The sequence below is a fragment of the Chiroxiphia lanceolata genome, chromosome 14 (assembly GCF_009829145.1).
Source record: "Chiroxiphia lanceolata isolate bChiLan1 chromosome 14, bChiLan1.pri, whole genome shotgun sequence".
NCBI lineage: Eukaryota > Metazoa > Chordata > Aves > Passeriformes > Pipridae > Chiroxiphia > Chiroxiphia lanceolata.
The window spans coordinates 3616817-3745671 of NC_045650.1; the positions used below are offsets into that span (position 1 = coordinate 3616817).

The following is a 128855-nucleotide window of genomic DNA, read 5'->3' on the forward strand; positions in this document are numbered from 1 at the left end:
TCGGTTGCGCTGGGCCCGGGGCGGCGGCGGCTCCTCCGGCGGCTCCGGTTCCGGGCCCGTGACGCGCCGGGGCGGGACAGGACGGGGCGGGCCCGGGGCGGGGACGCGCCTGCGGCCTTGGCGGGGATCGCTCCCTTCCACCCCCTGCCGTGGACGGGGCCGCCTTCCACCAGCCCAGGCTGCTCCAAACCCCGTCCAACCTGGCCTTGGACACTTCCGGGGATCCAGGGGCAGCCACAGCTTCTCTGGGCAACCTGTGCCAAGGCCTCAACACCTTCACAGCCAAGAATTCCTTCCCTGTATCCCATCTAACCCTGCCCTCTGGCAGTGGGAAGCCATTCCCCCTTCTCCTGTCCCTCCAAGTCCCTCTCCAGCTCTCCTGGAGCCCCTTTAGGCCCTGCAAGGGGCTCTCAGGTCTCCCTGGAGCCTTCTCCAGGTGACCCCCCAGCTCTCCCAGCCTGGCTCCCGAGCAGAGGGGCTACAGCCCTTGGAGCATCTCCGGGGCCTCCTCTGGACTCGCTCCAGCAGCTCCATGTCCCTGTGCTGTTGTTCCCCGGGGCTGGAGGCAGCTCTGCCGGTGGGGTCTCACCCGAGGGGGCAGAGGGACAGAATCCCCCCCTGCCCTGCTGCCCACGCTGGGGATGAGCCCAGGGCATGGGGGGGGGGCAGGCTGGGGCATCTCCAGCCTCTCACCCACCATAATAAATATATAATGTTATTTTCTGCTGAAGCATCTCAGGCAAACCCTGCCAAGGCAGTGATGTATCTCAGCTGCTAGTTCCTCTCAGGGAAATGCCTGTAGGAATTGTGGACACGGTAATAACACAGGAGCGTGCGTAGCAAATAAATGCACGCTGCAGTTAAGTGTGGCAGAGGACACTTGAGCAAAGCCAGTAACTTAATTATTCTTGCTTGTGTCTCAGGAGCCTGAATTCGTGATGATAAGGATCTCTGCTGAATCCTGGCCGTAAAAGCTTTGAAACCCAACTGGTGACACCTCAGCCGTGACACACTACGTGTGTGCAATGGGAGAGGTCTGCAGGAAGGACCTTTGTTTCCAGGAGATAGGAAAAGATGAGATTTTCTGGACCTGATAATTCTCAGTATCACCAGTTCACGGAAGAAATGTTATTGTCTATGGTTTTAAACCAGATCTGTGGACAGCTGTAGCAGAGATTTCACATATTTAATAGAGTCTGCTCCTGCTTGAACAGCCCTCCTGCACTCAGCCTCCTAGACACTTGCACAGTAATTCTCATGAGTAATAGTTCCTTAAATGAATAAGGTTTTCTAGGGTCAGAAACAGACACTAGATCACTGAATATCCGCCTTGTTTTTTCTCTATTATTCCTGGAACTCTTTCATTAGGACATGCTTTGGAGGTGGCAGTGATATTAGATAGGAAGTATTGGAGTGATCATCTACTTTGAAAAATAATTATTTGTTTCAGTGCTGTCAAGGAGAAGTGAACCTGACCTAATTATCCACAACAGTGTTAGAGAACAGAGCAGAAAAACCTGCTCAGAAGCAGGAACATGTAATGTTTTACCTCAATTAAACCTGGAAAAGCATCAGCCAGGTTCACACTGGTGACACAGGAGGGAGAAAACTGGGCTGCAGCTGCTCAGGACATCAGCTCACAAATTCCAACTGAAATCCTTCTTTCTTTTCGACTGCTGTGGAAATATCCTGGTGATACACCTTAAAAAACTACCTGAGCTAAACCAGAAATACAGTTTATTGTTTGGGGTTTTTTTTCCCCTGACAAGCATCACTGAATTTTCATGATTTTTAAAAAAAAAAAAAAAAGAAAAAAAGAAAACACAAATTTGGAAGGAACACATTACGAAGCAATTATCTTCAGCAACCTAAATTAAATATGTTATCTGCTGTGGGTGCAGGTGTAGAGATACACCAAGATGTTGGCAAAGATTGCAATGAAACTTATGTAATTTAATAATTTAGAAATACTTTCATTACAATAACATCCCGAAAATACATTAGAGCACAGAAATTGCATGTTCTCTGCATCTTCCATTTGCAACTTGCCATTTCCTGGAGGAGGGAATGAATATTGCAGAGCAAATTATATCAAAAGAGATTTTTTTAAATGCTGCCCTTGCAGCGTGGGGGACTCTGCGGGTCACCCTCCAGTGCCACTGCCAGGAGATAATCCTGGTCCCATTCCACCTGGACAAGGGGCTTGGCATGGAAGAGGCAGAGGTTGAACCTGGCACAGGTGTGGGAGGGAACTGGCCCTGCTTGGATGCATTTTCCCACAGCAGGAACGTCGTGTCTATAATGTTCCAAACCAACATCCCTGTGTCCTTGGGGCTTTTCCAGCTCAGCCCCATCCCAGTCCCTCCTGAGCTGTGTTTTGGGGGCAGAGTGAGGCAGGACTCACAGCAACTCAGTGCTAAGACCCTCTTGCCTCACCCACGAAAAAGGGACAGGGATAAATGGCATTTGAGTCACTGTTCTTTGGCCTCTGAGTGATCAACATTTGGAAGTGAATAAATCTGTTGACTAATCCCTGAACTCTCAGTACAGACCTTCTGCCTCTAAAATGAGAGGGACTTTGCTGTATCCCGAGTTCTGAAAGCTGTTGGCTTTTTCCAGCCAATAAAATTGTAAATAGATTGCTTTACCTTCCTTCAAACAATCGTGGATGTCCAGTACTGGTTGTTTATGTCTCATTAGACTGAAATCACCTTTCACAGCCACACTGTCCTCTTGCTTTTTGTATTTCAGTTCTTGATAAATCCATTTTAGAGCCTCAGCCATTTTGTACTGTTACCAACTCTCAATTTTCTAACCTCTCCCAAAAGCAGCAATTTCAAGTCTACCTCCTGCTTCCACCCCTCACCTTCCCTCCTACACAATCTCCATCTCATCTTGGATGCAGAAAATATTTATTTTTCCTTAAATTTTATTGAGTTGTGGGTTATATGTTGCTCCCTTCACAGCACTTTGGAGAAATAAAACTGACAAACTGAGCTGCACAAGAGGATGAGCTGGGAAAGAATTGAAATGAAAATATGAAAAAATCAGAATTATTAAATAAAAGTGCTGAAAACTCAGCAGAATTCAATTTCCAGGCATGATGGAGGTGTATGTATTTGCCAGTTTAATGTGAATACTTACAGGTGGTGACGGCTTTTAGGGCAGCGAGGAGGTGATAAGGCTGAAAATACTCATTACATAAAATTCTGTCTGTGTCCATGGTGTTTCAGCTCAGTTTTTTTCTTATTCTTCCTCCATCATGCTCTTTTCTCTCTCCTTTTTCCCTTTCCTGTGTGTTTTCCCAGGTATTGACCAGCACAGGAGTTGGCACAGGTTGGTTGATTTTAATGAGCTCTTCAATGATGCCTTTCAGCCAAACCTACAGAAATTTTCTTCATATTTTGTAAGAGGGTACAAAGATACATTTTACTTTCATGATACCTTAGATCCCATATTGCACAAACCTCCCAAGCATTGGCTATAAAATGGCATTTTTGCAATGCATTCAAACCCAAATATGACTTTGCCACGGGGTGTAAAGTCCATAAACACAGCTTGATTTTTATTCTCCTGGTGATCAAATACTTTAATTTTGACATAGCAATGATTTTACTCTACTCAGTGAAATTCTTCCTGTATGAAATGGTTCCAAGCCCAAGCCAAATGGGCTCGTGTGCCTTGGCTTGTGAGCGGTGACACCGGGAGAGCATTGTGGGGAGATCAATTTTAATCACAATAATTGATCTGTTCCCTTAGTCATTCCTGGTGTCAGTCATGTGTGATACGCAGAAGACAGTAAATGTTAAATTCAGGGGGTAGAACATTGGAACAAGTAAACCCGGGTGTGATACAACACTGCTGAGAGCTCTGATGCTGGGAGAACACTTGTTATTAAAATGCAGTTTTCTTAGTGCATTCCAAGTAAAAGCAAGACAAGGATTTGACTCACATTGTCCTTAAAGTCTACATGTAGCAAAAAGAAATTAGAGTGATGAAGAGCTTGGGGGATGTGGGATCTTGGCTACATCTGTGAAGCAGAAGCCGTTGGGAGACAGGATGATGTTCATCCGTGGGATGAGCCAGGCAGCTTGGCCTCCTCCCTGGTTTTGGATGTAGGAACACTGGCACCAAAACATGCACTTGTTGCCCACTGTCTGCTTTGCTCTTCTAATTGCAGCAAGATTCATTCCAGCAGGAGGACTCTGAAACTCAGCATTACTGAGGGCTTAGAATGTTGGGGATGCACCAGAGTCCACTGCAAATGGTGGCAACTGAAGAGTCCAGTTCAAAGAGGGAACAACAGATTAGTCCTAGTTCAGTGTGGAGATGTGGCAAAATCTAGGTCTGCCCACTGTCTGTACTGGGTAAACAGGGACATTCTGGCTATAGGGACCTGTGGGTGTACAAAGCCTGTTGATCCCAGCAGTTTTTTGCACATTGTGTGATTATATCCCAAAATGAGCATTTCCATGATTCAGTGGAATCACTACGAGTATGAGGCAACAACAGGAGAAAACAAGGTCGCCAGTGATGATGATTTAATCACAGAACCATAAAATCACAGAATGGTTTGAGTTGGAAAGGACCTTAAAGTCCACCCAGTCCCACCCCTGCCATGGATAGGGACACCTTCCACTATCCCAGGTTGCTCCAAGCCCTGTCCAACCTGGCCTTGGACACTTCCAGGGATGGGGCAGCCACAGCTTCTCTGGGCAACTGGATATTGCTTCCTTCAGAACTGAAGTTCTGGTTGTTTTTTCACAGAGACAATTCTGTAATATTTTCATTTAAAAGATACTACTCAAAGTGGACAAAGCTAAGAGTTTCTGTTCCACAGAAAATTCACCAAAAATTGTTCTCATTTAGAGCGCACACCAGAAATTAAATTTTCCATGGAAAGGAGAGTCCAATAGTTAATGTTTTAGAAAGAGCTCATTTTCTGATTTTTTTTTTAATTTCTAATATTTTCTTCCCCAAAAACCTCCTCTTAGTCATATTTCATGCTCTTTAAACATCATTACCTTTAAAACCTTCTGGCTCTGCTTTGAAATGTCGCTCTCTCCTTCAAAGTTTCTGTGGAAAGAAAACTTCTTGCACTGTGGGCATTATTTATCTGAAGTAGCAGTGGGATTTCTCTGTCTCTTTGTGGAACAATGAAGGAAAGCAGGACTGTAAAGCCTCTGTCCCTGGATGAAGTGTTTAGGAATTCAGAGTGAACCTGCACGGATCTCAAAGGCAGCAGCCAGAGGGCATGAAAGAAATGGTTCAATAAAACCATTTAACTCTCCAATACCCTGTTAATGAGCTGATTCTGCACCTCTGAGCTCCAATACATCATGTCATTTCAGGAGAATTGGTGTAAATTTAAAGTTCCGTCTTTCTGAAAGTAGGAGAGTGAAAACCAAAGGGCTCCACATCACTAGGCTGATTTATTTTTAATAATAAATTTTCCCCTTCTCTATTACCGTGGATTTCCTGAATAAGCTTCATTTCCAGCTTATCTCTGCCAGTAGCAGTGACACAACCTTCTACTGAGCTGTACTGGTTGTGTTCTGGAACGGGATGGGGGTGGTCAATTTAAAATAGGGACATGGTGTTTCACTCAAATCAAAAACAGATTGAAGTAAACAGGCTGCTAGTCCTGAAAAAGATTTGAAACTTGGGTTTTTTTTAGTCCCTTAAATGCTTAATTTCTGTTCTTAAATAGATTAATATTTAGACTTTGAAAATACACTGTCAACCACCGAGCAAATGAGAAGACTGGGACAGACTTAAGGCAAAAATTAAACTTAACATGACAGAAAAGTGATTTTTCTTCTGGAAAAAGACTGGAGGAGAGAGGCAGTTAAAAGAACCTCCATGAAAATAAAAAATACAATTTTTTTTATTTTTTTTTTTAAATAATCTCTTTTCAATAGTAAATCAATACAATACCCAGGGATGGCTCTACCACTTGTTAAGGTTGTGTAGCTGTGGGTAAATTCAGCCCATGCCTTGGAGGAAGACAAGGACCTCCAAAGACTCATGGAGACTGCACGACACAAAGGCTTTTTTATGGAATAGCAATTTTTTTCAAATTAAAATGGGATTTTTATGTTCTTGCTTTATATTTTTGCATTTAATTTTGGGGCGCTTCTGGGAAATAGTCCTATGCAATACTTTCAGGGCTTTTCCCCCTTTTTTTCCCAGCTGAAATTATGTGAGGCCTAGAAGAGCCTCCCCTTCTCCTCTTCCAGCTTCTCCAGCAGTAGGACACAGCAGCTGCATCCTTAGTGCTCCATGCTGTGCATTTTAGATCTCTGTAGGAACTACCAAACTTCTCTGGGATTTAGGGCTCAGCTGGCAGTTTCCTTGTCCCACAAGGAGTCCCCCCACAGCTGGCACGGACAGCTCAGAGGTTGGGATGGTGTGACGGGGAAGCACCGGAGCCTACGTGACTGCTCCCTGCTCCAGGGATTCAGGGTTCTGCTGCCAGGGCTGCCTGTGCTCTGCTGAGTATTTAAAACACGTTTTCTCGATGACGATCAAAACAGTCTTTCCTCTCTGTAAGGTATTTGTCAGAGTGGTTTATTCTCTAAAGGGATTGCTCCTGCTCTGCATTTGTCATTCTTTTTGATTGCTGCAATATTGCACAACACGGTAAATAATACCAGGCTCCACTCCAGCTCTTTTCATACAGAGCCCATGAAACAGTTCCTTGTAGCACATGAATGCTACTCCAGAGCCTTGCTGCTTCCCTGATAAACATACCATCCGATCTGACCTAAGCCTCTTGCACTTTGCAAATGTGGAAACTCCTCCTGTTCTGTTCTGTGCCCTGGTGACTCACACTGCTGGCGTCACACACGGAGCAGAGCCGAGCTCTGAGGTCAGTGTGTGCAGCCCAGCCCAGCCCAGCCCCAGGTCTGTCCCTTCCTGATCTGTCACGGCACAGACACTCGGGCACCAGTGCCACCGTCACCCTCTGCTCTGGGGCTGGGGCACAGGATGGGCCCCCAGCTTCTGTCCCACTCCAGTGCTGCTGGTGGGGAGAAGCCATCTCAATGCTTTTCCTCCTTTCCTTACAAAGTTAGGACGTGTGTTACTTAGGCAGCAGCAGATCTTGCTCCCAGTCATCCTCTACAGTAGCAAATTCTTCCTTCCTTACCATTCACCCTCCCTAATTTCTTGGTGTGCCTTCCTACACTCCTTGCCAGCTCTTACTGCTTCTTCTTTCAGGGCTGTGTCCTGTTCTCCTCCTCTGTCCTCCCATAGAGAAAAAAGTTTAAGAGGCTGCTCATCTCCAGAGTTATGAACCCACAGTCCCATGAAGTCACTCTCAGAGCTTCAGAGAATCATAGAATCAAAGGATGGTTTGGGTTGGAAGGGACCTAAAAAACTATCCAGTTGAACCCCCTTGACATGGGCAGGGACACCTTCTACTAGACCAGGTTTCTCCAAGCCTCATCCAGCCTGGTCTTTCTTCACAAATCATTGTCCTTGAGGTATTTTTAAAGGACCTTTGGTCTCACTCCTAATCTGTGTGCCAGAGGACAGCCAAAGGTTGACATGGTGTGACAGCCTGCAGTGCTCAAGAATCTGTTTTGTTGCAGGAGAAATCTGTCAGTGGATAATGTGAATTTACAGGCAGCTGATGCTGTTAAAACAGCACCAACAACTGCAACAAATCTACAGCAAGGTGTGCACCTGGGTGTGACCCCAGCTGGGGTCAGTGGCAGCTGAAGTGCCTTGGACAGGCAGCAGAAGGTCCCCTGGGTGGGAACAGCCCCTAAGGAGGGACGCAGTGCTGCTGCGGTCCATGCACTCCCCTCCTGGAATTTGGGATGGCTGGAAAAGCCCTGCAGTGGGAGATCATGGAATCATGGAATCATTGTTGTGGAAAAGCCCTCCCAGCCCATGGAGCCCAACCTGTGCCCAGTCCCCGCCTTGTCACCCAGCCCAGAGCACTGAGTGCCATGTCCAGTCATTCCTTGGACACCTCCAGGGATGGGGACTCCACCTCCTCCCTGGGCAGCCCCTTCCAGTGCCTGACAAAAAAAATATGGAACACTTCCCCAATTTCATCACCTGGGTCTAAGGGTGTGCTGCAGAATGTTCCTGATGTAGTTGGAGCGCTGATGCAGGAAGGCATTTCAGCAGCTTCTCTGCTCATCTACAGTATTTCATTCTCATCCCTCAGGTGCTCCCGAGTGCCCTACACACACAATCAAATTACTGGGGCTTTACTAGGGGAGAAGATTGGATCAGGAGCTAAACAAACCAGATCAGGTTATAGATTTCTGTGCACTTTTATTTTCTTCCTACCACCACAGGGATATGTGTAAACAGGCACATATATAAACCCACCAACAGATCTTCTTAAAGCAGCCACATATTTCTGAAGTGTAAACATTTTTATTTGGGATCTGATACAGGAGTCAGAGGTGAAGGGCACGCACAGAACTTGTCTTTCCTTCTGACCAGACAGGCAGGAAATAGAATTTTTCTGAGCTTCCCAGCTGTCCATTGATGACAAATTACTGCTTGTTCCCATTTAGCCCAGCTTCAGCTGGCCTGAATACATTCTATTTACAAGTGCCCTGGGATTAGTTCAAGTTGCTCCAGACTTCAGCGTGCTGACGTTGGAGGAGATTAACAGAAGTAATTTGCTGATTCACCATAACAATTTTCATAAAATATGACTCAGGGTTTTCTTCTTTCATGTAAGGCTGAAATTAGGTTAACATGCTTTGCTGAGCACTGTGCTGTACTATGTGTGTTCCCAGCAGCATCTGATGTTCCAGGGGTATATTTTTGGAAGTATAACCAGATTTATGAGGCCTTATCTTTTCCTCAGCTTTCCAATAAACTGACCTTCACCAATCTGTGGCTTGAATTAGAGACCTCTTCTTCACTCCATTACAAAGTCACGATACCAAGTGGATTTTCTGCAGCCTCTCACCTGTTGGACTGCTAAAGCTCTGTTTAAATTCTATGCTTAAGTGAGCTCCTCCAAACCTGGACACCTGGAGCAAAGCTTGCGGAATGTTCATGGCAGGGAACTTGGAATGAGATGATCTTCAAAAGGTCCCTTCGAACCCAAACCATGTCCCAGGATCCACCTCAAATTCCAGAGCAGGGAGACACCTCTTCCCTCAGACTGCTCATCTGGGAGCAGGGTCTTCTTGCCACCCCTTGCACGTCATTACCCCTTCGATGTGTCTCACAGTGTCTTTGCCACCTCATCATCAAACCTTCCTGTCCTCGTGCCTTTCTAGTTTCACACAGTTAAATTGAAGTGGTGACTGTAGAAAATGACATCAGCATTTAAATAGATTTCCTGAGGAAATGTTTTAATGGTAATTTTTATTGCTTGTTTTGTGCTTTTTAACTTTTTCCTCTCTGGTTAAAATCAAGAAATCATTTCATACACACCAGTACGGGAAAAGAGCTAATTCTGACTATTTGAAGGGTTTGATTTCTTTTGATTCATTTTCATTCCAAACACCGACGGCAGAAAAAACCCTGAATTTCTTTGTCTTCAAACAGTTGCTTTGGATGAATCAAAACATTCTCCACTTCTAGATTCAGGCAATACAAAAACTCAACAAGTCTCTTCACATTTAAGAGTAAAACTCCATAAATGGCAGCAGAAGCTATAAACCCCCTGACCTCAACGGAGTTCTTGGAATTTCTTGAAGAAAAGTTTGCACAGCAAGTGGTTCTCAGCACTTTTATTCAGTGACATCTGACTTTCCCACTGTGGCTACTAAAATGGATATAAATTCCTTCTGAATCCTGACCAAGGGCTCAATCCAAGGTACCTGGTGATGAGAGGAAGAGCTTACAGTGCTCTGACAGTCATGTGTGCAATCTGGCTTCACCCTGGTGGGCTGCAAAGGAAAATTCCATATATTTCTCTTTGTGTTTGTGTGTGCAAAAGTGAATGCCCATTTCACCTGGAAAATGCACTTTTACTCACCCTCATGTTGCCTCAAAACTCATGCTCAAAGTTAAGGCCATGGAGATTGTGTTTTCTGAGGTGATTTCCTCTGAGACAGAATATGAATCATTCATGACACAAAATTCTGGAGTTTGGGAAGGAAAACACAGCCCTGCGCTGGAATTTTCCAAAGGTAAAGCTGATTTTCTTCCGCCTTGCTGAACTGCAGAGCACAGAGCTGAACGCCCAGGGTATCTGAGATCTAAATACATGTGAGAATTGGGGGAGTGTAGATCAGGATCTGACCTTTACAGGTCCAAGCTCAGTAATCTTCAGCGTTTTACAACTGCCTTTATTGCTCTCACAGTTTCAGCTTGTTCTGCACATCCAAATCCCTGTGAAATTTGATAAAATCTCCAAGCAGGGCTGGATCCTGTTGTTGCCCTGGAGGATTTAGGTGCTGCTATTCCAGCAAAACATGACCTTGCATGGGGTTATCCACGGCATACTATGGACCTTGAGCTCTGCATTCATAAAACCTGACAAAGGGCACAGTTCCAAGCTCTGTGAAAAATTGGCTGTGCTTCTACAATTTTGTTCAGCAAGAAATCAGTGCTGTGCGTCACTGGTCAAAAGATGACTAAGCTCTCGTTATAAATGATAGAAATGATACAGCCAGATTATGCCTTTTGACTCCTTTTGAGTAATACCTCACTTCTTCACCAATGAATTAGAGATAAGCAAATCTTTAAACTAGGTGTTTGCTCAAGAGCTTGGCTGGCTGGAAATGTATTTATGGATATATTAAGTGCTTTCTGGAATTAGGGCCAAGGCAGGAGGAGGCAGCAACAGTCCAGTTTTGGGGAGCGTATCTTGTGCATCGGCAGAGGAGACCTGGCCTTAGAGGTTGCCTTTAAAATCCTCATTTCCAAACCAAACAAAGTGAGCTGGGTGAAATCCCAACTTTACTGAACTCAGGAGCAGAAGTCCCAGCAACCTCAGCGGCCCTGGGATGTCATCAGACAGATGTCCTTCTCCTTCTCCCACTTTTCCACTTGGAGAATATGGTGCTGCCAGCCCTGTGCTGGTGTCCCTGACCTGCCCATGGCCAGTCCCAGCAGCCTGGTGACGTCATGATGGCACAGATTTGCATCTGCCTCCCTGAAAATGCACAAAGAAGTGAAGGCATAATTCCAAGAAAATCCAGCTCTCCCTGCCTGACATTAAATTAGGTTTATCACCCATCAAACATGAGCTTTTCTCTGTATACTAAACACTTATTCCATCACCCAGCCATGCTGTGGAGCTGCAGCTTCCTAAAGAGTGGAAAAAAAAGGAAAATATGTAGCTTTTCTGAAGTAATTCACTGTTTTCCAAGTGCAGGAGGACCATTAACTAATTAATTTGCCCAATTAATCATTCAATAGCTATGTATAATGGTTGGGCAAGCCATGGGCTTCATCCTGGCACAGGCTGAGCGTGCAGCTCCCGTCCTGTCCCAGTCTCCAGCAGTTCTGTGTGTCCAATTCTCCCAGAAATTCTAGGCTCCCTCTGTCTTGGCTGTGGTGGCCCAGGATCAGGAAACTGGAAAATACACTTATCGGAACTGAGAATTCGTTTGTGTTGGAGTTTATGAGGATTTCAAAAGTCTCATCAACTCTTTTTCTTGATTTGTGACCTAGGAAGATAAATTAATATAATAATAAACACAGAAATAACAAACAAAAGAAACAATCAGCTAATGTAACAATATAAAGTAATTTAAATAGAAATACTTTTCACAGCTAGGAATATCAAGTAATAGAAACTAACTCGGTGTTTGTGACATAAAATGAAGTCGTCTCACAAGTGGGATTCTTTAATCGTGAAGTGCTTTGTAATCGCTGCAATTGCTCCATCATAAAACTGTTCCCAAGAGCAAAGAGACACTGAAGATATTTTTAAGGGCCCTAAAGAATAACAACTGGTTTGGGGATTTTTATGTTCAGCAAGGGTCATATTTCCTTGCCGTGGATTCTTTTAAGATAAAAGGTTAATATCCTTTTCTGGTGTAATACCCCAGAGCCAGCCTAGAAGTACCTGGGTGCTGGAAGGTCAAGTACAGACATGGCTATTTAAGGTTATTATATATTTCCCTATGACAAAATGCAGTTTAAAATACTTTCATAACCTTTTTTTGCTCATTGTTATGAGTCACTATAGTACTAAATCTGCACTTTTTTCAGAAGTAATCATGCCTTACCCATGTGGCATGTTTTCTCAGAACAGTAAATTATCTCTCATTTTAGGTCTATGTCTAAGCAAACTTAGAAACCCCACAGCAGCAAATGTAAAGTATTTAGTGTTATAGTGGAATGGAAATGACCAAAAATGGCACAACTGACATAACCTCACGCTGGGCAGGGTTTTATTCCATCCATCCAGTGAAGTAATTGATCAAAGATAGTCATTTTTAGATACCCAGTCTAGTTTTGTAAGGCAGATGCTTAGAACCAGAACTGAGTCTGTGACATCACATATTGCACATGAAGGAGCACAGGGAATGTTTCCAACAGGACACCACAGTAGAGGAGATCCTGGGCCCAAAGCTGAAGTGACAGAGCAGCCAAGTGTCTTTCACTGTGAGAAGGGCTGTGCTGCAGGTGAGGCAGAATTTGGGGGGGTTGAGTGACCAAACTGCAGGTGCTCATGTCACTGTTATCAGTTTAATCATCTTAATCCTCAGTCTTAATCCTTACAATCCTTAAGGCATCCCTGAAATGTAGATTTCCTTGTTTAGATTCCTTTGGCAATTACATCCTGTGCCTGTGTCTTGCCCAGAAAAGCTGTGGCTGCTCCATCTCTGGAAGTGTCCAAGGCCAGGTTGGAGGGGGCTTGGAGCAGCCTGGGATAGTAGAAGGTGTCTCTGCCCATGCAAGGGGATGGAATGAGCTGGGCTTTAAGGTCCCTTCCAACCCAAATCATTCCAGGATTCCATGAAATAGTGAGGCAAAAACAAGAGACTGTTTGTGCAGGAAGAATCTCAAAACCACACAAGTTTAATTCTGACTCTTCTTGGGATCTGAGAACTGGATCACCAGAGGATGAAACCATTTGCCACCAACTGAAAGGGACCCTCTTTGCCTGGGCTGACAGGACCTGAAGTTGCACGGGGGAAGGTTCAGGCTGGATATTAGGAGCAATATTTTTCGTGGAAAGGTTTGTTAAAGCATTGGAACAGACTGCCTAAGACAGTGGTGGAATCATAGAATATTCTGAGATGGAATGGACCCACGAGGATCATCCAGTCCCACTCCTAGCCCTACACGGGACACCCCAACAATCCCACCCAATGTGTCTGAGAGCGTTGTCCAAATGCTCCCTGAACTCAGTCCCCGTCCCTGGGGGAACTTTACAGCTGTGTGGATGTGGCAGTTGGGGACATGGGTTAGTGGTGGGCTCGGCAGTGCTGGGGGAACAGTTGGGCAGTGCTGGGGGAACAGTTGGACTCGATGAGAGCTTTTCCAACCGAAACAATTCCCTTGATTTTATACTCCTTGTTGCCCTGATTTTATGATTCTGTGATTCCATGATTTTATGATTCCTTGATCCCGCGATCCCGTGACCCCATGGTGTTATTATTCCACGACGATATGACCCCACGATTCCACGATTCTACGGTTCTGTGCCCTCCACCGGGCGTATCTGGCAGGGGCGGCGGCCGGGGGGGCTGCAGGTGAGGGGCGGCGGCCGGTGGCCGTCACCTCCCGGTGTGGAAGCGCCGGTGGCCGCCGCGGTGTGACGAACAACGGCCCCGGGGCAGGTGTGTGGCTCGGACCCTGCTCTGAGGGCCGCGCAGGGGCTGCGGGCTCGGGGGTCTCTGTGGCGGGGCCCCGTGAGGCGGCGGCGGCGGCGGGCGCGGCCCCCCCGCTCCCGTTGCCATGGCGGCCGCGTTGCGCTCCGCGGGGGCGGGCGGAGGGCGGGGCGGGGCGGCCGCTTCAGCACCAGCGCGGCCGCGGACAGCGGCGGCCCCGGCTCGGCGGCCCCGGCAGCGGCGGCCCCGGACAGCGGCGGCCCCGGCTCGGCGGGGGCAGCGCGGGCAGCACGCGGGGCTCAGCACGGTGAGTGTTCCCCCCCCGTCCCCGCCCCGTCCCCGCGGGTCCCCCCCGGGCGGGGTCGCGGTGCCCGCGGTGCCCCCGGAGCTGCGGGGCCGGGGCGGGCGGGGCCGTTGCGGGAGCGGTTGGTCTCGGTTAGAAAACTTGGCGAGCCCCGGAGCGCTCGGCTCGGGCCTTTCTCCTCTCCCCGTAAGGCGTTTTCCTCACAAACTTCGGGGGTAAACTTAACAAAAAGGGCGGTGTGGCGAACCGGCGGTGCCGCGGGGCGTGTGTGTGTGTGTCTGTGTCTCGCTGCACGTGAGTTCTGTCTCGCTAGGGTGTTCCTTTGCACGAATCCCAAAAACTCCCTGGATCTGGGCAAGCCCTGCCTCACCACATCCATAGTAGGAGTAGTAGGAGTGTGGTATTCCCTATTCGCTGGTGGAAGCTCTGTCACCCCATGTAGAAGATGACAGCTTAGATAGCTCTGTCACCCCGTGTAGAAGATGACAGCTTAGGTAGCTTAGGCCTTTTGTAGGTGTTCAGCAAGGACCATCTGTGTTTTTGAGGAGGTCACAGCCTGGAGGTGACAGCGACAGCGACAGCGACAGCGAGCTGGGATTCTCTGCCCTAAACTATTAGGAAGTGCCTGTGTGCAGTGCAACTCAGGGCTGGAATTCTGTGTCTTCCCACACAGGAATCACTCTCCTGTGCTCCCTGCCTTCTCCCGCAGGCATCTCTGAAACGTCTGTTAAGCCACTGCAAATTTTTAATGATATTTATTGTTCCCTCTCAAAGAGGAGGGCTGGCTCTGCAGGCTCACACACGTTGTGTTCCATGTGCTGCGTTAACAGGCACAGTCTGTCCGTGGCTCCCATAAAAAGCAGCAAGGTGGGTATGAATGGGGATGTGTTCAATTCTCCGCTAAAGGCCGAGCAATGAATAATAAATGAAAGTGACGGACTCTCCCACGCTTCATACTCTTGAGTTCTCCCTAAACTAGAGTCAGATGTGCCTGTCCCATTCAGAAATACAAAAACAATCCCTTGTGTCCTCTCATCCTCCGTGTGCCGTGCCTGCAGCATCCAGGAGTCAGGAATAAGGGCTTGATGTGTGAAGCAGGAGTAGTTGCCTGCATTATGCCTTCTATTCCTTATGCCTTATCCCTCTTGCATTCCCATAGCTCAGTTCAAAGAGAACACTAATAACTCCTTTAATTTGCAGTGCTGCAGACCTTTGACCCCTGGGTAGTGTTGCCTGCACACCATCCCTGCCCAGCTGTGCATCCTGGGCATAACTTTACAGTAAATTTAGTTTTATTGCCTCATTAGGCGTTAGAAATACAGCTCCTGTGTGCTCCGTAATGATTCAGCTGCCACAAAGAGAGATGTCTGCCGTTGACCCTTGTGAGCAAAGGCCTGACCCTAAATTCCTGCCCCTGGGTGTATCAGCAGCTCAGGTTCGGGAGTAGCTGCTGACACTGTGGAGTCTGGTAATTTATGAACCCACTATAAATCAGGGAGACATAAGTAGACCAAGTTCCTTGAAAGACACATTGAGACTGAGTTATTTTGGAGAGTCAATTAAGCAGCATTTAGGCTGGCAGTGGAAATTCATTCATTAATTAATGCTGCTCGAAGGAATGAAATTCTACCTGTGTTTTCAAAACACTCCTAATCCGGAGCAGTTTCGTGGCCTTCCTGGTTCTGGGCTCTGATGATCAGACTCCAGGATGGGCTTGGGCTGAGCCATCAGTGCTCAGCCATGGCGAGGAGTGCTCTGCTTTGCCTCTTTGGGGAACCCTTGGTGGGTCACCCTGAGGTTATTGACAGTGTTGAGTTCCCAGTAGCCTGATGGTCATCTGCATATGGGGGTAGACCTTGTCTTATGGATATAAGACATAGATATGTCTTGCATGTCATATATATCTTACATGTCTCTGTTTAACCCGTTGTTTTTAATGGGTGAAGGTCAATGAACAGCTACAAGATTTGGAGGCAAATTCCAAATCAAATTTCACCACCAAACTATAGGTAATGCAGAATGAGGGATGGTCCACGTGGAGTGGAAATGAGCTCAGGTTTATCTTACAGAAGTCAGAAGCTCAGCCATGAACAGACCAGGCCAGTTCTGCTCTCATTTATGCCAAAGCAATTCCTGGCACCGGCACAGGTTGCCCAGAGAAGCTGTGGCTGCCCCATGCCTGGAAGTGTCCAAGGCCAGGTGGGACAGGGCTTGGAGCAACCTGGGCTAGTGGAAGGTGTCCCTGCCCATGGCAGGGGGTAGGACTTGATGGGCTTTAAGGTCCTTTCCAACTCACACCATTCCATGATTCTGTGAATTTATGCCCTTGGGTTTCAAATATTTTTTTAAAAGAAGTATTTTGAAAGTTACAATCTGGCTTTTCCCTTTTGCCACCACGATATTCGTGCAAAAATAATTATTCAAAGCATCAGCACAGAATCTGAGATGCCATGGGGAATCAACAACATACCTGTTTCCCAAAATTAGTGTGGTCCAGAAAGGGAGAACACAGAGAGCTGCAAAATTTGAGCATAATACTGAACATGGTTTCTTCGTATTGCAGAATTGCTCACAGATAAACCATCCTTTCAGTTCTTTTCTAGCCAGGATATTTTGTGGCCCTAAAAACTGTTTCTTTCAGCACTTATTACCAAAAGGAGGGTTTTCCTCCGTGAACCACCACAAATGGGTACAGCAGATGTTGATTTATGTCAACATCAGCTGATTTTCTTCTCCATTACCCTTCCTGCTGGGTCTTTGCTTAGCGAGCAGGTCCTGTCGCCTTGACAGCCGGTGTCACGTTGGATGTTTTTGCACATTTGGGGAGAGCTTGACTCAGTCCTTCTCCCAAACTTGGTGCCGTCATGCGCATGATGGTCATTATGAATTATTGATAGTGATGGAAAAGTCACGAATACACAGCTTTTGCTGCAGGGCCCCAGCCTCTTCCTTTGGTTTAATCATTGCTTTATCTCCTCTCTGTGTTTTACTAATAATGTCAACAGAGACATTTTGTGCTGCCTTCCCCACCAAAGAGTAGCAGTGCTGGTGCTGCAGCCACAATCGTTTCTGCTGATCTTGTTTGACTAGTTATGCAGATTTTTTTAATCTGCAAACTCTAGAAAACATGTCAGTTATCAAAAAAAACTATTTTCTAGGGGAATCCTGGCTCTTACTGAGGCAGAATTAGGAGTAAACTCTTGTACAGCGGGTACTTTGAAGATAATGAATAATTCATTTATTTTTCCCCACTTTCACAGTGTAACTCATAAAATTAGGAAAACAGCTATAAAATGAAACCCCACTGCTGCATTGTGTAGTCAGAGAATAACTTTCTAATATAAGTATGGAAATTAATTCATAAAAATACGAATTCTGTATTAACATTATAAACACAAGTAGTAATATCAATAAACAGTGGAAGACATAGTAATCTTTGAGTAAACTTGGAGACACATTCCTGTGGCAGTGCCAGCCCAGCCTGCTCCAGAAGTTTTTTCCAACTCAATTTAAACTCCCCACTTGCTGTAGCAGTGGGGAAGAGCCTTTATTTGAAGGGATCTCAAAATGCTTAATAAATCAACCTGGAGTCTGTGCCCAGAGCTCATGGCTTGTGCCATAAAATGAAAATACTTCTGGAGTGGAACAGCGTAATTGTCTAATAGCAAACACTTTTCTAAGATATGCAGAGCAGAGCAGGGGTGATGCAGAGAGGCCTTCATGGAACACCAGTTCCATTTGTCTCAGTTTTCTGGCTCCTCCCATGGAAAACTTTCCAAATCCATCCTATTACTGTATGAACAATCAGAACCCACCCTCGATACTCCAATGGCTCAGCACTGATTCAGAGAGGGGGGAAAAAAGGCATTGCATTGATTGAAGGAGCTGAATGCAGCTTCCAGCAAAGCTTTTTTGGGTATGATCAGTGAAAAAAGAGGAATCCATGCAATTTGCCGTGTGTGTTGTGTTGGAACCCTCTCAAAACACACGTAAATGCGATCCTGGAGGTGTCCTCTCGTGGTTCAGTGACCGAGGCTGTCCCACAAGGCGTGTTCCTGGGGACATTAGATGGCTGTCCTTTGGTGTAGATGAGGGGAGGAAGGCTCTGGAGAGTTTCTGAGGAGAGCCTTGACTTTGTAATGCCCTTTATCCCCTGACTGAGCCCAGAATCGGGGCTGTGATGGCATGTGGCATCGCTTATCCCTCTTCCTCTGACATCTGAAGAGGAGAGATGATTATGAAGGTGGTTAATAGATGGGAAAGGAGGATTGTTCCATTCTTTACCTTGCCTGCTTTTGCTGCAGTTTAGTCATAATAATGAGAGTTTTTGATAAGTGAGCTTTGGATTGAGTCACTGGGATCTCGAGTGAGTAAACAGATGTTGGGATTAGTCTGAGGAGCTGAGCAGAGCAATCATGTGCTGCTTGGGGAAGCAGGCAGAGAGGGAGGGAGGCAAGGATCTCTTGGATCCTTGGCTCTCATTCCTGCCAGTTTGGGGGGAATCACCTTGGAATGCTCTGGGTCAGCTGATAAGGTGTTGGAGCAACCTCCGTGCTCACCGAGGTGTGGGCACTTGAGGGGTTTGAGGGTTCATATTCCTTATGGTGGTGGTTGGGAGTGGGGACACCCAAAGGCAGTGACCAGCTGGGAATGTGCTCCCAAGCAGTGCTCGTGGCAGGGAGGGAAATCCTCAGAGCCACATGTCATCTCCCAGCCCCTGCTGGATCTCAGGAGAGTCCTCTGCTCGTTAGGCACGAGGGGAAAAAAGCTTGGAAATGAGTTTGTTGTCACATGTCACAATTCACATCTCAAATTCAGGCACAGGAAAATACTATCTTTGAAACACAATTGTTGACAGAGTAATTTTTATTTTTGTTTTTCCTTCAGTTGGAAAAAGCCTGGGAACCACGAGTGTAGAATAAGGGAATGATGCGCTTTTCCCCGTGATGACGGAGCCAATAAAAGGCAGCAGTTGGGAAAAAAGTCCCAGCAGCCAAAACAGTCCATCAATCTCAGCTGCTGCTTCTATGAACATATTATATAATAATGGCTCTTCTTCTACAAAAAAAAAGCCATAAAGGTCTCTCTTTTCTCCCCCTAAATATCACCAGAGGAAGCCATTAATTCTGCTCTAGAGTTAATCTGTTCCATCATGGTGATATATCCATTAATGGATATCATCTATCCATTAAACCTTCCCCCCTTGCACAGAAAGAAATAACAATATTTCATCGTTAAAAAAGAATTTTGTATTTTGTGTTTTGTTGTAAAGTGACTGATTTGTCTGACTTTTCCAGACTCCACATGCTGAGACTTTTATCTAAGCAGCCCAGAACCTCTTTTCTTTGGCATTGAAGGCCCAACTGGGCTCTCACTCTCAGGCTGACCAAAGCTCAGACCTTGCCAGACTTAACCCTTTATTCTCAGCTGCAAATATGAGCCATCACTGCATGGATTTGGGGAGCAAGTTCAGGGAACACACATTCATCCAATTAATAGCCCATGAGGAGTTGGAAAGCAAATGAAAGCTGCAGACAGGCTCTAGCACAGCAGCCAGGTCCCCACAGGGTGAGCAGAGCAAGTGCTGTGCTTCTGGCAGCAGCAAAATGGCATTTTCAGGGATAAAAATCTGCCTGCTGTAGCATGGAGGGAAAATCCATCTTATTCTGAATAAAATTATTAACACAGTGTATGCCTCCTTGGGCTATAACTCCAGCTTTTCCTGCAGATTATGCAGATATTTACACTCAGATCTTGCTTGCAAAGTTACCTTTAGTCAGAACCATATATGCTTGCAGCATAAAAGCTGAGATTGTGGAACGCAACTCGTCAACAAGGAGTAAATTCACATGGATATCAAACCATAGATTGGACAGGGCCCTGCTTGGGATAGTCCAGAAACCTTGTGTGGGTATTGTGGACTTGCAGGATGGGGTTCTGGAATGGGAGATCTTTGAAGGAAAGCCTAAAAGAGGCTGCCTAGCTGTCAGCATGTCTTTGAAATGAGAAACAAATATAAAGAAGTACCTTTATGATAGCACAGGAATATTTAGAAATATATTTAATTCCAGCATAGCCAGTCAACAGGCCACTGGAATGTGGAAATTCCAGCAACAGGGATCCTGGGCTTACTGTAAATGAACAAAGAACCTCTGAAACAAGATCTTCCTGTCATCTGCTCTTATAGAAGCAATATAAAGCCACTACACAACTCATAGTATTTCATTTTGCAGGGTTGTTATTCATTCTATTTTTTAAATGATTCCACTACATCCCTGCTAATTTGCATGTCTATTAATAATATTGAATTCTCACTCAAAATCCCATAGAGAAAATGACAAGTCTGTTAATATCCTTGCAGAGGATTAAGCAGGACCTGAAACCCAGAGTCTTTATAAGCACTTTGGTGCCTTTCCACTGCTTTTACCTTATCATTCCCAACTTGAAAGGCTGTTGTTATTCCTGCAGGACTTCCAGGCTGTAATGCATCATTTATTATGTACAGCAGGTGACTGGTAGTTAACATTGATCTCAAAATGAATGTTATTGTTTGTTGGGTTTTATTTCCTGCAGCTTTCCCGGGGAGCTTCGTGTTTCTGTCAGTGACAAGATGACAATTCATATTTTTACCAAATGATCCAGTGACTCATCCTATTAACTCCGCTGGAATACACACTTCCAGTCCTCCTGCCACAGTAAGTCCGTGGGATTTTGCATTCTTTCTGGAAATATTACCCAGGAGTCAGTCCACGGTATGTATCTGGTGGTACAAATAACCTTTACCTAAATCAGTAACTTCTCAGCAATGGCCACGCCCCAAATAGAACAAATATTGCATATGAGACCTATTTTTTTTTAAGTTATTAAAGTATTTTAGAGCAATTGAGAAGATTGTGCTTCATCCTATGTTACTTAGAGGCCTTGGTTTGTTTGGACATGGAGGCCATGTAAGAAGGAACATTGTGTGTTGTGGGAATTGATGTAAATCATAAAATATCTGCCCTTGAAAATGTTGCCCTGTGAGGGGATCCCCATCCAGCTCAGAATGACTGTACCATGAGTCATGAGGGAAAATCTGTCATCCAAAACCCCCAAATGTGCAGGATGAGATAATATGGATTATGTATTCATAATGCTTGCCTGAATTAAACTCCTCAATTTGTCCCTCCTGAGAACTCCCAGCTCATCGAGCCCATATCCTGTAACATTCCAGGTGTTGACTCCTCGGTTCCTTTTCCCAGCATTGTGCTGCAGGGTTGGGCTCTGCACATCATTCCTAGCTGGGAGAAGGGGCGTTGGAGGCTGGTACATGCCTCTGCTGATTCTCATGGAAACACAGGATCACAGGATGGTCTGGGTTGGAAGGGACCTTAAAGACCATCTCATGCCATGGGCAGGGACTCCTTCCACTAGACCAAGTTGCTCCAACCTGGCCTTGGACACCCCCAGGGATTGGCAACCTGTGCCAGGGCCTCACCACCCTCTTCCCAATATCCAACCCTTCCCATTATCCAATCTAAATCTGTCCTTTTTGCCTTAAAGCCATTGTCCCTGTTCCATGGGTTGGGGAAAAGTTAGAGCTTATTCTTTTGGCAACATCTCTTCTTCTACTCACCTTTTCTGCCCCTGAAGGTGATATTCTGTGGCACGGCCCAAGCAAACTGCTTTTAAGTGCATTTTGCCCACCTTGCAGCCTTATCTCACCAGAGAGGAGCATCTGGCCCTGAGTTATTATTTGTTATTTCAGGGTAACTCGATGGCAACTGTACTGAAAACTGATGGCAACTCATGCGTTATCTCATGATAACAGGATAAACAAACACCACCTTCCCACATGCATTAACAGTAATGGAAGGAAAAACTGGTGAAAAACACTGTCAAATCCGTTTAAATATTTCCCCATTTAGGTTCTCCAGATGCTTTACTGCTTCTACTTGTCTCGTACGCATTTAAATTACGACTGGAACTCCTTCCCCGTTTGACATTCCTGCCTCCGGAGCTTATGCCAGCTGCAGTCCTTAAGTGAGTGAGTAAAATACTTCCAAATGCCCGGCTTAACAGAGAAATGGAGCTTTGAATTTAAGGGAAACTTTAGCAAGAGATCAATGGGAGTCGTTAGTGATGCATGTAATGTGAGTGCAGGAAAATCAGTGCAGGCATTGAGGGGACAATGGCAGAATTTCTGGGAGTGTTTCTGGAGTCATCCCCGAAAACAAGGCCACCAGGGCAAGACATTTTGCTTCATCTCTTTTTAAGCCTTTGCTCCTGGGTAACAAGAGACAGGACTAGAGGAAACAGCCTCAAACTGCACCAGGGGAGGGTCAGGTTGGACATCAGGAGGAATTTCTTCCTGGAAGGAGTGGTCAAGCATTGGAAGAGGCTGCCCAGGGAGGGGGCACCCTGTAGGTGTCCAAGGACCACCTCTGGTTGAGTTGACAAGGTGGGGATTGGTCACAGGTCGGACTTGATGATCTCTGAGGTCTTTTCCAACCTCAGTGATTCCATTACTCTGTAAAAGGTCCTCGTGCAACCAATTTCAAGTGCAAAGTAAAGAGAATTAGAGCAGTCAAGCATTCCCGATCTTTGCTGGAAAACAGGAAAACAGGGGAGCAGATCAAAGGGAAGAGGATGGAGCTACCACAGCTGCACAAAAACCCTCTCAGCTGGATTCTGCTTGAGAACTCCAGCACATGGCAAAGCCTTTGAAAACACACTGAAGCAACATTAGGGAGTATATAAAAAGAGAATCTAAACAGTTTATGGGAAAAATATGAGCTAAATTTGATGAGACTGTTCTCTAGACTGTAAGTATCTGTTTCTCTGAAAGTCGTGGGGAACATGAAAGCTGTCATTAGCGTGGCAGATTTTCTTCATTCAGATGTAAAGCCAGATCTGCTTTCATTTTTTTTAATGGAGCTGATCCATGGCGCAGTGCTAAGATGTGGTTAACAAAACCTTTCAGCGTCATTTTATCCCAAACTCGGAGTTGTTTGGGTCCACAAAGAAAACTAGAGCCTCTCACTTCAATATTAAAATAAATAATAAAAGTTAATAAAACTGTGTTTAATGGTCCCACAGTATCTAAACATTTTTCCACATTGTGACCACTTCATCAGCTCAAGGTGACCACTCAAGGACAAGCTGGAACTTGAAACAGGGAAATATTTTTCTAACCTTGTAATAAGGATAGTATATCACAAAACTTGACTGGGTCTGATCCATCTTATTCTGTGCTTCTCTGGCCAGTGTATGTAAAAGAAAACACCTTGAAAACTACTTTCCTCGTTGCTTTGTCTGGTAGAGATCTTAAATCAGACAGTTTATAGTAACATTTTAAATCCCATAAACAAAAAACTAAGAAAAATCACTAAGAGAGAGTCCCAATAAATTACAAATATTGATGAAGTGAGCTAAAAAACACCCTCTTTTGAGTTTCACTGATGTTTGTGCAGCCTCCATTTGCCCATGGACTGACTTTAAGGCAAGAAAACACTGAATGTGGAACACATGAAATGCTTTTGGGTATTCACATGGAAGAAGTTACAGAAAATGAATTCTTTGGCAGGGAACAGCAGGGAAGAGTCAGGGAAGGCTGGGATTGAGGGTGCTGCTGAGTGAGAGCTCTTGAAATCTGTGTCACATGTAGGGTGACCCTAAATGATCAATGCTGGTTCTGATAGAGGGGCAGGGAGGTGTTGCTGCCTCTAGGGATCATGGAATCTCAGGATGGGTTGGGTTGGAAGGACCTTAAAGATCATCTGCTTCCACTTCTGCTATCCCAGGTTGCTCCAAACCCCGTCCAACCCGGCCTTGGACACTTGCAGGGATGGGGCAGCCACAGCTTCTCTGGGCAACCTGTGCCAGGGCCTCCCCACCCTCACAGGGAAGAATTTCTCCCTAATCTAATCTAAATCAACCCTCCTTTAGTTTAAAACCACCCCCCTCATCCTATTGCTATCTGCCCTTGTAAATGGATCATCCTCCATTCCAACCATCACCAGTTTCCAAAGAATAAAGTGATTTTCCAGCCTCTTTTCCCACTAACCAACCCAGCATTTGCTTGTGTTTGGCTTCATCCAACTGCTGTGGTGACATGCAGTGAGTTTCCTTCCCTTCTTGTTTCACACAATACTTTAACTCATTTTAGTCTCACTATTGCTACTGATTTATTGTAACTGAGGTTACTTACATTAATAATAACTCCTGACGTTGGCCTGAGCACCTCAGTAAGTAAATTTGCCACTGCTTTGAGAAATCAGGTTCCTAATGAGTATAAAATTACCTGGAAATTGTTCTTGTTGCCAGACAAGGTTGAGGAAAAGAACAAGAGAAAACCCTTCTAGGAAAGTGCAGAGTTGCAAGCTGGAAGCAAATTAGTAAATAATAATTATTACAATCAAGTTTATTAATGTTTAGCTGCAAATTAATTACATACTTGAAAACTTAATTCCTGTTTTTCCCAGGAAGTTTTCCTCACTTGTCAAATTGAAGGTGTTGTTTCAGCACAGAATTCTTAGTATTTATCGTAAAACATTAATGTTGAAACTCTGAACTCCCAAAGCCTCCCCAGATTCTCCAGGAATCACTTTAGAGAAATGACATTTTGAGGTACGTCTCTTCAACACAAAAGAGAGATTTACTGACAATTTTTCTGTCAATTTAAAATGCCAGTATGTTGCAGTAACATCTGAAATAACTAAAACCATGTAGCAATAAAGAAGGGATTTCTAAGCTTATTTAGGGATACTTCCATCTTCTGACTTTCCAAGTGTTTGAAGAGGGTTCCTCTGCTAAAAGAGGGGATTGAATTTCAACACTCCCTTCTCTGCACCCTTTCTTTTATGTCACAACATTAACCTCAGAAAGGTCAAAGTTTTGCAATATCAGACAAATCCCATAATAAAAAACTGCTTAGGCAGCATTTCTGGCAGCTATAAGTTTTCTGGTAGATCTGCCATAATCTGAATTATAAAAGGTTGGATTTCATGATCTTGGAAGTCTTTTCCAACCTTAACAATTTAATGGTTCTATGAATGACACAGAGACAACAGGGCAGCAAAAACATTTGTACAAAAAACCTCTCCTTACATCCTTCTTGCTCCACCCTGGGTTGTCCTGTTTCCAAAATTCACTGTGGCTTTCTGTAACAGCTGTTTTCCAGGATTAACTTGTTGTTGAGGGATGTGGAAAAGGCTCTGAAGGATGGGTACAAGTTTTTCATGGTAATAGTTTTAAAGGAATAAGAGTGGAGTTATAGCAGATATTTAATGGTGAAATCATAAAATTGGCAGCACTATGGATGGCAATTTCTCTCCTTTTTGGTTCAAAAGGTCATGTTCTCTAAATTCCTGCAGTAATGTCCATATTCCAGAGTACATGTGCAAACATACATGTGTTTGCATATTATGCATGTGGAGTTATACACTACATACACAGTGCCAGGAGCTATGTGGGACTGATTCCAAGACCTTCACACCGTCAGTTAAATTCCCAACTTAAGTCCTGCTTTAGCCAACTTGTAAAACATTCATTGAACTTCAAACATCTGGTTGCTTCCGTTCTTTGTAACGAGGCCAGAAAGGTGCCTGGAACTCCATATGCTCCTGATCAGTTTGCTGGGAGATGAAATTATAGCAGAAGTATGTGAAATATAGCTCTGTCATATTCCCAAGCCATTTGTCAGTTCACAAGTTACTTGAAATTACTAAAATATTCCAGAATGTGGAATCCGAAGGCGAGGGAAGGAAAATACATGACAACGTACATATGTAATCACTGCTGATGAAGAAACAACAGTGTAGACTTTTCAGTGGTGTTATTATTACTCAGTAGAATTTTATTTCATTTGTATTCTTGAGGTTTGGCTGAAAGAATCTGTTTGAGCCATCTGCCTGCAGAGACATTGCTGGTGTTTCAGGAGTAGGTTCTCAGTGCTGGCAGATTCCCAAAGACACTTTTTCCGCCCGGTTGGTGCCTCACTGAGCTGGTTCAGATCCCACCTGGGCACCACCTGAGTGTCACATCTCATTGCTAGATGTGAGGCAATGAAGTCCAAATATCATTTTAAACAAGTCAGAGCTTTCCCCTATGTATTCTACAGGTGCTTCTTTACAGACTTCCTTGAGAAATTCTTTCTCCACAAGACTGGAAGGGGTTTTCTTGCTGGTTCTGCAAATCATAACTTGCAGCATTGGTACATTAATGTAGGAACTAATGTTAATACATTAACATAAGTTGATGGCTTAGAAGGAAATTTTTTTGCCTCAGGAACACAGTGGAAACAGCTTAACAATGATCAGGTTCCTAAACCACAACAATTGATATTAAAGGATGTGTGTGTATAGATGATCCATAGAGACCAAAGTTCATCCAAGGCCCTCACTGGATAAACAGTGAGCGTGTTCCTCACTCCTGCTTTTCACAAAAACTTCCTGCTCTTTCAGTGATTTGAAGTATTCAAGTCACTGAAGATAAAGGAAGGTTTCTAGACAGGACAGAAAGAATAAATTTGCTCATTTTAGCTCTTCACGGTGAAATTTATTTGGAGTTTCATTAGAACCACCAAGTATTTGCTGTTATTAACCTTTGAGTAGTTTTCAGTTGGGTCTGGATGGTTTGCTGCATTTGCTTTGAGTCATGGGTTATACAATAACGTGATGGCTTCTCAGCAGGATTAAAACCTGGGTGCATTAAAATTCAATTAAAAGACTGCGACAAGTGCAGTGGTTGACTCAGACTATTAACTGGGATTGTGTCACTGGAAAATGAACTGGCTTTGCAGTTACTGCCAAGGAAGGAAGAGACAAGTTTAGTACAACCAAGTGAAATGTCTGTCTCTTTGGTATTTCAGGAAGTTCTAACATTTGTCCCTAATTTTTCTTCCTCCCTGTTTAGCTCACTGACATCACAATGACTGAGGAGGACTTAGACCACAGATTCAGTTGTCTCACCTGGGATCAGATTAAAATCCTGGATCAGGTTTTAGCTGAGCCCATACCTATCCATGGGAGAGGAAACTTTCCAACCCTGGATGTAAAGCCGAAGGATATCATTCATATGGTGAAGGACCAGCTCATTGAGAAGCAGATCCACGTCAGAGACATCCGCCTGAACGGCTCCACAGCCAGTCACATCCTGGTCAAGCAGAATGGAACCAGCTACAAGGACCTAGACATCATTTTTGGGGTGGAACTTCCCAGTGAGTTGGAGTTCCAGATTGTTAAGGAAGCAGTCCTTAATTGCCTATTGGACCTCTTGCCAAAATGTGTTAATAAGCAAAAAATCACGGCTCAGACCATGAAAGATGTGTATGTGCAGAAGATGGTCAAAGTCTCCACCGACCACGACCGCTGGAGTCTCATCTCGCTGTCCAACAACAGTGGCAAGAACGTGGAGTTGAAGTTTGTCAGCTCGCTCCGGCGGCAGTTCGAGTTCAGCGTGGACTCCTTCCAGATCATCCTGGACTCCATCCTGGCAGTGTACAGAGCCTCAGACTGCCCACTGGCAGAGGACTGTCACCCCACCGTCATCGCCGAGAGCATGTACGGGGACTTCAACGAGGCCATGGACCACCTGAAGTACAAACTGATCTCCACCAGGAACCCCGAGGAGATCCGAGGAGGTGGCCTCCTGAAGTACAGCAACCTCCTGGTCCGTGACTTTAAGCCGGCAGATGAGGCTGAAATTAAATCTCTGGAACGTTACATGTGCTCCAGGTTCTTCATTGACTTTCCAGATGTTGCCGAGCAGCAAAGGAAAATCGAGTCCTATCTGCGCAACCACTTCATCGGGGAGGAGAAGAGCAAGTACGACTACCTGATGACCCTGCGTGGGGTGGTGAACAAGAGCACGGTCTGCCTCATGGGGCACGAGCGGCGGCAGACTCTGAACATGATCACAATCCTGGCTTTGAAAGTACTGGGAGAGCAGAACATCATCCCCAACGCGGCCAACGTGACGTGCTATTACCAGCCTGCTCCATATATCAGTGACAGAAACTTCAGCAACTACTACATTGCTCATGGACAGCCCCCCGTGTTCTACCAGCCCTACCCATTCCACATACAGATCCAGAGCGGGATGGTTTAGGAACACGCCGACCTCCGCAGCACCCACTTACACTCCTCCCTCTTCCCGGTTCTTAATAAAGGCCTCATTAAAGCGAGTTTTATCAGCACTTCTGAGTTAAAGACATATTTTTGTGCAAGTTGCCAAAGTTCTTTGGTTGATCAATGTCTAAATCGCCGTTCAGCACGTCGTGAAATAAGTGAAGCGTCCGTCATTCGTGAAGTGTTTATACCTTGGGCTGTATTTTTTTGCAATGAAAAGAGAAGGGTATAAATTATTCTAATTTTTTAAAATGAAATGCACTAAGTTCTGGGTTCTAAAAAAAAAAAAAAAAAATTCCGAAGCAAAATTTAAGTAGTGTAAATGAAAAATGAAGCCAATGAAATACCTCTCAGTAGAAACGCCTGATGTTAGAAGTGTTACATCATCTCTCCGTTATGTCCATGTGGTTCCAGCAACATTTATTTGCAGCACCTTTGAAAATACACATTGATGGGTCGTCTCTTGGTGGTGTGGGCTCTGCTTCACAGTCTGATCGTCCCTCAGGTGCAATCAGAGAGGTCCCTCTCCTCCCCAGAGTGCTGGTTAGTACTGGGGAGCAGGAAACACCCCCACCAAGAGCAGCCTTAGGACCTCATGTGTCCAAAACTTCCACTGATGCGAGTGACAGATTTGGCTGCTCAAGTCATGCAGCATCAGACCCCAGGATCTGCCTCCCAGATAATGAAAGTTGTAAGAGATACAACTATTCTGATTAAATTGGTCTTGAAAACCAAGGCAACAGAATGAGAGAGAAGGTGAAAATTGAGCACGTAGGGCTCGCTTTCTGTTGCTAATTTGTTATCGATCTGAGCTGCTTTAATGCGCAACAAACAGAGTCAGGAAAAAACCAAAAAGCCCAGGACTGCGTTATTTTTAGGGGAATTAAAACGAATCCTTGGCAGTGGCATTTGAAAAAAATATTTTATATTAGCAACGTCCTGTGTGTGCTTAGATTCCTGCACACACACACCAGTAGCAAGTGAGGATTTAACGATCAGGAAGCAAAACATTAGTTCCAAGTTTTTGTGTGTGTGTGTGAGTGTTTACCAAAGATAAGTTTTAAACATGTCACATAAGTGCCTCCCTGTGCCAGTTGCTCCATGAAGGTTGTGATGGTGTTGGAAATGGTGCCAGAGAGCTCCTGAGTTAGGGAAAGGGAAACACACACTCCTGGGTTGCAAGGTGTTTGTAGCAGAGAAGGTCGGAGAGGTGGGAAGTGTTTGCTCCGGGATGAGCAGGTTTGGGACAGGTGGACCTAAGGTGGTGTCACTAAAACTAAATATGGGACAAGGAATGGCATGAAAAGGAGATTTAGAATTGGTGTGGGTGTAAAATTGGAACAGCCAACTGGAAATGCAAAGCTGTAGAGTTTCTTACATCGATGCTTAACGTGTCGCTGTGTTGTTCTACGAGTCCCTTGCCAGTCCTGTACCATCCTCAATCCTCCTCCTGTGCAAAAGCAGTGGCTGCATTTCATTGATTTACAACAGTGTCAGGTCTTGGAAGTGTATTCTACTTGGGCACGAGTGCTTGATTGATTTTACACATAAATATGCTACGTAAATGTGCTATTTTAAATCAAACATTTCTAAAATTTCTATGAAGTCCTACAGCCAGTGAAATGTAGCTTCCCTTTTCCCTCTGATATTCCTGTACAGTTGAACAAAGAACTGTTCAAAGGCAACTTTGCTGACCACCATCACTACAGGCAACTGTTTTCTGTAAAATACAGTGCAAAAAATGATGTTTCTGCAACATAAGAAGGGTTTGCCAATGATGCTGATTCATTTTGTGATGCCTCTTATGAATATAGTACTGTTACTTTTGCTGATTTTTCAGGTATGTCGAATTTTGTGTCTAAAAGCACACTTGGTTCCACTTCCACGAATATCTTTCCATTGGCTAAAGTCTATTTAATAAAATCATCAATCCTAATTGCTCTGTTATCAGCTGTGATAACACCATATTTGCATGAAAGCACTTCTAGGGAATTCCCCATCAGGAGCAAAATGGAGTGAAAATGGTGGTTTCATTTTACTTCTTAATTGAACTGTTTGAATGATAAAGGGAACATTTACATGTAGTTTGGTACTTGCCAAATTAAATAACACTGTGAAAAATTCTGTCAGAGCCTTACATAGGTTGTGTCCCTGCTCATGCTTGTGCTCCAACACTGGTGTGACCTGCAGGGAGGAGGAGCCAAGAGCTGGACTGGGGAATCTGTGTGAGTCAGGCATCCAAACACCTTGAATTTCAGGAGGAATGAGGCTCCTAAACTCCCTGAATTGATTGGAAAATCTCAGTCCATCTGCACTGGCCTGTGACCTTAATGCAGTGTAGCACATCAATTCATTACTCCTCCACTCCTGGTTTCCGTGGTTGGTGGGTGGAGAAATGGGTTGATCTTCTCAAGAACCAGGAAACAGGTCAGGCAGGAAGGAGCATTTTAAACATGTCTGATCCATTACCCTGAGAAATGCTTCAGTAAGTTGGTTTTAACCAACAGGAAGAAACACTTTTGAATCAGATGTTGTGAAAACTATCAGGAATGGTGAAATCACTCTGGATTTGTGTAAACCAGCCTGTTCACTTGTACAGCAACTGTTTATTTAAATGTATATTGAATTCTGTTAGGTCTCTGTTTATACATGCAGGTAAGGAAGGGCTCAGCCAAAGTCCATGGAGTTGGTGGGAAGAATCCACCAAACTACAACGGGCTTTGTACCCCAGAAAAGAGCAAAGGACTTAGGTGAGGACCTACAGGTAAAGGTACAACAACATCAATATGCAAAAATCTCTCAGGTATCAATAAACCCTTTAAATTATTGAAAAAAGGTCTTATATTTCATACCTAGAGGTAATTCAGTTCTGAAGGTTAAGTGAGGTTTAGGATTTTGTATATGTAAGCATTTATATGTCATTCATTTATCCTTACATATATGAAATCTCGTGTTTCTACACCCACAGGGCAATTACCAAAACCTGATGGTTTTAATTATTTCCTTCCAGATGTTATATTGTCACTGGAAGCAGTATTTGACCTGGAGACTTTTTCTCCAGGTCATAGTGACTCTGTAAAGTAATTTCAAAAAGGGGATGATGAATTGACTGCTGCCTGCAAAACATTGATATCAGTATGTGAGATGAAATATTGAAATATTGGAACCTCTTCTCCAGTTGTTACTGATTTTACCACGTGCAGATATAAATCTACAAAGAATTGAGAGTTTTCTCAGTCCCAGTCTCCTGAGCTTCATGTTTGCATTATAATTATATCTTGTTGTTACAATCTGTTCAATGATTATTATACCTGGAAATTGTAATGCTGATTTTATTTAATCACATAAAACTTAAGGTTTACAGCTTAAAATAATAGAATGTTGTCAGGACCTAAGTGTTACAGTTTCAAGTGCTTTCCTAAAAAATGTCATTTGAATTTTGTGTTATGTTGTAAAAGGTCTATTTGAAGCAAATACTTTATGGTAGTTCCTTTAAAATGTATTTTGTGAGCTTTATACTCGACATGTCACAAAGGTCTTTGCAATGGGTAAAAGGAATGTAAAGTTGTCCTGAGTCGAGGTGCTCCCTCTCCTGGGGATCCGTGGGTGATTTGAGTGGTGTTAGAGGAGTTACAGCGACAGAAATCGGGAATTACACAGCTGTGGGCTCAATATGATTTGCAGAAATACCTGGAGAAAGGGCAGCAAAGAGAGTTGGGCAGGTCAGCACGATTCTTACAGCTCAGTCTCGGGTTGATACTTCTGTTAAACAATCAAATGGAAGTGTGTCCAGGACAAAGCTGTTGCAGCTGAGATATTTCACTCAATGTACCACCTGAAGCTGTTGAAAAAATGTTGTAACGCTAAAAACGTGTGTGAATCCCACCAGTTTGTAGGTGATTAGTCCACAGGGTTGACTGGTGCCTTTGGGTGTTTGGGGAGTGATCATTAAAACTACATTTTGTTTAATGGGTGGTTTATTGGAATCCCTTCCTTACTCCGGTTGGACACCAACTGGAGCAGGGAGATTTTGTCCAACAGCCCAACTGGGGAGGTGCAACTGCAAGAGAGATACAGGTTTGGTCACATTTTCTTGGGTGGATAAACCACTGACTCAGATTCATCAGGGGTCCACTGTCTGACCCACATGGAAGGTTCCCGTGGATCTCCCAATACATTGGAATGGCTCTGTCTAGTTGTCAACAGGCTTGTGTCAAATATTCACATTTGAAGTGCCTAGATATATATATATATATTTATATAATGAAAACATGACTGTCTGCTGGGTGAATAAAATTAATACTTAAATGACAAATGATTTGACTTTACATCTGCCTAAAAGTACATTTTACCTACTCTGAATGCACATTCCCATAAATCTAATCATGTATCTGTCCAGGCTGTAGGATTTGTCGTGCATGAACATGGCCAGTGCTGGTGATTTTGGAGAAAATCCAACAAACTCAGAGTTTTCAGCTCATCACAGTTACATTTATGGTTGTTTACTTGGATTTTCTGGGTTTTTTGCGGGGTTGGGTTTGGGATTTTTTGGTTGTTTGTTTTTTTTTTTTTTCACGGGCTGGGTTTGAGCTCCTGCTTATTAATTCAATCAGAGTTTTTAAAAAGGACAAGACAGTATTGTTCTTTCTCCCTGGGGGTGTCATATGCTGTTATATCTCATGGACCCTCCAGTGCCTTACAAGGAGGGGTGGGAACATGCCAGAGGTTTCAGCCCCACCTGAGAGCTTGGGAATTCCCAGTTTGGCCTCCTTGTGTTGACTGTGCAGTAACGAGTGGTTCACATACGGCAAAGGTGCTGCCATTTGGTGGGAATGGGGAGGAAAACCGGCCTCAGAAATCCAAGATGCTGGAGCAGGTCCCTCACCCTCACCAGCCTCTCTGAGCTGTGCCCCAAAGCCCTTTGTTATCCAACACTGATGAGATTATTGGGATGGGAAGGGCAATCTGCAAATCTCCTCTCTGTTGACTCAAGTTGGTGTTCAGTGTTTTCCCCCTTCGCTTCCTGGCTCCCTCAGCTCTTCCTTGAGCACCCAGTGCCATCCCAAACTCTGATTGAGGGAGGGAAGCAAGATCCCCACACTCTGGGGAGACCTTTTTCCTTTAATTTTACTCGATGTTGCTCAAAACATGTTCTTTCACCTCTTTTTTACAGTTAAATGGATAATTTTTTTATAAAAGCCTTCCCTTTATTTTAACCTGTAAACACCATTTAATAATAATTTCATTTCCTGACGTTTTCTTTTCTTTTCTACAGCCAGATTTTTAGGAGTCTGCCTCTTAATAAAAATGGTAAGTGGGGAAGTTGGAAGGCATCAGACATAGGGGGGTTCCTTTCCTTAAATATCCACCAGATGCTTTCCTGGGGAACTCAAAATCTGAGGAAATACGTGAAGCTGAGGGAGAATTTTGTTCTGGTCCCTGCCACCCCCATTTTTTCTGCTCCATCAATCTCCATCATTAAATACTATTTCATAAGCAAGTGATTTTCTTCTTACCAGCTGCTTCCATATTCAGCTCCATTTCATCCTGTACCATTGCAGAACCTGCGCCTCGGAAATCACAATTAGTTACCATGGAAAGCAATTCAATACCGCAATAAATGCACTCCAAGGCTGCTCACCCTGCTACATATTACAAAATAAAAATAAAAATAAGTCCTCCCGACAACTGGCTGCAGATCATGGGTGTCTGTGTTTGTGGGCAAGTGTGTGCTTGTGCATACATGGGTTGATGTTATTTTTAATCCAATTTTCCTTGTGTTTGGGTGTATGGGAAGAGCAAACCCCTCCACGATGCAGCCCCGCTCCTTCATGAGCCCACCCTCCAATATGAGCCCCCTTTCCCCCATCCTGTATTTCATTTTCCTATAAATATTCCCATCCTGTTGTTGATGTGAGTTTATTTCTCACTCGTTCTGTTTGCTCTCTGGAGCAGACAGGGACATGATGCTGCCCATATGCTCCTGTATTTCTGCACACACACAAGCAGTGGCATTTCAGTGTCCCCAGCAGCTTCCTGGGGCCTCTTTGCCATCCCACGTTCCCTGAGGAGGAGCAGCGGTGTCGGGAGGACGACACGTCTCTTCTGGAGACGATGTGACCCCGTGGTGCTCCCACCATTAATGCCAACAATTCCTTCCTCCAGAGTTTTATCAGCTCCTGACATTTTCCAGACAAAAGGCTGAAATTGCAGCTCGTGGCTTTGCCTAAAAGATAAAACCAGATATTGGAATATATCCTTTTTTATTGTATTGCAGTTCCCAGGTAATGACATTGTCCAAGCAAGGATCTGGATTCTCCACCTGCCTTGAATGGTTTATTTACCCCCCAGGGCAGGAGAAAGAGCTGGGAACTTCTTGTATTAAAGTACCAACAACTTGTTACGCTTCTCTAGAAGTTGATTAAACTGCAAGTTCCAGCCCAAACACTCAGTCACAGAATCATAGAATTGCTTAGGTTGGAAAAGACCTTTCAGAAGATGATTTCAATCAAGAGGCAGAAGGATGTCCATGAGATACAGCGCCACAGCTGTCGAGTTTAATAGTGTGGGACAGGCACAGCCGGTCTAATACTGAGCACTAAATCATTTGTGGCAGTGATCAGCACTTTCATTAAGTACTGCATTCAGGCAATGAATTTCTCAGCTCTTATTGTGGTAAACCAGAGTGTCACAAGTCCTGCCATCCAAGGAGTGAGCTGGGCTTTCACTGGGGCTACCCCAGAGACACCTCCCAGAGCACATTTATGTGCTTTTCTCAACTCAAATATGATTTTCCCCCATGGTTTCTAAGTCAGATCATAACAAGAAAACAGGTCATAGTACAAAAACTAAGGAAAAGCTGTGGGAGACCGTGGTGTCAGTAAAACCAGCCTGTGCTTCTGTGAATACACAAAACAAGGGCTGCACAGTACCTATGGAAAGCCAAGGATGAAGGATCGCAGCCTGGAGCTGCTCCCTGTGTCAGGGTGAGGTTTGGTGATCTTGACTTGGGTGGTTTGGGAGGCAGAATGGGAACTTTGGCCGTGTCCATCTCCTGCCCGTTGACCAGGAAGGACCCTCCATCCCGCTCCTGCCGGGGACGGCGGCTCTATGGAAACACTGCTGGACATCATTATTTATGGCACTTCAGTCACCCTGGAAACAAAGTAGATGCTACCAGACATGACTTTTAACACAGCTAATTATATCATTAGTGTCAGTGTCTCTCCACAGCTGGCATACACCTTCCCTGGGCTGGCGCTGGCGACGTTGCCACGGCAATGACCCGGCCCCGCGCCCCGGTGGGGAGGTGCAGAGATGTGCCAGGACCGTGGTGAGGTGGCTCAGCTTTCTGCTGCTCCTCCCAGGACAGGTTTGTTGCCTAATCCAAGTTTTGCATTGGCTAAAAAAGACTATTTGGAGGACAAGAGACCGCTGATGAATTCAGTCTGATTTTGGGAATGCTCTGCCCCGAAACGCTTCACGTGCCATCCCTACGTGTGGTACTTCAGCCTCTCATTTCTCAGCTGTGCTCCCATCTCAAAATCCACTGAAGCAAAAGAATTCATTAAACAAAGTAATTAAAAAAAAAAAGAGCAAAGTGAGAGCTTTCCTCCCTCTTTCCCAGGACTTCCTGATTGGCCCCAGCAATGCTGATCAGCATTTTAAGGTTTCAGAATGACTCAGAGGAGATTCTGGTGGGTGTCCAAACCGTTCATCACCTGGCACAAGCCTCTGGCTCCATGGGGAATGTGACCACATCCAAGAGCCATGTCCAACCAGGATATGCTTCAACCAGAGCCTGCCAGACTCCTGAGGTCCACAGGCCAGCAGGAAAACGCTGCTATTTTCCTCTTCAGTTGTACAGACCTGGGGCCAAATCTCTGCTGATGGGTTTTGGTGAAGTTTAACAGCATTTTAACCACACACAAAGGGCTTCAGTTTCTGAGTGAGAAGCAAACAGCTCTGTAAAGAGCCAATAAATGATGCTTGGAAGGAAAAAACCCACTAAATTATTAAATCCCTGTCCCAAGGGCTGCACACATCGGCTCTGCAGCCTTGCTGAGCTGCTTTGCCCCAGGAGCACCGTGACCGATGGGCTGGTGGGTCTTGGGCTGATCAGCAGGATCCAGCTGTTCCACAGAGGTGTTGTCACCACAGCCCAGCTGTGGTTGGCAGCATTTTGGGGGCGATACATGTGTTTTGGGAGGCTGATCCCCCCTCAGAGCGGCAGGTGGTGGTTTCTGGATGAGGGGAAATGAGACGAGGGATGGATGGGACTCTCAAGCTGAAAGCTGAAAACGGTGTGTTTGTGGATTTAGAGAAATGAGTTAGAAAATAATGAAAATCACTGAACTGCCACTGAGAACCACGTGTGCCTGCTCCCCCTCACCTGGGAGAGATGGATGGCTTCGTTAGCAGGTGATAATCGGTGCATCCAGCACGGCTGGAGGCACAGCTTTAACCAGGGAATAGGGAAACTAGAGGGGAGATGGATGTTATAGGAATATGCCCAAGGCCCCAAGAATAAATCCAAGCCCAGTGGATGTTTTTCAGCAGAAGACAAATAGTGCAATTGGGGACTTGTTTTTCAGGGGACTGAGGGTTCAGCTCCACAGTTTAAATGTAATGGGAGTATTTTACTCTTTTGGCAATGGTTACTAATTATCCCCTCTGCCCATAACCCACCACCCCACATGGACATGTCCATGAACACACCTCTGACACTCCTTTACAATCACTGAAGTCCTCGAGGTTCCTGTGGCTGCTCTTTGCTGCAGCTGTTTCTTGGTCTAAAGCAAAAAAATATTGGCAAAATGATGTGTCTTTGTAGAGGAAACAATTTCAAAATGACTCAGGACTAGAAATAAAATGAAGCAGGTGACTCTTGACTGGAAACCCTGTATTGCAAGGTTTGGGCTTGAGGGCACTAATCCCTGCTCGTGCCCCATCCCTTTCCACCCTGGCCCTGAGAAAGGGGGCAGGAGAGGAGGGTGGGCACTGTCACCCCAGTCAGCAGAGTGGGTTTGGGCTCTTCTCCCTGATTCCTGTAGGGAAGTCCTCAGGGGAAGGTAGGGTTGAAGGGTTCCAACAGAGTAGCAGAATGTCTTCACCATTCTTCACAGACTAAGGGGAGTGGGGTGGGGAATGGTTTCCCACTGCCAGAGGGCAGGGTTAGATGGGATATTGGGAAGGAATCTTTCCCTGTGAGGGTGGTGAGGCCCTGGCACAGGTTGCCCAGAGAAGCTGTGGCTGTCCCATCCCTGGAAGTGTCCAAGACCAGGTTGGACAGGGCTTGGAGCAACCTGGGACAGTGGAAGGTGTCCCTGCCATGGCAGGGGGTGGAATGAGAGGATCTTTAATGTCCCTTCCAACCCAAACCACCCTGTGATCCCATGGATGCTCAGTGCTGTGCCCGGGGTGACACTGGCACAGACTGAATCTTACCCTGAGGGAGGTGTAAATCCAAGGACACTTTGGAGGTGTAAATCCAAGCACTATCCCTGATCCCAAAATCCACTGGCAGAATCTGCCCCAGGTGTCAATCGGTTCAAACCTGACTCCAGCTGAAGAGCACCTGCTCATAAATATCCACAAATCCTCCCACATCCTGTTTACATCATCCTCCCTGTACTTTACTGGGAGAGAACATGAGTAAATGACTGACTCACAATGTCTTATTTCCCAAATTTCATGCAGTTTTTGAGTTTTCCTTGTATTTTGCATTAAGATGCTTTTATAACCTTCATTACATGCAACGAGCCCCAAATAGCTCTTGAATTCATAAATATGGAGCAATCAATGTATTTTATTTTGCAATTATTGCCATAAACAAATGAGATATTTCAGGGCTGCTCGAATGTGCTCTGTAAGTAATGCCTCTCATTGTCCTTTAATTGTAAGGATTTGGTAAATGAGCTTTAAGGGGTCTATTAGTATTCATTAGGCAGAAGCTGCCATACATTTGCTGCAAAATTAATGAAATATAACTGTTTCCTCTGATCATGACGTAGCTGAGTTGCAGCCCAGCTCAATGCAGGTTTATTACAGGTATGTTTTACTGTTTCTTCCCAAATTCTGGTTAGGAAGGTCACAAAGTGGCTATTTTCAGTCCCTGGCTGTGCAATGAACAAAGTTATGTAGGCACTTACTAATTTTCTTAGGATTTTCAGGCTGAAGTTTGCTGCCCAGCTGGGAAAATGAGACTTGAAATCCAACTGGATCTTGGTGTTGGGGATCCAAAACACTTCTGTGAGCATTACTAAGCCTTGGGATGTCCAGATGCTCCATCAACCCCAAGATGCTACCAGTGCTGGGGCAGGAAAAGAGGTGTCCAGCCCTTGCACAGGCCATGGATGGAGCTCAGTGGAGTTTTTCCCCTCATTTTATTTTGCATTATTTTACATCAAATGCATTTAAAACAGTTTGCAAATGTTATATTATTATCTTTGGGTTGGGCCGTGAAACTTAAACTAAACATTTTATCCAAAAACTAAACCAACTGCAACAAAAAGCCCAAAGGCCAGCTACACAAAGTGCAGAAGGTTTTATAAACCCACGTGTTTGCTGAGGATGTTTTTCCTAGCAAATGAATGAAAATTTGATTTAATGAGGACTTCAAGGGTCTCACATAGTGGAAAACCCTTTAGGAGGTGGAGAGGGTGAGCTGAGGCTGAAACAGGCTGTGCAAAGGGGTGAAAATGCCACCCCCAGCACACCCATCAGGCTGGTGGGTTCATGGTGGTGAAGAGGAGATTCTGGGAGAATCAGGAGCAGGAGGCAGCACACGGCAACCTGCTGGAAAAAAATACCCACTGCTTGGCAAGGTGGGAGGATATAATATAAGAAATATAAATGGAGGATGTAAAACAAAAACAACCCCAAACATGTGTGGGGAGCTCTGCTTAGAGAATAATGGGTTTGTTGTGGGGATGCCAACTTGGATCCTGCTAAGTGATTAATAACCTGGAATTGAGAAGATCTATCACCCATTTTGAGGAGCTGAATGACAAATGAGCGAGGGCAGAGCAGGAGCTGAGGCTGCGGAACGCAGCAGGTTCCTTCAGACAGATGTAAAAAATGACTGAGGGGAAGTGTAGTAAAAAAAAACCAACTCAAAACCAATCAGGAAAGATATAAAAAAAAAAAAAAAAGAAAACTATGAAAACATAATGAAGGCTGAGAAAATCAGAGTATTACAATTTTCAGCTTCCCAAAAGGCCTATTAAATCAGCAGAGGTGAGGAGCGTGGGCTCTCGCTCCTGAAAGGCAACACTTGTTTGAACACGGATCCATCAGACAGTGGGAAAAGTTCATCACCAGGGGATTACTTATGGCAAAATATAATGCCACCCCCCTTCAGCTCACAGCAGACTGTGGGATTTGGCTCTAAATCCCAAGCGAAGTGGAAGAAGCCAGGTTCATTTAGCAGGATATGTTTAATAGAGGAGGGAACAAGTCAAGCAGCCGGCAGCTCTATATAAATATTTAAATGGCAACAGAGCAGCCCCTCGAAGGTGTTGCCCAGGGGTTCAGGAGAAATAAATGAAACTGGCCTTTCCCACCTTGTCCTCTGTGAGTTGGTAAATATTTGGGGTGCTCAGTCTCAAATATTTTGGGAATACACCCACACTATGCATGAAATTCAACAGCAAATAACTTCACGCTCCCAGACTCAGGGAGAAGAAATGATTGCTGGTTTCTGGTTAAGTCAGAATAATGAAGAATTTAGTTAATTTGTTGCTTAAAGGCATCTGAAGTTGCAAATAAATTATGTAAACTGAAATGTTATTGATCTTTTGATCCGTTCCAGGGTCAGGCGAGGACCAGCAAATAGAAGTTGATGGTACGTGATGTTAATTGCATGGAAAGACAAACCTGAGCCTGCTTTTCCCGAAAGCACAGGAGGAACTCTGCTGGGTTTAATGGACTTTCAGGCATTTTGAGAATTCCATTTAGGAGCTAAGATGTAGTGTGTAGGTGAAGCATGAATGATTCAGGTGTTTTTCTCAGCTGGAGGAGGCACAAGCACCTCCTCTCTCTCTTCAAGGACAGAGCAAACTCAAGGAGCTTGCACATCTCCATTCAAGGCAAAATCACTAAAATCCCGGTGTGAGTGTTTCTGTGAGCCCACACAGGGCAGGGCAGAGGCTCAGCAGCCCCAGCCAGAAATAGAAACACTCCTCAGAGAGCCTGAACTCGCTGAGCTTCCCCAGCCTTTGCCTCACGCAAGGGAAGGGCCACAGGATCATTGCATAACTGTGCTGGAGCAGGAGCTGATGGGCTGCAGGATCCCTGGAGGGGTGGGGTAGGCAGGCACAGGAGGGGATGAATTCCATCTGGAAATTTCCAGCTGTCCAGGGGATTCGGGCTGGTGGCAGGAGTGAAGGGGAGCATGGTCTGAGCCAAAGGTGACAGGTCACAAGCTGGAAGTGCCCAAGGGGTTTCCCTAAAAAGCAGTTTTAAATGTTATAGTTTTATACACAATACAAAATAAAAGTTGTTTCATAAAATCATAGAATGGTTTGGGTTGGAAGGGACATTAAAGGTCATCCAGTTCCACCCCCTGCCATGGGCAGGGACACCTTCCACCAGCCCAGGTTGCTCCAAGCCTCGTCCAACCTGGCCTTGGACACTTCCAGGGATCCAGGGGCAGCCACAGCTTCTCTGGGCAACCTGTGCCAGGGCCTCACCACCCTCACAGGGAAGGATTTCTTCCTTCACAAGTCCTCCATTCCCCAAAATAGAGCCAAGTACAACACGCTGTGACCTGTGTGGTAACAGCACAGGGAGAGAAAAAATACCTGGAATTGTAACCCCCAGTGAATAATGCACCCTCTGGCTAGGCTGAGGCAATACATGTATTGAGCAGATAAATCCAGTTATCAAAGAAATAATATTGGGAATAATTTGTTGGGATCAGAATTTACCCCACTGGATAAGGCACACGAGGTTTGGCAACCAAACAGCTTTTAAATCCACTCCATGGTTCCATGATTCCTCTCCTTGGAGACTGGATGGGGAATTACATACTATTGATTTAGATCCTGCAGCTTGTTTCCATCAGAGGAGCTTTGCTAGTTCCAGTCAATTATCCATTTTAAGTCTCAACAAGAATTATTTGTAGGGGTGGGAAGAAAAGGGGTTTGTATCACAGTAATGATTTAAACATGATCCTGGCTGCTGCCAACAACGGTGTGTTGCCCATGGCCCTTCAAAAATGGAAATAAAATGGTGCCAAGCCTGGAAAAATAATCCTGAGAGTATCCACAGCTACAACAGGGTCTGGTTCCTCCCTTCCCAGGGCAGCCCTGCCCAGGCTGGCACAGTCAGGGGTGGATATGGGACATGAATAAAAGAACTATGCATCTATAGTAATTGGGTGATACAGAAGATGAGATTTCTCCTAAAATGAGCCTTCCCAGCTCTATGAGGTGTGTAAAAAATTCACTCTGAATGGGAAAAAAATAAAATATCATAATTGTGAGTGCTGCTCAGAGACTTCTGCAAGAGCTCTGTTGAAATGTCACAGATAAATGAACATGATAATGTAATATTGATAAATGAACACAATAATGCAACATCCCTGTGCAACCCCTGTGAGCAGATACAAAGCATTTAAATGAGAAATAACTCCTTGAGGTACAACTCTGCACAAAGTAAGTTTTTAGTGCCTTGGGACCCCACGTTGTGCCAGGTCACATTGACAGGAGGTGACTGTGGCAGAGAAATGTGTCCTCCTTGACCTGGCACGTGGTTCTAGATGCTCTGTTTTGGCATTTAGGTGTGATGGGGAAACCAAATACACAGGTGGAGATGCTGAGTGGCACCCAGGAGACATCTCCTGCTCCTGGTCTGGCCCCATATTGAGTCCATCCTTGGTTCTCCTCACAGCTTAACTCAGCTCTGCCACCTGTGCTGTGAACATCAGGGTGGTTTTTCCCACTCCCCCTTTTGCCATTGCTGCGTGTTCTGAGGAACATCAAATCATCCAAAGTTTTTATAGCTGGGTTAACACACAACATTTATAAAGAGAAAGTCCTGCACTCACCATATAAATCTGTGAAATGTGCTGAGGGAGGAATAAAACAAATACAGGAGACTTTCTTTGCAAGGGGGTAACAGAGAGCCTGGGAATTGTCTATATTGAAGGAATTTGCACTGGGAAATTATTAGAAGTCTCATGTTTTGTAGCTTCAGGTGCTCATGCTGTGGGGTGTCTTTCACCCTGGAATAGCTCAGACCTGTCACACTTCCACCAGTGTCCAGGCAGGAAAATGAAGAGACAACTCCCCATCCATTAGTGACTCCCAAGCAAGTGTCTGTAACAGCCGAAGTGCTTCCCAAATTCCGGTTGGTTCAACCAGAAATAGTTAATTTTCCAGTGTATGGAACCCATCCCTGCAGGTGGCAGCAGCATGGATTGTGACACTGGAAACAGGAGCTACCGGGGGGGATGTGATGACCCCGGGATCACCTCTGCCAGCCAGGGATAGTCTGGGGCTGGTTCATCCCTTGAGGGGTATTTGCTGTTTGCCCTTTGCTTTAACTCCCCCTAAAAACAATTTCCTTGCCCAGGTTTTGGGGGCTCTGGGAACTCAGAGCAGCATGAGGGTTTGCATCCCATGGGGGAGGATTATTTGGATTATTTCTGCTCATTTAGAGCTGGAATTAGGGTTTTTTCCCTCATCTGGAACACAGAGGTGTTTTTATCACCCCAGATGCAATGTAGTGCTGGGCAGGGGGGTTCCTTCCCCAGCCTCCTCCCTCTGGCTGTGTTACCCCTGGCAGGTAACAGAGACAAACATTAGGCATTTCCAGCTCTTTCAAGGTATCAAAGCTTTCTCCTGATTTCTTTTTTTTCCTTTTTTTTTTTTTCTTTTTTTTTTAGGAAGAAACACCAAAGGATGTTTAGTTCTGTTCAAATAAAAGAACCCCAGAGAGAAAAAAAGAAAAGAACATCTGCCTGCAGATCCAGCCAGGAGCCAACGCTGCACCCAAGATACAAACAAGCAAAGTCTAATGAAATAATTATGATTTTCTTAAAACTGAAGACAAAGAACCACCCATGTACAGCCTCTTGCTGAGAGCTTCACTCAGCTGCCCCTGCCAGCCCCGGGAAGGTGAGAGCCAGCCCAGCCTCTCCTTTTATTTACTCAGAACACCTGGGAGCAATTTCTTGCAGAACATAATCAGCTTTTAATTAACAGGCAGGTCATTTGTCACCTGAACCTGTTGAGCAGCACACGGGTGCCCATCTACAGTGTGGGGCGTTCTGTCCTCGCTGCTTGAGGGACCTTTGCTCCCAGGAGCTGAGGTTATGTTCGAGGCAGTGCTTACCACTAAAAAAAAAAAGGCTTTAATTCAGACAGCGTTTGTGTGGCATTGAAAAGGTTGTGGTGGTTCTTTATCTGCTGGTAACGAGCTGTACCGAGAGACTGCTGGTGGTGCAGGTTATGAGTGGTGAAATAGGGGTGGTGCTGCTCCAGGTCGAGGGTTGCCCAGGAGAAGATGGGTGTCTGTGGCACGGAGAGGAAATGTTTGGAGAGCTCTGCAGCCCCACCACCCCCTGCTCAGCCGGTTTGTCGGCTTATTCCGGGTGTGCCCACACGGTTTGAGCTCTGCATGGAGCAGTAATTAAAGGAACTTCAGCACAGCCTCAGCCAAGGGGAGGAGTGGGGGATGCTCATTCAGCTCTTTCTCATAGTTCCCTGGTGTGTCACAGGCGTGCAAGAGGCTCTGCCGGGCTCCTTTCCTGCCCTGCTGCACGGAGGGATTAGAGGGAAAACCACAGTGTGGAGAGGAGCTCGGGGGAAGGGGCTGCTTTAAGGAAAGCTGTTTGTTAATCAGGGTGGAAATGTGCTGAGGAGAGGGGACCTGGACACCACCAGCTGTGTGTTCCCAGGAGCCTGCCTGGAAAATACCCTCATAATTTGGGTTACAAATCCTGCGAGTGAAGGTACCGTCTGATTCACACAAACACTTGAAAGCTTTTCTCTTGAGTGTCCGGGGCGGGGGGGGGGGGGGGGGGGGGGGGGAAGAGAAAAAGCTGAGTAAGTATTTGATAGGATGGTTAGGAAGGGTAAATTTTATTAGGGAAGGGTTTTATTGCCTTCCTATGGGGTGGCTCTCTGACAAACTGCTCTTTCCCAGACCTCCCGAGGCTCCTGCCCCAGGTGTGGGATCCCTCACGGGTCCAGACAGTGCAGGAGAAAAGAAAACACTAAAGTTACAGGAATGCCGTGGAGAACTTTCTTTGTTGATAGCTCCGGGCAGCAAAATGCTTGCTGACATGTATTGATTCATCAAAAAGTCTATGATATGTAATAATGCCACTTTGTCATTTTATATCCAATTATTTCTGCTCCACATCCTTGGGATTTCCCAGCTGAGCCTTATGAAGTGAGCAGAGAGCAGCTTCACTCTTTTTCTGGCTTAAAAAGTAGAGATGAAGCTGATGCTGGAATAGCTGCTGAAATTCTTCAGTTTAGGCTGGGCAAGAAGTCACCTCCTGTGGCCAAAATGCCCTTTGCTCACACCTGGGGCTCCCCTAAATGTGTTCTCCCCTAAATCTGCTCCCTGATTTTCCTGGTCTTTGCTCCTTTCTCCTTACAGGAAGCTGAGGTGGAATGTACCCTAGATTCCTCTCTGCAGCTCAGCACTGCATGACAACACACACCAGCCCCTAAAAACAGCCTCGTGTGAGGGCTGAGGGCTCAGCCCCCTCAAGAAGGTCAGGAGGAGCCTGATTTGCTGCACAGATCATCATCACACCCCTGAAATCCAGCTGCTCTGACCTGGAATAGCTTCAGTGACTCCAAAGTCTGAACTCCACACAAATAACCCATGTAATAAGTTCTAAATGTGAGTCAGTATTGATGCTCAAAACCATTGCAGGGAGACCTTTTGCTTGTGACCATTGTTCCAGTTAAAGTCTTCTGCTCCTAAAATCTGAAACCTGAGTTAGATTAAAAAAGTAAACAGTGGAGAAGACTCCTCACAGCACCCCGTGAGTTGTTCCTCCTGCAGCCGGGCAGATGTGCTCTGCAGATGGTTTTAAGATGAAGGAGGGTAGATGTAGGTTAGATATTAGGAGGAAACTCTTCCCTGTGAGGGTGGTGAGGCCCTGGCACAGGTTGCCCAGAGAAGCTGTGGCTGCCCCTGGATCCCTGGAAGTGTCCAAGGCCAGGGTGGACGGGGCTTGGAGCAACCTGGGCTAGTGGAAGGTGTCCCTGCCCATGGAACTGGATGGTCACACAAACCATCCTGTGATTCTCTGAAATAATAAGAGAAGGTCTGAGGTGAAGAACATCTGGAGCCATCAGGGGAAATAGAGTGACCCATCCAACACTCCCTTGGTACTCCCCTTCAAGGAAAAGCCATTTCAAATCCTGTCAGCTGGGAATCCCAAACGCTGATCCTTGCACATGACAGGTCACCTGCCCCTCTGCACTTCCCTGTCATCCCACCTTTGGCCATATCCCATCCAAAGATAAAAATTCTGCCATGCAAATGAGGTGAACTTTCCCATTAGCTCATCTATTTATTTTCCCTTAATTATTCCAATTATCATTTCCACTGCACGATGACTCCTCTGCTTCGGGCACATCATTCCCATGCAGAGCACGGGCTCTGGAGGAGCTGTTAACATTCATTAGCTCTTCAGGTCCTAAGGCAGAGCCAACCTTTCCTGGGCTCATTGTCATTCCCAGTGTGACAGCGGTGGCACCAGGGACGTGCCAGGAGCCGGGATCTGTGCGAATTCCTGCGGAGGGTTGGCTGGGGCTCAGGGCTGACATCACAGCCTGCGTCACCGAGGTCCTTCACAGCTGTCCCTGGAGACAGGAGAAGGCTGGGGTGATAATTATTTAGATTCCTCTTGATCCCCAGAGGTTTCTGAAGGATTTTTCCTTCGCTGTCCTGTGCAATCATGTTGTCATGGTGACCAGAGCAGGATGCTGGACACCAGTCTGGCTCCCCTCCTCAGAGAATGGGCTGGCTGGTGATGGAGCTGATGGTTTCCAGTGGAGTTTTGTCACACCTGAGAAGAGAGAAATGTTAAAAAAATTACGGACATGTTTTCTGAAAGAGACTTGGAAAATTTTGCTTAACCAGAGTGATCAGGACTTCAGATTTTCATTATTTACTTGGAATCCTGGAATGGTTTGGGTTGGAAGGGACCTTAAAATTGTCTAGTTCCAAGCCCCCATCATGGGTAGGGACACCTTCCACTTTGTAGATTAAACACAAAGGTTGGAAGCCTAATCATGAAACTGGACTAAAAGTTTCCCATGGTTGGAGCAGTTCTGGAGCTGGCACTGACCAAACCTGCACAGACTGACCTCCCTACACAGCTGATCATCACTCCTGTGACAAGCTGTCTCAGCAGGGTTGAGGCTTTACAACGTGCTCCATCCACTGAGGGTGCTCGGGGAAGGTACCACACTCCCTCCACCCAGCTCTACCACACAGATCCACTGTCATTTCAATGTGAAAAGGCAATTTACCTTCCAAAAAACAGCAGAACTTTCTGTTGCAATGTCAAGTCTCTGACAGAGCCACGTGTCCTGCAGGTCTGCACAGAGGAGATGTGTTCTCAGTCGCAAGCAGGTCACCCTTTGTGACCCCTTTTCCTCAGAGCAGCTCAGCTGACGTGTTTTGCTGAACACGGTGTCTCAAACCACCTGTTTGTGGAGCCCAGTACTGCTCTCATTAAATACAAAGAAACTGAAAGAACATAAATTTTGCATTATCTATTTACTCACATCTCCTGGGCCAACTGTTTATTTTGGTGGACTTCCAATGTCCTGGGCAGGCAGGTCATTCGAGCCACTAATGATATTTCTATCTCCTCTGCTCAGCCTATAATGATTATCTTTTTCTCCTTTTTTATCTCTTCTTCTCTTCAGTAATAAAGTTCTTATTCTTCAGTTGTGCCTGAGGGTGTCTGACCTACAAGGGAGATGCCCAAGGGGATGAGTGGCCACCAAAACAGGATGCATCTCCAGGAGAATTTTTATGGGATGTTGCCAAGTCAACAACAAACCTGCTTTTTCTTGCTGGTCAGATGGAAACTTCCAGGCATGGGGAGATGTCATATGGTGGAATGGGAAAGCACAAATGGTGTTGCACAGGGAAATCCTCTGTGGGCATCAGTCACTCCTGGGCTGTGTGAAGTGAGAGGAGATGGACCATGTTTCCAAAGTCTCACCCTTACTGCCAGGCTGACATTGTCCACATGGCCAAGTTTATGGGGTGGTAATCATTGAAAACACCTTTGTATTTTCACATTTTGCTGTATTTAGCTGTGGAGTGTGGAATGCCTGGAGAACATGCCTGGCATGTTTTTTCTCCCTTTAACTGTGCCACCCTCACATCAGGCACCACCATCAACCTCCTGCATTCCACAGGTCTTCAATAAACACCTTTTGCTCTCATCCAAAAACCTCTCCAGCTCTGGGATCTGTGCTGGTGCAGGAGTACCCTTGGAAGAGCCATCACTTCAGCTCCACTCCTGGTTTACTCCTGGGAACTTGCCTTGTTTCTGGGCTGCTTTGGATTCTCCTGTGCCTTCTGGGAAATGCTGAAAGCACCTGCTGAAGTGATGATCAGCCCAGGGTCACCTTCCTTTTCTGGATCCTGGACTACCACAGGCTGTCAACTTCAGCAGTGGCAGAGAGCTGAGGGCTTGTGCTTTGTCACCCTCCAACCCCTGGTGCTCCATAAACACCCAGGGCTGGACCTTAAGACATCCCAATCGATATCTCCTTGGATCTGTATTGCACAGAAAACAGACAGAATATCCCAAAGCTTTAAAGGGTGTTTATCTAAGGGAAATTAGTGAAGGCCAAGTAGCTACTTTCGTGTTTTTCTACTACTAGACAGATGTTAATCCTTAATGAATTATGTTTGCCTGAATCCAGGAGCACCATTTATCCCATCTGACCTTTGCTGCCTTGAGTTATTAAGTGTTATAAATAGCTACTCTTAATATGCAGTCAGTGCACAAGTGCCTTTCATAATGATTCAGGAACAATCACAAACTAATTCCCCACAAATAATTCCTAAGATATCTGAATAAAAAGGAGACTGCATTTGCATATCTCCCCAGAAGGAAGTAATCTCCCTGCAAAGTATTCTGGTTTGCAAACTGCATTAGTCAATGGCTTTAGCACAGTCACTGTCACAGGAAATTATGCTAATCCATGTGGGAGATTTCATTTTCCTTAAAAAAAAAATGGAAGTGCAGTAACACAGAACAGCCCAAATGACTGCAGAGGGATACACTGCCCCGAGAAATTGATTGCAGGATCTACTCAAATAAATCATGCTTTGTTAGGGAAAAATATTAGGCAAGTTTAAATCAGATAGAGCTATAGCTTAGTCTTCAATAAACAAATAGTATTCAGGGTTTAATTAAAATATGCATCCATTGTGTCACACACAGCAGGGGCACCAGTGGGACTCGCTGGATTTGCTACTGGAAAATAACCACTTGGAAACACCCAGGAGAGAATCATGGAATGACAGAGTGGGTTGGGTTTGTGGGGAGGGACTTTAAAGCTCACCTCATCCCACCCCCTGCCACGGGCAGGAAGACCTTCCACTAGACCGAGTTGCTCCAAGCCCCATCCAACCAGAAGAGCTGGAATACAACTTAAAACCTCATGGATGGTTTGGCCAAGCCATCTCACATATCCCCACAACCAACAGGGTGGAAAATAATACAATAACTTCCAGGCCATCTATCCAAAAGTACTGATTTTTTTTTTTTTTAATTTATGTGTAAACATTTACACACCTGTGGTCCAGCTCTGGAGTCCAACATCAGAAGGATGTGGAGCTGCTGGAGCGAGTCCAGAGGAGGCCACGGAGATGCTCCAAGGGCTGGAGCCCCTCTGCTCTGGAGCCAGGCTGGGAGAGCTGGGGGGGTCACCTGGAGAAGAGGAGGCTCCAGGGAGACCTGAGAGCCCCTTCCAGGAGGGACTTTGGACAAGGGATGGAGGGACAGGCCAAGGGGGAATGGCTTCAAACCCCGCCAGAGGGCAGGGTTAGATGGGATATAGGGAAGGAATTCTTGGCTGTGAGGGTGGTGAGGCCCTGGCCCAGGTTGCCCAGAGAAGCTGCAGCTGCCCCTGGATCCCTGGAAGTGTCCAAGGCCAGGTTGGATGGGGCTTGGAGCAACCTGGGCTAGTGGAAGGTGTCCCTGCCCACCACAGGGTTGGGTCTAGGATGAGCTTTAGGATCCTTTCCAACCCAAACCATTCGAGCTGATTCTCTGATTTCTGGGCTATTTAATTTTGTATTTAATGAGGTGGACTTGGAAAACCAACATGCCCTGAGTGCCTGGTGCTGCTGCCCCACAAGCTCCATGTGGCCCCTCCCAGGGCACTGGGGTGACCTGCAGAGCTCAAATCAGTGTTCACTCCTCAGCAAGTGAGACAAACCCCCGTGTGAGCACCAACTGCTGAATATTTCACTAGTGGGGATGTGATGCCTTTGCCAAAATCCCAAGTCCTTAATTGCCAGCTTTGAATGTTGCATTTGTTTGAATAAGACCATCAAGCTGTGCTTCAAACCAGCTTTTTAATCAAAGGAGGATACAAATATTCTCATGTCCACGAAGGATACCATTAACTGAAAAAGTCATGAGAAAGCCTCTCCTGAATGAAGCCTGGTCTGGTTTGTGAATCTTTAATATGCATTTCTGCAGCTCCTTTCAACACTCAGCAAATTCATATTCTCTCTGACAGAGTAGACATTTTCATGAAGTATTTATAGCAGCCAAGCAAAATAACCATATTTCCATCTTAACAGAGGCTTTTGGGTGTCTGCTCCCAAATCCCAGTCTTCCTTATTTACACATAAAGAGCAAAGAGATCAAATAATAAAATGGGAGTGCAATTAAACTGGTTTTCCAGGGGAGAATATCTTCTTTTGTAAGGATACATGTGTAAATTGTGGCTGTTCTGTACAACTCCATTATTGATGAGCCAGGAGGATAAGTGAGAACAGGGAAGGGCTGAGGCAGGAGAGAAGGGCAAACCCGAACACATCCTCTGTCATCCAACACAGCCCATCCTCTGGGCATGTCCTCAGTGTGGAGAGAATGGCTTGTTCTTCAGAAAAAATGGCTTTAATCCATCAATTCATAAAATTCACTCCATGCCACAACTGACAGACTCCTTGTTTTTTCCTCAGCTCCATTCCTTTCAACAACCCAGCAATATTTAAGTGAAAGAAAGCAACTACAGTAAGACACTATTAATGTATATTCCTTGTTATCAAGCATAATTTCCATTTTTCCAAAGCTCTCTTCACACTTCCAAATGCAGATTTCCGAGTGGAAATGGCAACCAAAAAAAAATGGTCCATCTCCTTTTTGCTGCTCTGGTTTCTCTGCCGGGTCTGCACAGACATGTTCAGGCCAGGTTGATGTTTGCTTTCAGCCCAGCAGCAGTTTTAGATGCTGGTTTCAAGTGGTCACATCCCTCCTACAACATCCACCAAACCCACTTTATCCTGACACAGAGCCAGAATCAAACATTGTGAATTGTCTCTGCACAGGCTCCTGCAAATGCCAACATAGAATGGGTTTGGTGGTTTGGCTTTTTGATTTGTTGGTTTGTTTTTTCCTTTCTCTTTGCTGACACAAAGGTTTGTTGTTTTGGTGTTTTCTTAATTTATTTTTTATTTTTTTTAAGCCATCTTTGGCTTTATCAGTGCTCAAGTTGTGCGTGTGTGTCACTTAAGCTCCTTGTTTGCTGGTCTTTGAACAGGGTGGGGAGGTGCTTGTGAAAAAACATGTTTTGTAATGAAATCTGTTTTCTAAAATGACAGAGGGCAGGGTTAGATGGGATATTGTGGGATATTGTGAGGGTGGGGAGGCCCTGGCACAGGTTGCCCAGAGAAGCTGCAGCTGCCCCTGGATCCCTGGAAGTGTCCAAGGCCAGGCTGGACAGGGCTTGGAGCAACCTGGGCTACTGGAAGGTGTCCCTGCCCATGGCAGGGGGTGGGACTGGATGGGCTTTAAGGTATCTCCCAACACAAATCATTCCATCATTCCATGATCCCACATGCTGCTGACTCATTAGCCAGAGGGGCATTTCAGGTAGCCATGGTGAGTGTTTTTCATGGGATCTATGTTATTTTTCACCTCTTGCTGATTAAATTAAGGGAAGTTTAATTGAACACATGCAGATTGAGGCCAGACTTTGTGTTTCAAGCTATGCTGTGCAGCACCCACAAACACACCCCCCTCTGACATTTCCAAGTCATTAACCTTGGTGTGTATTTTCCTGTGGCTCAAAGCCTGTTCTCTCCACTCCTCCAAAGGATGTCCCAGCAGAGACAACACAGACTCATATTTCTTTCAGATGAGAATCACCACAATAGGTTATTTAAGGTCTGATCCAAACTGCAGAGGCCACAATTGAGGGGAAACAACCGATTTTGGTGGTGTGAAATTTTTTTGCCTTTTTTTTTTTTTTCTGGTGTGAAATTTTGCTCCCAGCCACCAAATATTTCAGGCTTTGGGCTGATTTGCTCCATTTGTTACAAGCAGATAAGTCACAGGGATACCATTTGCTGCCATTAAAGTTGTTGGGTTTAACCAGTGGCAGAAAGATGAGATTCTACAAATGGGAATCCTCTGCCTCAGCTTCTGCGTTTTATAAGTCACTTGATATTTTTCATTTGAAATTACTCCAATAAATGTGTCTTGCTGGTCAATTTAGCAAGACAAGTGTTTCTGGTGAGCTCAGAGAAGACAAATAAGCAGGTTTCAGTAATATTACTTGTAATTTCATAGAAATTATTAAAAAATCATAAATGAGTGTTGCTTCCCTCTAATTGCCTGTTCACAGCCCTGTTCCCTTTGCTTCCTTCGGGAGTTTCACCAGTCAGGCCTTTAAAAAATATACAGGGAGCTTAGAGAAGACATTTGCTATGATTGATTGGATGCAGACATCTATAAAAAATAGAATATGGGAAAAGAAGAGCAATATCTCTGAGTTTTCCTGGGTTTTATGGGCAGCAGAAGACCCGGCTCTGTCGTTACTGAAGTACCCTGCCTGGAGGCAAAGATTTCCATTACCAGGGAATCAGTCACCTGGGCAGGGAAAGAGATAAAAATTGGTCCTTTGTACAATGTTCAGCCGAGGTAATTAATTGGGGATTGACTCAGGAGAAATCCAACTCATTTGAAGTCTGCAGTGATAAAATCACAGCAGATGGGATGGAGCAGGAGAAACTCGGAGTGAGCTCCGGGGGTGGGGGCAGCCAGCCTGCCCCGAGGCTTTCCCAAGTATTTCCAAACATGGGGATTTTCTGTGTGACTCTCAGGGGTGGCACTCGTGTCCCTGCCTCAACTCCCTGTGGGTCCCGTGGCTGCTCCCACCACGAGGGCTGAGGCTGCAGCCTCGTGCCTGGTTCTGCTGGGATGAGACTCCTTAAATCACGTCAAGGGTAATTATTCAGAAAGCACTTTTATAAGCCACATCTTTTTTTCCATCAGCACGATTTTCCCTGCTCTGAAAGACGATCCAATTAGTGCTGCTCTGTCCCTAGACTGTCCTGTCCCTACCTGTAATCCTCATGGAAAAACTGGTGCCATGTACTCCCGTTTTCCCAGCACAGCATCCCTGAGTGCTGAATTCCTCAGAGGATTATTGCTGAGTGTCTGCTCTGCAAGCTCAGCCCACTCCCTCTCTTCCTCTTTTCCACACAGCTTTGCTGATCTCCTAATTGGGGATTCCCCAATTAACACCACCCTTTTTTCCTCTTCCAAGCCACCCAGAGCTTCACCAGCCTGAAACATTCCCTTTAATACTCACTTTTGATCCAATTATGGATCAAGAAACCCGGCAGGCAGAGCAGGAACCCTGCTGATGGTGCTGAATGGAGCAGACACCAGCGGGATGTCGGGCACTTGGATACACACCACCCATCTCCAGGACCATGGATCTGCACATTCGTTTGGAACCTGGGGGTGGAAAAGAGATAAAAACCAGGCAATAAAGTCCTGCTGCAGAATTGAATATTCCCATTGCCAGTTTTTAAGGTCTTGGCACAAAAATATAATTGTTTTCTCTGTTATTCCACGATGAAGAAGGATCAGGACTGAGCAGGAGCTGGGCTGGAGCTTCCCTTTTTGATTGCATGTGCAGCCTGGGCTGCTCAAAGCAACCCATTTCTTGTGAGTTAAAATAAATAAACAAATTAAGTTTTGTGTTGGCTTCCAGGGGAAGTTGTGGTGGAAATAATGGATTTGTGTATATTCCCTAAAATAGTGATGCAGCACTGAAGGGAAGGGGCTGCCAGTGCAGAACCTGCTGCAAACCTGGCCCAGAATTCCCTGCGAAGACTCCCTAATTCCCTCTGGCTACCCAGGAGAATTCCAGCCAATATAATCCTGACTCATGTGTTTTGTCTGACTGATACTTCTCCTTCACACTCAGATGTTTGGTGCATTTTGGTGCATCATCAGCTCCCAGAGTCCAATGGCTCGGAGCTCAGGTTTTTCCAGGATGCAGGAATGTGATGTATGAATAGAGGAAAGCCCTTTAGAAATTAAGTTTTTTGCCAAACCTTGGGAAAAACGCTTTAAGATAAGAGGGCATCTCCTGCATCTGCAGCGTTGGGGGCGATGGAGGCTGTTCTGTGTAAGAAAAAAGAGGCTTTTTCAGTTTTGAGTTTAATTTGAATAAGATCTGAATTTGTGTTCCTGCATTTTGAATTGTATATGAAAACATAGAATATCAGCCTCCCTTTCAAATAATCACAATCCTCCCCCATGTGCTACCAAAGTAATATACAGCCATTTTTGCAAGCAAAGAAGTGTTTTGCAGCTCTAGGTAATAAAAATGCTTCAACCAGAGTGAACTGCCTCTCTCCAGGGGCAACAGAGTCATTACAACCCTCTAACTTTATAGGTTCTTATTTTCATTAGTTCTTTATTTAATGAAAGAATAAAATCCACACTCTCAAGTGCTGCAGCCCCCTCACACACAGTCAGTGCAGAGACAAAGCCCCAGGAAAGTCTGTTTTAAATAACAAAAAAGTTAAATTTTGCAGCACAACCCTTCATTCCAGTCTTCCCAAAAACCTGCTCAGAATTATAGATTTCAGGTGGGATATCGTGGCTATGAGGAATTCTGGGTAGAAGATACTTTTTTATTTTAAATACTATATTTTATCATGCAGTCACAGGATGGTTTGGGTTGGAAGGGACCTTAAAGATCATCCAGTTCAAACCCCATGGGCAGGGACACCTTCCACTATCCCAGGTTGCTCCAAGCACCATCCAACCTGGCCTTGGACACTTCCAGGGATGGGGCATGTTATATATCACATATATTTATATATTAATTATATATTATATACATAGTCCATGATTATAACCTATAACTGGAGATATTAGACACATTCCCCAGCATTATCATCCTTCACCTTCTCCCTGGTGAGGTGATTGGAAGCATCAATGGTTTCTGTGCTTCCTCTGGGAAAGTTTGGAGCCCTTTGGATGTCATGGAAGCTGGGCTGCTGATTTCCTTGAGTCTTGTGTCCCATCTGAGCTCTTCTGGATGTGCATCCCTGGATGTGCTGCAGCCCTGCATCCCTCCTGGAAGCCACCGTCAGGCTCAGTTAACACCTTATCCCCTTCCCTGCCAGGATAACACTGATTTTAATTCTAATTTTTAATTTTTATTTTCTTGGTGAGGTCTCAGGTGGTGCCAGAAGATGGGATTTCCCTGGACATCCTGGGTTTGTCCATGCAGTAATGCCAGCGTGGTGTAAAACACTCCCCAAATATTTGCCTGACACAGGCGACCCCAGGACCTGGATTACCTGATAAGAGAAGAATAAAATTCTTTTCCCCTCTTATCAAGGTTATCAGCAACGAGAGGAATCATTTGTCCATTTTGAGTTGGCCTCGATTAATCTCGTTTAATGGGCTGCAATGGGCTCCTCTAATGGGAAATAAATAGATCAGGATCAAAGCCCTTCTCCAGTGCTCAGAAAAAGAGAGCACTGAATAGATTTTTACGCCTCAAATAGGAAATCATTTCAAATAAAACAAGTTGCAGGGAGATCCTTCCTCTCTGACACCACAGCAGAAAGGTGGGTGTGGAGTTAAAAACAAGCTGCATTTGACCTAATTGTGCAAAGTGATGAGAAAGCTTTGACCTATTGATCCGGGGCATAATGTGTTGTACTGATCCATCTGGGGGCTCCAGGGATGCGTGTGGAATTAAGGAAGCATTCAGCACCCTCACACGGAGCCTCTGGAACTCTCCCTTCTTTCCAATGTGTTTTCCTTGGTGTTTGTATGAATTGTGCCCATTGTCTCCCTGCTAGAAAACCGACGGAGCAGAACGCTCCCAACACGGAAATTATTCGCTGTTTTATGAATAAAATGATCTCCTTGTATTCAGGAGAAAGATTCCAGTAAAAGGGCTTTTGCTCCAATTCTGATCACTCTCCGTTTTCCCTCTTTCAGTGCACTTTCATGGCTTTATATCCCAGCTTTTTTCCCAGTGATAACAGAGAGGGAAACATCCCAGCTGGGTGTAAATCCCAGCTCTGCCCTTCTGCAGAAGCACAGCACAACCCCCCATTCTCAGACTGTCCAGAAACAAACCTACTACCAAAAAAAAAAGTACATTTTTGCCCCATTTTGCTCCTGATATAAAGTTATTTTCCAAGAAAACCAGCAAATAGGAAGGAACAGACCATAGCATCCAATATTACCAACCTCCTTCCTTCTGAAGGGTGAAAAAAGCATCTCCCATCAGCAAAATCTGTCTTTTTATCTTCCTTTTGCCTTCCTTAATGGTTCCTAAGTCACTTAAAAGTAAAGTTTTGAGGTCAAAAATTTCTTCCTAAGCAAAGCAAAGACCATCACAATTCTGAGGGAATGTTTATGACCGAGCTATAAAGTGGTGGTAATGGAAATGCTGACAACCCTTTTGCCACAGTGATCTCAGCTGGACCCTCTGATAATAAATTACATAAATGAGGGTTAAAAAGGACTTTCTGATTCACCAGTGGTAAAAACAAGTTGGATTTTCAGCCCTGTTGTGTAGTTTGTTTTTTTTTTTTTTTCAGTAAGTTTTCATTGTGACCCAGAGGCTGGAAGGTTTTAAATTAGTGTTGGGGGTGTATTAAGATTTTATATTGTGAATATTTCAGCATATCTGAGTCTTTAATACTCTGCTCTTTAAACCTTTGCTCTGCTTAGCTCAGGAAATTTGAGAACTGATACCATTTTCCTAAAAACATTGTGATTTGATGCACCAGCAAAATAACCAGCTTAAATTTGTCCTAGTGCTGGCTGCACTCTTGGGATCAATTTAGCTTTGTACACATGCAAAAATGTTCCCCTTGGGAATGGAGATATCAGATTTTCCCAGTGCCTATGGAACACTGTAAAGGGATCAATAGTGACCCAAACCAGCAGGCAGATGGATGTTTCACTGCACAGCCTGGAAAAATGGTCCCAGTTTAAAATTCTTCTGGCTAAACAAATAAAAATGCTTGAAGGCCCTGAAAAAAACTGTGGATCATCCAGTTTTGGAGCAGTGGATTCCCAGGTTTCCTGGGCAGAGTCCAGCACAGCCAGGCAGTGACACTCAGCCACGAGCATCCCCACTTACAGCTTATGCTAATGAGTCTCATTATTTAATGAACGGCAACATTTAATTAGTGAAAGCATTGCCACACACAGAGCTCTGTAAGGAGGCTGAGGGCTGAGGGAGTGAGGCAGTGCGGGAGAGGGTGGGTTTGCACTGGAATGTGGCCCCTGGCAAAGGCAGGGACGGGGTTTGCCCTCTGTGCCTTTGCTCCCGGGTTAATTGTTCACTGAAATCCCTCTGGTTTGGGTTTCACTGGCAGAGGGTGTCCCTGCTGGTGGGTGAGGAAGGTGTGTGGATGGCCCAGGTTGTCCATGATACCGTTGGGTCGGTGGGACAGGTCTGCACTCTGAATTCCAGAGGCAGGACTTCAGCCCTCCACTCCCTGCACACACAGCCTGCAGCCTCCCTGCAAACCACCCAAGTGACCCCAGGTCCTCCCTCTCCCTGGCATGTTTTCTCTCCCAAATGCATCCTCAGACCTGCTCCTATTTTCAGCCAAGTCTTCTTTCCCACCTGAGGGGTTCTGTCCGCCAGCATCCCTGCGGAGCCACACGGAGCCAGGAGGAGGCTCCAGCCTGCAGCTCCTCCAGCATCCCTTGCCTAAACAGTTGCTCCCCATCCTTCAGCTCAGGAGGGGTCTAAGCGAGGCATTTGTAGCTTTCTGGAGAGATCCATCTGCTGTGGCTGCTCCGGGAGGAGCCCCTGTGAATCCACACATAAATACCACCCTGTGTCCCCCACTGGAGTCCCTGGAACCCCCGTGGCAGATGGGCTGGAGGAGCCTCAGCAGCGTCCTCAGAGCTGCCAAGCAGCCAAGTGGCTTCATGTGTTGCCACTACAGGAGAGTAATTCTGGGACACTGCGTGTCTGGCTGAAAAAGTGATGAAATGGTTTAACTGGGGTGAAATCACAGCTCAGAGTTTATCCCTCGGTGGATGAGTGGATGTGGGATGTGAACCCCGGGATGGAGCCACCAGAAACCACCACACGTGGTTTCCTTCATCCCAAAGCCTGTGCTTGCCCTAAAATTGGCCCCCAAACCCAGGAGGATGTTTTAGAGCCCAGCAGTGAAAACTATCTTCCAGCTTTGCTAATGTTTTAAAAAAAATTAATCAGTTAATCAAATATTTCATAGTTAATTTTATTTATTACATTGCTTTTCTCAAGACAGTGTTTTGAAATTGTTGCAAACTGTTATTGTAGCCTTTTTTCTAACAGAGAAGTAGCCATTTAAAGAGTAAAACAGCACTTCCAAATCAGCCAAAACCATATTCAGCCACAACATACATGTCAAAAAAACCCAGATTATGATGAAAACACTTCAAAGAAACTGAACTTTTTAACTTTCTGATATGTGCCAGGGACATTTCAAGACATTAAAATGTTGGTGGAAGGAGAATTTAACACCTGCCAACCCCTCCTGGTGTCCAGAATTGGGGGAGATGGTGAAATGCCTGGGATGGCCATGGCCCAGTGTACCAGGTCCAAGGTGCCCCCAGCTCTATCCTGTCCCACCAGCTCTTCTGGTTCCTGCCTGAATGGAGACCGGGCAGGGAAGGACGGGACATGGATTGTGCTCAGGGCTGTTACACACCCATTAATTATAAGATTTTGGTGTCCAGGCTGCACATCCCAGCACAAAGACACGCTGGTGACTTCATCCACCTTCTGCTCATCCAGCTTGAGTCATTTCCAACCTAAATGATTCTACGCTGAGCTTTAAAAACACTAAAATAAATTCCAAGTGTCTGGTTTTGTAACAAATTCATACTTTGCAAGTTTGAGAACTCGTGTTCCTTGTGGAGCACATTTTCTTCTGGAACTTTGTCCCTCTGCCTTTATTCATCAGAAGTGTTTTGGTCCTAATTTAACATTATTCTGTGGCTGCTTTATGGACGAGAACCACGTTTGTCTCTCTCCTTCTTGCATCTGCCACGGAGACAAAAAGCTGATACTCTGCACCTGTCCCTGCTTCACAAGCAGCTGAAACAAGATTCAGGCACTGAACAGAGTGGCAGTAATGACTCAGTATGGAAATAAGACTTGTTTCTTTTAAACTCTATTATGTGGCAGCACAAGGCAGCAGGCACACGTTCCGCTGGCGCTGCCGATCCGCCGGGCCCTGCTCACAATCTTCTCCCAGTGCTTTCTCAACAACCCTGAGACAAAAGGAGAAAATACTGGTTTTTCTCTCTGAGACTGATGCACATCTGCTCCAGTCCCTATTTACATTTTTTAACGTTAACAAGGCACTGTTAAAATACAAGAAAGTGGAGCAAAAATAGAGGAGATGTGGCAGACCCCAGGCTGCAGCCAACCTGCACTTCAGTTTGCCAAGTATCCACCAAAGTTTTAGTAGAAACTTGTTTAATAGATCCCCTGAGGGGTGATTTCCCAACATCCCTGAAGGTTATTGAGATCTGGCTGAGTGAAGCCCCAGATGATGCTGGACTGGATGAGCCCCAAGGTCCCTTCCTGTCAACACAGCTATGATTTGGATTTCCTGGGGCTGCTGTTTTTAAGAGAGTTGAATCCAAACCATTGTTATGAGTGTAGGTTATAAATACTGTGGTCCTCGTGTGCTGCTGATGGTTTTGAGCCACCAAATCTTCCCTGTGAGGGTGGGGAGGCCCTGGTACAGAATACCCAGAGAAGATGTGGCTGCCCCTGGATCCCTGGAAATGTCCCAGGCCAGGTTGGAGCAACCTGGGACAGTGGAAGGTGTCTCTGCCCATGGCAGGGGGTGGGAATGGGATTGTCTTTCAGGTCCCTTCCAACCCAACCCACCCTGTGATTCTATATTGAAATAGTACATCTGGAAACATCTGGGGGAGCTGGGGCAAGAACTGTGGAAACTTTGAGAAACTCGTGAAACTTCTGTAGCAAACTCACTGCTACCTGCTGTCCACCTTAACCAGTCCAGCTTCCTTCTTCATTTGGATTATACTGTCACTAATTCAACAACAGTTTAGTTTCCAAGTCTTTTATCTGTTCCCTGTCTTTTAAAAAAACCCAACCCTTTTGTTATGGTGAATAAACCCCATCCATTCCTCATCACAATAAACACGGCAATTTTTTGCAACTACAGAATTCATCTCTTTAAAAAGTGCTAATTGCTCCTTTTGGAAAAAAAGGGCCTGAATGTTCCTGTTCCAGCCCAGAAGGAGCAGCATGTGCACCGTGCTCTCAAGATTGTTTATCTTCTCTGCTCCTCTATTCTTGATATTCTCCACTTCAGTTCTTCTGAAGCCTGGCAGGCTCCATATAAAAAGAAAATGGGTAAGTGATTTACACAGTAGCCATCTTAGGGTTGATCTGAGTGTAAAACAGTGAGTAAAATATTCTTTTTGTTACCATCCTAGTGTGGAAAGCCATGAAAAACCATGGAAAGCCGTGGAAAGACTTTGTACCCTGCTCAGCAGGTCATCTTCATCCCTCAGAGAGGCACTGACATGATTATTTCTCCCCCTATTTATACAACATAAGAATTAAATGCAGAAATACCCACCTCCTGAAGGACACAGCTGGAGAAATAAAAGGCAGTGAAGGTCTGAGGATGTGGCTTTGCTGAGGTCCACAGAGTGTCAGCCAGGAGAGGAGGGAGAGGGTCACTCTTGGAAACCACTTTTCCAGTTTTCCAACTTGTTTGATTCACATCTCTGTTAGAAGTTAAAGATGAGTAAAAACTGCTCTTTGTGGCCCATGGAATGATGTAATTTAACAGCTATGATTTGTGCTATTAACTGCTCCTGTTTGGTGCTTTCTGCCACAATTTCATCTCAAATTCACCACCAGAAGCTCACCTGCCATCAGCTGATGTCTCCAAAGCTTTCTGCAGGTTTATTGCTGTCCTAATATTTGGGAAATAGGATTCACTGTTGAGGAACATAAGAAAAACTATGTCACTTGCCCTAATTTTGTGAAGAATAAAAAATACTGGGAGCTTCCTGGGAGACAGAGAGGCCACCTCCTTTTCCCATAAAACCAAGCACAGGGTACATCTTGGAGACAGGCTCCTCCAAGGCAGACAGCAATTTGAGCTGTAAAACAGTTTCTCATCCCCAGTGGCTTCGTGCCACTGCAAACAGGAGGTAAAACTTACTTTAGAGTGTATTTGATGCAACAAAATTGAGCTTGACCCTTTAGCTGGTTTTAAACAGTCAAATTTTTCCCTCTCACTGTTAATTCAACCTGAAAAATTCCCTATTCAGAGTGAAAGGCTTTATTTAAGACTCCATGGAAAGGTTGGAGGGGTTGACTACCCAGAGTGCATAGGGATGGACAAAATTATTAGAACAAATCCCATTTTCAGTGACCCAGGCGTTGATCCAGGAGCCCAGAGCAGAGGAAGTGTTGTGTGAAACAGAGTCAAAAACTCCCTGTAAGGTGAGGATTGCACCAGGACTCTCATTTTGGGGCCACTTAAAGCCTCTCCTCTCTCCCCATCGTGAGAGATTTGCCCTCCTGGGCAGGCACAGTCTATAAATTGTCCCCACTGAAGAACTTCTGAGGTCTCTGCTTGGAAAAACAAAGATTTGTGCAAACAAGGCTTCCGGATTCCGGAAAACAGGAATTTCCAGTCAGAGCTGCCCGTCGAGCTGTTGGCACAATAATTTGGCATGGAGTGACAGACAAGCGGGAATGGCTTCCCACTGCCAGAGAGCAGGGTTAGATGGGATATTGGGAAGGAACTCTTCCCTGTGAGGGTGGGGAGGCCCTGGCACAGGTTGCCCAGAGAAGCTGTGGCTGCCCCTGGATCCCTGGGAGTACCCAAAGCCAGGTTGGAGCAGCCTGGGCTAGTGGGAGGTGTCCCTGCCCATGGCAGGGGGTGAAACAAGATGAGCCCTAAGGTCCCTTCCCACCCAAACCATTCTGGGATTCTGTGATGATAAATTATTTCTGGTAGATTTTTCATGCCTTGACCGCAGGAAGAGACGCGCAGATCAAGCCTCATCCCTCTCAGGGGAATCCAACAGCAATATTTTAGCACTGGAAAACACAATTTATTTCATGCCTGGAGGAAAACACCCTTAGAAATGACCCAAAATTGAGATGGAACCTGCCCCACGCTGCCCACACAGATCAGGCTGCTGGGACACCAGAGCCATCCAGTTGAAGCAAACACCCAAAATGAGCCCAATCTGTTGATAAAACCCAAGGATGGAGTTTCCTAGACAAGCAGTGTCTCCCCCAGATTTCCTGGCAGTGATCCCGACTCCTGCAGAAAGGCTTGGGAGCCAGATCTCTCCATTTTTCAGAGGGAGCAGCAGATATTTGATGAGCTCTGTGAATAGAGTTGTTGATTCACTGGAAAATACAGCAGAAACTGGGTAAAACCAAATCAAATCAATTTAAGCTGCTGACACATCCCTGGATTGGGGAGTGAAATGTAAAAAGGGTTTGTAAGTGAAGCAATGACTTGGTAACCCACACAGAAGAATTAATTTCTGATTTGATATTAAGTATATTCGGAATAAAATTACCAAGTGTGATCTGAGAACTAAAAAAAAAAACAACACCTTTTTGAAAAATTTTGGGAAATGGAAAGATTGAGTGATGGTTTGAAATGGGAATAATCTGAGGAAAATGAAAATATAACTTATTAAATCTCTCCTTTTGTTTTAAAATACCTAAATACTTTTAATTACAAATTTATCCTTGCTCTTTTGTAACTGGGGAACAAAAAAAATGGAATTGCAGTTCTAAACATTGATGCAACTTTTCCCATAGTTTTGCCAATAAATGTAGATGTCCAGAGGTTCAGCCAAAGAGATGCTGCAAATTGGACAGAAATGGGGGGATTTAATCCCTTTCCGACATTCAGGGGGCTTTTAAAATGCTGCATTTACAAGAAATTATTCTGTTTGTGGGTGTTTGTTGTGACATGAAAAACCAGCAGCATTGAAGAGATGAAAGTTCCGTGTTTGAGCTGGAAATCACAAGCCCTCCTGGGGTCCCTGAGCAGGAACTGTTGAGCTGTGATAACCCTCCTCACCTTAAAAACCAAGTTTTATAGGGTGATTAATTTAGTCTGGAATTATTTACTCGTCTAAACATTAGGAAAAGATTTTGCATTCTTAAAAAAAAAAATTATTTTCAGTGACATTTCTTCAACTGAAAGACTTTGCAAGTGCAAAGCAGCGTGTGCTGCCAGCACAGTTACAAAGGCTTTGGGCTTTTAATCCAGCTCCTTTTAATGCATTTTACTACAAATTCCTGTTTTAGTACCTCTTGTGTCAGCACAGAGCAGAGCTGGGGCCTGTGTGCAGCTGGATTTTTAACTTTGCCTTTTTTTTCCCCCTTAAATGTGAACCTCTTACATTTCTGATGCTCATTCGGGACATAATTAAAACAGCCCTTAGAACAGTCTTAGAAGGTCCTCCACCTTCATCATCTCCAGGAATACTCATAAAGCAAATGTGTTTTAGATGAAGTCCCAGCCTTCACTGGGAAGAGAAAGGAATTTTCTCCATCCTTTTGAGTGTTCATGCCCACATTACAATATTATTAATTATTTTGCTATGCAGTAATTAGGTTCTGTCCGAGGCCAATATCTAGTGGAAGGACATCAAGCAGCAGAAAAATAGATGAATAAAGTTATATAAACTGCTGAAGCCATTGGTGGGAAGATCTGCTCTGAGGTGTAAAGTTTCTAATCTTCTCCTCCTTCTTTAACTCCTCAGGGGTCCTTGTAACACAAATTAGGGTTATTTTCCTGTTAAATAACCAGGAAAACACCACTGGCTGCTGCAGCCGCTCCGTGCTGGGCTCTGGAGGAGTTGTGCTCCATGAAATCCCCTGCAAATACTTCCTGGCAGGAAGCACTGAGGGGAACACAAGGTTTTTTCCCTGTGCTTTATGGATAATCCCCTCTGGAGCAGCTCAATCAGCTGGGTCAGACGCTGCCCAGCCACCCAAGGCTCCAGGGAGTTGTTTGTGCAGGGAGTTGTTGTGAGGGTGGTGCATGAAAGGTGGTTAAATATGTTTTACTGCACTTGGATTTGCCACCTCCTGACCTTGCTGAGGGTTATTTCCCTTCTCTCCATGTCCTGGGAGTCTGTGAAAAGCTCCAGTGCTTCCCAGGAGGCTTTTGCAGCCACACATTAAATGTGGGTTTTGATGCAGGATGCAGAGGGTGTTTCCAATGGCCTGGAAAGTTGTGGGGTTTTTTAAATGAAAATTAAATAAAGAGGTAACTTCTATTCATCAAGGTTTGAATGAAAAAGTAATATTCATTTAGACATCACAAATGAAAAACAAAGAAGGAGGAAGAGGGCAGGAGCAGAGACTGCTCAGCCTGGATCCCCAGGAACCACTGCCCTTGCAGGGGTGCGCATTCCTGGTGCTGAGGGGCTTCCCGAAAATATCCATATATGGAAAAGAAATGCATTCATCAGCCTGAAAATTAAGTTTTCTCGATTCCTAAGAATTTAATTCAATGAACATACCAAGAGGTCATTCCCTTTCTGCTTTTCCTTAGCTTTGGGTCCCTGCACCACCACGCAAGCTGTGCCATTGAGCAAGGTGGGCATTGTCCTTACACAATTTTACAAGGTGTGCCTGGTCCTTGCATGATCATACATGGCCCTTCCATCACTGTCCAAGGTGTTCCTGGTCCCTGTGTTGCCAGGTAAGGTGTGCATGGTCCCTGTGCCATCAGAAAGGTGTGGGTGGTCCCTGTGCCACCGTGCAAGATGTTCCCGGTCCCTGTGGTGCCATGCCAGGTGTGCACGGTCCTTACACCATCAAGTAGGGTGTGTATAGTCCTTGCATCATCAAACAAGCCACGTGTGGTTCTTGCATCATCAAGTAAGGTGTGCACGGTCCCTGTGCCACCTTGCAAGGTGTGCATTGTCCTTACACCGTTAAACAAGGTGCCCGTGGTCCTTGCACCATCATACAGGGTGTGCGTGGCCCCTGCAGTACAAGAAGCACAAGACAGCAGCAGCCTCCTGTGCCAGCCTTCCTTGCCCAGAGCGGGGCACGTCCCCGAGAGCCGCTGCACCCCTGGTGCAGCCCCGGCTCAGCGGAGGCCCCGAGGGCCAGGTAGGCAGGGGCAGCAGCTGCAGAGCCCGAGGGCCGCGCTGAGCAGGGCCGAGAGCCGGGACGGGCGCTGGTACCGCCGGGCCCTCTTCACCTCGGCCTGCGCGGCGCAGTCGAGGGAGCGCAGCACGTGCTGCTCCACGCTGTCGGCCGCCCCGTGCTGCTGGGCCAGCAGCCCCTCCAGCTGCAGGAACAGCCCCCGCAGCTCCGCCATCTGCGCCTCCAGCTCCAGGAGCTGCCGCTGGCGCGCCTGGGCCACGCTGAGGTGGTGCTTGGCCTCGAGCTCCTCCAGGTCCTGGCCGACGATGCGCGGCCCCGCAGGGCTCTCGGCCAGCTGCTCCACGTCCTGAGCGCCCAGGGCGATGCCCGCCAGCTCCGCCTGCCTCTGGATCTGCTCCTTGAGGCGCTGGCGGTAGCGGCTCTCCCGGGCGTAGTGGCGGGCGAGGACGGCGCCGAACCTCCTCACCAGCAGCCAGAGCTGCGTCTGGCGCACGCGGGGCCCCGCTCGCCCCGAGCCCCCCGCCGGGCCCGTGGGCAGAGCGCCCAGCCGGGGCTGCAGGGCCGCGGCCTGGCGGGCGAAGGCGGTTCGGGCGGCGCCCAGGCCCCGCTTCTCCCGGGCCATGCTCTGCTCCGAGGTGCAGCACAGCACCGTCTGCTGCGTCCTGTCGATGGTCTCCGAGAGCTGCTCCAGCTGGTCCAGCGCCCGCCACAGCTCGGCCGCCTCCTGCAGCGCCCGCCCCACGGGGCTGGCATCATCCTCGGCCAGTGCCGGGTTGTCGAAGCCCGGGGTGTCCTCGTGCGGGTCCCCCTCGGCCGCCACGCGCTGCTGCAGCTCTGCCAGACGGTCCCTCATGGTCCGCAGGGGCCTCTGGTACCGTCCGTGTGGCACAGCAGCCTGGCAGGGGAGGCGTGAGGAGCCAGAGCTCCCGCAGCAACAGGAGCTGTTCGAGCCTTTCCCTCCCGGCACCCAAGCAAATATTGATGGAGGAGGGAAAGTATCCTGCGTCAACTCAAGGCAGGACAGGTTTGTCCAAGAAGCCGAGCGGTGGGAAGGCCTGGAGAGGGAGTGCTGCCAGCACTGCTGGCACCTGCGTCACGGGACAGGCTCTGCTGCCTCAGCACCTCACCCACCGAGGCCTCACACAAAGACACTTTTGTTCACTCAGAAAGAACGACACACAGAAGTACTACCTGGGGGTAGGTGAGGAGGAGCCCACCCGGCTCCTGAAATGCCTTCACACCTCAGACCTCACAAAATACCCCCAAAACCCGCTCCCCGTGAGGATGTTACAGCTGAAGGGTAACTCACACAGGACCACACAGAATATGCTGGGTTGGAAGGGATGCATGAGGATCATCAAATCCCATCCTTAGCCCTGCACAGGACACCCCAAGGGTCACACCATGTGCCTGAGAAAATTGTCCAAATGCTTCTTGCACTCGAATCATCCCACTCCAGTGCCTGTTGAGAACTGGAAAGGTGGGATGGAGGCAAAGCTTGGCCTCCCCCTCCTGCACGGGTCAGGAAGGTTCCATGGGACCACCAACGGCACAGGCAGTGTTTGAAGCATTGTAATGGTGGATGGAAAAAGGTGCTTTAGGGTTTTCCAGGCTGGAAATGAGCACTGGGTTGACCAGTTGTGCTGCATATTCAGGGAAGAGCAGGTTTTAGTCCATGTGCTGCTGAAATGTATAAAAATCACAACTAAATCTATAAAAATTATCAATAAAAATACTGCTATAAAATGCATTTCTAAAGTGCACAGGAAGAATAATTGAATTGTTCTCTACCACTCTGGTATTTTATAGCATGTATTTTATAACATGTATTACCACATATGACCTAAACAGGATGATATAAAGTATGTAACAGCTATGATATAATATCAACATAATATTTACAGAGGGACAGCAAAGGGGCGTTTGGCAAAGGTGAAGCAGCTCTGAAGGGAGCAGAATTCCTTCCCTCCAATGCCATCTGATGGATGTACACAGTGAGGGGGCTCCAGTATCTCTGCAAAACAAGTTTAATTTTGTTCTCTGTAACCAACATGGCCAAGAAATAAATTAAAAAAAAAGCCCTTTTGTTCCTGGGGCTTGGAGGATGAGTGTTGTGTTAAAAAGCAGATATTCATTCCCATCGGAGAGGAAATGCCACTGGAATCAGTGCAATAAAGTGAAATGTCAAATAAGTCACAGGATTAAGGAGAAAAGCCAAAAGAGACTCACAGAAACACTGAGGGTGGAAAAGACCTCTGAGATCATCAAGTCTAGTCCGTGCCCGATCCCCACCTTGTCACCCAGCCCAGAGCACTGAGTGCCACGGGCACCACCAGGGATGGGGACTCTACTATCTCCCTGCGCAGCCCCTTCCAGTGCCTGACCACCCTTTCCAGGAAGAAATTCTTCCCAAGTTTATTCAGTGCATTTAGTGCCAGCGCCTGCCCTGGCTGAGCCCAGAGCCCCCTGGCAGTTCTACATAAACCCAGCCCCATCCACCCCCAAGAATCCCTGGTTAAACAATATTATCACTGCTATTTAACAAGAGGGCAAGAGCAGAGATGAAAAAAAGAGCGATTCCTTGTTTTGCATGAAATAGCCCTTAAAAAACAGGTCAAACCTCCTGGAGCTGAGTCTCACCCCCTGAACCCACCTCGGTCCCACAGTGGCCAAGGGAGCTGGTCCAGGAGCCTCCTCCTCACCTGCTCATTTCATGGCATTTTTAGCCATTTCACAGCATTTTAAGGCATTTTTCACTTCTTCTTCCAAGAAATCATTACTTGCTCCTCTCCTTTTTCCCAGAAAAATGGTATTTTGGAGCCAGGTCAGATGGTGATTGGGGTAACAGATCCCCAGTGAGCTGCCACACTCAGCTCTGGCTAAGGTGAGGGTCTCCATCCCATCCTGCTCAACATCTTCCCACTTTTTAAAAGCTTCTATATCCACTTTCTAAAAGTTTCTATATCCATCTTACAAAACTTTTAAAAGCATAAAATCATCCAGTTGAATAAAAAAGCCATTTTCTTTTTACATTAAAAACCTCAATTTCACCAATTTTTTTTGTATCTTTTTAACATCTCAACTATTCAGGAAACAATGCAAACCCAAAAATAAGAGTTTCTCTTTTTATTTTTTTTTTTTATTAAGACAATCCCACAGCTGGAAAATGAAACATCCTAGATTACATCAGTGACTTCAAAAAAACTCTAGAAAAAAATCTTTACAAATTTACATTTGTACAATACAAAAAACTAACAGCTCATTGCATATAAATATTACATTTGGTCTGCCAACACGTGGCATCAAAATCCCTGAAGTATTCATTAAAGGGACCTGAGATAGCAGATGTGAAGATATGGGCATAAATATCACCTGAAAAAAAAAATTAATATAGAAAGTAGACATAATTCTAATAGTTTTGTGCATTTTTGGAGTATTTTAAATCCAGAACATGACCTGGAGAGCCTAAATCACGTGAATTCCGTAGTATTTCTACATGAAATCTGCTCTAATGACTCATGGAGGAATGAAGAGCCTGAATTAGTATTTCTACAGAAAAAGAACCCTCAGACGTTGAGTTCTGAGCACACCCGAGCAGCCACCACTCTGCCAGGAGGCATTTTAGGAAAAGAAACAGTGGATTTGGATTTTACTGGGAATATTCCGGCAGGATTTCACCCCCACCCAAGCAACACCTCACAGACCTAAAAATCAGGAAGATCCGCAGCACTTGCCAATTAAATCCCCAAAACTGAGGAACTGCTCCGAATTGTCCACTGGTTGAAATATCCCCCAAATATTTACACGCTTCCCAGTTCCCCAGTGTGGCTCCAGATACTATCAGGAGTAGTAACTCCAAGCGCTCGCTTTCACTTGGAAGTCTCACAAACTCCTCTCAGGGACCTGCACCCACTTCACTTCAATGTATTTCAGCACCATTTTTCTAACACTAAAGTTAAGGCTGTGACAGCAATTCCACTGGGAATCTCATTTTTCAGGGATTGGTAGCACAGTTGTGTAAATTCGCTGTGGGCTGAACAGGACAGAGTAAAAATCTACAAGCTTCCAACAGGTCTTCGCATTTCTAAGACTAAAAAAAAGGACAGGTTTTGGACTAAATTTTGCAGGCTGTTACTTACTGTACAGAAAGGAGTTCTTTTTCCCTGTGTAAACCTCGGATACACTAAAAAGTTGGGAATTATGTCTTGCTCATGCACAGGCATCTTCTATAATACACATTGTAAGAACACAATGGCAGCTCCCTATCTACTAAATATAGATTAGCTTTGGGTGGTTAACTGCTCCTTTAGGAAATAATCAGCATTCCATAAAACTTTGCAGGATGGTTTTGAAATAAAAAGATAAAATTAAGAAATGTAAACACACAAAGACATTTTTAACCCATTAAATCCATGACAGGACTTTCCAGGTCAGGACACGACATCCTTAAACCTACAGTTGTTCACTTTTCCTTGTTGTTCACCACTCAAAGATGAAATATAATCAAGTTCTTATCAAAATTAATGATTGTTAATCTGATTTTCTCACATTAATACTCTGCAATTTGGAGTGGTTGGCAAAAACATTCCCAAGACAACCAGGAGCAGCTTTTCCAAATGCTCGGCAAGGCTCATCTTGCTTTTGGGAGTCAAGAGAGCCTCCAAATATTTTAATTTTTTAAATTCATTAAAAACTCTCTACTACACACCCAGTGTCAGCTCTTTTCCAGTACTACTCAGTCCTTCCACTTCCATGCAGGAGAAGCAGCTGAGGTGGACACCAAGGAAAAAATTCCAGGAAAATCACAGCAGGACACAAAATTTTAAGCAGCCATGATTCTGTTTAGCTTTTGTGTCTGCAGGGTGGGGGTGGCTGAGATAAGGAGGCAGCCTCTGCTTGGCTGATGGAGAAAGGAGTGATGGAAAGAGGAAGGAGGGATAAAACTGCCCAGGATCCATTCAAAATTCAAGCACCAACACAAAGGTTGTTTAGAACAGGAATACCTGGAGAGGCTGGAAGCACAGGAATTCTACATGGGAGACATAAGCCCAGGCCAGGACCACAGGTATTCCAGGATCCCAGGTGAACTGTGTTTTCCAAGGCTGAGGGAAGGATGTGCTGCTCCAGCTGACCTGGCAGTGGCCCCACTCCAGGTATGGATGGCCACGGAGGTGCAGCCAAGAAGCCAAACCTCAAACTTTCCATCTGCATTAAATCTGCCTCCAGACATTTAGGAATGTTGCTAGTAAACACAATAAGGCAGATATAAAAAATATGGAAAGTCTTGGGGAAAAAGAGGGATAAAAGAATTAAACTTTCCAGCCAAGAAGTCCAGCCAAAATAAAATTCATCATAAATAGCCTACAAAGGGAAGCCAAAGGTGGGACATGGCAAAGAGGAAAATCAAAACTGATAGAGAAAACAGAAAGTAGGCAAAATTTGGGCTGAATCATGGAATCATTAAGGTTGGAAAAGCCTTTTAAGGTCACCTTCCAAGTCCAACCTTCGACTGAATCCCACCATGGCCACTGAACCACATCACCAAGTGCCACATCTGCTAATTTCCTGAACACTTCCAGGGATAGTGGCTCCACCACTGCCCTGGGCAGCCCATTCTTCCCTAATATCTGAGACAACAGCACATCACTACTGCAAAATGAGCTTTGTCATCCATGCCCTGGTCCGGGAAGACACGGGAGCAATGCAGGGACAGCAGATTGGAGCTGGGAGAGGCCAAGAGCAAAGACACAAGATTCCAGCCCTGTCTCCAAGGAGAATGGAGTGTGTGGGGCTGAGGGTCCATTTTCCAAGGTGCCCGAAGTGCGCTGGCAGCTCAGGATTGGGATCATGCCAGCCTGACCTCAGAGGGAACAGAACCACCAAAGCCCAAACATCTACACCAGCAGAGGAGCCCCTGGCCTGCCTGCACACCCCCAACAATCCCAGAAAAATCACACCTTAAATCCCATTCCTTAGGCAGAGTTTGGAGTTCTTTGTAAAGAGTGCAAGGAAAGACACCACGTTCCTGACTCTGCAGCCTGCCTGGAGCTCGGCACCTTCTGGAGCTGCTGGCTGAGCACCCAGGGGCTGGGTCAGGGAGACCTTTAGATGGTCTGAATCACTTTCCCGCTTCTGCTACACCTGGTGGGCTCACCCTGAGTTTTCTACAACCTCCTGACAGGATCTGGGATTTGAGAGAAAGTGTCCAAGGTCCTACAAAAGTGTAATTATTCCCCGGAACGAGGCTGTGAGAAATCAACTGCCCAACTCAGAGGAAGAATCCAGACACAAACCAAGCAAAAAGAACAGCTCTAAACCCAAGTTATTTCTGTCATGCTTATAAAAGGTTCTCATGCACCCAAAAAAAAAAAAAAAGAAGCTTTTTTTTCAATTTTTACACTAAATTCTGTTGTTCCAGCACATCCTGCTCTAGCTGGGAACCATGGGACACATGGAGTAATACTTACGCCACAGCAAAGTGATGCTTCACTGGTATCTTCACAGGACATAGAAAAGATACAGTTAAGAACATATTTAATCTTATTCTAATTGCTGCTAAAATACATCAGCTTATAAAATGGTTTCTCTGGAATCCCTGTGGTTTATCTCTCCCCAGCCCCTACACAAAATAAATAAGGAGTAAGTGGATTTTCGGCCAGTCAGAAAGAGAGGGAAAAAAAGCATTTGTTTTGCATTTCAAGCTTTTCAGGCTTTAGGACAGAATCCCTAGTGTTTACATTAGCTCACAGGACTCATCTAAGGATATGATTTTGACTATGGACTGATGCATACATGCTATTCCTGGTTACCATATGTAAAAAGACCAATCAGTCAAACAAATAATACATTTCTTATAAATATAAATGCGTGTATATATATACAGATATATGAGAAAGATGATAGGACAGGTGTTTATACTTTAAAGCCCAACACAGATCTAGGAGAGCCTTTGCACTTGTTTCCCACCCCCCCCCCCATCAAAACCAGAATTGAGTCCAGCAGTGGATTACTGGCTGATTCCAACCATTCCTTAAAAAATTAAAAGTGAGATTTTTGTACTGTACCATAAATTCATATTAATGAGCAGTTTAGGATATACTCTCCTTCATCACAAAACTAAACCTCTGCTTTTTTTTTTTTTCAAGTCATTTTTGCATCTAACTAGAGTTGGTTTTTTTTTGGAAAGTGAGATAAAATAGCTAGTGCTGAATATAGAAAGTCAAAAATTAAATTCCTTCTGCATCTGAGAATATACATGGGTCACTCTTTGCTGCCTGAGGTTTTCCAGAATTATTGACCAAGCTGTGCACAGAAGAACTTCAGGATATTGGATGAAAGTTTAAAAAAAAACCTAAAAACCTTGAAAAACTCCAGCGGAACTTTGTAGCCTCTTTTTGTTTGTTCTCTCTGTGACCTGACTCACTCTCGGAGCTGTCAGATCCGTTTGGACAACGGGAGAAAATTGAAGTCCCATATATATTCCAGCCAGAGCCCAGGAAGGAAGGAAGGAAGAGGCTGCTCAGCTCCAGCTCAGCCCACGCCAAGCGCCCGGTTCTGCTCCCGGAGGAGCCAGAGCACCAATCTCCTCACAAACTGCACTACCACTGCCCAAAGGGTTTCAAGTCAGCATTTCCCAGGATAACAAGAGTACAGTGCAACAGGAATACTCTTCTGGAAGCTTGAGATACAAGAGTCAGTCTGGAGGGTTCTGTACCGGCATCGCCGGAGGGAGCGGGGCTCCCCCAGCCCCCTCATCCAAACCCACATTTTCACGGATCAAGGGGCAGCAGGAAGGGGTGGGAGCAGCTCAGCCCCTCTGCACAAACAAATCCCCACCTGCACAGAACGTGCTGCTTCTGAGAACTCTGGTAACCACTGAACTGGTTTTCATGGTGACAACAGAATGAAGATACAGTTACTCTACAACTTCCACCCCTCAAGCTCCTTCTCGCCTCTTCAACACGCACTGAATAACAGCATCTATTTTCTTTTCAGTTTCCAGTAGTTGTAAATAAGAGGTAGCTGAGCTACTATTAAAAATCACTTTATGCTTTGAAGAGGAGGAACCTTTCAAATGTTGAAGTCACCCCTTTAGCTGCACAATCTCAATTAATACTATAAAAATATGAGAGGACAAAAAGAAAATAGATGCAAGTAACTTTTGCATTTGGCACCTTTTGTCTAGATATTCATACTTCTCAAGTATTCTCTTTTTAATAAAGTTAATGCACACATAGGACACACCACATCAAAGGTTTGCTACATATTTACAAGGCACCAACCCTTTTGTCACTTTTTTACACGAATAAAGAACCGATAGAAAGCACATCAGGACCCCCAAAACTGTAGTATAGTCATACTTCAGTTCAGCACAATTCCATCAACGTTTGGCCTGGGAAGATTAAAATAATCCAGATCCTTCTTACAATATAGAAACTGTAAACATTTTATAGCTGCCTTTAGGATTGGTGTATTGTGCAAAAGTTATAATTATTACTGTGTCTAAGGATTTATGGCAGAAACCACATAAAAACTCTGTAAGAAGGTGCTATTTCTATAATACAAAAACAAAACGAGGGAGAGAATTCATAAGCGTGACTCAAAAATGTCATGTTCTTACTGAGAAGCTGGAAGCCTCTTTAATGTGATGAACTCGTAGTGTGTGGGGAAGAATTTCTGTAATTTAAGGCCTAATGACTAAGGCTTGTTTTGACCAATGAAGTGTGGAGAGCTGAAGCTTTAAAACAAACACAAACTGACAGGATGGAAAAGCACCACTGTGAAAACGTGAGTGGAGTCCCCGCACAACTTGCTTGGTAGAATTTCTGGTAAAATCCCTGCAGTAGAAGGCCATTGAAGTTCTTTTAAAATTGTTCCAAAGTTTCCCACCTGTCAATAATTCCATCCCATGAGATGGCTGACCCTGGCTTTTTCTGTCATTTTGCGCACCCTGCCTGACCTGGAAGTACCAAGGTTCAACGGATCCTCGGTGTGCACGAAGGTGTCGTTGTCGGAGTCATCGTTGTACAGGACAGTCCTCCTGCCCTCGTTCCTGGTTTTGATCCGAGGGGGGCGGCTGAACCTCCCCCCAAACACGTTCTCTCCAAACTGGCCCCCAAACAGGTTCTCAAACTCATCGTCGGCGATTCGGGCGCGTTTCGCTCTGGTGGCTCCTCGCGAGGCCCCTCGGCCTCCGCGGCCTCTCCTTCCTCCCCTGCCGCCGCCTCTGCCTCTGCCGCAGCCTCTTCCACCTCTCCCCCCTCTGCCCCCTCTGCTCCATCTCCCCCACCTGCCCCATCTGCCCCTCCTCCCTGTGCCCCTGCCCTGCCAATTCCTCTTCCCGGCGCTGAGTTTCCGTTTGATTTTCCGTTTGGGCTTTTTGGATTGCACCACTTTGCTGTAGTCATGGTCTCCGTCGATGTAATCCTGATCTGTCCTGGAGGTTGATTCCGAGTCGGAATCAGAGCCACTTCTGCTTTCAGAGCTGGAGCTGGATCCCGATTCCCCACTTTCTGATGAAGACAAACCAGACTTTTCCTTTAATTCTCTCTTCTTTTCCTCCTCCTCTGCCTCCTCCAGGTGCTCGTCCTCCTCCGACGCGCTCAGTAACTTCCTCTTGACTCCTGCCCGAGGCTCTCTGCCATCTCCATTGGTGAGGGGTCCATCAGGAGAGTGATCTAAGCAAACACAAAAAAACCCCATCAGCATCACACCTGAGCCAGGACAGGACACAAAGAGTGGGATTGGCCTCAGCTGCCTCTGGGATTCTCCTCAGCTGCCTCAGGTGTGCTCTGGGGATGATCCAGCTTGGAGCTACTCACCCTTTATGTGCTGGGGACACAAACAGGTGCTCTAAGAGGAAAATTCATCAAACTAAATGTAGCTCTTATCTGGAAGCAACAACTTCAAACTCTCCTAAGAGTTCAGGGAAAATCCAGGCAATAAAAGGAGCCCAGAGTGAACATCTAAAACTCAATCTGGTGAATCCTACCAAGGCAGGAAAAACTCTCAAATCCATTTCAAAGCTATATAAATGAAAATAACACTCTGCAAGCAGGATTTATTGCCCCTCAAATGCATGTTCTCAAAAGGCTGGGTCCAGGGAAGCATAATTCAGCAGAGTCAATAACCCAAGAAAGCTCACTAGGATTGTTGGGCATCTTAACTTAAAAATACATAAAATATCTTGCTGGTGCAGGACCCAAAATCCTACATGTTTTGAGAGTTAAGAATCTGATAATAACGATTCAATATCTTCTTTAACATAGGAAGAGCTCACCTGCAGCATCCAGCATGGCTACAGCACAGGGGTGTGGACTTGGGAAAGGCTCCAGGGTTCAGGCAATGCCCACTCAGTGCAAACTCTGAGTGACATGTCCCAGAAACAACTTACCACAGCTTCAAACAGTGTTTCCCTTTCAATCAAAACCACTTTGTCTTGAGTAGAATAAAAATACTTACATTTTTGGGGGAAACTTTTTTTCATCTTTGGTTTCAGCTTGATTAATAAAAGGAGGTTGTAGGGTGGGGATGCCTTTGGTTTGTTTGCTATTTGTAACTCCTGAAAGAACTGTAGGAGTGTAAGAGCAATCAAGCTTTTCCACCTGGAGAGATTTTAAAGGATCTCACTGAAGACCACGTGGAATCATGTGCACTCCACACCTCAGACAAGAGACCACAGAACTGTGAGGAGTAAAGTAAACTCAACTTCTTTTGTATGGTTTGGGAATATATATAATGTTACACTCAGGCAATAATACCATCAACATCAGAGAGAAGGAACATCCTTCATCTCTAGTGAAACCAGTTATTCAAACAACGGAATCTTATTATTTCTCACCTTGTTTCACTGGTGTGGATTTACTCCTGACTGGCCTGCTTTTCCCTGGATCTATGGCATTTCCACTTCGGTTCTGTGCATTGGAGCCTGAGGAAGATGGTTGACCCTCCAGCTCTTCACCAGTGGCTGAACCCAGAGGTTCTTCTGCTGTATCTGAAACTTTACACAGGACAGCACAACGTGACAGAGTGATTTTTATCCTCTATTTACAGGGCTGGGGAGGTTTTGGATCACCTGAGTTAACAGCCCCAGTCAGGTTCATCTCACCAAGCTGCCTCTACAGCCATGAAGAGACAGATTCCTTTTGGTATAATCCAAAGTAAGATTAATTTATCCATAACTGCTGTATGAGAGAAGCCCATGTACAGGAAGCCCAGGCTCTGGGGACTAGGTTAATTCTCACTAAGGCTCCCAATTCCCTGATCCTTACCCATAACTTCCTAACAGCCAAGTTCAGCTAAAACAACCTACAGACAACACATTTCCATGACCTTGCCACTTGCTCCCTCCTCAGGTGTGTTTAGCATGTGCCTCAGGAATTACAGATCCAATCTGTACATACAAGTAGGCTGTACTTTAGAACATTCCTCCTCACCATGAGATGAGACTGAAGAGCTCGTCCTGGTCAGGGGCAGTGAGGTATTCTGGTTGGGTTTAGGTTGAATCTTCATTTGTTTCTGCTTCCCTTTGGGGCTGAAAACACAAAATATCCCAAAGAGATAAAACTGTCAGCACCAAAAGACTCAAAGACAAAACCAATTTCCCCTGCAAAGTGCCTTGATTTTTGCAGTGAATTTATCAAACAAATATCTTTTCCCCAGTGCTCACACAGGTGTAATAACACTAAAAATAGTTACACCACCATGTGTCTGCTAAGGCAGATGAGTTTGCAGGAACAACACTTTATCTCCCTTTTTAAAACCAATACTCAGTTTACTTAGATAATGTATCAGACAGAAGGCTGATGATACTCAGTGTTAAACAACACTTTTTTCAACTAAATGAAGGTGAAGAGACAGTTGGTCTTTCATTTCCTCCAGAGGGAATAACTGTAACCACATAGTCTTTCACTTACCAGAATTGTGCACAAACTACACTTGAACACGATTTTATCACCCAAAAGAGCAACTGCAGCAGGAAATGAGCAACACTGTTGCTGCCTGGTTATCCTACCACTGTTCCCTGGAATACCACTGCCAGGCAGTCCCCCTCTCCCACATTACCTGGATGCTCTGCTGGTTGAGGGGGAGCTGCTGCTGCTCCTCAGCCGTTTTCGGTACCGTGGCCTCCTCCTCTTCTGACACTGCATTGCTGCCTTGTACTCAGAGATGATGTTCTTCATGTGATTCTCAAACAAGGCAGAGAGTCGAAGGGTCATGCTGTAAATCTGGAGGGAGAAAGCACAGTCAGACTTAGTAGAAGTTCAGTAACTTGGAAGAACAACCAAAAAACAATCACCAAGATGTCCAGACTGTAGCACAAAGGAAGAATTCATGGTGACATTTCACTACGAGGTCCTTTGCAGATAATTTCCTTCTGTATCCTCACCACAGAAAGTGTTTTCCTAAAAAGATTTATTTCCAGTACAAAATATTTCCAGAGTAAAAGGAAATTTCATATCTAAATTACTGGAATACAACCTCCTTTCTCAACCCCATAAAGCATGGAAGAAGCAGCCCATAAGATAACTTGAATACCAAGGGAAAAACAAATGGATTTTGCTGTCCCCTTACCTTGTTTTTGCTTTAATTCCATGGTGAAATGTCTTAATTCCACCCCTACACAGCTGCACACAGAAGCCAACTACAGTGTCCTCATTCCTAATTTCTGTAAACCAGATGTCACAATCTTTAAACCCTTTTCCTGCCCTCTCTCTAGGCCTTGTCTCTGTGCAGCCTCAGCCACAAGTTCACTCCTGGCTGTTCCTCCATTGCAATTATTACAATTTTATGTCTGAAAACACAGTCAAAACTCTGTCTGCTTTTATACCATGAAGACACCAACCACTCCAACTCTGTTTTGCACCAACAGTGCTAAAACTGCATCTGTTCTGGTGCCAACTTGTGATTTTTTTGAGGATAAATATCATTACAGCACTTGAAAATTTTAGAGTAATTTGATCATTAAACATCTTAGGAAAAGCTGACATGGGAACACAGATCAAGCACAGCCATGTTTACATATCAGTCACATACCAGTTGTCATTTTACTTAGTTCATACAAAAATATCTATATTCCAACATTTTGATCTCCCTTTTCCCTCCTTCCATATTCTCCTTAGGGCTTCAATCCAGTCCATTTTTTCTGCCTCTAAGTCCAAGCAGCAAAAAGCAGGATTAGCACCTGAGAAACATGGGCAACAGTGTGCAAAAAGTACTGCCAAATATTCTAAGTCAACTAGAAAAAAATAAGTATCTCATCTCCTCTGGTAGTAGAAATATTGCATCATATTTCCATTAATTTGAAAAGGATCCTTTTGTAGACAGATGGACAGAGATAAATATGCAGTTTTCAAGCTGACAGCCTTGTTTCCAGGAATAAATTATTGAAAAAAATAAAAGCACCTTGTGATCAGTTTTCTGCTGCAAATATTTCAGGAAACAGCTGCAACACTAAACATCTCAGAAGCTTTAAGTTCAGAAAGTTCAGACGAAAATGAAAGTTTTAAGTGATCTGGGTGAGCAGAACAAAGCAAATTTATAAGCACAGGCCCCAGAATTGATATACACTGGTTATTTTTATTACACCAAGCAATGCTTTGCTCTTCAGACATTATTCCATGTGTTTTATTCATGTAGGGCCAAGGCCTTCGAGAAAAAAAAAAAGGCATTAAAATTTATTACTTACACGAGACTTTTTATTAGGAGTGTAAGCCTTAGAGTTGCAGAATATCAAACGAATGTCTTTGTAGAATTCCAAGGGACTGGTGTAGTTTCCTGCTTCCAAGGTTTCTTTCACAGTGCTGAAGTCCATGGGAGTGTCTACAATGTCTCGATAATCCTGGAAGGACACGAAACAGTAAAGGCTGATGAAAACAGTAAAGGCTGTCAAATCCTACAGCAATAAAAGCACCTCAGTGTTCATCCAGTGGCTCAAGTAATTATTATTTTACTTTCAAGTTATTGCAGATAATTCTCTGCTCATAGAAGGGAGAGCACAGGCACGCCCAGCACGGATGTTTTGCCAAAGGATGAACCATTTTGGATGTGGGAGGTGCACTTACAGGATAAGAGAAGAGATCAACAGGCTGCCTAAAAGGCTCCGAGTCCTCCCGTTCATAAATCAGGTTTAGCAGCTGCTGGCACTGCTCCTTCCAGGCATCAGGACTGGCTTTCATGGGCTGCCTTTTCACTCGTCGTCTTACCTGCAGGGAAACAGAAAATATCAGGAAATTCCAATTTTCCCCTTCAATTTCCTATTAATTTCTCAGCATTCTGAGTCAAAGATCTCCACAACCAAAAACAGAAATCCAGGAAGATTCAAGCAAAGCTGATGGCCCAATTTGGCTTTTCTGGTCATGTGTAACACTCAACCCCAAAACTCAAAGCTGCAATATTTCAGCCTCAGCCTCGCTATTTGTATCAGTTTTATCTAAACTTGACTGTTGTTGATATTTTTCGAATCTAATATAAAAAAAAAGACCAAAGCAGAAGTTTTACTCACTCTTCTTTTCCCAGAGGAAGTTCCTGGAGCGTCTGAATCCACATCTACTTCTGCCACCTAAAGGCAAAGGGAATGATCACACACAGGGCCTTGGATGGACCCTCAGCCATGGAAAAAGGGTTAAAAACCAGACAAAAACAAGTAATATTTTAAACTACTCAAATGTAATAAATGGCTCAAGAAAAGCAAAACTAATTTCAAACTAGAATTTACATAACTCGATCCACCTGATTCCTGATTTTAAGCTGTTTCATGCTTTTTCCAAGTTTGCTTCCATAAAAAATGATACATAAAAACATATGAGAAATAGGAATGGCTGATTTTCAGTCCTTAAGACTCAGCTCAGTTGCAGCCTTGCAGAGCTTCATTACCCTGCCTCAGTTTTCATGCTCTGAGCAGCTGCACTGAGTTTATTCAGGTTTCATGCAGTGCCTTACTTACATCAGGTGGGTGTAATATTCTTTTCAGAACCTGAATTTAGGAATTACAACAAAAATTCCTTTGTACACAGCTTTTACCAGTAATTAAATATAAATAATTTTTGAGAGGACTGCACTAGATCAGGTTGCTCCATCCAACCTGGCCTGGACACCTCCAGGGTTGGGGCAGCCACAGCTTCTCTGGGCAACCTATGCCAGGGCCTCCCCACCCTCACAGGGAAGAATTCCTTCCTAACATCTAAAAAATATTTAAACTTTTAAAATATTATAAAGCAAAACACGTTATAAACCAGCTCTTTGGAAGGCTGGAGAGAGGAAGGTGATATAGAAGGAATTTTGGTCACTTCTGAGATTCAAAACTGAGAGTAGAAGGTTGAGTTGGGAAAGGGGGGTCTGCTATTTTACCATGGAAATCTCTCATTTTCTTCAAAATACTTTTTTCACAGTCTGTGAAAACAGATGGTGTTATTCCATCTTCAGTTTTATAAAATAATGAAATTATTTCACTGTAGCACAGACTTTAATTTCAACACAAACCCATGAGAGCAGCACCAGCCCCAAGCAAACAGGTGCTCAGGCAGCACCAGGTTTAACTTTCATATTTCCAATTTGCCACAAAGGAGAATGTCTTAGGGAAGAAACCTCCTCACTAAATCTTATACTACCTTGTGTATTAGAAAATAACACTGAAAAGTAAAACCCAAGCGATTTAGGTTGTAACAGGTCACTTTGCAACAGGAACTACAGCCCATTTCAAACTGTACTGAAGGGGAGAAGGTGCAAGGAGAGAGAAAAAGCTCAAGGAAGTGATATCTGGGCTCTACCTGACATTTCACTCCAGGGAACAATGGATGGGAAATGACACAGAATTACACATGAAAACCATCTCTGCTGCCTTGCTGGCAATGGGGAGCTGTTGTCCTCTGATTGAGTAACAGTTCCACTTCCCAGTCCCCTAATTACTCATCCTTCCCCACACAACAAAACACCATGTACTGGCAGCAGATTAAAGACAGGCAGTTCCAAGAATCATTTTTACCTACTTAAGGGAGCTTATTGTCCCAGGTGAGCCTGAACAGGCTCATCTCAAAACCTCAGTGCAATTACCCAGAAAATAAAGACTCAACAAAAATCAAATTTCTTGCACGTGCTGAACTTCAGAAGGCAAGAAAATGATCTTACCTCCTCTTCCTCATCAGTGCTGCTCAGGTCTTCTGCTTTCACCTTGTTATAGATCTCTAAGATATCAGTGCAGCTCTGATCTCTGCAGGACAGTGACAAAAACCAAGATACACAATCAAATCTCTCAGGAACTCAAAGCTGTGGGGGCTGTGAAGTCCAAACCTACCCAATGAAGTGCAGTAACACGTCCGTCACGATTTTGGCTGCTTTGACTATGGGACTGTCTGGCTCGTTGAAGGTCCTGGCGTTGTGTTCAATGTATCTGACCTCCCACATCAGTGCAGAGATTCTCCTAAAAATACAGAAAATTTAAGAAATGGGATGAAGAAGAAGGTGTGGATTGTTTTCCCTCTGAGATCAGTAGGATTCTGCAGTAAAAAAAGGAATTGGGGATTCAGAGCGAGGAGAAACAGGTGGTCCTCAGAGGGAGAAAAATGATCAGGATGTTATTTATTCCCAAGTTGACTGGAAAAAACCCAGAGATTTCCACTTTACAGCATTTAGCCCATTTCTGGCAACTGCAACACCAGCAAAACCTCCGGTTCAAAGGCAGTAGGGATGGAAACAAAGTAAATATGCTCTGCCTCCAGCACAGAGCGAGGCTCAGGATGTTAAACACACTCCAGATCCAGCCATACCGGCTTTTGCCTTAACAACCAAAAGGAATTTATTATTCAGGAAGACTCACTTTGCCCAAGGCCAAACAGAATCCTATCTGATGCTGTTGCTCACGTTGCTGGAGGGGCACTACAGAACATTCAGCTCAGGATTGCCCTCCATGGGGCTGTAACAAATGGAGATTACAAACAAATCCGAAGCCAACTGACCTATAAAACCTGTTTTCAAGTCTCCTCCTGATCGTGGTGAGGTCAGTTGGATAAGCAACGACAGTGCAATACATGGGATAGGCACTAAGGTCCACTGGGACTGCAAAGGGATTGGAAATGTCTGCAAGACAAAACACCAAAATCATTCAGATGCCTCAAAGGGATGTTACACGATATCGATATTTCTTTTAATGCTTTCTGGGTTTTCTTTCTAAGAATTCAGCAAAAGCAATCCAGATCTACAGCTGGAAATGTCATTACACAAAGGGGACAGTTCTTCCTCTTGTGCCATCTGTTAAATACTCTCGAAAAAGCACTTTTTGTTTAAGTATCACATCTGAGGTTTGTGTGTCAGCAGCCAAATGTGCCACTGAAAGGAACATGCACATCACTTACAACAGGAATGCTACAACAAGTAATATAAGTTAGGAATACAGACATGTCCTGGGTGTAAATATAGGCAGAAATTAAACCACAGTGTGCTATTAAATGGTTACAAACTATTTACAAAGGATTTGTTGGTGAGGATGTTCAGTGAGGATCTGTTGGTTGGTTTTGAGGGGTTTAATTCAATGTTTTGCTCATTCACATTTAGATATGACCCACTGAGAACCCCCATTGAAAGAAACCAGGTGAACCCCTGGGGAAAAAAAGGAATATAACTTAAAAGGAAATTGAAATATGAAATTTAAAAGGCTCTTTTCAGTAATTTAGTTTCCATTTCAAATATTCCACACCAACTCCCAACATTCCATCTCATCTACATGATATTCTGATATTAATATACCCCTTCTCTTCAAACATACCAAGGGAAAGAAGCTGCTCAATGCCACGGATCACTCGTTCACATTCTTCATCTCTGGAATGGGCCCCCCATTCTCCTTCCTGGGGTTTGTAGAGGAGAGCTGTCAGCTCCTCTGGAGTCACAGGAACTCCAGCACCAACCTCCTCTGGATAGGCAGCTGGAAAGGGAGAATTCCACAGGCAGTAAGTCCCTGCAGTGGCAAAAAGCTGCTTACTTTGTACAGGAACACGAGTTCAACACTTACTTCCTTCTGGGATTGGTTCCATGTCCCAGGGACTCATCCTCTCTCTTTCATTATTGTCCCAGCTATTAAAACAAATACATTCAAAATGCACAAGTTAAAGCTGAATATAACAATGCACCTTTTCTTTACCAGATTTACACCACAAAGGTCATCCCTGTTAGGAACAAGACCTGTCACTGAGGACATTCCAACTCCTTATTTTCCTCTTGTATCCCCTCTATAGTCACTGCACTGCTGTTTACACCAGAAGTGTTGCTTTAGGAATAAATTCAAAATTAAATAAGTAAATCAAGTGGCTGGTTATTTATTTAAATGGAAGAGATGCTGATGCCTGAGGTACCCGTTTGAGTTGTATGTAAAACATGTAAAAACTCACTGGACACTGTAGCACTGGAAGGAACTGTCAGGATACTCTGCCTGGAAAGGCTGCTGACTCTCCACAGTTCCAAACCACCAAGCATCATCTATTATACTGCGAAATCTATCCCCTGGAAGGCAAAATATTGCATTCAGCACAAGAACAACATCAAAAATTATTAAATATTTCTTTTTAGAGAGTCAACTCCATCTTTCATAAATGCACTACTTCAATTTTTTACATTTTGCACTAAAGGAATGGAGCCCTAAAGGAAGGCCTTGGATACCTCTGGGAATTACCCACAGCTGCTTCCGTGCCTCAAATCACAACACATCAGCAGATTCTCCTGCTCTCACAGGTTTTGGGACAGTTTCTCTTATATTTTTTGGTTTTTTCTGCTATAGGAATTGCAGCAAACATCAAATAAAAGTTTCCAATGACCTCTATAATATCAGGGTGTGACTCTTGGGGAAGGTCCTGTGCAGGGCGAAGGGTTGGACTTGATGATCCTCGTGGGACCCTTCCAGCTCAGCCTATTCTGTGACAATATCACGTGTGCACAGTCCTTTACATGATGTAATGAAGACCCTGCATCCCATTAAACAGCTGCAGAAATGGTGCAGAAAACATATGGAAGTGGGAAGGAAAAAAAAAAAGGAGTCACCTATTTGCCAGTTCCTTTCTTTGGCTTCGTTATAAAACTGATGCAGCACGAGGAAGTCAATGACATCTGGCATATCATGGTACCTTCAGGAAACAAGACAGAGAAAAGTAATTACTACCCAGAAATATAATTCTACATGCACAGCACAGTCCCCAAATTCCATGCATTTGGAAGGAGGAGGGAGAAGCTTTTACACTGCAAAAAAACTCTCCTGAAGGATGTCATCAGCGTTCCAGTGACTTACTTTATGGAAAAGGATTCTCCTGTCATTTTGCCTGTGATTGGATCCAGGAATGCAAGCTTCAAGCAGCAGAGTGTGGGAGGCCCAACTTCGTATTTAATCCCTACAGTCTTCACAAATTCTTGTTCCTATTTATCAATGAATATGGAACAGCATTATTTTTAACTCGCTGACCACAAAAATATCCACTTTAAAGGATTAAACGTATTAATAAAAACCAGTGTTTCTACTCTACAGCCCAGGTAATTTCACCCATAAATTTTATTTTTCCAAATACTAAAAGTCAATCACTGACACCTTAAAACCGAAAACCAGGAAGGTGTAAGATGCTCATTCCCTTGGTAGATTTGTGAATAGAATTCCCACAAATTACTTAAGAAGGTTCTAAGGACCAAACCCACTCTGGTTTTAACCACATTGATGGCACCAAAGTTTAGCCCTGACCTAATCCAGGGCTCCTCACTCTTGTACAGGGGGGAAAAAGGAAATTCTTCCTCTTAAAACAGAAATTCCACAATAGCCTTTATGTTCACATCCTGTCAAACTCTACCCTAAGTGAAACGCTGTTTCCTTTTCCTTACAAGCTGCTGATGCCCTGGAAAATTACAGCTGGAATCACTGAATACTTCAGCCTAGTAACTGGGTATTGTTCCAGTTAAGCAATTATTTTCATATAATAGAAGCACTGGCATACACATATATGAATATTAGCACATCTATGGACTCTTCTTTTGATATAAAATTGGAGTAAAGCAGGAAAAAACATGGCAACACTGTTGTGGATTAAGTACTAGGGGACTCTGGTTCAAAGTAAGATCCAGTGTTTAAAAGAGCTTGTACACACACATTATGGTGTTTACACCATAATTTCTTCCTTCTTACCATAGCATTAAAAACAAGAACTAGAAACCAAATGTTCAGGTCATTGTAGAGCAGTGAGAGAACTATAAACAGCTTTGGAGTGGTGGGTTCTGAATAAATTAGTGTTAAATGAAAATAATTTGTGTGGAAAGTGACTCCTGAGAACCATGTCCAAAATCAGGAACTGAACAGATGTAAAGAATTAATATTTACAATTTAAACTTCAATATTAACATTTTAAAGTCATTCCTTCTTTGTATTTTTCATGCTGGTTTTTCGTGTCAGTTTAACATTACAGAGACACTCAGCTCTTTGAAGTATTTCTTTAAACTTACCCTGAGTTCCATTTTGTTCCATGGTTGTTTTTGCATGTTAATACTGTAAATTTTGGCTTTCCTTACTGCCCTCACATAAGCTTCATGGCCTTGCCTAAAGTATATGATCTTAAAAGGGGAAAAAAAAGAAAAAAGGGAAAAAAGAGAAAAAAAGAGAAGGTTATTTTACTGAGAGTTCTCTTCCTGTTCATTCTAAAATTTCTATGAACAGGAGGCCTCAGGGATGAGAACTTACTGCCCACTTATCTATTTCATTATAAAACACTCTTCTAGTTAAAAGTATTTCTATCAGCCCCCCAAATCAGCACTTCCTCTGTGCTTCAGAAGTGGGATAATTAAGAAATGGCAGGTGAAGGTGAACAACCAGCTCTGCCTGCTACTCCTCAGTCACCACTGCAGAAAAAGAGACTCAGGATTATCTGCAAACAACAAACTGCCTGAGAATTATCAAAGTTCAGCCTATTTTGGGGCACAATTCACTGCTGGATATATAGTCCTGACCAACCCAAGCTCTCCAGCCCCTGTGGAATGTGGGAATTGCTGCAGGCAGTACCTCATCTCCCATCTGTGGGACGAACGGGGAGCGCCGGGGAATGGTGTCCAGGATCCACTGAGGAGCAAGCCATTCCTCACTGGGCTCCCCTTCCAGGGACAGCAGGCCACTGGGCTTCTGAAATATATTACATTGAGAATACAATTAATACAGTATTTAGAACACCATTAATATAATATTTAGAATGCAACTACTAAAATATTCAGAATGCAACTAATTACTCTGGCAGAACACATGAAGAACTGACCATACAGCAGTTACTGCACATAAGAGATATAAAGCAAAGGAAATACTGGAATGTCAGCCTTCCCAAACCTCCACTAAATAGCAGGGAATAAGACATGTCTATTATAAATATAATAGAAAATTAAAACATTCATAAATTCATTAAAATGCCCATGGAACAAGGGTGGACTTTAAGGTCCCTTCCAGCCCAAACTGGGCTGTGGTTCTAGATAATAAATAAAAAATAAAATAAAATAAAGAGATTGTACTTTTATAAATATTCTAAACAGCTCTTTTTAAAAAAAAATACCAGGAAAAAGAAACCTGGCAATGTAGATACAATACAGATCCATTGTAATTTTACAACAAAACCATCCTGGAGTAAATCTAACTGCAGGGAAGAGCATAAACCTGGGAGAAAACATCTATGTCACACAGGAAAACAAACAATAAAATCACTTTGGTACCACTGGCACTACAATTCCTGTGCTCTCTATAGTTTCTTTCTTCCTATATACTTGTCTGTGAACAATTTTACTTTGAAAAAAACCCACCAAAACCCCAAATTTATATTCATAAAGTAAGACAGACACTAAAAATTTACAAATGCTGACCTTTTTTCTAGGCTGTTTAAGTTTCCTTCGCTTTGGCTCCAGTCCTTTTGTTCCCTTCATATTTTCATCTTCAGAACTACTACAGATTTTCCGAGCTGCCTGCCTGGTTTGTCTCTTTGGAGGCTGGAGATTAATTCCAGCATCTGCTGTCCAGTCTGAATATTCACTTGATGAATCACTGGAGATAAGAAAAAGTTGTAAGGAAGAGAACAGAAAACTTCAGTTTTCACACAATGGACTGAAAGGCCCAAACATTCAACCCGCTCTCCTGGGGAGCAGATGTCAGGATCAGCACAGAATTTTGTTATCATGTGAATTTAGAGAATTTGTGATTTCAGCAAATTATTGTAACCATTTGAAACTCCCAGTAAAACTGCAGCTATGGCTGATACCAATCTTCATACTCATCATCTCACTAATTCACAGACCGATTTCAGAAGAACCAGTAGTAAAAAATGCTTGAAAAATGTAGAAAACCAGAGCACTTCCCTAAAAATCCAGTTCTGACTTCTTGAATATCAAATAACACACATACAGGATTTGCATGGCAAACTGGCTTTGATTTTTTCAAGCAGTTCTTAATTAAAGACACCATTTTCTTACAAATGGTCTTTCAAAACTGCTTCTGACTGAAAAAATAAAAACACCAAAAAACCCACAACATAAAACGTTTCACAAAGAACTGAGGAAAAAAAAAATCAGTCTTCAAAATGAAGTCTGAGTATCACAACATCAACTGTCTTAATTAAATTCCATAATAAACCAGTATTACCAATTCAGAGCCCAGTAAAGGTACCTGGAACTGCTTTCACTTTGCCAGGCTGCCACGGGATCATCCATGGAGGCATCACTTGTGCCAACAGTCTCATCTTCCTGTGTTAAAAACAGAAGGTTTCACTTTGGGGTCAAGGCTAAAATATGTAATTTCTGTTTGCAAGCAAGATGTGTCATCTGAGGAAATGTGTCATCTTTGTATTTAAGGGTTGGTTTAAATTGGAACAAGTAGGTCCACAGTTTCTTTCTGTATCTTAGTACGACACTATATGATTTTATAATTCCCATATAAATAAGTAGACAATTTCTTTCTATGTATTAATCAATATTATACTTTGTCCTTTTTGTCCCTTATAGTTAAATAACATAGTATAAATAATTTTATATGCTATAACTCCTATAGAAACAGATGTGAATTTTAATTCTATTAGAACCATAACATGAGTTCATATTTAAATGTTTGATTAATAAATTTTAGTGCCAAGTGCCCAACTTTTTTAGCTATTCTGCACATTCAGTGCATCTACAAAGCAACAATGTTCGGCCTCTTCCTTAAGGACAACAAGTTATATTTAATCTGGGATATTTTAAGTTCCTCCCTTGCCAATATCAATGATTAATACCAATACTCCATCTCTTTCCACAGCAGTCCACAGATGTAGCTGAAATCAAAGCACTGCAAAACGAAATCAAAGCCCTGCCCTGAATCCACGTGCTGTGTGAGATCCCAAAATAGCAAGTGCTTTAACACAACCCAGTTAAATTTACTTGAAAACGTTTCAGGTTTCCAAAAATACACGAGCTGTTTCATGCTACTTTCGAACACTGTCCTGGCACTGAGGGAGAAGATCCTGCACCCTCCCAGACCAACACGCCCCAAACCCCAGGGAATCAACGAGCCGAGTGTTCCTCCCCGCACAGAGAAACTCGGGAGTGTTGCTGTGCTGTGAGATTTGGGAGCAGGGAGGGCTGTTGGGAGGTGTCTGGGGGGGTCAGACCTCGGAGGAGCTGTCGGATTGCTGGCGGGCACAGGGGTGGTGGGCGGCTCCCTGCGGGCTGTGCTCGATGGTGGAGCGGGTCTGGTAGGCGTGCTGCCGCCGCCGCTGGTTCCTGCGCAGGGACCTGCCGCTGCCCGCCTGGAATTCGCTCTGCCACGGGGACAAACAGCACAAAACCGAGGAGTCAAGGATGAGCTACACACTTAAAAGATGCCTCGTTAACGTGACTGAATGTCACATTCCAACTGCGAACAGGAAATCGCTGCAGAATCTTGGACGCACCGTGGCTCGTTTAAGGGCACTTCCAAGCGTGGTTTTGGGTTCAGTATCAATTCTACTTTATAAAGTAGAAAGGAAGTTAGGGAAAACATAATTTTTTCTATAAAATTCCTGAAATCTCTGCATAAGATAACTCCAGCCACTTATAAAACTGTGGCATCTCTGAAGTTTCTCTGTTTTCAGAGAATCACAGGATGTGCTGAGTTGGAAGGGACCCACATGAGTCATCAGGTCCAACCCTCAGCCCTGCACAGGACCATCCCCATTTTCCACAAGTCAAACTGAAACCCCACTGTGGCTCTGCTCTTTTTCTTTCCCAGAATCTTCCCACCACTGAAGCCTCAAGGATAGAGATTTACCACTATTTGCATATTACAGACAGACAAATCACAGTTATAGAAGGAAGACAGAGCCAGAGGAACAATTAGGACTATTGATCTTCTAAATAATTTAATAAAATTGGGTTGGGTTTTTTTTGTTTAATTTAGTGCTATAACTCACCCGTTGTAAGGTGTGGGATGGCTTTCTCTTCTTTTCAACAGTGTATAAACTAATTTCTATTTCACCTTTGGCAGCTCGACATTCTTCCTGGACCCTAATTATGCAGAAGAAACATCCCTTTTATTCAGTAAATCATCAAATAACTCACCAGTCTCATTAATACACACACAGAAATACTTGTTCTGTTGCTATAAGAAATCTGTGCACAAGCAGCATCACTCCTAGAATCATAAGTTAAGGAAGCAAACTCCTTAGCTGAGCATCCATAAATACTTCCAAGCAGACAGGAATGAATTAAAATTATTTGCATGGGGTTTGTTTTAAATAAAACTTCAGGGAAATGTGGTATTTGAACTACTGAAGAAAGACTGAACTGTGCAAAGAAGGAATTACTATTCTCAACTCCCCACTCCAACCCTAACATTCCAAACAACACGATCAACCAACCCCCAAAGCCAACGCGCTTCTGCAAAATCACTTCAGGAGTACGGATTAATTATTAAATATTACACAATGAGATTTTTTTTTCCTCCCCTGGCTCACTTAGCATCTTACTTGCTGACGCCTGGAGGGAGCTCGTTGACCACCACCCTCCTGCTCCAGGCCATGAGGTCCCTCTCGGTGGCCATCTGGCTGCGGGGCGCGTTGTGGTGCATCTGCCGCACGCCCTCGATCTGCCCGCTCCGGCGGAGCCCCACGTTCGGGGGGGAGGCCACGTCCAGAGCCGGGCTGCGAAGGGCTGAGGGAGGGAAAAACAACCTCTTCAACTTCCATAAACCGTCACTGGAATCACGCAATCATGGCTGGGTTGGAAGGCACCTTAAAGCTCATCCTGTTCCACTAGCCCAGGTTGCTCCAACCTGGCCTTGGACACTTCCAGGGATGGGGCACCCACAGCTTCTCTGTGCTAAGGCCTCATCACCCTCACAGGGAGGAATTCCTTCCCAATATCTAATCTACAATTTAAAGCTTAAGGACCACACAAATTCTTTTTTGGCAATAATCAACACTTATTCGTCATGAAGTGGCTTTTCTTTTGCTCCAGGTGAACATTTTTGTGTGCTGGTCTTAGGGATGTGTTTGCTGCTGGCTTGAGGTATTTCTGAGATACCTGAGGCACACAGAGAATGTAATCCGTGAGGAAAGTTTTAAGGGCACTTAAGTGAACTTCAAATTAAAGTTTTTCAACTGCTTAAAGGCTCTAAAATCATCAATCTTAAAATTTTATGGAACAAGAAGAGATGAGGTTGACATCTAAAATAACAGACTGCTGCAAGGTTTACGTTTTGTGTTGTGTCTCCATTTGTTTTGTGGTTTTAATTCTTATTTGCTGTGCCACAGGCACTGTTCTGCTCTGGGCTTCTCATCAGGTGGCACAACACAGTGAAAACACACACTTCAGGCAGCAAAAAGACACAAAAAGCCTGCTAATAATGGAATGACTGCCATCATTGTTGTTGTTTAGCTCATCAACACAACTCCCACATGCTTAAATATGGTCAACCACATGAATATACTGCAATTTATGGTTATGCAAACCTGCATAAAAATATTTGGCTGTTTATACATACTCTAATTAGCCTACATCAATTGGGTGATCACATAGCAAAGTCACTCCACAGTGCAAGTTCTAGAAGGGAACTGCTTTAATTTCCATACCATTCATACCTGGAAATTCCTTTGTACAACTACAGGGACACACAAATAAAATGGAAATTGGGACTGCACAACACATCACCCTATCCTAAGATGCAGAAAAGACTTTGTGTGAGCTGAAGGTGCCTTCTAGACACCCTTCCTGACATACCAATTTAGAGCAAAGCAAAAGTGTATTTTCAGCATTTTTCACCGATATTTTTCCTATTCCTTCTTGAATTTCAACACAAGCAACTCCAAATCCTAATGAGCTTTTCCAGAAAATCTACTTCAAACATGTGTAATCAGTCACTTAACCTAGAACTAATTTATGAGCAGCTGTAAATTTCCCAAAGCTCAGGATGACTTGCAGCTCAGGTCCTCGACATCTGCTCCCCTTCCATCAGCTGCGCCCACTCAGCTCTTCACATCTGACTGAGTTAGGTTTAAATTTTTAATCACTTTGTGTATTAAAGATAAAATCACAGTAGCAGAACATTTACCAGGAGAATAATCTCAAGCTTTCTAAGGAAATACTAAGACAGAGCAACATGTTTATTTTATTACCACTGATGCTCAGCCTTCCGCTGCAGCAGGAAACCATTAGTCTGTCACAACACTATTCACTGACAACCTCTAATTATATGCTGTTATTTTGACATTATGTAGTTAGGAAGTATCATCTCTGCAGTGATATCAAGACAATACAGTGAATTTTATGTTTATTTTTCAGGAAAATGGTTCATAACAGGAATAGTTCCAGTCTAATAGCTTGAAGTAATCAGACACAGCCCAGTCAGACACTGTGTGCCCTCAGCTGCACCTTAAACTTTTAATTTCTCTGCTGGAATCCAAAGAACATCCAAATGCTCCCACCACAGGTTAACAAGGTGTACAAACAGGAGAGAAAAGCATCTTCCAAGACACATGAAGACATTTTGATCAGTACCTTCTGTGATTAAGGAAAGAACTGCTGGAGACAAGGCAGGACACTGACCTCCATTGACAGAGAGGGATCTGTTGAGTGGAGGGTTTGGAGGAGTTTCTCCTTCATTAATTAGTCTGAGATCTTGTTCCCTCTGGAGCTCCCTGATCATTCCATCGAGGATACTCTCATCCTGGTCATTTGTTTGCTGCCCAATGACTTGTTCAACTACTTCACCATCACCTTGGCAAGAACAAAACCACAAATATGAAATGATTAATTTCTGTTATAAATTAATCTCTCTTATAAAGTGATTACTGTTTTACTAAACACCACAGAAACAATCCCATTTAAAACTCTGCCCTGCAGAACATCTGATCACCAGCTGGCTTTTTGCTCTCATGGAATAAATGGAGGCAAAGTTTAGAAGAGAAGCTACAATAAAAACCTGAAACTCCAGAGCACATGCGAAACGTAAGCACAAACCCTTAGAAACAGCAGAAAGAAATTATGCTTCAGTGGGTAATAATGGAAGATCCTTTCTGGAGACTAGCATTTTGAAAAAAATTATGTCTACAGGGAAAAAAACCCCCTGTTTTGAAAACCAAAAGCTGTTTTTATCATGTCTTTCTCACCCTCCTGGTTCCTTCCTCACATCCACAGTTACACTGAGGTTAATGGGACAATGCTTTAAGCATCTGCCATATATGGGAGAAGTCCACAGATTTTGGAATATTCTTGCTTCCAGTCAAGTTAGTTCCAGACACTTCCTTAGTGCCATAAACTCACCCTATCTCCTCTTCTACCTCTCTGCTGAATTTAAACCACTAATTTATAAATTCTTACAGCACCACCTCACGGAGCTGCTGCTCAATCCTGTGCCACACATGTATTATTCATGAGGTTTAGAGAGAATACCATTAGCTACATATCCCAGCTGAGGAATGAGCTGCTCATCCTTGCAATTCTCCCTCCCTGGGACCAGGCGCTGGAATCTCGTGGGATGAGGATTTCCATCAACATCCACCAGGAATGGAGGAGGCATCAGATGTGGAGCCTGTTGGGTCTGTTCATCCAACACGTAGTTATTGGCATCACGGATCAGAGGCCTGTAATCCGTATGGAAGAACATCTGATCTGGAATCTGAAAGAAAAGCAATTTAGGGAATGAATCAATGGCCATTTGCAGCTGTCTGGCTGCTCTGGAATGACTCCATACCCATAAACCACAACTCCTGCACTCAGGAGCAGCAGCAGGAATGTTGTGACAGAGAACAGATTCCTGCCACAAATGTGGTTTATTACCAAGGCCTGATGCAGAAATTCAAGAGTAAAATAGGCCAAAAGAGGTGAACAGAGAGAAGTTAATGCTTTGCTCCCCTGTCTAAGATTCTCTTGTCTAAATATTTTTGATTTAGGTAAAAAGCAACTGCTTCATGATCTAATTATTATTTTGTGTGAGGCAGGGTGAGGGAATAAATTGTAACACAAATACTTTTAAGACAAAATCAGGTCAAGACAGGGAAGAGTTTAAAATTCATTCAACCCACCTTTTCATAATATTTATTGCATCCAAAACCAAATAGTAGCAGATGTCCATGAGAGTCTGTGCAGGCAAAATGCTGCCCATCTGGTGAGAACTTGCAATCAAAAACAGCTCCGTGGCCTTGGCCCTCAATCTGGATCAAGCACAGAACATTCCCTTCACCATATATTCTCTGCAAGAGCTTTTTTACAAATATTTCACCTGTGCTCCAACACGTATTTCACGCTCATTCTGTAATTTCTCACCTTACTCAAGACTGATTTACACTTTTACGTATTAAACTGAACAACACTGTAAAACTTCACATTTTGTCTTTGTTCTGAAATTTCAGCACAACTTTTAATGTATGTTCTGAAACAACTCCCTGGAAGTCTGCATTTTATCTTAATGGCATACACAGAGCAAACCCACGCCAAAGATCTCAGACCTGTGCTGGTTCTGTAGGTGTATAATGAAATCTGCTTTTGTCCCAAGATCAGTTTTAAACAAATATGAAAATAAAACTCCCTGATCCTTCTTACCATGTTGAAGTAATTGCGAATTTTTGTTCCTTTGTCTATATCCCAAACAAAAATATTCCCATCGTGACCCGCTGAAAGCACAATCCTTTGGTCAAAGGGATGAGCCTCCAGAACAAACACTTCATCATCATGACCCTACAACGACAGCAGGGGGAAAAAGGAACTTGTATTTCTCCATGTGGTACCTCCAGATGTGTTGGTAATTCGTGTGACGACATCTCAGATCAGGGAGCAGCTCAATCCACTGGATCTGGGACTGGAGCTGTACTTGGACAACACTCCTGCCACAGGTTTGGCATTGTCACTGCCCTGACTGCAGCTCAGCATTGCTGACATGGGGAGGAAGGAGAAATCAGTGCACAAATGGAGCCTTCAAAGGGCTCCTTGTCAGCCAGAAATCACCAGGATCCTGGCCATCAGCTCCTTTCCCCAGGATACACCCTCCTCCCAACGCGCAGGGCACAGCCGGATACTTCCGAGACCAAACACTCCTCATCAGGGGGAATGATGATGGAGTTTAGCCTCAAATCAATCTCAGAGCTGAACTATATCCATTTGGGATTCCCCCTTGGAATGTTACTCACGGATAAGCTATGGAGAAGCTGCCCTGTGGATGAGTTCCACACTTTGAGAAGGAAGTTGTTGACTGCAGTGATGACAGTGGCATCGTATCGATCCCAGGCCACCATGGTGACCTTCAGCTTAGTCACCTTGTCCTCCCCAGATGCCACATTGTTTCTAAGGAAATCAATGAGTTAAAAAGGAATAAATCAGTAACTGCATATGGAAACATTTCAGTGCTAATCCAGTATGGAATTCAGGGAAGATGGATGTGACTGTGACTCTGGCTGGGGCAGGAGAAAGAAGGATGGTTCTGTGGTGGTAAAAACAGGATACAGGAAATATTCAGTGCCACTAAGATTTATAGATCTCTATGTCCTTAAAAAGGACATTTTCTCCTCTGTTCTTAAACCACCACTCTTGCCTACCCCAGGTTTTCCTTCCAAGCTCTTCAGATCTATTAAGCTTTTTCCTACAAGGCATTTTTATCATCAATATCAGTAAACTCCACAAAGAGCAGGAACCTGTTAAATAAGCCCAAATCACACCTCTGACAGCAAACACTGCAAATGTAACCATATGAAACATAGAGAAATCTGCCAAGCAAATGCGTAACAGATTTCTGCTCTTTGTTGTTGTGCATATCCAATTACAACGCACTTACAGGAGTCACTTGAGGATCTCAAAAAGACAAACTCGAAACCCTACTTGAACCTGAGAACCAGAACACCACATTTCACCTCTTACTTTGAAAATTAAGGAAGAAATACAATGTTAAGAAACATTCTGGATATATATATTAGCACGTGATCAATGGGGTTCTACTAAAACCTGTTTTTGTGACATAAAACTGTTTGACATTCTTCCTTCATATGTAAAATACTAAATATTCCCCAACTATTAGGTGGGGAACCACCAATGTATTAATATTTTATTTGGTGGGTTAATTAACTGTGTAAATTAACAGACAGAGCCATGGCATTTTCAATACCCAAAAAAAACCCCATGCATGGAAATTAACTCAAAATGGCAGTAAATGAACAGTTTTCAATATGATGGAGGATTCAGTTTGCATGTAAATGTGGCCACGAGGTGTGTTCTGCTTGGTTTGCTTTACCCTGTCATTTTAGTAGCCATATCCAGGACCACACTCTTCCAATCATGCTGATGGTAGTGCCAGATTCTTGCTGTTCCATCTCTGCTTCCACTGACAAACCTTAAGCTGTGGGGCAAAGAGAAAAAAAAGTCATGAAATTCTGAATAAGGATGGTCTAAAACCCACATGTACATAAATATACAGACATATACTGGAAGTGTGTCACTGCTTCTCCTCCTTGTGAGGTTCCAATTTTCATATCAGATATTGTACAGAAGAGTTTACAACATTAATTACATTTGGCTCCAGCAGGCAGATGGCCTTGGAATGACTTCAATGTCGTAATTCATCCGAGCTGCACATTCCCTGTTTCATGACATCAGCAAATCCCTGGAGCAGCTCAGAGTGGCAGCAAAGAAAGAGCAACTGTGTGCCAGGAGTGTGGCATAAATTACAATACATTAACTCAGGGAGGGGGTGATGACAGGGGAAGAAAAGAGCCAAATTTACAAGTAGGTAGCTCTGACTGGGAAGCTGAACGCGAATATTTTAATTTTTAAACTCCTCCTGGTTTAAAAATTTTAAGCATCCAGCAAATGTATTTAACCATATCAGAGTGTTTGGCCATCAATGCTACGGAAATCATTTCTGTTGAGAAACTGGAAAAGAGCTCCTCAAGTAATACATTTTCACAGGATGGCCAACACCTTTAAAAGCATATATTATACACAAAATTACACTTCAAAGTCAAATCTATTCAATTTTATTAAGTGATTGTTTGCCCCTTTTCAGTTTCCCTGATCTGAATCTTTTCGTTGTGACGGAAAAGAGTTTTAAAATGCCTTTGACAAGTTTATTTTCCTCTTATTTTTACTTCTTTGTATTAAAATAAAAAGGAAACTACTTTTTCATTCAAAGCATCACTGCAGCATATAATTTTCAGTGATGACATGACCTAAACCCTCTGACATGGCTTGGAAAGAACTGGTAGCACAATTACAGCACCACATTCTCACATAATTTCATGTGACAAAGATCTCCAAGTACAGGTGCAAAGCTACAGTTTGGAAGGCTCCTGCTTCCACACATCCCTTATACCTCCTGCCCAGGAAAATAAGGAAATAGGAACAAAAGCTGGGAAAAAAACACCTACATTAAGTTCTAACTTTTGCTTTAAACTACATTTATTACAGTGCTCTTACTCCACAAGTAAATCCCTCTGTGGGAGTTACCTGGGAACTAAGACACTCTTATAGAAAAGGACACAAAATTTGGGTTCCAATATGCTGTTTTAAAGGGAAAACAAATTAAAAGCATAATTACAGAAGGTTTTTGTTGTTACAGCAGAGGACAACAAGCTGGAGCTTGTGACCATGACACACATCTTGCAACACACTTAAGTAGTTTGTCCAGGATTAATCAGAGCCCACAGGCAGTTTTCCTGTTGTGCCAAATTTTCCATGAAATGTTCTTTGGGCAATTAAATAGCAGCACTCTCAGGTGCAAACCCCAGGACAGCCACTCACCTGTCCCCATTGTTACAGAACTGGACTGCAACCACCTTGTCCTGAAGAGGAAAACACAGCAGTAAGTGCTTTGTAGGCTGAAAACACTCACCCTAAAAGTTCTCAATCAGTTGATTCTTGATTAGTTTTTATTTACCACATTGTATCTTTCCTACAACAGTCTTAAAAATTCGCGTATAGAGAAGTTTTATTTAAAGCTAAAACTTCCCCAGACTTACTGTGTTAAACACTCAAATATAGAAAACTTCAGAGAGGTGATGGTTTCCTGCAATTTTTAGATCTAATATTAAAGTGCATCAAAAAAATTTAATCCAAAAAATGCAAACCTTGGCTTTATTTCCACTCACAAAGTGCTGAGAAACAAATGTTATGTTTCAGACATGAGTTGGCCTTTTTTTTAATTTGCTAAACACTTGTGTTGGCTCCAGGCACTTGTATTCTTACTCCCACTGGTGTCTCCAGCTCTGATAACCCATCTGGGATTTGTTGTCTGCAGGATTAAGAGTGGATTTAAAAAACTTAAAGGAATTACAGCTCCTTCCAAACCTGCTCAATACAGAAAACACTGTTTTGTGAGCAAAATACTTGTTAGCTGTGTTGGTTTGGAGATTTAAATGGGACACCCAAGACTCCCCCTTAAGTTCAGTGAATCAGTTTAGATCTCAGGCCTAATCCATAAAATGCTGTTAGGGTGGGAAGTTTGAATTTTTATGGGAACCCTTCTGCATTACCTGAAAAAAGATGCCCCTAAGCTTAATTTTCTAAAGGAAATTTCCATCATGATCCAAACTTGGACTAAAACCTGAATTACTTTGTTTTTCTTGTTATGTGAAATTGAGGTCACAACTAAAGTTAAATACTCAGCAGTAAATTCAATAGGAAAAAAAAAAACATGGTGTATTAAAAGTGCTTTAATTCCTCATTCCAACCCAGACTTTTTTCAAGAATATGGGAAAATCACCTGATCCCTCAGTTTTCTGGGGGAATAAAATATATAAAGCATATTTTGCACAAATTTCTTGCCTCAGAGGGACTTAAAAACAACCATCCCCCAAATTCCCAGGCATTTAAACACCACAGTGTTGAGAGCCAAATAACTTCTAGAGAGTTAATAAATCAAACAGGATGTAAAAACCCAAGTTCCTGAAATCAGGTAAAGGGGGGGAAAAAAAAAGATTTGTGTCCTGCTTTCCCTCTTACCGTGTGAGATTCCAGCTCAGCCATTTTCTCTGGAGATTCTGAGCCCAAATAATAAATTCTTATCACGTGGTCAGTGCTACCTGTTGCAATGAACATGCCACCTAAGACAGAGAGTTTTCCATGAGAAGAAAAGTCATCCAAGGAATACCTTCTTTTAACTTTGTTTATCTGAATTTGCTGCTTTCTTGTCAAAGCAGGAAACTAGTTTTAAACAGAAAATTTTAACACAATCTGCTAAATATAAAATAAATCATTTAAGTGCATCTTCCATTCTATTTGACACAAATCAGAGAAATTATTGCTGAATCAGGAGTCAGGGATTGCTGAGAAACTGGGAAAAAGCTCCTTAAGTAATACATTTTCACAGGATAGCCAACACCTTTGAAAGTACATTCCATTTATATACAAAATTACACTTCAAAGCCAAACCAACTCAATTTTATTAAGTGACTGTTTGCTCTTTTCAGTTTCCCTAATGAATTTTTCCACTGTGATAAAAAAGTGTTTAAAAATGCTTGTAACAAACTTACATTCTTAGTCTCACTTTTATTGCAATTTCTTTACAATATTGCCCAAAAAGGGCACTGTTGTGTAATGTACTGCATTTGAAATGGGTTTAGTTATTTCAGGAGTTCTGGATTGAAGAAAGGAACATGGCTCTAGAAGAGTTCTCCATTTCAAAAAGGCAAATTTCATGAGGAATTTTCTTTGTAAAAATATAAAAAAGTATAAAAATAAAAAATATCTCTGATGTGCAAAACAGGAGACTTTCAAGCCTTGGAGCTGGTCAAGATATCTTAGCTTAAATTATAGGAAAAAAGAGAAAAAGCAACTTGAGGCAGACACTTGGCATGGAAAATTTCAAGCAATCCCAATGTGACAGAGCTAAAATTAACTGGAAAAGGGTTTAACAGTATTTGTATTTAAAGAGAAGTAGCAGAACTGCCACCAAAGGACCCAAGTCCATGGAATACCTGACTGGACACGTACCAGAACTGAAGGATGAACAGGAGATCTGAACACCAGGCCTGGACCTCTCTGCAAATTTTACAGGACGATCCCTACGTGCAACAACACAACATTTTTAGTTTTCATTGCTTTATTCAACAAAAACATCTCCCTGCAGCTCAGGCTGGGGTCAACAGGCTCACCTTAAATCTCTTTATATCACAATTCTCACCTAAGTTTCCTACAACTTTTCATTTGAGGCATTTTTGTCCTTAGTTGAATAAGAAAACCATAATTTTCTAAACTGAAAAGACTATTTAACTGATTTATCATGATACTCACCAATTAAAAACTATTTAAAACAGAACCTGCCAAACCATTCATCTGATGGCATTTACTCCCTATTAAATATGGGTTTGGTGACATTTGCATATGCATGTTCTTCTGATTAAAAGCAAATTATTTCTTCTGTCATTTTGGACAAAGACTGATTCCTAAACACAAAAGCTGGAAGTTCTTCCACAGCTTTGCCTTGCAAGGCACAAACCCCAGAAATAACAACCCCAATCTCTGCCTCCCCTCTGGGTTCCAATGCCACAGAACCCCTGCCCTCCCCCCCCCACCAGTTTACTGAGCAAGAGAACGTCCTTATTTAATTATCTCAGCATTCCTCTCCAGGCCAAAACTCAAAATAAATCCCTTCTCGAGTCAAAATAATTATAATTATCTAAAGAGTCTTACTTAAATTTCATGGTGTTCGCGTGCCACTGCCAGAAGCAGATTGTTCCGTCGGCACCAGTGGAGGTGAGGTATCGTGTTGTTCCTTTCCTTGCTGGAGAGAACTAAAAATAAAGTTGGAACAATTAAACCAGCTGATTTCTTTCTCTTCTTTCATGCTGGAAACCTGTAGAGAATTTTTTTCGCTCGCACATGAGCTTTCTGCCCAGGAGAACAGGGAGCAGGGATAGGCACAGAACCTGAACTTCCATAAAAATCAACCTGATGGAAATGGAAAACACCCACATTTTGAGCAGGAATTCTTTATTTCTGCCACACATAGGAGAGTAAGTTGGAGAAATGAAACAAGCCCAGACTCTTTTAATGGGGTATTAAAATGAGGAAATAGTTCTTTCTAGGATAGAACTGGATCAAACATGGCAAATAAAATGATTCCTGCATCCCAATGAAGAACAGCAGCACAGCAGGATCCCCACTCCCTCCCTCTTCCTGAATGTCTCCTCTGCCTCTCTAAGGAGCGGGGAGGCTTTTTATTCTTAATTTCATAAGTGCAGCAATGCCTTTAATCCTCTGGTTATTTGGTAATTTGATAGAGGAATTGTTTCCTCTATTTGCATTGTTTGCACTGTTTCCTCAAAAAACCATCACTGATTATATTCTAAATGATCAGAGTTTTACAAAAAGCTTGTGAGGAACATATATATGTGTGTGTATATATATATACACACACGCATATGTAAATAAGTAATATAACAATTATAAAACCAGGTTGTAAAATACGTTTCCAAAACAATCCCCTTAATATGGTTGAAATCAGGCAAAATTGGAAGTGTAGGGAACAGGGGGAGAAACAAAGCTCCTGGGGACCACTGGCATGATGGAGAAGCCTGTGCTGAATCCAAGGAAGCACAGCTCCCGAAGAGAGGGATTCTGAGCCAAACAGCCCCCCCTCACTCTGCCCTCTAACATGCATCACCTGCCAAATTGCAGGGAATGGGTTTTTTTTTATCCTGGAATTTTGATTTTTGGAGGTTTCTGGCAGTTGTGTTGTTTTTTAAAGAAAATCTGCGCTTGCTACAAAACCCAGAACAGCTCCTTACGGTACAAGTTAAGATAACAAAGAAACAAGAAATGTGGAACAAGGAATTTTAGCTGATTCTTCCGAAAAATAAATGTTCTCTACGAACACAGGACTGTCGGCTCAGGTGCTGTGCCAGGCCCAGCACCAAAGATGCCAAACACGATTCCTTGGCTCACTGAGAGCACCAGATCTATCATTTTCTAGACCTAAGGAAGCAGCAGTGGGATCCCACAGCTAAAGGCACATGGAAGGAGCAGGATGAAGCAGCAGTGAATTTGCCAAAAAAACACCGTCGAGTTGGGACGAACCCCCGCCGCCAGAGAAGAAACGATAAATTTTACCTCCAACTGCCAATCCCTTATTACCATTTTAACTCAGACCTCATGGTTGCTCACCTGTATGGAAGTGATGGAGGCCGAGTGGCCCTGCAGGACGGCGAGGGGGGCGCAGGTGCGGAGGCACCACACCCGCACCACCTTGTCGCAGCTGCCCGCGGCCAGCAGCGTGTTCTCGTAGTTCACGGCCATGTCCGAGATCTCGGCCGAGTGCCCCCGCAGGGTGGACAGCAGGCGCCCGTCATCCGTCGCCCAGATCTTCACCAGACAGTCATCTGAGCCCTGGGAACACAGACATTCCCAAAGATCACCTAAATCTGCGGGCGGGCAGGGATCTCTGCCACCGCGAACGTGCCGGAAGCGCTTCAGCGGGATTCCGCTGTTATATTAGGAATAAATTCTTTACTGTGAGGGTGGATATTGGGAAGGAATTCCTGGTTGTGAGGGTGGAAAGGCCCTGGGCACAAGTTGCCCAGAGAAGCCGTGGCTGCCACATCCCTGGAAGTGTCCAAGGCCACGTTGGACGGGGCTTGGAGCAACCTGGGCTAGTGGAAGGTGTCCCTGCCAGATGTCCCTGCCCATGGACTGGATGGGCTTTAAGGTCCCTTCCAACCCAAACCAGTCTGGGATTCTATGACTATGAACTATGTTCATATGAGTCTGGGGATCACCTTGTAGAGTCAAGAATTTCCATTTTATAAAATCACAGGATGGTTTGGGTCAGAAGGCACCTTAAAACCTCATCTCATTCCACCCCCTGCCATGGGCAGGGACACCTTCCACCAGCCCAGGTTGCTCCAAGCCCCATCCAACCTGGCCTTGGACACTTCCAGGGATGCAGAGGCAGCTACAGCTTCTCTGAGCAACCTGTGCTCAGGGCCTTTCCACCCTCACAGCCAAGAATTCCTTCCCAATATCCCATCTAACCCTGCCCCCTTCACCCGAAGGCCATTCCCCCTTGTCCTGTTACTCCGTGCACAGGGATTAACACTAACAGCTAAAAATGCAGCATTAATTTGAAAAATCTACTCATTTTTAAATATGCCCAACAAAAAGCAAGGGCAGTACCACAGAAACGGATGCTACTGTATTCTGGAGAAAATCTTAAATTAATAGTCACGTATTCACTGACAGACCACAAATTCTGGAAGGTAAATTTAGTATAAAACTAACTCGCAGCTGAACTAAGTTGTGTCTGCATCTCAATCAGTGACCAAGAGGCACATGAAACAAGGAAATCAAACCAAGCAAAGCAATCTTCAAAAAAAAAAAAAAAAAAATCCAGTTTTTAAACTTACTGTAAAAATTCTCCTCCCACTGCGGTCAAAGGCGATACAATAAACAGATGAGAGGTGCCCCAAAATCCTCTTATGCATCTTCATGTGTTGGTAGGTGGATGTTGGGAACAAGTGGCTGAAACGGCCACATCCAGTTAATTGCCTGGCAGACAGGATGTGAACTGGGAGAGAAAAACAAAGCAAAAAGAAAACTGAGACATGAATTTTTGCCTAGGACTCGATGTAAATGAGTATTACATCAAATATAATGTTCCTTAACAACTTTAGTATTATAATCTATAAATCTGAGCCTCTTCCACCTCATCAGAATGTTCTGTATAATGTCCTAAAAAGAAATCCCACTCCTAATAAAGCCTTTCAATGCAGCACCACATGCTGCACCTGCTTCCTCACCAAAAATTACAGCAAAATTAAAAGTTCCTACCACAAGTGGGAGTTATTCCAGTCTTCAATTCATGAACAGGTACAGATACAGTTACTCTACATGGATTAGGGAAATCTGCTTTATGGATATTAGATGTTCCTAATAACAACTACAAGAAATTTAGTTTTATAATATAATAATTGTTTATTTTCAGTGCTTTTTTTGGTGATAAAAATCTTTCTTTGGAATGGCTTCTAGATCATATGGGATGGTCAAAGGTCTTCCACGTGTTCAACATCAACATCACTGCATTCCTAAGGCTGTGGAATTGAAGAATAAGAAATATGTGGCACTGATGGGAAACTCCCAATCAAAAGAATGGCAGGTACAAGAAAAAACTGCAATAACAAATTATTTCCCACTGCTACAGACAGAAATCCTTCCAAGAACAGCCTGAAATCTAAATCCACAAAAACACCACGTAAAAAAGCCCATCTTTGATCTGATGCACAGTTTTAGCTTGTTTTGAGGTATTTAATTCCACCAACCCTCTCTCATTACTATTTTACCCATCCTCATTTGTGGCACTTGAACTTCAAAACCCAAAGTTTGGAGAGGTTTTTCCAATGGCACTTGAGGCTCTAACACTGCTGGGCTGGTGGGTTTGTGGACTCTGTGATAGCAGATCCCCTGGAGAAACTCCTTATCTTGCCTCCTGCACCTTGAAGTAGGTTGGGCTTCACAGGAGCACCACGAAGCTCCTCAGTGCCTTTCAACCCCTTAGTTTAAAAGTACAGTGAAAAACTCAACCCATTCCTTAATTGTCTCATCATATCATTCCCAATCTCCACAAAAAAGATTATGGAATATGATAAAGAAAAAGAAGAAAAATCTACAAAGTCAAGAAGTGCCATTTCAAAGGGTTACAAACCCATAACTCACTTGTGTAAATTTGTACCATTGAAGCATCTCTTAACAAATAAATTTATTTCAGCTTTACAGAAAGTATTTTTGTCTCAAATTTGGAAATTTAGATTATTTTTCATCACTCAATGTACTTGAAACACAACACATGAGGGAAAAAAGCTGCATAAAAGACACTTGCAAAAGCCATCAGGCTCCAGCATAACCTCACCTTCAGTCAATATTTGCTTTGCATGTAAAAACACATATTCAGCAGCACTAAAAAGCAAAACACACTAAAGTAAATTAATTTACTGTCTACCTACTATTGAATTGATGCCTGACATTACACAGGGCTGTTAAACAAAACTGTCTCCTCAAACAAAGTAAAACTGAAATTTTTAACCTTTTTTCACACCTCTAACACAGAGATCCCACAGTGCTAAATGCTCTACAAAGGTGCCTCAGGTTTTCCTATACATTATTTTATTTACTATGTAAGTGTGACAGCTAAAAAGCTAAATATTTAAAAATATTAAACCTCCCTTTCCCCCCACCCTGTGGACCCTGTGTGCCAACAGAGGGATGGAGTCATTCAGCAACCTGGCGATTCTGCTGTGCTTTTCAATGCTTAAAGCCTTTAAATACATATATATTTATATATTTAAATACATAATAACAGTGTATCTGCCTTTAAGCAATTTCAAACAGCTCTGAATAATGTTTTAACCACACAAAGAACTGTGAGAATCAAAGAGGTATTTCAAAATATTCCCAATAATCACAATATTTGCTGTGTCTCCCTGCAATCCTTCTGAACATTTACCACTGATTTTTGGTGTAAATCACATGAAGGAAACACTAAAAGGTATAAAGAATATTCAGGCACCTAAATCCCAGTCTTGGCACCTCACTTTTCCGGTGGATTCCCAGCCTTGCAATCAGTTCAGCTCCAGCGGATATGAAAGTGATTTCACTTTTTTTTTTCCTGTGTTTATTTCCCTATTTGCACAATGAGGACAAAACTCCTCAATCTCCCATGGATAATTACAAAATAAAAAGCCCTGTTTATGAAATGCTTCAACCAAGAGACACCCAGAACTATTGTTGTGCCGTGAGGAGCAACGACTTTATCAAAGCAACAGCATCTCTGGGCAAAAAAACTATCACTGCTTCAAAGGAACAAAAAAACATCCCCAATTCCAGTTCTTAGGAAGATTAATACACAATATCTAAATAGGGAATTACCCCCACATGACAAAAATCCCTGTGAAGTTTCCTTTCTTCAGCACAATGAAGTCCTTGTATCCCTAAGGCCCCAAAGCATTAAAAACCAACTCCCACCAAGAGAAACAGCAACTTAGTAACCCTAAAAGATTTTAGCAACCTATCTAATTAACTGATGTATTTCATGCCATACTGGGTGTAAAAAATGTCAAGTCCATCCCCTCTCAATATTCCCTGCCAGGAAAAACTTTCCAGACAGTTATTTCACATAAAAAGGGAGTGGATATTGTCTTCTTGATAAGAAAAGTTAGTTTTGTCCCCAAACTGAAGGGCCATTTCAGCTCCTCCAACTACAACCTGTAAAATACAGGCATTTTTCTTTTTATGTTCCACAGTTCTTGGTCCTGGAAAATCACACTTTCAGGAAAATTAAGAGTTCTTAATGCAAGTCAGATATGCTGTACATCAGCAATTCATTGATCACAATTTACCTCACATTCTACCAGAGGTAACAGCACGAATGTAAAAACCCCTGTAAAGAAAGCTCACCTAGGAAGGATAAACCCCAAAGCCTGCAACAACAACCCACCAGTGTAAGGAAAGTTTAAAAACCAATCACCAGACAGCACAAATTTCAAAGTTAAGTCACAACTTCAGAAGGAATTCAAGCATTTCAGATGGAAAAGTCACCGAGCAGCACCTGCTTAAATTCCTCCTCTCCCTACACACCCTTGTGTTGCTCCACTTTTTGCAAGGAAAACTAGAAAACAGGAAACGGGTGCAAATGTTTGGTTTAAAACCAGTTTCTCGAGGGTGATGAGTTCACATCAGACTGTTTTACCCTCTGCAATGAGCACTGTAACTTTGGAATGAGGACTTAAATTTTGCCCTCATAGCAGGGCTGGAATGAGCAAGGATCGGGTACCACTCACAGAGTGTGGGAGAAACACAGGTCAGGATTTCATAAGAATGCTTGGAATTAAATACAGTTGGCTCACATATGGAAAATATCTTCTCAGAGTGGCCACAAAGAGAGCTGGACCCAGGAAAAGCACTGAAAGCACGACGTGTTCCAGCTCTGGGAGCCGCTGACCTCATGGAACTCATTTACAGCATGAGAGACACCATCGATTCCTGACCTCATCCCAGCACTGCTCTTTGGCACGGCCAAGGTAGCTGGATCACCTTGACTGTGACTTTCCATCCAGCTCAAATGCTTGTTCACTGAGACTGTGCTTTCTGCTTCCAAATTCTGTGTTATTTTCACTAACAAGTTACCTACAGAAAGATTTTCATCCTCAGGTTAGAGCAGCTCGTAGAGTCAAAACAACCTTCCTTCTGATCTGCTTTGAGTTGCCTCCAAAAAACAAAGCTCTGACAAACTGAAGCAGCATTAAAAGCAGGTTTATCAAAGGGGAATAACTCCCAGTGCTGAGGTACTGCATGACCAGTCTTTCCACTTTCTGACTGGGAGAGCACAAACGGAGCTCTAAAAATCCCACGACTGTAAAACCTGTCCAGAAAGGCTCGACCAGACCATCTCCAGTGTTCCCTGGGTTGTCCTGGCAGCAGGAAGCTCTGCCAGTGTTTTCCCTCCCTCTCCTCTCCCAGCAGATCCCCACAGACTCAACACACAGACACCACATCCCTGGGAACAACTTCCACAGATCAGCACTTTCTCGGAGACTCCCCCAGCCAGAAGATTCCCAGCTCTGCACAAACACGCTGGGAAAAGGCAACACCAATTTCCTGCTCCAGTCCACCAGACCTTTTATTTTGCAGTACTGACCCCAAAGTCCCATCCCAACCAACCCCAACCACATGGAAAGGCAAACCACTGCAGCTACCAGCTCTTCCAACTGGACCCTCCCAGTTGATCCCAGCTGGACCATCAGTGATCCTGTTCTCCCAGCAGAACAACACACTCATGGTGGAAAACTTAAATCCTTATCACTGGAAGGGAAATGATATAGGAAGCCTTTTAGCTGCTCGTTCTATATCTTATTTACTAGTTCACACAGGTAAATGCACAATCATCTCGTCTCACTCCTGAACACACATGACCATGGATGTCTTTTCCTTCAGCAAGTAATTCCAGAAAACTCCCTCTGACTGAGTGAGCACAGTGTGGGAATTCATGGTTATGCCAAAATCCCAAGGAGGTCAGACACTCTTCTTCATCTTGTATTTAAAACAAGACACACTGGCTGGCACCACTCAGCAGGACAAAAACACCCATTTTGCACAAATATATATATAATTTTGTGACTTCGACTTCAGGATTAACAATGAGGAATCCCAAAACCAAACTCCTGCCTTAAATATAGCCAACTCCTTATTTTAATCTTCATACACATTTTCTTCTCTTACTAGTAGTTTATGTAGCTACACCAAGCAGGGCTGTATTCCTGTATTCTTCCAGGAATCAGTACTTATAAAAATTAATTCCTGGATAAAAAAGACCCTTTTCCATATAATAGCTTTGCATTTATTAAAAAAGCAATTAGGAAAACACCAAACACAAGAAATTATTCTGTTCTTTAAGTCACTAAATAATCACCAAGCAAGCAGCACAAACGTTTGCCGTGAAAACATGGCAAATGCTGAAGCCCAGTCTGCCAGGTTGGTTCATTAATAATACCACATACTCCAAAACCACACAATCTGATGAAAGAACTGATCCAAGAATCCATACAGAAATACAGCTGTAGAAGTTGTGTGCTATAAATCTCCAGTCTAGGTTATTAGTAATCCATCAGCACAACTGCTCACAGTAAAGCAACTGCAGAACCAGCCTAAAATAACAAATACAAAGATATGGTAAAAACAGAAAATTGCCATCACCATCCCTATACCTCCAAAAGAAGGGATTCCCTGACAAACCAGCAAAACATTTGCACAAACAGAGATAAAATGCTCCAAGAAGAACCAAACCAAGATTTACATTTATGCCTGCAAGAACCAAACTTGTTTGCTATAAAAATAGTTAACCAAAGTTCAGACCATACAAGGAAAACACTTCAGTTTAAATAAAACAGAGCAGCTCTGTGATGAGATGTCAGCTGAGAGCCCACATATTTTTACACAAGTTCTTTATCTGTGTGGACAACTGAGTCTGAAGTAACACAAATGTTGCTTTGGTGATTATTTCCTTTTAGGAGAGGGATGTTGCAAGCAGTCTGTTTTCTGTCATAATTAAACTAAATGGAATTCTTGAGTCAAAAAAAGCTCCCCGGGAGCCAGACACTTTGTTCTGGCTAAGATTCCTCTGATGATTCCATGATTCCATGCTCCTGTGGTCATGCCTAGCCAGTCTTACAAACATATGTATATATTATGTAGGTGTATCATAAAAAGATACTCAAACCTGTTGCCCTCCAAACAAGTTGATGTGCAAAGCTTTGCAAAACATGTCTACACAGTCTGTGGAAGATCCAAGCCTGAACAACACAAAAATCATTCTACTTTCAGGGAGAAATCTATTTTAGATTAATTCACAGCGAGATGTTAAAAACCACATTAATGCAAACCCATAGCATTGTTTCAGTCAGTGAGTGCAACTTCCAGCAGGACAGGAATAAATACACAGAGGGGGGAAAAATGCAGTTCCAAACTCACCCACGTTTGGTGGCTTCCCATAGTTCACAGGGAGTTCTGGGGGTCGGCCCCTGTGCAGAGCTGCAAAGGCAGAGCCTTTCCATAGCGTGTGCCTGAAGTCTGCACCACAAAGAGGACAGAAAATCATCAGTAAATGAAATAATCAGGAGATCAAGCACCGCTCCCAGCACCCCAGAATAAGATCTGCCCTGTTAAACATTTTGCCAGAGACCTAACACTTAAAGCTACTCTGATTTCTAGTTCCTAAGCAGTGTCACTGTAAATGATTTCAACTTCTTTTTGGTTAATTTGGGTGGGTAGTGAGTCTAAGTTGATGGAAAGAAAAAGAATTTAAAAAGTGAGTGCATTTTGTACTGAGACAGGCCTGAGCTTTGCCATGTTTTTAGTCCTGCAATCCCAACACTGAAAGCACCTCTGCTTAGGAACTATACATTTGAGAATACACACACACATTTGCTCCCTGAAAGTGGAAAACCGAGGGTTTTTTTCAATAAATCTGTTTTCCTGCAATTGGTGGCAACATGCCCTCCTTTCAGATTGTCCTCTGCACCCCAACCCCCCCAAAAAAATCATTGTTTTAAAGTGAAGTCTGCTTTCTTTAAAGACTCTCCAGCTCTCTGCTGCCAACTGGCCTTGGAGAGCCTCCTCTCTAGAACAATAGTGATTTTTCTGAGTGCCTCAAAAATCAGACCTGGATTTCTTCCATTTCTGGCCATCTGGAAGGAGAGAAATGAGCTTCCACGGGGAGTAAGTAGTGAAACAGAAGGACAGTGCCACAGGTTGGTGGGTCTGTGTAGCACCATGTACATCTCTGGACATCAAGTGCACGAGCTCAGGGGACTCAGAGACCCCTGAGAGCACCTGCTGATTAAACCCCAAACTGCAGCCCAGAGTATTAAATGATACTCATTAAAAACAGCACTCAAGACTTCCCAAAATAGATCAATCCACCTCAGAAGTTCTCTCTCCCTGCATAAATAAAAATGTTTATTTTCTCTCCATGTTTTGCTGCTGTTTTCTGCAAACTGAGTGTGAAATAAAGGAATGTTTCTCTGCAAACCTGAAATTCTCCACCCAATTACATCAAAGCACAGGCAAAACAAGACTCAGTCCCAAAACTCTGGGTGTTTGCAAACAGTACAGCCCTCCAGGAGACATCCAATGGATCAGCAGAATGCCACAGTCCTTGTTAGCATCAGTGTGACTTCACAGGATGCAGGGAATTAAGTGCTCAATGCCACCAAAACAGGAAGGTCCTGCTGTCCCATCCCTCCTCCTCTGCCAGGATGATGCTCCTGTGTCACCTCCAGCCCTCTGATCCTTTTCCACCAACTCATTTAATTCACTGTAACAAATTTTGCAACATTTCAGCTCTCTGAATCAGCACATCACAGGATCCAGGAAGTTCTGGCTCCTCCAGGGAGGAAGTGTCAGGGGCATGGAGTGAGGAGGGAAGGGAGGAATCACTCTCCAATAGCAGATGGCTCTCAGATCTGTTTAGTTTTAACACAAAACCGCTCTGAGGATCATTCTCTCAAGCAGACCAGTTTTTCAAAGGGAACAGGACTGTTCATGAAAGGATTGGGAGCTTTCAAATTAACTCTAAGCAAGGGTAAGCAGGAATTGTCACTGGAGAATCAGCCTCACCTTCTCCCACGCCCTATATGCTGCCCCAAACCCCACCTTGCCCTGTGTCTGCACAGCCAGGGAATCAAACCATGAAAGAAATTAGGCTCAAAAATTGCCCAGCAAAACACATCGACTGCTGGGTGATTTTAGACACTGGTGTGTGCAAATGTATATGAAAAAATGGCATTTTTCAGATGGATCAAACCCCTCATCCAGTTCACATCATTTACACAACTACCAGTCCAACACACTGGGGAAAGGGGGCAGAGAAAGCAAGTAACAAGATCAGACAAGAATTGCTTAAAATGGCACTTTCAACCCCAGAAAATATATCCAACAGGGCCAGCAACAACTGCATTTTAGCAACAAGAAAGCTGGCAAGCATAGGAGACAAAGCAGGGCTCATCAAACACACAGATAGCACAACATGAATCGAAACAAAGGGGTTTTTTGATCATCAAGGGTTTTTTGAGCACAAATCAATGGAGACTCTTACCTTTTGCTGCTCTCAGGAGAGACTGGCGCCCGACACCCAGCAAAGTCTGCACCCCTAAAACACTCTGGGGGATTTCCTTGTCTAAGAGGGGTCCAAGCCTCTCACAGATCCTAAGAAGATAATCCGGAGGGATGTGTGCATTGACAGCCACCTAAACACGGGAACAACGCAGACGTTGGAAAACTGCTTTATTCTTGCTTCTCCTGGTATTTCTTTCTTTCATATTCAAGCGTAAAGTTACTGAAATCAAGCCTAAAAACCCCTCCAAAATTAATTATACAAATGTTAAAGTGATGTTGGAGCGTTGAAAAAGTTAGACCAGAAATTCCAGGTTCGAGCAGTTTAATTGTAATTTAGGATATCCCTTAATAACAAACAAAGTCCTTGAAACTCGGAGTTCCCAGTGCAGTGCTCTGCTCAAACAACTTTTTTTTAAACCCTTTTTACCCTCCAGTTCATTCTTTTCCCATTTCTTGCTTAGCTGAAACACCCTTATGCTGACATTACTGTATGAAGCGCATGTGCTAAAACCTAAAAACTTTAAATCTTACCCTAAAACCCCTAAACATCACCCTAAAAGCAACACCCAGTCTCCAGCTCCTGGGAATAGGTATTTTTAAGACCCACATCTGTAGGCTCCAAATTTGTCACGTTGAGAAAACGCTCTTGTTTTCTCCTTTCTTTTCTACTGAGAGACAATATTTTTTCCAAGAGTCTGTTATCCAGAACATCCCGCACTTGCCTGACTTTCATATTTACTAACTGGCAGGAAAAACTCCCCATCAGGGCTCATTTAGCCCCTTCAATGCAGGACACACAGGTAAATCCACCTTCTTTTATGGACCAACAGCATCCTGCCTTCCCAGATCCCAAGGATATTCCCAGTTCCCACCCCACACACCAGAGGGAGCGGCAGGAATCGGGAAGGAGGAAAAGGTGTGTAGTTCACTCAGCCCTGCTGCCAAAACATTGTTCACTCAACTGTGTCATCAAACAGATTATTAGCACAGGGCAGTGGGAATTTTTTCATTCCAATTGGGCAACAGGAGTGGAGCTACAGGACACAACATGGCCAGGCAGGGGGTGGATAATGTCACCACCTGCACCATGAGCAGGGTCACCACCATCCCATAAATCAGATTTTAACAAAAAAAGAAAAAAGGGAAGGTTTTTCTAACAATATGTACAAATTATCATTTAACTAAGGCCAACTAAAAACTCTTCCAATGTGACTGAAACTCCTGGAGAAAATCAGGCTCCTCTCTCCACACATCCTTCAGTCACTGCAGGTTAAAGGATCATTCCTGGCCTCCCAGTGGAAACAGGAGGATCATCCCTGTGCAGGGAAGAGAAACCTGATGGCTGCATTCACATGTTCCCATTCCATGACTTTTCATCCTGTGAGTGTCAAGGAATGACCCCAAGAATGCTCTCCTGCTCTGACAGGTTCCTCCAGCCATTGTAACTTCTTTTTCCCCAAAGTGGAGTTCCAAAATTCACCTTCTCAATATAATACAGCCAGTGAAGTTCAGTGTATGAGCATGAATTGCCTTTCATTGTAAATGACAGGATATAACAGAAGTCAAAATGAGATGAAAGGATTATCCCAAACTTTGGTATTTGCCTCTTTTCTTACTCATTCCTAAAATATTCTAAATGTGTTAATGCTACAAAATATTTTATTACTCTCCACCAGCCTCCCTGCAAAGTGTAGGGGATCTGAAAGGGTCTGGAACAAGGGAAGTCTCAAAGAGAAAATCTGCAATTTAGTAACATCTGAGTATGAAATCCTCATTTACATCTCTGATAACCAGTAACAACCTTCCCAGTCACCAGCTGCCAAATATACAGCAATATATCAAGCTTAAGATTAAAAGATTAAAAGGAGTAACCAGCCCAGAAGTGTGAAATTTTACTTCCAGGATAAAAATAAACCAAATCATACCACTCTCTCTGGAAATACAACATTTCACATAACATTCCAACCCATTCTCCCAGTGTAACACGGCAAACACTCCTCTTTTCACCCCAGAGCTGGTCTGGGAGTATCATCAACATTCCACGTTAAGACAAGCAAATATCCCACAGCAGAGACAGAGCACAGGTTACTCCACAAGCAGTCCTGACTAACTCCAACATGGAAAAGGACTTTGTGTTTAAGGATGAAGCCACAGTTTTACAGGGAACAGCAAAGAGGGAACACGGGCACTGGGGTTGGGACAATGTTCCCAGAGGAGGGATGGCTGGAGCAGCCTCATGGAGCACAGGGCAGTTGTCTGCACATGCCTGGGGGGAATTTCCCTGGGATATCCAGAGGTTGAGCAGCTCAGGATACCAGACCTCTTGTTTGATCACTGCCCAGACCAGAAAGGCTGGCAAATCCACCATGGAACCATGGGCACACGTGAGCTGCTGAAGCTTCTACATTTTAGTGTAGTTTTATTGGACTGTAAACTTTCCAAAGGAATATTTAATGTGGAGCACATTGCCCACACCAGGCACGTGCCACAGTGACCATTCCCTCTTCTCTGCATTTGCAATCCAAACCATGCCACACCACAGAGAAGGCTCTATCACACTCCTTTCCCTGCACAATTCCATGTTTCTACAAGCCACAACAGCCTAAATAAGTGGTGCTTAAGTTCAGCATTATTACTGTTGTTACTACCAAACAGCTCCAAAGGCAGGCAGCAAAACCAGCAAATTCTCCTGGAGACTTTTTTCCATAAGAACTTCCAGATAAAATGCTTAAATCACAGCCCAGAGCTAAACAAGCAATTCGGTTTTCAGGTTTCCAAAAGGACTTGAAACACAAATCCTTCCTTTCACCTCTGTGTGAGAAGCTGTAAATGGATTTTAAGTACTTTTCTAAAACACGAAGCTGCAAACATCCAGCTGAGAAAACCAGTCTCCCAGATCAGATTTCCCTTAAAAGAAGGATGGAAAAAAGCAAAGGTATAACCACATCTCTTAGTGTCTGCTTGTCCAAACCCAACATGGCAAAATTAGACAACAGTAAGGATATTACTGGCTCCTCAAATATATTAGAAAATATTTTTAGAGTGTATGAAAATATTTTGGAAGATAATTAGAAAAGTGGAAAAAAATTAAAATTTTTTAAAAATACAGGCCCAAACCATGCATGTTTAAATAATGCAGAAGAGCTGAAAATGTTGCTAAGTGAGAACAAATACTGCACCTTGGGATAAATTATAAAGACAAAATGCTTTGTTGCCTGAAGATGTGAAAAACTCTATAAATAAAGTTAAAACGTGAGAGCACAAGAATGCCACAGTACCATGGAAGAGTTCACTGACACAGTAACCACACAGTTATAATGGATCTAAAAATGAAGAACTGAGTAAAGCAAATCCGTTCTTTATAAAAGAACTCCTCTTTTTAAAAAAAGTCTCCCAGTCCCGACTGCTTGAGTCAGGCTGCAGAGAAGTTGCTACAGTGATAAGCAGAGGAAAAGAACTGTAAGTGAAGTCATGTCAGGGCTGGGAGAAATTCAACCCCCAAACCTGTTCATGCTCCTTTGGTGGGAGCATCAAAGTGTCACCTCAGAGACCATGAGCAAGGTGTCCTGTGATTCCTGTTTGGACACCTCTCTCAGGCACAGGGTGGGATTTTGGGGTGTTCTGTGCAGGGTTAGGAGTTGGACTTGATCATCCTTGTGGGTCCCTTCCAACTCAGGATATTCCATGACTACGATTCCATGACCGCTGACAATATCTCCTCCAAGGAAGGTTTCAACAAACAGGAAACAAAAAAAGACTCTTTGTGATGACTACTTAGGGTGTCTGTCTTCCCAGAAGTGGGAACCAGGGAGCTCGGAACCATCTCTTTTGGGAAGCCCAGTGAAACATCTCTTCCCAGGATAGGTCTGAGGCAGGAGGTGCAGATTGAAGGGGAGCAGCAACGTGGCTTTTCAGAGGCTCCTCTGCCCCATCCCTCGTGGGCAGGCCCAGCTGGGCTTCAGCAACACATTTCTGCCCTCCAGGTAGTCCTACAACACTTTTCTCATTTGGAAAATAACCATCAATTAAGAATCAATTGAGAACTGTATCAAAAAGCAGAGGAGGAGGCCGAGAGACCCAGGGCAGCTGAGCAAGTAGGAAATTACGACCTCAAAGAGGGAATCTCAGCAGAAGGAATCTCAGACACTGGACCTGCACAGGATGCCAACAATATGCAAATAGATGTGGATTTAAAAAGCCTTTACCCACTTGGTTCCCCAGAGAGAACAGGTTGGAATGACCATGTTACCACACGACATAGTCCTGAGGTGACAAAACTGTAACATCTCTTCTCTGCTAATGCTGGGATTGGCAGGATCTATAAATACCAGCACCTCGGACTCAGGGCTAGTTTTAAATCAATGCAGATGGGCAAAGCAGCAACTCAGAGCCAAATCCCATAAGCTGTTCCATACCAGCACAGCCATTCATGGATGCAAATTCCCCACTGTCCAACAACAGCTGATTTTCTGTTTTGCCTGAAATTACACATATTTCAGCACAAAGACCAAAATGGGCTGAGCCAGAAGACACAGCCCATCAGAAAGTTCGTAAAAGCAGAGCAGAGCCAGTCACCTTTATCAGGAATAAACAAAGATAATGTGGAACAGCAGGTCACTGGAGACTGCACTGATAATCGGAGTCGTTCAGCCTGACTCATCTGTACAGCAGCTGAGTCCTCATCGAGGGCTGCTGCTCATTTAAAATCACAGCACTAATTACCTGCAAGTTGGACACGCTTCAGGCCAGGCTGGATGGGGCTGGAGCAACCTGGTCTGGTGGAAGGTGCCTCTGCCCATGCCAAGGGTGGACCGAGATGGGCCTTGAAGTGCCTTCCAACCCAAACCAGTCTGGGGTTCTACGATTCTGTGACCCTGCCCTTTACAAGCACATCTCATGCCTCGAGACCACCAGCAGCCAAAAACAAAGTAAAGCCACTCTGGAGCACCCCTGGACGATTCAGCTGGAGGAGACTGAGGGGAGATTCATGGGGCTCTGCAGCTCCTCCCCAAGGACAGCTCTGATCTCTGCTCTGTGTGACAGTGACAGTACTCAGGGAGTGGCTGGAGCTGAGTCAGGGGAGGTTTAGGGTGGATCTCATGAAAAGGTTCTTCCCCCAGAGGGTGGTTGGGCACTGACCAGGCTCCCCAGGGCAGTGGGCACAGCCCCAAGGCTGCCGGAGCTCCAGGAGCGTTTGGACAACGCTCTCAAGGACAGGGGGAGATTGTTGGGGTGTCTGTGCAGGGCCAGGAGCTGGGCTGGATGATCCTTGGGAGTCCCTTCCAGCTCAGGATATTCTGTGATTCTGTGATTACCTAGACAGGCAGCCACATGTGGCACACAGAAAGTGCTCCAATGTGCAAATATGCAGGAAAGACAAAGGGAACACAAATGCATGTGAACTTGTATCCTCTGTGTGGTTTTGCTCACTAAGTACAATTCTTATTAGTGTGTCTTAAATAACTCTTCTGTCTTGTGGCACCTGTCATTTGCAGTAAAATATTAACTTTAAAGAAAAAAGAAACAAAGAAATCTCAGAAAGAGTTTTCAGATCCTGACTAAAAACTCGAGTGAAGTGGGAGTAAACGTTCCTTAGATAAAAACCACCCAGCAGCCACTGGGTTGTTACATCCTTATCATTTCCAAAAACCCAGAAGCAATAACAACATACTCAGTGGCCACGATTGGCATATTTTCTGAAAAACACCACTGCTGACCTGAACAGCCACACTGAGAATGCAAACTAAGGCTGAAACAGCAGAACCAGAAATACTCTGTAATAATACTGAGCAAACAAACAAACAAATCAGACTTGCCTGGGTTGTCAACGCTCATCACTTCAATTACCTCAGGCCTGCCTGACCAGAGGAGTTGCAACACCCAGCTGAGATTGTAAATAATCTTGGTTTTCTGTCTTTAAGGTTCAAAAAGGAGAAATAGGTAGGAAAAAAAAACCTTTGGCACCAATTGCAGGCAACTAAAATTTAATTTTGGTTCATTACGCGCCTGAGATAATTAAAATGAAGGTCGGAGAGATCTGTGTCCTTCACAACCCTGGCTCTGTCCTGAACATTCAGACATCCAGACAGCCCTGAAGTCGAGGAGTTTGGGTTAATAAAACAATCACATGCAGCCAAAGGTCCAAACTCCAAACACATCAGACCCTAAGCACAGAGAGGGGGAAAAGCCTTCCTTCAATATCCTCAGCTCTCTGAGGATTAACAGAGAGAAGCTCAGCTCATCCCACCTGGCATCAACCTGTCTCACTGTAATGATTCATTTATAATCCCATTCCTTCCTGTAAATCATGAGAAACAGTTAAATAATATCAGAGAAAAAGGCAAACCAAAAGGATTGGTTAGTGTTGATTAGTTTAAGACAGAGGAAAAAAAATCTTAGGACTTAATATTGATAATTTTGTACAGAAAAAAGCAATTTTCCATGAACTTCAAAACTCACTCCAAAATGGTTTGTTTCCCATTTCTGAAATTTTAAAGAAAAGTACATGGTTTCAAGATGCAACATACACACAAAAAAAAAGTGTTAAGGTTTTAAAGCTTTTCTATCTATGAATGAAAGGAAAAAAATGTATATGTTAAAAGACCAGTATGTCTGACACCAGACTTTACACTAGCACTGCCAATATCCCTCTTGGATCCTGGGTGCAGTCACAAGCTAAACCTGAGACAGCCCATAGCTAGATTTCAGATTCTCTGGGAAGAGAGAATCAGAATTTATTGAATGCAGTACTTACTCTACATCTGCTCACTCAATTTACAGTCCCAGAATTATCCACCAGAGGTGCGATGAAGCACAACTTCCCTGGAATTCTGAATATGCCTTGGGAAGGGAAAGGCAGCGGATCCAAATGTGAACACAAGGAGCTCTCCTGTCTGCACCTGAGCTCCTACAACGTTGCTGAAGTGGGAAACCACGTCTTGAGCAAGGTACAGCGGGGTTTGAGCAACAGCCATGAGCAAATCCCACACCCCACTGCTCCGTGGGAGAGGCCGGGCCGTGCTTCCCATTCCTTCCCGGTGAGGTGACGGTGCTGATCACAGGTATCAGTGCCGTAAGAGCTACCGGGAAGTTCACAGCATTCCAACTGCAAAGCGCCGCCCGGCATCACCCAAAGCTCCCAGAAACGACACCAAGGCCGTTCGGACCCTTTGGAAACGCACTGGAAGGATTCGGGTTTGTCACTTCCACAGTGACACATCCCGGGGGGGCGCAGGGACACGGGCCACCCCCGGCCCTGCCGAGGGGCCTGACCTTCCTCAATGACACACATCCGTACGTTTATACCTCAGCAAAACCCGCCGCTCCGTTTATTTCACCGGCATTTACCAGGCACAACACCCCCGTCCCCGACCCCCCCCTTCCCCGCCTCACAGCAGGCCCGACCGCTGCGCTCAGCGGCGGCTTTCGCGCAGGCCGCCGCAGGCCGGGAATCCCTGACCCAGCCCGGCGGCACGTCCGGCACGTCCCCCCGCGGGGCTGCGGGGCCCGGGCGGGGCCCAGCGCGGTGCGGGGCAGCCCCGCGGGCCCGGTGCGGCCCCGGCCGCGGGTGCGGGGGCTCCGGGGGGACCCGCGCCCCGCGCCCCCCGCCCCGCCGCGGCGCCGCCGCAGCCAATCAGCCGCCGCCTCACATCGCGGCGCAGCGCTCCGAGCGCTGTAAGGCGCGGCGCCATTGGCTGCGGCGGGCCCCGGAGCGTGCCCTCGGATAACCCCCGGCCCCACAATGGAGCCGGGCCGGGGGCGCTGCGGGCGGACTGGGGAGGTCTCACCGGGTACCCCCGGCCCCGCGGAGCCCACACGGCCTCCCCTGCGCTCCGCTCCGCACTCCCGGCCCGCCGCGGCCTCGGCGGGGCGCAGTCCGCAGCGCCGTGGGGGACACGCACACACACACACACACACACACACATACGCGGGGAGGGGGGGACGCGGCGCCCGGTGCGGCGGCGGCGGCGCGGGGACGGGGGGGGTGGGTGGGAAGTTGCCGGGAAAGTCGGGAGAGAAAGTTGTCTCACCAGGTCCTCGAAGCTCCGGCGGTGCTCCTTGCCCTGCCAGTCCAGGCGCCGCGGGATCAGCTGCGGGAGGGACACGGGGCCGGGGGCGGCCGTCAGACCCCAGCGACCCCTCCCGGGGGAGCCCCCGCCGGGGCCCGTCCGCTCCCCCCCGGGAGGAACCCCCCCGGGCAGGAGCCCCCTGGCCCTGCCCCGGCCCCGCCGCGGGGCCCCCGCGCTCCCCGCCGGGTGTCCCGGGCGGAGATGGGCTGGGTTAGACGGGGCAGGGCAACCCCGACCCCCCCCGTCCCGAGGGCTTCCCCCGTCCCGCCGGGGCAGGCGCCTCACCTGGTGCTCCTCCAGCTCCTCCACCAGCACCTGGGGACAGACGGACACACAGACACACACACACACAAAGGACGTGAGCCGGGCGCCCGCAGCGCAGCGGCTCCGCCGCCCCGTCCCGTCCCGTGGCCGCCCGCCCGGCCCGGCCGGCTCCGCTCACCTGGGCGGATTTCTTGCAGGGTCCGGACTGCAGGAACCGCGCGATCAGGTAGTAGAGCTCTGCGGAGGGGCGGGGGAGAGGGCGTTAGACACGGTTAGAGCGGGGGGTGGCGGAGGTTGCGGGGGGGGTGGACGGACGCGGAGCGCAGCCCCCGCCGCCAGCGATACCCACCGGCTTCCAGCTGGGTCGGGGCGGCCGCCGCCGCCATCCTCCTCGGGAGGGGGGGAGGGGAGGTGGCGGATGGCGGCCCGGGGGCACGGCGCTCCTAGAGCGGGCGGGGCCGCATGCCGGCGCGGCGGGGCGGGCGCGGGGCGCGGGTCCCGGTGCGGGTGCGGGCGCGGGTCCCGCCCGGGCTCATCGCGGCTCCCTCCGCGCACCGAGCGCCGCCGGCACCGCCCGCACCGCCCCCGCCCGCCGACGGGGGGCGCGCGCGGCTCCGCCGGGCGGGACGGGCGGGCAGGAAGGGCGGCGCCGGCACGGGGCGGGCACCGCTTCCGGCCCCGGAGGGACGAGCGGGAGGAGGAGGAAGAAAAAGACGACGACGACGAAGAAGAAGACGGAGTGGAAGTGCCCTGTCCTGCGCCCGCGGGCTCTGAGCGCCGGCACGGCGGGAGCGCTGAGCTGGGATGTGGCTGAGGGGAGCACAGCCGCCGTTATGAGGGGAACGCTCGCGGACTCGGCCCTCGCGGCCTTCAGGGCCTCAGCGCTCCCGGCCCTGGTCCTCTCGGCCTCGGGGCTCCCGGTTCCGGCCGTCACGGCTCCAGCCCTTCCAGCCCTCACGGCTCCGGCCTTCAGGGCTCACGGCTCCGGCCCTCAGGACTCCCGGCACCGGCCCTCAGGGCCCTTCTAGCCCTCCCTGTCTCAGCCCTCCTGGCTCCAGCCCTCCCGGCCTCAGATCTCACAGCCCCTGTGCTTCCAGCCCTCCCGGCCTTCCCGCTTCCCACCTCAGATTTCCAGGGCCTCGGCGTGACCTCCTCCTGCCCACCATCGCCTGAGAAATGGAGCCTCACCGTGGTCCCGAAAACGAGCAGTTTTATTTAAACGAGAACGCAGGGATCCAGGAATCTGATACATCCTGTCATGGGGAGGGGCACAGAGCCCATCGATGTGTTGTGGAGGGGACACACTGCACGGGAGGGAGGTGACAGCCCTCACTGGCTCCTGGTAAACAAGGCCTGGATGTAAGGAAAGGTCTCAGGTTTGGGTGGCCTTAGTAGCCAGATTAAAAGTGTTTGCTCCCAGTGACCAGGAAATAAAAATAAGATGGATACGGCACCCATGCTCCCCAAGGAACAAAGGGTTCAGTGTCGAGGTAGAGAGTTTTAATGGAAATAAATACTTTTCCATGGGAAGTGTCCTGTCAGAGCTCAAGAATTCTGTGTCACTTCAGCAATAAGTTGCTAAAAGATGAAGTGAATTGACAGCATTCGTCAGTGTAAAGTTGTGTTTTGTCACCACAAGTACCTGACATTTGGTGTTGGGACTCCAGGGCCTTGGCAGTCTGAAAATCGCTGTCATCATAGGGAATAACAAATGACAATCATCCTCATGCCTGGAATACCAGGAGCTGAATCACTGCAGATCGATGCTGTGGAAACATTAGGAATAAATCCAGTTTGAGCTTATATTTATAGCAGCTGCTCAGGACTGGGCCTGCTGTGAAGCGCTGGCTCAGAGTTCCCTGCTGTGCAGTCCTTCCTGTTGGCAGCTCCTCAGATGCTTCCAGGCACCCAGCTAGTCTCTGGAGAAGGATTTTGGGATTTGACATTGAGCTGCTCCACATAATTCACCTGCACTCACCTGCTCTTCATCCACTGGGGAAATTGTTTTGTGCCAGGAGCTTGGAATAACTGGGTGGTGTGTAGATCCCATTTCTTCTTCATCCTCCAGAGTTCTTGAGCTGCCAGTGACAGTTCATAAAATCATAGAATGGTTTGGGTTTGGAAGGGACCTTAAAGATTAAACAGTCCCACCCCTGCCATGGGCAGGGACACTTTCCACTAGCCCAGGTTGCTCCAAGCCCTGTCCAACCTGGCCTTGGACACTTCCAGGGATTCAGGGGCAGCCACAGCTTCTCTGGGCAACCTGTGCCGAGGCCTCCCCACCCTCACAGGGGAGAATTCCTTCACAATATCCCATCTAAATTTACCCTCCTTCAGCTTAAAGCCATTCCTCCTTATCCTGCTGCTCCAGAGCCTTGCAAAAACTCTTCTACCTTTCTTGCAGGCTCCAAAAAATTACTCTTGGAGTTTCTCAGGGCACATTCATTACTCAGCTCATTAGTAGCAGACAGGAGGTGCCCCCTCACCAACTGCAAGTTCCAGTGGTTTCCCAATAGTAACAGCTTTCCCACCTTCCCAGCAGGACCCTGGAGCCTCTGGGGCTGCAGCATGGAGCTTCCTGGGAGAGAGACAGTGTGAAACTACGGCTCCCAGAATAAATGTCAGCCAAGAAAAGCACACACTGATCCCACTCTGGGGAGGTAATGCTTCTCCCACCTGTCTTCAGAGCCCAGAACTGCAAGCTCATCTTTTTATGCATGATGGGAAGGCACAGGAAAAAACAGGGATGATGTTTCATAATGTGTCCTAGAGGTACGAATACATCTTCCTGAGCTGAATAAAATTCCATGTCCGGAAAAAAAAAGCCCCACAAATACTGCACAGCACCGTGTCCTGGCGCATTCTGGTGCTGACATTCCCTAATATATCCCTGCTCAGGTGAGACCCCACCTGCAGTGCTGCCTCCAGCTCTGGGGTCCTTGTTTTCCAGTGCAGGAAGGACAAGGTGTCCAGAGGAGGCACCAAGATGATCTGAGGGCTGGAGCACCTCTGCTATGAGGAAAGGCTGGGAGATTTGGGATTGTTCAGCCTGAGGAGGGGAAGGCTCTGGAGAAACGTAATTGTGGCCTTCCAGTACCTGAAGGGAGCCTACAGGAAAGGTGGAGAGGGAATATTTACAACATCCTGGAGGGACAGACAAGGGGGAATGGCTTCCCACTGCCAGAGGGCAGGGTTAGATGGGACATTGGGAAGGAATTCTCCCCTGTGAGGGTGGGGAGGCCCTGGCACAGGTTGCCCAGAGAAGCTGTGGCTGCCCCATCCCTGGGAGTGTCCAAGGCCAGGTTGGACGGGGCCTGGAGCAACCTGGGCTAGTGGAAGGTGTCCCTGCCCATGGCAGGGGGTGGGACTGGATGGGCTTTAAAGGCCTTCCAACCCAAACCACTCTATGATTTTATGATTCTGTGTTTCTTTAGGAATGTGGCATGTTTCCTTGGCACCTTTTGGTGCCTTACTGATCATGATTTGCTTTTATGTGAGCGTGGGGGTGGCACAGGTGAAGCTGCAGCACCGCCAGGCAGGATTGTTCCATTAGGGCCCATCAGGGGCTGATGGGGATTTTAAGCAGTAACTAAAACGGGCTCTCAAAAGCCTGGGATAGAAAATGCTCCCAGCATAAGCTCATCCGTGCTTTGCTTATGTCCTTCCCGCAGCATTCCAGCTGGAAGCCTGGCCACGTGCTCTTTGCTTAATGCCTGTAAATCCACAGCCGTGCTCCGCGTTGCTCCTCATCGCGGCTCGCACGGATTCATGGATCGGGAGGAAAGGAGGGTGTTAGGAATGCCCCAGGTGTGTCCCGTCTGTGCTGCAGAGCACAGGGGTGCACGTACCTGCAGGGGGGGCAGGCACAACCAGCAGCCCTCGTTCCCAAACAGCCCTTGTGGAACTTCCCTCGGCCCTGCTGGCACGGCCGTGGCTGTGCTGTGCTGCTCTGCAGCCACTCCCGAGCCTCTTCCCAACGTTCCCGGCTCTCTGGCAGCTCAGCTTCCTCCCCTTGCCATTCTCCCAGTTGCTTTATTACTCCCTAAGCGTGCTCCAGGCTCTGTGGTCGATACCTCTTCCCACCTGTCCCGGGTTTTCCCCTGCAGGAGTCCTGTCTGCTGAGTAATGCCCGTCCCGTCATTCCCCAGGAGCTCCATTTCCCCGGCACACGCGGATCTTGCATCTCCGTGACTCATCTCTTTCCGGATCCTCTGCATCCAAGCAGCAGCATGCTGGGGGTGATAGTAAATCTCGGAGTGAAGGCAGGATTTTATGGATGTGCTGATTCATCTTTCCCGGGAGCAGAGCTCTGTTATGTAAATGCCAACAGCAGCCGTGGCAGAGAGGAGGGAGAACGGACTAATGAGCCAGAGAAGGATTCAGGAGCAGAAATGCTTTAAGGATTGGAACAGTTTCCTTCCATACTGTTCTTTAAATAGATAGAAATTGAAGTTTTTAAGGGATTTTAGGAGTAGGAAGTAACACTCAAACACCCATCACTTCACCCTGTCTGGTGTTGTAGAAAGGTTTACTCCGAGTTGTAGCTGAGAGGAAACACAATCCTCTGTTCAATTTGATTATGAAATTAAATGAACTTCCCCAAGGTCAGCTTGGAACACCAGGTAAAGGTGTCTCTCTCATTTTATTTATGGTTTAGTGTCCTGATGAGTCAAATCCTGACCTCTGCTTTAACAGTGGAAACATGATTGTGGTTTCTCACAGCCAGAAATGTACATTTACAAGTAAAAAAACCCCAAAGTTTAGAGTGGGATTGTGCAGGTGTGGTGGGTTGTACCTGGATTGTACCTTTCCAATAAATGTAGCTGGGGATGCACATATCTGAATCCAGCTGGATTTAAACACTGGAACGAATTAAGCATTTTCAGCTTTTTTATTTTTTTTTTAATATTTTCCATGGACATTTTATAGAATATCCTGAGTTGGAAGAGACCCACAAGGATTTCTATCCTGCTCATCTTGGGCTTTTCATATGGAGCTAAATTTCATTTAATTAAATTAAATCCAAAGTTTTGTTTAGCTGATAAAAAAACCCAAGAGGTGTTTAGAAGGAATTTAGGAGTTGGTGCCTTGTGCTGCACAATTGTGAGCAAATAGGGACATTGAAAAGTCATTGCTTTAAGATCTCTAAATACAGCAAACTCAGATTTTGGTATCATAGTTATTTATTCTAATAAATATATGAGGTGCAAAATAATTAGCACTAATTACAGTTGCTGGAGTGCAGGGCTGCTGTGTGCAAACCCACATCCTGTTTTGCAGGACAAATATCCCAATTCCTGCTTCTTCCTGGGGGTTTTCTCCCTCAGGGAGAGCTGTAAATAATAACTAAATAGCCGTTAGATATTATACAAGATGTGCTCTAGGTTTTTTGCTGGTTTTAATAATTTAGTATTTCATTTCCCTGCTGCATCATTCCAATCATTCCTCTAGATGGTGCCCGATATCCAAGAGTTGGGTGTCACATTATCCTGTAGGAAAGGCGATGGAGGAGCAGCCAGGACGCCGCTCGCCTTTGTTTCGGAATTCTGTCACATAGTAGTTCATCTCCTTGATAAATTACTTGTTCTGCACGATGTAAATATGATGTTTCTTCCTTCAGAGAATCCTGAAATCCCCTCACCGGAGCCTAAATTCCAGGTGCCTGCAGCGGTGTCCTCCCGTGCTCCGTGGACGGATCCGTGTCTCCTGTTCCTTATGGCAGCCATTAGTGTGAGCTGGGAGCAGCTGGATGCTCTGCACAGCCCTGCTGCAGCCGGGGGGGTTAACCTGCCTGCTTTGCAAAGAAATTCGATTTCTGACTATTATTTACGCGTTTCCCTTGTCTCTGTTTTGCACAGAAAGGCACAATTTCGGTTATGGATAAAACCGTGTCCCTGTGTGCTCAGGGCTCTGCCGGCAGAAGGACCAGGGGGATAAAGTCGGTGTCAGGTCCATCCTCGACATCTCAGAATTCCAATTTTGTCCCTCCGAAGTGCCTGGAAGCCCCCAGGTTTTACAGCAGGAAAATTACTCCTGGTTGTAAGTGATAAAGTATGTTTTGTTCCTGTTGGTATTACTATTGCAGTCAGCACATCCCTGTCTAAGGGATTCTAACCCATATCCCCTGGCTGGGATCAAGCTCCCTGCTCCCAGCCTTTTCCAGCTTCTCCCAAGGTGCCCATGGCAGCTGCCAGGTCAGGGGTCCCCTCCATAGGGGTCTGGTCCCAAAAATACCAGCTGATATCTCCTGCTGGGCTGACTCAGCAACTTCAACTCGTGGTAAATATTTTAAAATAAGCCTTTCATGTTTGGTTTGTGATTTTTGTCAGTTTTAGAGCCAAATCCTGCATCTTTGACTTCTTCTGGAAGTGTGAGCACTCTCTCTGAACGTGCAAATTTTACTGGAACTCCCCCAGTATATAATTTTAATAAAATTACATCCCTGTGTACCCCATACCCTTTCTTCCTTAAGTTTTGAGGATTTTTATGTTTTAATTATATTTTTCATTTTACAAAAACATGAGAAATATTGGGAAGGGGCACACCAGGGTTGGTTAAAAATGCTGCTTCTATTGAAATAAAAAGTTTTAAAACAGTTTGATGTATTTTTTATATTTATTAATATCCCTAACATGCAGACATTGTAAATAAGCTCATTAATACTCTTTAAATGCAGTCTCATAAAACTAAATATCAATCACTGCATGAGGTGATAGATTAGAAAGCTGTGCTAAGTTTTCCCAAAAGGAATGTGAGTTTATGATGATCTTTCTAAGTCATGAATCATGGAATCCCAGGATGGGATTTTGGAACATTTCTCAAAGTGCTGTCCCACACAGGAATTTTCTTCCCATTATTTTCATTTATTCCGTTGAAAGCCACTTCTAGTGATTCTAGTTTGAGGTGATTTCTCCCTCTTATCCTTCATTAAGAAAGGCTTTAACATGGAAGCCTCCATAAATTCCTCTGTGGAAAAGAGACTCCCATTTTTCATTTAGTTCTTGCACTTCCATCATTTACTGGACATACACATTCCCCTGTGGCCTTCCAGCTTTGTATCTCTGGGAGGAGTCTTTCCCCCAATATCCTGAGTTCAGGTTTCAGAACCTCTTTTTTATTTTTGGCCATAAATTGCTGAGGTTTGAGGCATAACCTGCTAAAATATGTTTTCTGTCCTCTCCATTTGGAGAGGACTTGAGCTCTTGGAAGGCCCTTTAAAGCTTTTTTTGATAGGAGGACTAATTTAATTGAGCCTCTGGTGAAGTGGTTTCCAACACCTGCAAGTTCTTGCCTTATTGGCTGTTCCCTTTCATTTCTTTTACACCAATAAAAGAGCTTTCATTTAGAGTTTGGGAAGTCCCCAAGTTCTGTGGGTTTAATTTCTGATGGGACCTCTGAGGCTGTAGGTGGGAGATGAAGCTCATGGGTGGCCATAAAATCAGAATTATGTCCTTGGTCCTTATTTCCCTGAGGTGTTTAGTTGTTATCCCTGGGTTATGATAAGTGTGGAATGCAATTGCACAGACTGTAGGGGTGGAAAAAGGCATCTCTTGATATTTTCCACATTGTCCTTGGAGTCTTAAAGGTCCTGCCTTTTCCTGTTGAGGATTCTCTTCTCTCCATGTGTTTCCTGCTGTCTCTCTGGACACTTTTCCCTCCCCTGTTCCTGTGGCCATCAGTAGATCTGAGTCTCTTCAAATATTTCCCTTTCTTTGCTCCTTCCTCCTGTTTGGTGACTGAATTTGTTACAGGTAACACCTTCCAGACCTTGAACTTTCCTCTAAACCCTCCTTCCCATCTTGACTTTGCTGCTGCCTGTGGACTATTCCAGCCCCCCATTCCCTTGTATTTGGATTTTTTGGTCCTTGCTGATTCCTGAGATGCTTCTGGAATGACTGAGGAACATTTCCATGGGAGACAGAGTGCACCCTGAAATGGGGGCTGGAAAAATCCCATCGGGAGCAGTGCTGACCTCTTGGCACAGGTTTTTATTCCCTGCTGGCTGACTGTGTCACGTTCCAGCCGACACTGGAGAAATCCTGGGAGCTGAGCACCAGCCGAGGAATTTAAGGAGAGCAGAGGCTCCTGAGGTGCTTTGATACTCATTAAACACTCGTTTTGTCTTTCTTGAGCATGTGGAAAGCAAGCCGGGCTGCAGCGCTCCCTTGCTGTCAGGAGAAGGAAGCAGCAGGACAAAAACTCTTGCTGGAGCTTCCCTCCTGCAGCACTTCCATCCCTCCCACCCCCGGGGCGGTCGGGGCGAGCCGTGCCCACGTTTGGGGGGATCCAGCCCGGGGGGATCCGGGTGTCCCCGAGCTGAGGACTCCGCTTTGTTCCCTCAGCCCCCCCCGCCCCCTCGGCCAAAAATGACATTTTTCCTCAACAGCAAAACTCTCCCGCTCCTGTTTAGCATTATTTTGGCCGTTTCCAGCCAGACGCTGAGCTCCCTCATCCAGGAATCCGCGTGGCAGCGCCGAGCTCCGGCCCCATCTGGGTGACAGAGTTTTGTTTCCTTTGGCAATATGGATTTGAGTGCCCGCCCTGGGAACCGTTTCCCTCAAATAACTGCAAAATAAAGGATGGGCCCTTTTCCAGGGCAGAGCTGCAGCCACCCAAAATGCCACTGCGAAATTCCCAGAGGCCACGCAGAGCCAGTGCGTTAAGCAAGGCTTAGGGGGATTATGGAATTAAATTGGGAGCCCCTTCCACCCTTCCCCCCGACGGAGACGTTCGGAAATAAATACAAAAAAAGGGTGTGAAACCAGCACAATGGGCTTGGCTCAAACCTCTGAGAGCCAAGAACCTCGTGGTGGAGGCTGTTGCTGTGCTCTGGACTGCTGTTGGATCGGGCAGGGCGCTGTGTTCCGGAGGGATTCCAGCAGGGAGCTGGAGGGGATAATCCCAGAGACACCCTGGAATGCTCTGGGAATGGCTCTGCTTCCCGAATTCCGTCTCGAAGGAGAAATGCACACGGCACAGGACGTTTCTCCATGCCTCTGGATCGTGGTGCCTGTCTTTGGCATTCCTTATTCCCATCTCTGCCCCTTTCCCAGCAGCAGGAGCATCCTGCTGCTTTCAGGGAGAGTTTGTGCAACGAAAGCTTTGCTCTAATCTGGGCTGGATTTAGCCAGATGCAGCAATCCTGGGAAGGCTTACGTGGAGCTCAGGACTGCTACAGGCACAGAGCCGTGATTTGATAATCTGGGAATGGTTGATTTAAAATTAAAAACAATAAAAACCTTTAAAACTGCCTTTTTTTTTTTTTTCCCCGAGCTCTTTTTGGCCTCGCAGGGCTCTCGGTCACATATAGGGGCTGGAACCCATGAAATAGGTTTTAGGCTAATGAGGCACACTCTGCTTGCTTTAATTAAAGGAATTATAGCCCCAGAAAGGCATTTCCCATTAAAAAAAAATTAGCATCATGATCATACAATTATTGAAATATTTAATATATAAATATGTAAAATTAAATATTAATTTCCACTACACTTACAGAGCCCATTTCACCCAAGTGAACCCAGGAATATTTCCTTACAAGGGTATCCCTTTTCTTTGCATCTTTATTAACACCACATCAAACCTTTGTGATTAAAATCTTTACTTTGGTGCAGTTCTCTTGGGAATAAAAAAAATTCCTGGGACAC

General features: G+C 44.9%; 4 protein-coding genes across 11 annotated transcripts in view; 1 reads left to right on the forward strand and 3 right to left on the reverse strand.

Moving 5' to 3' along the window:
- CHMP1B (charged multivesicular body protein 1B) overlaps window positions 1-51 on the reverse strand; it is a 10847-nt gene extending 10796 nt beyond the window's left edge. The window contains exon 1 of the mRNA XM_032702186.1: window positions 1-51. This exon is cut by the window's left edge and continues 66 nt beyond it. The gene's annotated coding sequence lies outside the window, so the exon portion shown is untranslated.
- A 12406-nt stretch (window positions 52-12457) lies between these two features.
- Window positions 12458-28198, forward strand: LOC116793995 (terminal nucleotidyltransferase 5C-like). Of its 8 annotated transcripts, none has more exons than XM_032702277.1 (4): window positions 12458-12567; window positions 20596-20774; window positions 21930-22044; window positions 26917-28198. In XM_032702277.1, exon 4 carries the CDS (start codon window positions 26932-26934, stop codon window positions 28108-28110), a length of 1179 nt encoding a protein of 392 aa, XP_032558168.1. In that variant the 5' UTR covers window positions 12458-12567; window positions 20596-20774; window positions 21930-22044; window positions 26917-26931; the 3' UTR covers window positions 28111-28198. The 8 variants fall into 8 exon arrangements, with proteins under 8 accessions (XP_032558168.1, XP_032558172.1, XP_032558165.1 ...); XM_032702281.1 differs by having other exon boundaries at window positions 20596-20717; window positions 21930-22048; XM_032702274.1 differs by having other exon boundaries at window positions 20596-20717.
- A 36589-nt stretch (window positions 28199-64787) lies between these two features.
- Window positions 64788-65660, reverse strand: LOC116794031 (syntaxin-1A-like). Its single transcript, XM_032702347.1, has one exon. The coding sequence runs from the start codon at window positions 65658-65660 to the stop codon at window positions 64788-64790; it is 873 nt and encodes a 290-aa protein (XP_032558238.1).
- Window positions 65661-67918: 2258 nt separating this feature from the next.
- On the reverse strand, window positions 67919-119674 carry BRWD3 (bromodomain and WD repeat domain containing 3). The gene is made up of 40 exons (XM_032701803.1): window positions 119561-119674; window positions 119390-119448; window positions 119233-119262; window positions 118909-118968; window positions 110859-111009; window positions 108734-108832; window positions 102622-102782; window positions 101384-101605; window positions 99911-100011; window positions 99212-99282; window positions 98222-98322; window positions 97022-97062; window positions 95517-95621; window positions 94423-94576; window positions 93839-93973; window positions 93322-93450; window positions 92690-92915; window positions 91844-92014; window positions 89767-89950; window positions 89212-89305; window positions 88432-88581; window positions 87456-87532; window positions 86660-86837; window positions 85821-85937; window positions 85268-85375; window positions 84075-84199; window positions 83831-83913; window positions 83185-83296; window positions 82809-82870; window positions 82566-82721; window positions 81760-81880; window positions 81099-81224; window positions 80933-81014; window positions 79311-79367; window positions 78871-79011; window positions 78495-78647; window positions 76871-77034; window positions 76243-76340; window positions 75648-75806; window positions 67919-74484 (listed from the first exon to the last, which is right to left on the reverse strand). Exons 1-40 carry the CDS (start codon window positions 119595-119597, stop codon window positions 73700-73702), a joined length of 5385 nt encoding a protein of 1794 aa, XP_032557694.1. The 5' UTR covers window positions 119598-119674; the 3' UTR covers window positions 67919-73699.
- Between the last annotated feature and the right edge of the window lie 9181 nt (window positions 119675-128855).

Coding starts and splice junctions, on each gene's coding strand:
- LOC116793995 (XM_032702277.1), top strand. CDS start 26,932: ATGACTGAGGAGGACTTAGACCACAGATTCAGTTGTCTCACCTGGGAT.
- LOC116794031 (XM_032702347.1), bottom strand. CDS start 65,660: ATGAGGGACCGTCTGGCAGAGCTGCAGCAGCGCGTGGCGGCCGAGGGG.
- BRWD3 (XM_032701803.1), bottom strand. CDS start 119,597: ATGGCGGCGGCGGCCGCCCCGACCCAGCTGGAAGCCG. Junction 102,783..108,733: donor TGGGAAGCCACCAAACGTGG/GTGAGTTTGGAA, acceptor TTTCTCTCCCAG/TTCACATCCTGTCTGCCAGG. Junction 95,622..97,021: donor TTCTGTAACAATGGGGACAG/GTGAGTGGCTGT, acceptor TTTGCCCCACAG/CTTAAGGTTTGTCAGTGGAA.